The sequence below is a fragment of the Macaca mulatta genome, chromosome 2 (assembly GCF_049350105.2).
Source record: "Macaca mulatta isolate MMU2019108-1 chromosome 2, T2T-MMU8v2.0, whole genome shotgun sequence".
NCBI classification, from domain to species: domain Eukaryota; kingdom Metazoa; phylum Chordata; class Mammalia; order Primates; family Cercopithecidae; genus Macaca; species Macaca mulatta.
The window spans coordinates 185,333,635-185,477,813 of record NC_133407.1 but is presented as its reverse complement, the minus strand read 5'-3'; the positions used below and the strand labels follow the sequence as shown (position 1 = coordinate 185,477,813).

Here is a 144,179-nt window from a genome sequence, read left to right as displayed (position 1 = left end):
TAGATGTGTGTAAAAAGGGAAAGTGGAATACTTTCTAAAATCTTGAGGGTAAAGATGTTGAAAAAAATCCACCAATATAGTCAGGGTTGTGGATTTTTATTGTCTGCTTACTTTCAGTTAATTTTATAAACTGTTGGGATGCTTCCAATTTATTTTGCAGATAGCAGAAGAGGTGCCTAACCTTGCTTGTGGCCACTCAATAACTCAGTGATTAGAGATGAGTTTTTATTCCTGGTGCAGTCAGTGGTGTCTACTGAGGGAAAATCAATGCTCCTAGGTAGCTTTTCCATCTTAGCTTATGTTCTCACTGCACACAGCAATTGTAAGATTCTTTGCCAGTATCCTCTAACTCCTAAATCTGTACTGTCCAACACCATAGCACTAGCCACCTGTGGTTATTTAAATTAAATTTGATTCAGTCCCTTGGTCACACAAGCCACATGTGGCTAGTGGCTGCCATATTGAAGAGTCCAGATACATAACATTTCTATCACTGCAGGAACTTCTTCTGGAAGATGCTTTAAACTTTCCTTGATCAGCAGACAGTGTTGGCCACATAATGTAAAGAGAAATTTATTCACACATTTCCTGATTTTAAATGGAAATTTCTTAGCATCCTTTTTCTATCTTTCCTTTTATTTCAGAGGTGGAGTTCATCCTTTCCAAAGTGATATTTTTCCTCATGAACTGATGGGAAGCAATGGATTGTACCTCTCCCTCCTTCCCTGGAACATCCTTTTTGCCTTGCAGTATTCAGCTTCTCTCCATTTTACAAAGTATGCTCATAGGCCATCCCGTTTCCCTACTGCTTTTCACCAAATTTTTCTAATAGTCTGTACACCTATTATAGCCTATACAGTTTCTCACCAGTTACTCTTCAGCCCTTACAACCTAGATTTTAACTTAATTTCTGACATTGTGCTAAAACAGCAGTCATAGGGTTACCAGCTGCCTTCTGATTGTCAAACCCAGATAGCCTTATCTCAGTCACCTTCTTCCTCAACATGGAAATAATTTGATGCCATGGGGCAAGTCTTCCTTATAATTCTCTTCCTCCTTCACTTCTACAGTGTAAAGGGGTTCTGTTTTGGCTGTCTTCTCCTGATTCATTTGTTCAGTCACTTCCACCTCCCATGTTTCATCATCGCCCACCTGTGTATGACAGTGCAGTTCTAGTTTCCTTGCATTTCCATTTTCTCATCCATGGCTCTAGTTATTACCCACTTTCTGAGAATTCCCAAACGATGTCTGTAAACCTGGTCTTTTCCCAGAACTCAAGATCAAAAGGTCCAGTATATGCCGGACATCTCTCTTAAGATTATTCTGCCTCTATCTCAACATTAAGACATCTGGGCATGCTTTCCTCCTGGTTTCTTTATATATGACAGATTATACCAGCATGTCCCAAGCCGTGACTTTTCACATTTTTCCTCACTTACTGATTCCATTTGTTTGCCTTAGCTAGCATGTCTGTGTTATCACTGTGATATTAATAGTCTTCCTGGCCATCCCTTACTCCTAACCTTCCCCCAACCCATTTCAGGTCTGAGTCTATTTTTCTCTGACCTCATATATTCCACCAGTACTGGTGCCGTTACTTCCATTCTCTCTATTCTTCACTCATGCTGTTGTTAGACAGATTTCCTAAAAAATGCATATACACAACGCAAACGTGTAATAATTACCAACTTAAAATTAATAATACCAATTTAAAATAAATATTCCCATGGTTCAAAAGTCAAAATGTACCAAAAGGCACTTAGTGAAAAACTTTGCTCCCACTTGTGTCCTTTATCTTCTCTTTTGCAGTCTTCCCAACAGGTAGCCATGGTTACCGGTTTATTTTTTAGAAAAATTTTAATGTGTGTACAAGCGCATATATATGTATGTGCACAGAAATTTTCCTTTTCTGCAAATGTTAATATATGAAATATGCTTTTCATACTATCCTTTGTGTTTATTTCTAAAGAATATATCTTGGTGATCTTTCATAAAGAGCTCCTTATTCTTTTTTTACAGCTGTATAAGATTCTTCTGTGTATGTACCATAATTTATGTAACCAGTCCTCTCTTGATGGGCATTTAAATCATTCCCCACCCTTCACTGTTCCAAACACTGCTGCAAAGAAAAACTCTTTGATAAGTCATTCTTCTCTTATGCAAGTATAAGCAGGTCCCTTGTGAGGATCACTGTGAGAGCCTGTTATTTTCTGCCTGTTCATTTACTGTTCTTTGACCCTCCACTGCCCCTGCTGCTAGTGCTTTGCTTCTTATGTACCGAGTTGCAGTTGCTTCAGCCCACTCATAGTCCTTAGTTCAGAAGCCTTCAAGGACTGTCCGTTGGGAATAGATCTGTCTCTGTCCTGTCAGTGTGGGAGGAGAAGCAAGCAGTGCAATTCACTATAACAAACTGTGGGAGCACTTGCCGCTGTTTCCTGTTGGGCTGACTTGCCGTTCCCCCAACATGTTCCATGTGTTTCTGTTGCCTTGCTTTGCAGAGTGTTTTCCCTCTGTTCACCATCTTCTTTCCAGATCCACTGAATCCTTTGAAACTGAGCTCACAAGCCACCACATCCATGAAGCTTGGTTCCTGTTCCCTTCTGCTAAAAATAATCTAGCTTTCTACTGAGGACTCTAACACAGCATATCTTTTTCTGCGCTGGATTACAGTATGTGCAGTTCTAATTTAGCTACTCATTAGTAATTCCCCAGACACAAGGATAGATGGCGCCTTGTTTTGTCATCCCCCCAAAAGTCTCTTAACATGGTGTCTTGCATACACTAATGAATGAAAAAGCAATATTCAGTATATTCTTGTCTGACATGATGGGTTCAAGAAATACTTTTAATGCAGAAATCACCACCATTCTTGTGCATTTCAGCTATTTTTTTAAATTAAAAATGCCTTTATTCTTCCTCCTAGGATATTTTGAAGAGTTTACCGTCACAAAGTCTTACATTCCTAGTGACTGCTCCTGTGACCTCCTAGAAATGAGGGTGCCATTCCATTCCATATTTATTCTGTTGCCAGCTAAAAGCACTGGCAGAACTAATTATGGTCCATATTACAGTACCACAAGACCTTAATCTGTGATTTGGAATCATGGGTCTCTTTATTATAGCTGTTTTTATTATGAGATTGATTGCTTTTCTGATAACTTGAATTTTAATTTACAAAAAAGTGAATAAAAATTATTAATAAAATCTAATCTTTCCAGTGCAGTTTTGACTATAGCAACCTTAGTGAGTAAAGCAGTAAATTCCATGCATTTAAGAATACAATGGATCCAGGGTACCCTGTGTTCAGACTGGGATGTCACTGAGATATGGCCACTCCTATGGTGATGACTTCTTTCTCTGCTAATAGGTTTTTGAAGAACCCTCCATCAGCCTTTTTGCTCTGGAGCATTGTGAGGGAAGAGAGTTACATCTAGAAGAGGCTGTGAACTCTGTTCTGAACAAGGACCTGCACTTCTACACCCAGTCTGTGTGGGTAAAAAGTGGACTGTAAGTATGGGAGAAAGGCTTGGTCTGGTTCAGTCACTGTTTTAAGGCAGAGTTGCACAGTTGCAAACCAGGTCCACTGTGTAGTAGTATGCATTCAAGTGGTCTTGAGGAAGAGCCTTTTGGGAGAGAAGGGCTACCATATGGTCACAGCATGTATCGTAGAGTAGATCAATCAGATGACTTTACCCAGTTGAACTGACTTTCTTTTCAGAAGAAATTTCAATATCCCAGCAACTTTGGTTAAGACAGTTTCCTGCTTAAGGCAAGTGACTGCTGGCCAGACGAAGTGCGGTGTTGTTTTTTAATAGCTGTGTATTCTAGAGCAGTTCCCTCTGGGGTACTCACTTGCCTGAGGACTACACTGGTTGGCCTAGCCTGCCTACCAGTATTGTTGTTCATTTAGGTTATCAGTCAGTCCGGGTAGATCCAGGGGCCTGTGCTTTTACAAATTACAAAGCTGCCTTTAAGAAAAAATTAAAAATTATGATAGAAATATTAGATATGAATGTGAACATTTAGGACAGAAATAGTGAGAAGTCTGCAAGTGAGGGGCCTTGAAGTTAAAGCTCTATTTGCTTCCTGGAAAATCTGCCTCTGAAGCCATTTCTGAAGAGTCCGGCATATAAACCAGTTCCCGCTCCTGCACTGTTAGTGTTCTGGTAGCAAAAGTCAGCTAAAACACACATCGCTCTTGACGGTTAATTAAAAAGTGGCTTTAAACGTTTGTCTATGACTTCGAAATTATGTGATAATCAACTTTGCGGGTTTAAAGAGAAAGCCAATAATATAGGTGGAGTTGAAAATTTAGCAAACTATTACAATAAGTGGCTTTTATATTATATACATGTATAATAGCTTCAATTTTCTTCTGTAAAACATTTTAAATGGTTTGATGTTTATTCACACAAATTGATTCTATCTAAGCATAAGATGCCAATATATTATTTAACAATTAACTAAATTTTACATCCCTGTGATAGAGGTCTTTCATAACATTTTAATCCATTTCTTTCCTTTACATTTCTGAGTGAAATTGATATTTGACTCACTTCTGAAAATTTCTCACTTACTTCATTTTTTTCTGGAACACTGGTGCCATTTTATCTTGACATTCTTATTTCTTCTCTTTGGCTTGTTAACCACCTACTCTCACTATTCCAAATTCTCTTTAAAAAGAATTTGAATATGGAGTAAGGAACAGGGAAGGCTGCCTAAGGATTTTCCTAGGTTACAGAACACTACTTAATGTACAGCCAGCTTCCCTTAGTGGCAAGTTGGGTTTGTTTTGTTTTAATCCCCATGCTGTGCCACATCTTTGATCTGTGATGATGTCAGCCATGCTTAAATGTACCATCCCACACAGTTTTCCAACTGTATAATTCATTTAAATCAATACATAATTAGGTACATTTTCCTAAAATCTTACCTAGATTTTATAACTGAAACTTCCCTGCCTGTTTAAATCTGCGGCGGGAGAGGTGGCCAAGCCTGTCTGTGGTCATGCTGACCTGCCTCTGCACCAGTCTGATTGATCAGATTTCTGTAGGAAGGAGGGGTCAGGAATGGGCTATCCATTTCGTTCATCTCTCCAGAATCTGGCCAGGTCTGATCTTGGTTGTGGGGAGCAAGGAGGACTTTTATTAGTGGTGGTCAGGTTAAGTCAGTCATCCCTACCCAAGCTTTCGTAGTTGTAATACATCAAGCTTTCCTCAGCTCTTCGCTTCTCCCCACAACTTACGCACAAGTTGATATCTTTTCCTGCATTACCTGAAGCACAAGTCCTTAAGGAATATTGCACTTTGTAAGTTTTAGAAGTTTTTCTCTGGAAAATCGAGGGGCTGAAGTTGCTGTCATAGCAGCACAAGCAACCCTCTGTAGCTTGCATCCTAAGCCCTGGATGACCCTGTTCCTGAGCTCTGGTCCATCTGATAAGCAGGCTGCCTTGCCTGTTGCTGGTGCTCTTTGCCTCATCCACAAGGCTTTACATCCCTTGGTGCAAGCCAGGACAAACCCTGCCATGATTCCAGGTTCTTTAGCAAAATAAAGCAAGGCAGCCATCTCATCCTCCACACGCTTTCTTAAAGCACTGTGTACACTGACCTTGAGTCCTGCTGAGAATTTCAGGTCCTGTTAGTGACTCCGGCACATTCTCTTTAGTCATCAAGCTTAGTAATCTAATCACCTCAAGTGGTGCTCGGAAGACTTTTTCTGTATAGAGCCAGATAGTCTTTTCAGTTTGTGGGTCATTTGTCTGTGTCATAACTACTGAAGTTGCTATGGTAGTGCAAGAGCAGCCGTAGCCAGTCCTTAAAGCAGTGGGCATGACTGTGTTCCACTAAATCAGTCTTGAGACTCCAGACTCCAGACTTGAGACTCCAGTGTACTTTTACACACTTTAATGCCACCAGAGTTGAAGGCAAGGGTCTGGGGGAGGATTCTCAAAGGAGGTAGGCCTTGAAGAAAGAGGGTGATGGGGAACTTCTGTGAACAATTCTAAGTAGTCTTGGTGGCTTTGGGGAAGCTGTGGGGAGGAGTGGAAGAAGCTATGTCTGGAGAGTTCACTGGAGCCACACCTAGAGGCCCTGAAGGACACGTGATGTGACTTTAGGGCAGGAGTGTGTTTTTCTGCTGGTTAGGAGGTTATGGTCTGCCTTTGAATGTTAAAATGCTATGACAATGTTATCAAAGGAATATAGGATTTCAGAGATGGAGGAAACCTTGCATTCATTTTGGAAGAAAGGAAACCAGCATTGTAACTGGAACCCAGATCTTCTGAGTCTAGGCCAGTGGGCTTTCTCCTACACCTCCCTGATTTTTGTTAGGAAAAAATGTGGTTTTAAAAATCTGCAAACCTAGAAGTTTATGAACGCTATAAGGCAAAGTGCAGATACTTTTGATAAGGGATTGCTTTTTTGTTTTGAAGTACACTACTATTTTCTTTTGTGTTCTCATAGATGGATAGCTTATGAAGGATCCAATTTCTTGGGAAGGCAGATCCTACTCAGGCCTAATGAGATCCCAAACTGGACAGCATTCAGCAGATGGAAGACAATTGGTTCCCTCCGTCCTATGAAGCAGGTAAGGAGAAAAGAACTGTAAGATTCCAAATAGCTTGCTTTTGTGGTAGAAATGTCATAAACCACAACATCTGAAATAATAATCATTTAATTTAGTTTGACATTTACATAGTAGGGGGAGTGAATTAGGATGCAGATATCTTGTACATTTTAACCAATTTGTAAGACTGTATCTAAAGTCAACATTGGATTTCAGTTTTCAGTCCAAAGCCTCATTGGCCATGTTCACTTTTCGTGGAAAACTAAGATATCATAAGTTCTGTGGCAAACCTTGGTAACAGGAATGAACTTTGATACTGTACTAGTTTTAATTTCTAAGCATTTGGATATTCCCCTCCCTACTTATATAATACTCAGGAGGGATCCTGGCAATTTAATTAAAATAAGTATTTATTGCACACCTACTGCTTGTCAGTCTTCTGTTCAAAAGCTTCCCACTGCACTTAGAATACAATCTACCCCCTACCCCACCTTGCTCCTCCAACCTCATCTCTCACATGGCTGTGTCACAGGCATCTAAGTACAGAGTGCTTTCCCACTAAGACTTTTAACATGGGCTGCACCCTCTGTGTAGTGTTCTTCCCTCATTCTTTGACTAGTCATCCCTGTAAATTCTACTTAAGTGTCAGGTCCTCAAGAATGCCTCCCCCACCTTCCCTCCCAATCTACATTAGATCATAAAAGACCTGGGGGTGCTTTTTCTATCAAAACACTGTATGCCGTTTATAACCCTAGCATTAGAGTTGGATTGGGGTCTCTCCCACTCTGCGGAAAACCCTGTGAAGTCAAGGACTGTGCATGTTTTGCTCATTGTTCTACCCCTAGTGCCTGAAACAATGTCTGGAGTATTGTAAGAGCTGAGGAACTATTTGTTTAATGAAGGAATGAATATATCAGTGGATGGACCGATGATATTATGCAAAGTATAATGGAAAATATAAAGATAGATGTGATTTCTGCCATTATTATTAAAGCTTACATTTTTGTTGGGTAAAACATGTCCAACTCAAAGCAGTAACATAAAATGCAAAACAATGCATAATTATCCAAAAGCCACAGGCAGTCCCTGGTTCAGAGAAAGGAAGTATCAACATGTTTAGGAGTAGGAGGGAGGTTTCATGGAAGGTGGAAAACCCAAGTGAAACTGTCAGGGGTGTGACGGCCCGTGGATATGGCATTAGTACCTCTCTCTAATCTCTTTAGAACACTATATTGCTTGAATCCAACAACAGTCCTTTGAGGTAGGAATTATTCCCATCTTCTAGTTGGAATAATAAGGCTCTGAGAGAATAAGGCTCCAACTGGAAAATGGGGATAATGATTCCTACCTGTGACAATAGAAGCACATTGACGAAAGTCATCCAAGTGTCAGAACCAGGATTTGAACCCAAATCTACGCTTTAAAATCTGTGTTCCGAAGCAACCACACTCTACGGTCCGTCAGCCTAAGATGAGCACTTAGAGAGTACCACCTATTTCAGGCACTGAGCTGAATACAGCCTAGTGGGTCTAAATGCTGAGGCTCTGATGTTCTGACCTGACACTTATTTAACCCTCACTTAAGTGTTAAATAAATGGTAACCAATAAAATATTAACCTAATTTATCTTCTCTCACCCTCTTCACATGCACACGTGCACACACACCATGCTTATCCCACCACTCATGAGTTCTGTTGGTTCGAATCCTGGCTCTGTCATTTGTAAGTAATGCAGCTTGGTGAGTCACTTCATTTCTTGGCACTTCAGGTTTCTCACTGGTGAAGCAATGATCACATTGCTTACATCTCATTGCTGTGACGGTTGAGTAAGATAATGTGTATGAACAGTCTGATATGGCTCTGGCTCATATTACTATGGTAACATACTGATTTTGAAAGTGTGTTTTTTTATTGTTCACAATGTCCCTTGAGATGCTCTTTTGAGGGATACTGAAACATTAGTGGCTTTCCTGGCAGAGTGTGTGGTACAGGATCTCATGACCTTTACATCTTGCTTATTCCCCACTCCTATCATGTGGAACAGGAAGTAAGCCCACTGAAAAGCCATCGGAAAAAGCAAAGTAGAGATAGGAATTCAGTTTAGCTTTTACTAACTACATCATAATGCTGACCCTCTGTTAGACATTTTAGTAGCTAAGTTCAACACTGAAAATATGTTCCTCATTTTTTAATGGTGGTTCCTTGTTGAGGAAGGATGTCCCTGCCTATTGCTCAGGATTCTCTGGTAAAGGAGAGAACAGCCACCTCTACTTTTACAAGGAAGTTGTTTTTTTTTTTTTTTTAACAAGAATAGTATGCTGTTTTCTTTCATTGTGCTTTAGGAGCTACCCGATTCCTCTTCTGATTAAACATTTAATTTCAAAATAATATTTTAATAGATTATTTTTCCTGTTGTTTATTTAGGTCACAGTTTTGAAATCCAACAAAGGAATTTGAGTTTCTAAAATAGTAGTGTGTGGGTCACATTTAAATTTGTGGTAAGGTTGTTGGTACTGCTTTAGTTCATATTCTCGTTTAGAAATTCAGGACTAATTAAAATGTGATCCTCTTTGAGGCTGGGAATTAGGAAGTCACTAAGGTACTTATAATGTATATCAGTGTTTTTAAGTATAATTACAGAGGAGTCAGACTACAAATGTGTAATAAGGGTAATTAGTACCTTGCTTGAGTTAATTTATTAAAACTGTGATGTTTGGTCCTAAAGTAATTGGAATTCTGTCATCTGTGAAGGTCACGCCTGTTTTCTTATATGTACAAGGTAATGAAAATGTAATAAAGATATACTGAAGCCTCAAGAATTAATAATTGCAGTGGGAGATCAGGCTGAATTATAGACATTTAAGTACACTACTGTTGCGTTGTTAATGTTGGAAGTAGGGATTTGAAACATTTAAAACATTTTGCCAAGTAGAGATCTTGTTCACCTGCTTTAAATGGCCAGATAATTTGCCCTTCTATTGCCTTAAGTGCTGAGAATGTGTATTTCCTTAGGAAGGCTTAATTACCAAAATTCAGTTGGCTTCATGTTGATCTATCAAGTTTCAAAAATAGTAGACTGTTCATTGGTGCTCTTACCATATTACCTATTGCATTTACCTAAGCACTTATGTTTCTTAGCATGAAAGTGCTCTCAAGTAAGAGACCATTTGTTATTACTAAGCCAGGGTCCTAACTGGGATGGTAATGAGATGAACCAAAGGTGGGGATGTTGGGTGTCATGTATCTTATTACATTAAGCCTGGAGGCCTAAGTCATAGGGCTGAAATAATGGTTTCTGTTGTGCTTCGATTATGTCCCCTGCCTTTCATTGTCTTACACGGCCACCTTTGGAATTCGTCTCTTCTTCCCTGTGCCTAAGAGCAACTAGTGCATTTCAACATAGGTCTGAGAGCATCCTAGTTAAGAGGAACCTGGCTTCTTTGTATCTGTGTTCACCTTATTTGTAAAACTAGGGTCATAATTGTACTTTCTTAATAGGTTTTTGTGGTTATTCTGAAAAATAACAATGGCACAGAATGCATTTAGCATGCTGCTTACACATACTACATGTTCAATAAATATTAGCTATTCTCCTTAGAGGCAAGTCCCAGGTTTAATATTTTAAAACTTTTTATATGTATCTTAAAACTTCCAGGCCAAGGGGACGAAGTCCTTTGTTACACAATTTTTGAGTACCTCAGTATAGTCATTAAACATACATGGTCTCTACTTTTGAAGAAATAAAGGTAACAATCACAGCTACTAGGGCCCTCAGCTGTCTGGGTTTTTCAAGACATCCCAGGGCCAACTTAATGGCATTTAGTCATAGCTCCACAGTATGTCTGACTGTCTTTCTGAAGTTGTTACAAAATCCTTGTAGGTAATACCTTACCCTTATTTTAACTCGCCTACCTCCCTCAGCACAGCTGGGACACGCTAGTTATTGAATGAAACTCATCAAGTCCCTAATTCTTTACCACCTCACTCCTTGCCACATGGAATTCTAGTGAAAGAAACTTTTACTTTATGCTGTTCAAAAAGGCCCTTTTCACAAAGTGTAATAGAGACTGTACAATTTAAGCTTTGTGCTCCATGGCCTACGGATTTACCATATTTATTTATGCAGATTTACTAAAGGGAATAAGAGTGAAACTGATATAACTAAGATAGTTACCTCCCACTTTCCCTCCCAGCTTTCCTCCTCTGGAATTACTTCCAGATTCAAAAGGTTATTTCTAAATGGCTGTTTCTCCTGTCATAGCCTGCAGTGTACATCAGAATAAAGAACCGTGCCCAAGATGAATATCTGACAGTCACTGGAAATCTAGCAGACACCAGGGCAACATCTGTGTGCATTTCTCCTTATAGTGGAAAGGATACTCAGATCTGGCACTACTGCCGAGGACTCTTTAAATCCAAGGTAAGCAATCCTACTGATACAGTACGCCACTTTCTGGCCTCAGTTTTTTGTTTTGAAAACTAGAATCTTGTCAAATCAACTGGCATGATAAAACAGTGCAACTTCTTAGAAACAGGTGTTGATTATAAAAATACTGCCATATATTACTAAAACATTTATATAAAATTGACTTAATTTTTTGATCTAGATAATCCAGTTTCAATTTTTAAGTAAACACAAAGGTTATCACATACTATGGATATACCTAAGTGATTTTTTATTTACAACCAATGGTATAAGTCACCAGATCTAAGCTGGACAATGTGCTTTTGCAAGACGTTCCTTACTTGATGGCCCAGATAAAATCAGCTATGTCTGATTCTAAATAGGTTGAAACCCTTTCACTTTCAAAGTATACAAAAGAAGCAGTAGAAAAAGAAAGCTGTTATTGGAAGAAGCTTAGAAAATAAAATTTAGGGTTGTTCTTTTCTATGACCCTCCCATTATGTTTAATGCATTGGGAATAGAACACTAGTTTTAAAACATTCAAACTGTGTTTTATTGTATCACCAATGGATTATCTTCTTTTTTTCATGCTTCAAAAATGAAAAACATTTAAAAGTAATTATTTTCTGGATATCTTTAGCCCATCATGCAATGTTTTCGTAAGAAAACCAAGTTCAGCATAATACATTTTAAGCAAACAAGGGTTTAACATTTAATTCCAATTCAGCAAATCTTTATTGAACATCTGTGTCAGACGTAGACATCCTATTAAAAACAAGTACCTCTATTTCAGTTGGTTTATTTCTGTACCATTTCCTACCCACAGCCATAAAGAAGACATTAAAAAAGGCTTACTGAAATTATACTATATAGTATTTTTTTTAGACAAGACATACATACTTCAGGTCTATGATTTGTTTACCTAAGAGAAAAGGGACCTAATTCAACTTACTTTAGCAAACACAGTACTGCCAATTAATCATTTCTTAACCCTTTTAGGCCAGTGATACATGTCTTGATGTGATTGGTGGCCGGGACACACCTGGAGCTAAAGTAGCTCTATGGACTGAACATGGGCAATTCAGGCAGAAGTGGAGACTGAATCAAAATGGAACTATCAGCTCTTATCTCAGTGATCAACTTGTCCTCGATGTTAAAGGTGGGCCTTTATAAAATGATACCCAATGTTGGGTCCCTGGATATTAGTTTCAGTTCCACATCTCCTCATTTTGGGTAAAGGAAATCCTTATGTATAAGAGAAATGTTACATCATTTAAAATTATGCTTGAAAAAAAGTTAAGACAGGCAGTTATACAAACAAAACAATTAGCAGAAAAAGCCAAACAACAAAGCTTAGGGTTTTTGTTCATTAGTACAGTTGTAAAACTTGCATTTGCTACATGAACTCAGAACAGTTCTAAATTCGAAGCACCATAAACCCATGAATATCATCTGTTTCTTAGAAACATCTCCAGCTTTTCGCCAGGAATTGCCATGGTCCTTCAAACACTCAGCTCTAATTTATGGTAGGTCTCAATTAACCTTGTTTTTGAATTCAGCAAGGTCAGGGCCAGTGTTATTCATGGCTGTTGCTTTAATTGGGTTAGTCAGTTTTGTTGGTGTAGAAACAAAAACACAGTACCTGACATTCAGCTAGAGTTCTCTCAGAGCACTCTGTTGTAAAGAATCGCATTGTTAAGGCATGCCGCTTACACAATCATGTATTATACCTTTTAGTATTTCAATTTGAGTCATAATAAGGTCCAATTTGAGGTGAATAATGGCTAAGCCTGTTCAGACTCAGCTTCTCATTTCAGACTTCTTTGTAAATGACACATTAATCCACTGAAATGGTGAGCTGAACAGAAGCTTGTGAAAATTGTGAAATTGCTAAGCACCTGCCTGAACAAATAATCTTTTCTTTTGGAATTTCTATTTTAGGAGGAAATTATTGTGACAAGACTCATGTAATTGTAAATCAGCCCCTGGAGGGAGAAGAAACACAGAAATGGGACATTGAAATATTATGAGAGAATCAACATCCCTAGAAAGAGTGAAGGAGGAGGAAACTCACATCTGTCATTGTCTCGTAGACATGGAAAGGAAGCTACTATCCTCACACTCCTGGATCACTGAGCAGAATGAACATTCTCTCCAACCTCTGAGACTATCGCTCTTAACCATGGAAAAGCTCAAAATATTCTTGCCATTACTCAGTGTTCCTATAAAGAAAATATTATGATGTCTGGCAAAGGTTCTATTCCTGATCTCCAGCTGTGGTGAGCAAGTTTCCTGAAGTGTTTATTTTCTCTCCTATCCACCAAACGTGAATCCTATTCCTGATGGCCTGTTATTGGACACTGGTGATGCTGTTATCCTGTAGTATTTATTAATATCCTACCTAGATGCTTGTATGAGTACAAAGCATAAGGGAACAGATTCCTATAGGTCAAGTCATACTTTTGCAAACAGATGAGTAATTTTTTAGCAACATCTGAAAATATATATTAAACTTTCCTAGATAAACTTTAAGGTTTCTATACTGAGACTTTTATAACACACCTCATAAGTATTTATTTTTACTTGTAACTAACCCCAGGCAGGGACATCAGCTTTGTTAGGAATAAGGCACAAGTAGTAAAGTATTTTCTGTAGCTATTGTTTCCTCAGTCCTTCAAACTAGAACAGTACAAATAACCTATGACCAAACTTGCACTCTTACATGTTAACCAAGACATCCCTTTAGGTGACAAGACTCTACAACAGTGGTTACCTGTCTCCACGCTGACACTTCATCCTAGATTTAAGGAGAGGCAATTTTTTTTTTTTTTTTTTGCCTCAAGTGAAGAGAAATTTCAAATGTCCAAATTAAAACAAAGTAGCATTTGAACCTTGACCTTACCATCTTTTTAAATAAATGTGGAGTTGATTTCTCTACTAAATAATAGAAGCCTCACTTCTTCACTCCCATGGTAAGTAACTTTTATTTAAGTAAACTCAGGCAGGAAATCACCTTTGACTTGGCTTCCAGTAGTCATTACCACCTTTTACTGCACAATTCACAAGCATTTTTTTCCTGCTGAATGGGATTGAGACTTACATTAAGACAACTTTTCCTTTTATCCCCAACTTTTGCCAGAAAGCAGAAAAATGCTCTATTTTTATAAAGATTAAATTCTCTGGTGATATTTTTAAAAATATCAACCTATATGCACTTTAGAATGTAAAATAACAGTGAGTATTTTAAACTCGAAGACCCACTATTTTGAGTATTTTTTATAGACTTAGTTTTTCCATGTAAATACTGGGTTTTTTCCTCCCTCAATTTCAGGCTTTTCTCCATCTTTTAAGCAGCCTCTGTAACTCCCTTTTGTCCACAGGTGTTGTGTGCCTCTCATTGTGGGGGAGTATTATTTAATAAAATTTATGTTACAGGATAACTTTTAGTGGGCATGGGCTTGTCTATACACAAAGGTATGTATATTTTCATTGTAAAAAAACAATTTAAAATTTTTTATTTTAATTGTTGGAAATTTTTCTAGAGCCAAAGCAGCTCTTTAAAGAAGTTGTTTCTTCCAAAGAACAAAGCCAGGTTAATGACATTCAATTCTAAATGATACATTGGAATTGTGCCTTTTCTACCACACTGGATTAAATAAACTTGTCAAAATATGGTTTTTTCATTTTCTGAGACACTTGATAATTTGCTGTTCTTTCATGTGCCCCTGTTAGTACACTTGGCCAAATGACCACCTATAATAGGGAGGTCTCATGTTAATAGATACGCAGGTAAGGAAACTTGAATTCATCCTCTCCTCGGCTCAGGTCTTTGCTTTTCTTTTAATATGTGCATATAAAATAGTAGCATTTGATTCGGCAAAGGCACTAGACTACTTGAATCAAACATTCTGTCCAGAGGGATAATACCAGGCTTTCCCTTTCCTCATCTGTAGTAAGTTTCAGGTCCTTGACAGAAATAGTGGAACTGTTCCAAATTTGCTTCAGTGCATCCAAATGTGACAAAGGAAAGCGAAGTCCATGAGACTGAAAAAGGATACATTAATTAGTCAAAAATATGTATACTACTTATGTCACTGAAGTGGCATTTTCCTGTAAATTTATTCTCAATACATTATTTTTGATACCCTTCATGAGTATTTTAGATATGCTACAATTAGATGATAACATAAAAGATGCCAACTTCTATATAAAAGGGATCCTAATTTATGTAGTAAGTGATATTAGTAATTTGAAATGCTTTACATTATACCATTCCTATAAGGCTACAGGTCCCAGCTAGTAAGCTTTAAAACTGGTGTGCATGTATCACAGAAATGTCTGACTTAATCATCCCCATGAAGGAGCTCTGTGAGTAGTGCAAAATGGTAAGTCCACAGTGCAGCCATAAAAAGCATATTACCTATAAATCAAAAATAATCCATTCTTCCCAACCACCACCCAAGGCACAGGATAGGCATTTGTTTTCAGTTGGAACAAACCTCTGTTTCCTCCTCATTCCCCATCATGTGTGTCTCTCTCCTATTCTTTAAGGAATGATAGATGTATACCATCTTTTCTTGAGCTTCATCCTTTGGGAAAAAAATAAATGCATTAGGCCATCAACAACACAACACTGAGGATGTCAGTGCTAGAAAGGTTTTCCAATAGGTCAACATCAAGAAAAATCTTAAAAGCCTTGGTGTTCAAGTGAAATTTACTGAAAACTGTAAAGAATCCTTTTGGCAAAAAGTGATGGGTGTGTGCATCCACACAATGTCTACACTTCATTAGTCACCACAGGTTACTATTTGTATGTGGCAATAAGTTGTTAAAACAGCTGGAGTGCCACCTGGAAGAGCATCCTCAGGATTTAATGAAAAAGCAATGATTTATGTATCAACTTACCAATGACATGCTCAGTTTTTTAAATCATACCTGCACTGTCTTTTTTGGAATCAAAAACATCTGACATTCCTAGGTATAAACTGACAATTTATGAACATCATGAAGTCATTAACTCCTGAGAAATACCAGCTGTGTGATCTACAAAAAACTCCATTTCCATTACAGTACCCTTCCACATGGTCCCTATCTCCTTTCACCCCCCATCTTACACAGTGCAGTTTATCGTCTCTTCCACAGCCTTTAGTCATTCTTTGTCACCTCTTAGATAAGGGCAAAAAAATCTTAGCCTAGCATACAATGTCTCAAACTGACTGGTTATCAGAATCACTGTTTTTTTTTTTTTTAGACAAGGATGTAGGAATGTGTACTTTTGATTCCAAAAAGACAGTGCAGGTAGGATTTAAAAAACTGAGCATTCCAAGTCTGGCCCTGACGGCTGGAAAATCTGGTTATTGAGACATGTTGAGAACCCCTCTTATCCCCCTTGATCATTCATAGGATAGCTCCTCAGAGAGCTGATTAGGAGGAATGGGGAAAAGCCATATGGTATGAGATGGTTCTTAGGACTGTACAGGGAGCTCTATGAAAACATAAATCCAAAGGCTGCAAGACCAGATGAAACTCAGGAATTTATAATTTTAAAAAGCTTTCCAATCGACTCCATGATCAGTTAGCCAGTTTGGGGAATCACTGGGCTAGGAAGCAAAGTTACAGAATATAGACTTTGTTGTCCATGATCTACAGGATAGAGTTTAAGTAGATGCAATATCCACAAAACCACATAGAGAGACAGATGTGCACAGTGTGGAGGACTGGGGCTGGGAAACTCATGAATGAGGTCTGTGGCTGTCCAAGCAGGAACAGTAAGGCCTGAAGTAGGATGGGAAGCAAAGACTAGACATCAGTCACCACATAAAGGGAATGAAGGAATGTTCTGTGAGGATGAGGGCAGGAAAATATGGAATTGGAACTGTGAGATTTGGTCATCATCTGACCTGAAGAAATGGCATTAAACTGAATGCAGGTGGATTCCTAAAGATGGGCAGAGACCAGTGGTTAATCTGATAACCGAGGCCTCTGATGAAAAACACCCTGAGAAGAGAGGAAATCTCCCTCTTGGATACTCACAGATTGATCCTGATCTGGCAGTACTGTGAGGACAATGTGGTCTTTAAACTGCAGTCTCACTACACTGTCCAACCTCGGTAACTTTCCACCTAGAAAACCCCAAAGAGAGAAAGCTGACCTTCAAAAAAGGAAACAGGCAGATTCAAACTTGCTTACAGACATAGGAAACACTTTTACTAACAATTTACAGGTGAATCCAAACATGGCATACACTCCAACTGGACTTTGCTTACCCCAACATTGTACTGATATTATAGTTCACATCGTTATGGAGCTCATTCTTACAGTAAAGACAGACATAGAATTAGATAAATACCAATGTAAGTTTATAAGTACAATAAATAGACAAAAATAATACCATCGAAGTACACACACATAAGTATCACAGCACATAAGGCTGTGGTGCTTTCTGCACAGAACACTCACTCCTCCAGTTTCTCTCCTCTACAAGCTTCTTGCTCAACATGTGGACTCTGGAAGGACGACCTGAGTTCAAAATTGCACTATTCCACCAATTATTAGGTGTGTGACCCTGGTCAATTATTCAGTCTATGTAAGTCAAGCATAGTATCCTATAAAAGCCATCTAATAAAGTCCACAGAAAAAAATTTTTTTTTTCCAAATTGGATTTAACTTAGTGGAACAATACAAAATAAAAACGGACTAGTCTTACAGGGTCATCTGCGTGGGGAAAGATTTGTGAGGGATCATCACTTTATTGAATATAATGGCTAAGGAAAACACTGAAGTAATCTGGGCCATAAGCTGGTGCATAAGCAAACTGTTCTGCTAAAGATTAAACCATGTGCTTGTAAAACATTTGCTATTTTGAATAGATACAATCAAAAACAAATTCTAAGCTTCCTCCAAAGACTATAATAAAAATGTATACAGAATCAGTGTTGGAAGGGACCTTATAGATTATCTCTGGTTCTCTCTTGGTCATAAATAAGAGTTTTATAAAAGTTAGTAAGAAATACTCTTTTCACTCAACCCTGAGAAAGAACAGTAGCCAAAAAGCTGGCCTGGCAGTCACAGCTAGGTCTTGGTGTTCCCCTGTTGAACACAGGCAGTTCCACAGAATGCTAACATCAGAGATCACTCTGTGACCGTGATAGGTGAAGACAAAACACCATCGCTCCATACATACTCATGTCTAAACTCAGGCAAGGCAAGAACATATTCCAAACCACAACACTGACCAAACGTCCCCCTACTCTGGCTAATCAGTGACCACGTCTGCTTTACCACTGATAACTTCAGCCTCATACATCCCTCCTCCTACCTACCAGGTAACATTTAGGAGACTTAATCCTAGAATCCCTTCCATTTCCTGACAACATCCAATCCAGAGCAAAGCCCTGCTTCCTTGAACCCTCTCCAAAATCACCTTACACCTGAGTCCTATAAATCTTTTCTAACACCCTTTTACTGAGATGCCCTGCAGTCCCCAATGGTGTGTGGTCTTCCCACTGCACCAAGTCAATAAATCCAATTTGGTCTGAATTCAGGAGTATGTTCTTGGTGGTCTTTGCTATAGGACATTGACATCATCCATCTGGAAGTCATCAATGATATCATCCATCCAGAAGTATGTTATATCAACTGCAGGCTAAATCTGTCATAAATTAGGCACCTGTACCTTGGAGAAGGCTGACAATAATCTTGGACATTTCTTGAATCTCACTGGCTGATGGCACCCATTTTACCTATGCTATGATTTGGATGTTTGTGCCATCCAAATCTCATGTTCAAATTTGATCCCCAGTATGGAGGTGCAGCCTAAGGGGAGGTGTTTGGGTCACACTGCGGGGAGCAGATCCCTCATGAATAGATTAATTCCCTAGGGTCGGGGGCGGTGAGTGAGTTCTTGTTCCGTTAGTTCCCATGACAGCTGGTGTTAAAAAGAGCCTGGCACTTATCCTCGCTCTTGCTTCCTCTCTCACCATGTGTTCTGCAAATGCCGGCTCCCTTTCTCCTTCCACTGTGAGTGGCCTGAGGTTTTCTCCAAATGCAGATACCAGCACCATGCTTCTTGTACAGCCTGCAGACCATGAGCCAAATAAACTTCTTTTCTATATAAATTACCCAGCCTCACGTATTCCTTTAAGCAACACAAACAAAGACAACCCATCCCTGACTTAATTCCAACAAGATTATTTCAATGTTCAAATTTTTAAAACTTCCTGAAGACTATGAATACCAGAGTACCTATAAATATACATATTTCTCACCCAAAAGGACAGGGCTCTTATTTCCCATCAGGCTGGGATACAAGTTCTTTCCAAATGACTTCTAAGATGCAGGTTACTAAAGGTTGAGTGCAGCACATCTCGTCTGACCACATACACTAAGGATGGATGTAGGTCCACACTAACATGAAAGCACTTCAAACTTTCCATCTGTTCGAAGAGGCGCCTACCCAGAAAAACCGCAAACATCCTGCATTAGCCTCTGACCACCCAGAAGAAAACAGCAAGCTCCACCTGGTGTTGACAGCTCTGCCCCATCTCCCGCAGAGTAAGGGGGGAGTCTGTGCATAATAAAATCCTTCTTCATGTCTGAGGAAAGCAGTTCTTTGGTGCCCTCCAGCCGGTCCGCAAGCGTCCTCAGGAAGCCACTTAATCGTCTTGTTGCAACAGTTGTGGATTCCACCTGCTAGGAACACAGAAGTGAGTCCTGGCCCAGATGCCAGCAGAACTTACTGCCCAGCTCAGTCTCCACAGTAGACTGCAAAACTGCCAGCCACCCGGGACGAACATTAATCCATGTCATTCCAAAGGGGAAGGGACAACCTGAGCCACTAAGAATATCTCATCATTTCCTTATAAACACTGTTAATTCTAAGCTGCCTGTTGTTTGCAAAAAATTTTCAGAATTTTGTCTAGAAATAGAGATCCTTGAGAAAATGGTACAGTCTAAGCTCTGCCTTTTGGAAAGCAGGTCACTGTCCTAAGACGAATGCTTCAGACAGAGAAAGCAACCTTTGCTCAACTCAGCTCTAATCCACTCATCTCAAAACTAATCAAATAACACCCCGGTTTCAAAAGGTAATAAAAGAACAGGAGGCCAATGAATACACCGAGGCCAGGATCTCCAGTACAGTGAATCTCTCTTAACTAGTAATCTGATGTGTGCTAAATCTACAGTTCTCCTGGCCATATTATTCATTTACTCAACCAACATTTTCACACTGCCTGCTACTGCCACTGTGAAATAGAGAGCTGTCTGGACAACATCACAGTTCTCTGGATCACCACGTAACACACGGCACTCCACTCATTCTGCAAATCACCCAGCTCAGCAGTGCAGCACAGTAGACAAGCCTGGCTCATGTAGGAAGAAGTATCCTGGGCTCCTTAAGGTAGGACTTCAGCTGGCCTGGGCTGCAGCTACCATCTTTCATCCTAGCTGCCTTTACTCCTTACCAGGAGCAGCTGCCGGGGTATGCCGGCCCGTAATTCCACGTCTTCCTTTGCAGTATCAAATACAAGCCCCGAGATGGTATCCAAAAGGAAATCTCCCCATGAACTAGGATATGCACCAAGGGGGGAAAAAAAAAGCCAAAACAGTGAGCACAGACGAAATATACATAAAATAGTTATTGCTAGTAAAGCCAAAAGCTACAGATTGGATTATGGCTTCCCTGTCCAGGCATTTTGAGTTCCATTAATTGGACATTACTCAGCATGGAAATCTAAGACCTTCATCAACCACCCTGTGTCCTCCCTCCCCATTCCAGACGCTCACTTGCAAAATTAAAAGTGGGAAGCTAGGCTTCAATACTGATTTCTCTTAAAAGCTCTCAGAAAATCAACCATAGACTTCCATAAAACAGGAAGTTCAACAGACCAAATTTTTAACAAAAGTGTCTATGAGAGGAGATTTGTAGGAAATTTAAACAGTCATTATAGGACCTAAAACCAAATTTTATGTGCAATAAATACAACAGAAATTTGGGGTAACAGCAAGATCTCTGGATTGTGTAATTATTTGAACAGTTGTATGTTACATTTTCCTTGTCACTTACAGCAAGGGATGCTATTCCTGAATAAAATATCTACCATCAATAATTCCAAAACAATTATGTCTAGCAGTGGTTTTACCAGGGGATAGAAGCCAGTGACTAAAAATAACATCGAGGGACAAGCATCCCTATTCAATTACCTTTGCTTTCTCTGGGGTATCTGGTCCTAAGTGTGTGCCGGTGTAAGAAACGCACTCTGTGGGGATGCTCTCTTTAAACATTTCTTAGCAATTTAACATTTTCCTGTGTCACCAGCAGATTTCAAACTGCCGGAGAGTGGAAAATGGAAATTCACAGTATGACTTTTACTTCTCACTCAGTAAGCAAAATTAACACTGTTATGCTTCCCTCCCAGAAAAGTTGCAAAGGAGGACAAAAGCCACATGAGAGACAGTTTTCCCAAGACGTCTACTAGCTGGCAGCCTCACTGCTTTGTGACTTAATGTGATATCCAACCCTGCATCTTTCGTTGAGTCTCAACCTGGAGGGCGTATGCAGATCTCTCAGCACATAAAATATGTGCTTCCTTTGCAGGGTTTTGTAGGTGGAAGTCATACAGCAACAGTTCGTGGAGGAATTTAGTAGAAGTTAAATAGTGCTCTTCTAAGAATATTCGGAATAGACATGAGGACTTCGCACAATTTAGGAATATCTCTTGAAGGGTTCACTTTGGTAAAACCACCAAATCAACGACATACAGCAGACCCCCAAACACTCCAACAATGCTACCTTGAGAGGTGTTAGGAAGAGGCCCCAAATATTCACCTTTCCATGGTATCTGAAGGAGCATTAGGCTCAAAGCACAGGATCATTTCTGGGGAGCAATGGCCCGCAAGTCACATCTTCTCATTCTAGCTCCAGCATCACTGACCAAGACACAGGTCAAAATCCAGCCTGGACACACTGATCATGGTACCCACCCACAACCCTAGGCAGGCAACTTCTGTAACTTAGGAAGCTCTTCTCCAGCCCCAGCTGAATGGAGAAGAAATGAATAGGACCCAGGGGCAGCCGGCCAGTTCTTCACTCTTGGGACTGGGAAACAGAGAGTGAGTCAGGTCCTTAGCAGAAGCAAAAGCTAATAGGATCAATGAGATAGAGGGAGGTCAGAGCACCAACTGGTGATGGCTTAATGTTATGAGTAAACAGAAGCTACAGAAGGAATAGAAGGGAGAAAACACCAGTTGCTAGAAAACCAGTTGGCAGCAGCAAGAGAAATGGAAAAGAGAATTACAGAAAGGGAGCAGCTGAGAAACATTAATGATGGGACACCAGCAGATGCACGATGTTCAAAGGGCCAAACTATGTGGTCCAGAACTGCTCTGAATCCAGAATGGACTTCTGATTCCAGCCTCTCCGTGGCCTGGCCCTTCTATAGTTTCTAGGACTCACTCCCTCAAGTGACTCTGTGCTTCTTGAGCTGGCTTTGGTGACTTTCTGTCCCTTAAGATGCAAGGAACCTACGTAGCCACAGTGATGAGGGCATTTTTCAAAATGGAAGCCTAATACAAGCTTGGGCTTTCTACTTGTGGGAAAGGTAGCACTACACTAGGGCCAGACCTCAGCTAGTTCCTCCAGTAAGTCTTTTAAATGTAGAGGTGAAATTCACACTGAAAAGTCTGATGAAGAAGCAGAGGTATGCTTACTAACTTGTTTTGCAAGTTCTGGCCTTGAAGGTAGGAGGGGACTTGCCATTCCTTGGACCTAGAATGTCCGCTCCTACTCTGATCTGCTGACCCACCCCTACTTACTCATCCTTAAAGACTCACTCAGCACTGGTGTTATTTCTGAAGCCTTCTCTAACCCCCCTACTTAGCTAAATGCATTCCTCTAAGCTCCAAGAGTCTCCTCCGCAAACCTACAATAGAATTTATCACACCATCTCTTCTACAACCACTTCCAAAGTATAAGCTCTCTCAAAGTCCCTTCAATACAATCTTTGAATTCCCAGCAACAAACAATGTCTAGTACGTATCTGCTTAACACATTAACTCATGACTAGTACTTTTTTTTCCTGAGACAGAGACTTGCTCTGTCACCCAGGCTGGAGTGCAGTGGTGAGATTTGGTTCACTGCAACCTCCACCTCCTGTGTTCAAGTGATTCTCCTGCCTCAACCTCCAGAGTAGCTGGGATTACAGGTGCACACCACCACACCTGGCTAATATTTGTTTTTTTTTTTTTTTTTTTTTTTAGTAGAGACGGGGTTTCACCATGTTGGCCAGGCTGGTCTCAAACTTCTGACTTCAAGCGATCCACCCCCCTTGGCCTCCCAAAGTGCTGGGATTACAGGAGTGAGCCACCATGCCTGGCCATGATTAGTATTTTAAATATGATTTGGGCCAGCAAGGTTGCTGCTTTTTGGATATAACTCACATAGCACTGCCACCCAGTGAGGAGGTACTAGCTGAAATGAAACAGGATTTTAATTGGAACTGCTGTCAGCACATGCACTTTAGTTCCTGCTGTTCCAGACTGCCTGTCCGACTTTAACTTCATGGACTATAAAAAGAGAACCCCTCAAAAGAGATCAAGAGATTTCAATGGGTACAGAGTTTCTGTTGGAATAAAAATGTTTTAGAAACGAACAGTGGTGATGGTTGCACAAGAGTGTGACTGTAATTAATGTCAAACTATATATGCTTTAAAATGGTTCAAAATGATATATTTTATGTTCTATATATTTTATACTAAAAATAAAAAGAGAGAGTACGAGCCCAGCCTGGCGTCACTAACACACTGATGTACTCACAGCTCGTTTCTTTCTTTCCAAACTATAGGACTCTCTTATTTGGGCAACGCCCCATGTCCTACATAGAGTCAGGTTCATGATGTCCCCAGGGGCAAGTCCAGAGGGGCCAGTCACATACATGGGACATCAAAGGAATGTGGAAGTCAGCAAAGGACACAGAAACCCCGGGGTCTGCACAGGAGGTAGGGGCCAACTCCCTCATGTCCCTCCCGAAGGTGGCTGCTGTGGCCAGGACTCGGCGCTGTCCTAGCGTGCACAGCCGGGAGGCCGTGTTTACTTGTTCTGGTAGGTGCTGATGGTCACGTGAGTCGAGTGGGCCAGCCCCGCAGGAGTATCCGCTTGATGAATGGTTCCTCTGGGAAAGTACAACAAATCACCCGGCTAAAGGAAGCAATAGGAAAGGGGAGAGAAGTTAATAAGTATTCCTCTCAGTCCTCTTTATTTCAGGGAGATAAATGTTGGCTTTGAGTCTCAGTTCGCCATTTGAGAAACCGCGACCTCAAGACGCAGTCGATACGCTGGGCTCATGTCATGTGCAGTTAGTCTAGCTTCTCTGTGTCCGTGAGCCTGTCACTGTTAACCACAATCCACGAGGGGCTCTCAGTGCCTGAGGAACTATCTTTTCATTCTCAAGCTGAGACTAGACTCACCTGAGAGTACCCTGTCCTGATATAGGGATCAAGGATAGTAACACCCTGTGCCTGGGAAGCCTGCTTCCTCCCTCTTGCATGCTTCAGTGGTTAACAGTAGGAGCTTTAATTTAGAGTCACATAGACACTGCCACTTACTGGCTGATGATCTGGCAATTACCTGCCCAAAGTCTCAGTTTCTTTATCTGTAAAATGGAGGTTCATAGCCCCAAAACTTACAGGATTATTCTGAGGGTTAGAGGTGCTGCTTCCAAGCTCTTAGGGCCATGATGGGCATGTGATTGGATGACATGATCTTATCTGCCAGTTTCCCACTTCCTGATAATTTTTGAGTACTCCCAGGCGCAGGGTCTGTATCTTACCCTCTTGTCTTTCTCAGAGCCTACCCTAGCAAAGCACCTAGCACTCAACACAGGCTCAATGAATGTTGGGATGAATTGAAATACTATACAATCCTTATTTGAACTGAAAAATCAGATGTAATCAAAGATTCATCATTTTCCTAGGCAGCTGAGCCTCCCTCACCCTATTCCAAGTGAATGGACCAAAACCTTCTCCCCACATTACTCCTGCCCTGAGCTACCTCCTTCCTAATCCCACTCAGGCCGAAACATTCCATACAGCAGCTACCTACAGAGAAAAGAGGGAATCTGGAGGGCAGCTCATCTTCTCTCTGCAACTACAAGAGTCAGTCTAGTGCAATGGTTAAGACCATGAGCCCTGGAGAAAGAGCTCAAGAAATACGAGCTTTAAGCAACAGGAATATATCATGATGTATATTCATAAGAGCTATCTTGGTTGCAAATTTTCCCTGAATGACAACAAACTGACAGTACTTCAAGTAAATGCTTTACTGATAATTATAACTATCGTTCACTGAGTGTCTCTGTGCCAGCCCGAGTGAGACTCTTATGTATACAGTCACACGTCACTTAACAATGGGGTTATGTTCTGAGAAAAGTGGTTTGTCACTGTGCAAACATCAAAGTGTACTTACAGATCTAGGTAGTATAGGGTACTACCAAGATTACATGGTGCAGCCTACTGCTCCTAGGCTCCAAACCTATACAGCACGTGACTGTACTGAATACTGTAGAAAACTGTAACACAATGATGTTTGTGTACTTAAACATATCTAAATGTGGACAAGTAAAAATACAGTATAAACAATAAAACATGGTACATCTACATACTCTGGGCGAGCCCATCAGTGATGGTAAGTGAATGGGAGAACCCAGGACCCCACTGTACACTTTTATACGACTAGCAAAGAAGTAGGGTTGTTCACAGCAGCATCACCACAAACACGGGAGTAATGCTTCACACTACAACATTTTACAACGGCTACAGTAACACTAGGTGATAGGAATTTTTCAGCTTCATTATAACCTCATGGGACAACTGTCACATATGTCTGTTGTTGACTAAAACGTCAAGTGGCACATGACTGTGTATTTCATTGATTTCATACACATTTGCCCCACCCTCCTGGCTGGAAAAGGCAAGTAAACATCCTCCCCCGCCGTCTCCTGAAGGAATGCAGTACAGCAACCCCAGAGAAACCCCTTTTGGGCTCCGGACCTCCAGAAACATAAGACAATGAATTTATGTTGTTTTAAACCACTGATTTAGTGGTAATTTGACAAGAAGCAACAGGAAAACAAGACAGACGTACAGATATTGCCTCGAAAGATTTTTTTTTTTTTTTTTTTGAGACGGAGTTTCGCTCTTGTTGCCCAGGCTGGAGTGCGATGGCACAATCTCGGTCACTGCAACTTCCGCCTCCTGGGTTCAAGTGATTCTCCTGCCTCAGCCTCCTGAGTAGCTGGGATTACAGGCATGAGCCACCACGCCCAGCTAATTTTGTATTTTCAGTAGAGACGGGGTTTCTCCATGTTGGCAGGCTGGTCTCGATCTCCTGACCTCAGGTGATCACCTGCCTCGGCCTCCCAAAGTGCTGGGATTACAGGCGTGAGCCACCGCGCCCCACCTAAAGATTTTTATTGTAAAGGAGGCAGCAAAATAAAATTTTTCAATCCTCATAGCCTACAAGGTAAATATCATGATCTCCATTTTAATAAAGAGGAAACTGAGATTTGGATAAATAACTTGACCAAGGACATACAGCTAATAAGTGAGAGCAGCTGAATTCAAACTCAGATCTGTCAGATCCCTGAGCCACAGAGCGGTGTTTCCATCACAGGGGTGCTCTCATCCTGGGAGTCTGGGTCTGCAGATGAACCACACAGGCTGCCACTGGTGTAGGGGCAAGCAGCAGATAAGGGCTCCAAGATCCCCACCGTCACCCTCTCATGCCCATCCCTCAACCACAGCCACTCAGCCTATTTCATCTTTGGTCATTGACACAAGGTTTCGCCTGAAGAGGCCCACTGGTTAAAAGCTCAAATGTGGATGGGATGCGGTGGCGGGGCGTGGCGGCTCACGCCTGTAATCCCAGCACTTTGGGAGGCTGAGGCAGGTGGATCACCAGGTCAGGAGTTTGAGACCAGCCTGGCCAACATGGTGAAATCCTGTCTCTACTAAAGATACAAAAAATTAACCGGGCGTGGTGGCGGGCACCTGTAATCCCAGCTAGTCAGGAGGCTGAGGCAGGAGAATCGCTTGAATCCGGGAGGCGGAGGTTGCAGTGAGCCAAAATTGCGCTATTGCCCTCCAGCCTGGGTGACAGGGCGAGACTCTGTCTAAAAAATATAAAAAATTAAAAAAAAACCTCACATGCACATACACACACACAGTTGAACAACACTGCACAACATGGTCTTTCTCCGTCCAGGAGACTCAGGGCATCTCTTACTGGACTCTGTTCACTGCGTGTTTAATGGGCATAGCAACAATACAAAGAATCCACACCCTTTACACTTAAAGGCCACTATGAAGCCTGACCTTCTCGGGCAGAGCAAGTAGCCAGGTCATTAGCCTGAGTAACTTAGCCCTGACCTCCAGACTATTGATGGCTTAGTCTTTAAAGATAACCAACCACGAATCTATGTGAACATGGTGCAACAAAAGCAGAAGCTGGCAAACTCTGTGAAGAGCCAAATGGAAAGACAGTACATGTTTTTGGTTTGTGGGCCACGTGATCTCTGTGACAACTAGTCCGCTCTGCTGGTGCTGAGTGAACACAGTACGTTAAGGAATGGGTGTGGCTGTGTTCCAATAAACTCTTTACAAAAACGGGCAGTAGGCCAGATTTTCTGGCCCATGGGCTACAGTTTGATGACCACTGACTGAAAGCATTAAAAACCCAGTAAGGTTACCTTTACTGTTGTTTATTTATTGAAGTATCCTATAATATAGGCACCCATCCTAAAAAGCAAGATTGTTTCCCTTCGTTACTGGGAGGTAGGGTAGGATCTTGAAATCAAGAAACACACAAGGCACTGAGTAAGAAACAGACTAATTATAACTTCGAGACACAAGAAAAACAATAAGTATATGCAAATGTGTCAGGTTGGCAGAATCTTTGGAATGGTTTAAAATGACTATTGTTTTAATGCTAAAGGAAATTAAGTTACATGTTTTTAAGAAAGAGTATAAAGTTGAATCATGGAACCACTATCCCCGTAACATTCTTTCCCTCAACAACCTCTCCTGCTAGGGACTGGCTACGTTCCCTTCGATGTTAACTGCTCAAAGACAGATTTTCTCAGCAGTAAGATGCCAAGGAACCTGCACGTGATCAAGCCACCCGAATCCCCGGAGAAAGAATCCTCAAGAGCTTTCCTGATTACTACTGTTCTGGTAACTGTATGCAGGGGCTACAGAGATAGTGTGCCATAAAACCAGGATGAAAATGAGTCACACCGGAATTTTAGCAACAAAAAAAAACTAAGGGATCCCTGGCTATCCTCTGTCTAAGCAACTTCCAGCCCTGTGCTGACCACTGTCTTAGATGTGGAGAAGCTGACCAAGGCCAGAGCTTCCATTTTTCCTTTAGAGCAGTAAATGGTTCACTGAATTCTCTTTCTTCCTGTTGAACTTGAACTGCACATGAAGACAGGTTATTTGGGAAATGAACTTAATAATTCCTTAACTCAAGTCTCCAAGCGCAAACCACCAAGACTCTTTCAGAAATTGCATGTGCTGGCTGATGGCAATGACAGTCACCCTGCCCTGAGACCCAGGGCTACATTCCCATGGGGACCAGCACACGAACTCTAAACCTTGAGCCTGAACTTGTCTTAGCAACAGAGAAAACCACAATGGCTCCAACAACGAGGTGCCCACAATGGTCATCACATACCTTCAGCATGAACTCATGCACCGGCCTGCCGATCCTTTCCTCAGCCTCCACGCTGTATTCTCGTGCCAGGGGCACAGTGGGGTGGTAGAGGCGCCAGTGTTTCTCTCCCTCCAGCTGCAGGATGAAAACCTAGAGACCCACAAGGCCCAGGAGCATCAGAGAGCTTCCTGACAAGTCACACACAAAGTGCTTCCAGAATATTAGCCCTCTAAGGGTTTAGACAAATATATAGGTGAACCTTGAACAACACAGGTTTTTTTGTTTGTTTGTTTTGTTTTTTTCTGTTAGAGACAGTCTCACTCTGCTGGCCAGGCTGGAGTGCAGTGTCACAATTTGGGGTGTTGCTTTGTTGCCCAGGCTGGTCTTGAACTCCTGGCTTTAAATAATCCTCCCGCCTTGGCCTCCCAAAGCGATTACAGGCGTGAGCCACTGCACCTGGCCTGACAGTATGGGGATGAACCGTGCAGGTGTGCTTATATGCTGATTTTTTTCAATAAATATATTGGAAAATTTGGGGGAGATTTGCAACAACTTGAAAAACATGAAAAATATCAAAAGAATTAAGAATTTCATAAATGCATCCAATATAAAAACATATAGATATTAGTCTATCATCTACTACCATAACATATTCACAAATCTATTACGAAAGGTTAAAATTTATCAAAACTTACCCATACAAATACTTCCAGACCATACATGTCACCATTTGCAGTCAAGAAAGGTAAACGAACTTAAAGATGCAATATGGAATAGCTGAATAAAATTAACTTTAGTACATATTGTACTACTGTAATAATTTTGTACTACCTCCTGTTGCTATTGCCATGAGCTCAAGTGTGATGCTAATTATCTCCACATGAACCGTTCCTCTCTCCAGTGAATTGTGTATCACAGTAAAAAGTGATCTCTCAACAGTTCTTGTGTATTTTTCATCATGTTGAGTGCAACACCTTAAGCCTTGAATAATACCATGGGACCCATATGAAGTGCCACTATGACTACTCCAAGTACTCCTGAGAAGCAGAAAAAAGTTGTAACATTACAAGAAAAAGTTGAATTGCTTGATGTGTACTGTAGACTAAGGCCTGCAGCTGTGGCTGCCCACAGTTTCAGATGGACAATTTAGCTTGTAAACAAATGATGTAAACTCACAGTATTGATACAGTACTAGAAATATATTTTCTCTTTCTTCCAATTTTCTTAATAACTTTTCTCCAGATTACTTTATTGAAGAATAAAGTATACAACACATATAACATACAAAGTAAGTGCTAACCAATTTATGCTATCAGTAAGATATCTAGGCAATGGTAGGCTACTAGTAGTTAAATTTTGGGGGAGTCAAAAGTTACAAGCGGATTTCGGACTGCACCAGGTGTTGGCAGCACTAACCCCCACTCTGCTCAAGGGTCAACGGTACAAGTTTCCGATAAAAAATAAAAATGAAAGATGAGAAATGCATGTCATTCCACAGCTAAACGGAAGTTGCCACTACTGGGTTTTATTTTTAAAAACAGGGAATCATGAATCCTGACACTTGATATTCATTCTTTTCACTTTCTTAGAGCCTCGCTGAGTTCTTTATATTCCACTATCTCATTCCTTTAAATCTTCTATCAGACAGCTGAAAGCCCATAATCTCTGATGGAAAAGCCAAGCTTCAGATATTACTGAAGGTCTAAATCCTGAATGTTGAAAGGGCCTGGGCAGACAGGAAAAGTTAGCATTTTTTATTCTTTAATCAGTCAAAGATATTTTAATATTCTATTAAAAACCTTAAAAATAACATTTTGGGAAAATGTATTGATGTCAAATTGCTACCACAGGAGAAAAAGGGGACTTTTTACTAATAACTCTGTGTTTACACCTTATATGAGGACAAAAATAAAACTATGGAATACATAAGCCAAAGAGTTAAATTTGTTTGGCAGCCACGTCAGAGTGAAATCAACACTTGTCAAGATGCCAATACTTAAGTGAAACCATGACCCTCATTCAAGCTGCCCCAAGATTTTCACAAATGGAAAATATATACATATTTTTGGCAGCTACTGAAAAAGAACAAAATGAAAGCAGATGAAGGATTGTGACCTCACCTTATTAAAGACCGTACTTTGTGAAATTAAAGGAAAAGCCAAGCACACCTTTCTGTAGATAAATTCAATAAATACTTGTTTCAAAGGAATGTGTGGCTCTTTAAATTAGTAAGGTTGGAAACAATCTCTTCCTTTGAGACAGAATGGGAAACCAGTTTAGTGGGATTTACTTTGGCCCAACATTTTGATGAAATCAATATCTCCAGACACTGCACAGAAAGAGCCTTAGAGAATAATGTGAACTCACCCTGACAACTCTACTAAACCAGGCTCTCAACAACTCGTTCTTCCCAGCATGGAGCAATTTTCTCCCTCTCTTACCTCGACATCATCATAATGGGGCGGTAGGCCCTGAGATCCTGCGGGAGTTATGTACACATTCGAGCCAACCAAGGAGCCAAAGTAACATTCCAGCTTCTCCTGGATCCTCCAAAGCTCATCCTTTACAAAAGAGGAAAAAAAAAGGGTCCGGGGGTGGGGGCGGTGAAAAATGTATTAGAAATAAGAGTAAGAGCATGCTCTTGTTCACTTAGGAAGTCTTTACTGCGCAACTATTATATACCAGACACTGGGAATTATGCAATGATACAGCCAATACCCATGGCCTCAAAAATCTTCCATTCCAGTGCAGAAACACCATGCAACAGATGTGAACAGATAAAGGGGAGACTGACAAGGTGGGCAACTGGGAGTCCGGAAGGCTTTTAAGCAAGGAAGGACACAATCCAATTTACATTTTTGAAAGCTCACCCTGGTTACTGTGTGAAGAATGCACTGTAGAAAAGAGTGGAAGTCAGAGAGACTAGTGAGGAAGCTTCTCAGGCAGCAGCTCACGCGGGAAGTGACTGGGGTGGTAAGAGAGGCATGGAGGGAAATAGAAGAGTGGGATGCACTCTAGAAGCAGGACAGACAGGACTTGCTGACAGACTCAATGTAGAGGGGAGGAGTTAAAAAAAATACTCCTGGGTTTTTGACGTGGGCAATCAGTTCCCCTTTCCATGTAATGAGATGCAAAAAACTTACAAAAAAACAAGTTCTCAGGACAAAAAAAAAAAAGAGTTTTAGATTAGGAATGTTAAGTTTGGGATGCTAAGACCCCCCACATGGAGATGCTTTAAGTCGGTCTGAAGTTCTGGGAGAAATGAAGGACTGTAGATTTACACTTGGGAATTGCCTACACAAACCAGATATTTAAAGCAATGGGAACAGAAATGATCACATAGGAAGAAGGTACAGACAGAGAAGGAATAACAGGCTGGGTAATGTTCCCTCTCTCTACTATCAACTCTTTAGAGCAGACATCAGACTGAGGGGCCTAGCGATGGGCCATATATTCCCATGAGAGAGAAAGAAGTCTGATTTTACCAAGGCTGACGAGAACAGAGGAGGGGGCAATTAGGCCATGTAGATATTAGCACTTCCTATGTGCCAGGCACTGTCTCCAAGTGCTTTACACATATTAATTATGCAACCCTCACAATAACCCTGCCTCATAAAGACAGTACTACCATTACTTTCAGTTTAGAGAGGGTACTATCATTATCTTCAGTTTACAGACAAGGAAACTGAGGCATGAGAACATGCAACTAGTAAACGATGGAGCCAGGATTCAAATTCAGGCAGCATGGCTCCAGAGTCCATACCCTTCAGATAATTTAAGAAAAGACAAATCACACAGGACACTAAAGAGACTAAAGTTTTAAACATATGAATGTACGGTGCCTGGCACACAGACTGCATGACAACATATTTGAATATTTGCTGAGCAAACCAATGACCACAGCTTGGGAGTCCCTTCTACCACAGGAGTGAAAAAGAATCCACTGTATTAAAAACATCCACTGGGAAGAACTGGGTCAATACGAAAAAAGACTTTTTTAAGACACAGTCTGCTCTGTCACCCAGGCTGAAGTGCAGTGGTGTGCTCACAATCACAGTTCACTGCAGCCTCGACATCCCAGACTTAAATGATCCTCACATCTCAGCCTCCCAAGTAGCTGGGACTGCAGGTGCATGCCACTTTGCCCGGCTAATTTTTTTCTTTTTTTTTTTTTTTCTTTTTGTAGAGATGATGGTCTCACTTTGCTGCCCAGACTGGTATCAAACTCTTGGATTCAAGTTATCCTCCTACTCTGGCCTCCCAAAGTGCTAGGATTACAGATATGAGCCATGGACTTAGCCAAGGACATCTTTATACAGACCACTGGGCCTCTCTATTTATAGATCTCAGAGTTTCTACTTAACACAGAAAAAATAATTTAATATCATCTGAATAGCTCCAAAGAGTTAACAGAGCTCCAAAAGGGCCTAATTTATTTCAGGGAAAGGCCAACAGGACCTGGTTCTGCAATTATTTTTATATAGTAACTGTAACCACTAAAAACCAGGGCTTCTCTCTCTCTCTTTCTCTCTCTGACGGTATGAGAGGTCTTTCAGAACTGTGTAGGTGATTGTATGGTTCCCGACCCAACTCTCAGGGTCTGTAACTGATGAATATGTCTCTTTTCTTCTTAAAGGTTACTGAAAATGCTATCAATGGCACCATTTTTCTATTTCACCAGGACCTTTAGCCCCTGAATCTGCCAACCGTGGCCTACTAGAAGAGATCTGGAGCCAAACCACCTCGGTTCAAGTTATAATTACAAGCAAGGTGACTTCAGTTGTTTATCTTTAAGATAACGATATTACCAGTCCCACTCAAACACTGTGGTGAACAGCATAAAACAATTTATCACAAATCCTATTTAAATTGCAAAGCAGTATACAAGCGATATTGCTTTACTAACATTGACTCAAGCACAAACAAGGCTCCTGAAACCTGTCTTCTCCTTTACCACAGGACTCGATATCCGGCGAGTCCAAGGAGGAACTAGAACAATGAAAGGGAGAAGCCGGAAGTCTCTCTCTTGGCTGGCTGTGACCTCCTCTCTCCACTGACCTACCCCTCAGAATCCAAACTCAAGGCCATGGCTAAAATAGAAGTCCGCGTATATGCCTAAAGAAAGGCAAAAGCAAACATACAAAAAGCCCCACTAAATTTCAATTTACATCTTTCAAAGTATGGTAGGAAAATGCCTTAAATTTGAAGTCAGAAACCCTTATCAGCTTGGAATAGCTATGGAAAGGTCACATCTGTGAACTCGTTTTTTCACACAGAAAATGGAGTCCACAGCCAGGTGCAGTGGCTCATGCCTATAATCCCAGCATTTTGGGAGGCCAAGGCAGGTGGATCACAAGGTCAGCAGTTCGAGGCCAGCCTGGCCAACATGCTGAAACCCCATCTCTACTAAAAAAAAAAAAAAAAAAAAAAAAAAAAAAACCAGCCAGGTGTGGTGGCATGCACCTGTAATCCCAGCCACTCAGAAGGCTGAGGCAGGAGAATTGCTTGAACCCAGGAGGCGGAGATTGCAATGAGCCGAGATTGCGCCACTGCACTCCAGCCTGGGTGACAGGGCAAGACTCTGTCTCAAAAAAAAAAAAAAAGAGAAAGAGAAAAAAAGAAAATGGAACAAAAGCTGCCCTATTTCAAATGCCTGTTAGAAAGTTCAAAAGTTTAAATATATGAAATTACTTGGTAAACTCTAGTCTGCTAAGCAAAATGCAAATAATTGTGATAATTCCTCTCACCAGGACTTTTAATATATGGATTACCGAAAGCAAGTGCAAACAACTTATTATGGCTCCCTGGTTGCCCCCTTACTCATTTTTAAACTAACTATACTAATAAGCTGTGCACAGTCTGAGACCCAATAAACAAAGGGTGGCATGTTCACTCTAACAGTCTCTCAACCTGGCCAGGGATAAACTGCTTCTAGACTTCCTCTATTCTGATGTTAATAAGCCCATTACTAAAGAAACACACACAATGCCAAACCACCTCATAATATAGTACTTAGAATCCAGACTCTAGTGGAAGAGAGTGAGCTCCTATGGCTTACAGGTCTCTCCAGTATGGGTGGTAGAAAGAGATTGAAAAAAAAAAAAGGCGCAGCACAGTAGCTCATGCCTGTAATCCCAGCACTTTGGGAGGCTGAGGTGGGTGGATCACCTGAGGGCAGAAGTTCAAGACCAGCCTGGCCAACATGGTGAAACCCTGTCTCTACTAAAAACACAAAAATTAGCCGGGCATGGTGGTGTGTGCCTGTAATCCCAGCTACTAGGTGGGCTGAGGCAGAAGGATCACTTGAACCTGGGAGGCGGAGCTTGCAGTGAGCCGAGATCATGCCACTGCACTCCAGCCTGGGCAACAGAGCGAGACTCAGCCTGAAAAAAAAAAAAAAAAAAAAGGCACATCCTAGTCTGGCCTGAGGGCTGAATTTGGGCTGAGAAAGCTCATCTTTCCTGCTTTAAGAAACTTAGCCAGAGCCTAGTCAACAAGGCAAAAGAAACAGGTTGTTGGACACTGGAATCCCAGACGAGGAATGTGCAGGGCTTTAGTGGATGAGCAGAGAAAAGTCCTCGGGGGAGATGATTCTAAAGTAGAGAAATGACAGCCACAGTGGATACCACACATATGCCAAACATCACCTCTCTGCTGGTCTATGACCGAAGTACACGCAATCAAATTCACTGAATTCATTTAGGTTTATAGAGTTTTCAGGTTTCTAAACACCACTCTTAAAAGCGCTACTTCTAGTCAAGGACTAGCTCAGCGAGAGGCATTTTATTGATGGTGTCCATATTTTCTGAATTCAAATCATAACTTGGTCTGACAAATGATTTGTAAATTCTTTTTGAGTGCCTAGGCCACAAGGTTAGCATTTCAGGGACATTTCAACTTCGTATGATTGCTTGAGATGGAATAGCTGGAATCAGGACTTGTCTTGAATCTAAGAGTACTCATACTTCATACAGAGTATGAATAGGTTCAAGATCTTTTAGACAAGAAAGAAAGAGAGGGGTATTCACCAGATGAAGGCCAGTGGGATGTAACAAGCCACCTCAAGTTAAATCACTGGAAACACTATTGGTAACTGACAACAGAGCCTCAGAAACCATCAATAAAGCCAGAATTCATTGCTCTCAATATGGAACCTCACAAACCCCGCTCTTTCTCCTCCCATGTTGCCATTTTGACTTAACGGAGGGTCACAGAAGGGGGTTTCTGAATGGGGATAAAAGTTTATCTAAAATCCAGACAGCCCCTCACCTGTTCTGGGCCATCTGTCATGAGATGAGATACAGATCTCAAACCTTGAGGAAAACAAGTTAGCTCATACTAAATCTGCATTTTATAAATGTAGAAACCGAGCATAGAGGAGGCAAATTATTTCCCAAACGTCAATCCCTGATATAGAAAAAAAGTTAAAAATTTGCCAGTCCTCTGCATTTGCAAAGCAAAGATTTCCTCCATCTATGAAGCCTTACCAGAAGCAGTTCCAGGACCCTGTACCTCAATGTCACCCATTCGGGTGTCATTAAGGGTGAAGTCTCTTTATCGAACTTGCATCTAGCATGTGATCTGGTCGTAGCTCTGAAGCCTCTATTTAGACGCAGGCAGTAAAGGGAGGCAACTTCGGGAAAAAATGATCACCTTGATGCTATCATGCCTTAAATTACGGCGATGTGACAAACCAAATAGAAATGTCTATCATACAGAAAAACATAAACTGGCTCACAGAACATACTCCTGCAGTTGTACTGCCACTTTAATGACTTTATAAACTTGCAGTATAGTTTTTGCAGCTCGATGATACCCAACAATGTCTGCCCTGAGTTGCTGGAGTTTCTAACAGTTTAGCCAAAACATAACACATAATCTTAACCCTAGTCAGAATGCATTTAGACCAAAGAGGTGCCACCCCTTCTCAAACTGGCAGGAAGCTAACCATCATCAAACTAGGTATTCACCCTTGAGCTGTTATGTGGCCAAATGTGAGTACTTTAAAATGTATGAGGATTCTGCAGTGAGGAAACTGGTTACCTTAAATCTCTGAGGTTGGTGAAACTGAATCGTTGCCCTTTTCTGATCCAAATCTTTTCTCAGCTGAAGAAAGTGTGCTTTGCCATCTTTATTTAAAACCTTCTTCTTCCCATTGACACACCGGCACACATTCACGTCTCTTCCATAGTACATTCCCCGGCTGCACAGGCTCTTCAGATCTGTCAGCTTGAACAGGGACCCATAGTATGTGGCCAGTGCGGGGTCATCTCTCCGAATGAGAAGGGGCTTCTGCTCCCAGAATTCCTTGAAAAAAGTCTCTGTCTTGATGGGCGAGATTAAACTTTCAAAGAGACTACTGGGACTGTCAAAGTTTAAAGCTGAAGGCCCCCCAGCTGCTTCTACCTTCATCTGCTTACAGGGAACCGGCCCCTCTTCCTTCCCACTCCCTGCAGGCTTTGCTTTCTTTGGCATCGTTCTGTCTTCAAGACAAAGCAATAAAGAAAGGCAAACCTACCAAAAGAACAAAACACACATGGTTAGGTGCCAGGATTGGTGTTAGTGGATCGTACACACGCAACTGAATGACCATTACACCTTCATGAGAACTCTCATAGGTCAAAGCTACTTCCCCCAGGAGAGGAGACAGCCTTAAGCCAACGTCGTTTCTTCTAAGATATGATTCAGCCTCAACCACCACTCAGATGACATATTCATCTAAAGAAGAACGTGTTTTTCTTTTACACAAGCACTATGTCATGGTATTATTTATTAGGCAGTATAATTATCCCAAATAAACCTATTCAACTGTCTCAGCAGTTCCTACTCATAGGTTCAGCCTGTGGTCCTTGACACAGCAAAGTCAAATATCTTGGATTTGGCTCCCATCAGCATCAGGGCCCACATCTAATTAGATGTACTCTGAGTTACAAACATTCGACTAGAGAACAATTAACAGCCGCCCACTTCCAGGTGCTCCTCACCGCAGCACCACCCCAACTGTTGCGCAGGCCAATCAATGCACCCTGGACCCACAGTGTCTCCTGGTGGCTGGAGCAGGCCACTGCCTTCTCCTGTCTCCACTAACCACCTGAACCTCCTCACTTCCAACTCTGAGCTTATTCCTGAAAACTGCCACTTTTATCAAAAACTCTTCATTTAAAGAAACAAATAAAGCCCCTAAAGGCTGAAAAGTGAACGTTAAAAGTAGTTACATCTAAAGTCTTGAAAAAACTATAACTTTTTAACTGAAGATGTTAAATAATACCAATATCATTAACCCCTAACACAGCACTTCTCCAACTTTAATGTGCACACAGATCACCTGAGCATCTCAACAAAATGCAGGAGATGATTCACTAGCTCCAGGTGGAGCCTGAGATTCTACAGTTCCAACAGGCTCCCAGGTGATGCTTCTGCTGCTGACACTGCTGAGTAGCAGAAGCCACTCAGCCAAGCCTTGCAAAGCTCCTTCAGAACTGCCTCCAAACCACAACTATTGATACTTAAAGGCTAGGTCTCCCTCATCTGTTTCCAAGAACTGTAATTCAAATTATTTAAATTTCCTGAGACTGCAAAATTCTATCTTAAAGTCCTTTCCCCCTGGGAAGAGACTCCATTGCTTTCAGCAGATTCTTAAAGGATTCCCATCTCCCGACAAGGTTAAGAACCACTGTGCTTATAAAAACCAAAATTTCTCAGAGACTTGTTATTTATACATGGTAGAGTTTCCTACTTTGGTGAGTTATCAGAATTGCAAGAATACTGCTCTCTGCTCTTTTGTCATTAGAACTAAGCAGTATTTCAGCTACACTGTAGACTAAGTGGAATTAATGTTTTGGCTTGGGAAGTAAGCATCCTGGAACGATGTGTTGCATACTGTGTGATGTGTTGCGACTTATGAAAGAACCTTTAGGATGAAACCCAGATGTAAACTGAACAGATTAAGAAAGGAAATGTCAAAGTATAAAACCCTCTAAACAGCTCAGTTCCTTCAAAAGGCCAAGTGCTTTTGATAAGGAAACGCAGGACATGGTGGAAAACGAATACAAATGGATACTAAAATCCTACAGAAGAGGGGTAAAGCTTTAAGCTTAGGGGAAAAAAATAAACTTTAGTGTTTAGGATATGTGGTCAGTAAGACACATTTTCTGAAAATGTTTCCTTTCAGTGAAACAGACTCGCTTGAATTCTCAAGGAAAGAACTAAGGCTTCGGGAAGGCACAGCATACCTAGTACATGGAACTCTCAAGTGATGTAGAAATAAAGAGATACAAAAATGGATTCGGCAAGGGGTACTGCTTATGCAGAAGAGGTTCCATAGCAGGCCTGACTGCTATCCTTTGAAACTGCAGCTTGTGGCCGACGTCTGAGAACTTAAGATTTTGGGAGAGTTTCCACCACCATTAACTGATAGGAGTGGTTCACCATGCCTAAAACGTACAATCATTATGGTTTATACCAACACTTGCTTTCCTCTAGGAGTCTGGAAATGTTGGTATGTGCCAGGCAGGGGTGGCCTAAGTGACCAGCCCCCAGTAAAAGCCCTGGGCACTGCGTCTCTAACAAGCTTCTCTGGTTGGCAACATTTCACAAGTGTTGACACAACTAGCTGCTGCAGCAACTGAGCGCAGCCGGTGTGGCCGCTCGAAGACCCTTGGAGTCTTGTACTTGGTCTCCCCAGAACTTCACCCATGTGCCTCTTCCCTTTGCTGACTGTGCTTGGCATCCTTTCCCTGTAATAAATCAGCCAAGTCCTCCTAGCAAATTGCTGAACTAAGAATGGTCTTGGGGACCACACACATTGCTCACGTTTAATTTTTAAAAACCTAGATGGGTTTATTAGGTTTGTATTACTAAAGGCACCCTATACAGTAATTTTATATTCAGCCACACATCTCTTATCGCTCACAATTGTTCCGTTTAAAATTTAAGGGGAGAGAGCAGCAGGAAGATGCAAACGAAAAGCTTGTTTTCTTTAAGCATAATATATGAATACAGTGTAAGCACATTCACCAGAAAGTGTGGCTAAACAAGAATGCAAAACACTTATGCCGAAAAAAATCACTTAAAAGAATCTTTCCCATCTACAATCACTAACAAAATATACCCCAATACTGTGTAACAAATGCTTTCCTTAGAATATAAATTTCACTACCCATACTGCAAAAAGTTACATCATTTGTTTCTCTATGTTCATGTTGAAATGATTTGAGGCTCAGTTAATTGGAGCCTAAGCTTAGAGGTTTCTGGGCAAATACACTATTTCTCTGATTCTCACACTACTCATACTGTAAGACAACCATTCCTTTTAACAGCTTTCTAGAGCAGAGGGGAGAATAGATGAAGCATCCTACCACATTAAACATATGAAAGTCTTAAGGTACGTATCACAATTTCGGGAACAGCAAAAAGTAAAACACATTATCTTAGAATCCAATACTATGGTAATTAAAGAAGACAATGCTTTGTCTAGAATAGTACAGCCAACACAATCTTGCCCATAAGCCTCAGAGACCACCCCAATAGGAGTAAATATTTCTATAAAATCACAGAAAAGTTTTTGAAGAGCAATGGTTTTCCATTTGAGTTGACTATAAGCATTAAATGTAAAAAGACTAAAAGATTTACGGTTCATACTTTGGTGACTACCCCACAGATAAACCCTATAAGAAAATCAATGTTGACAACCATACTCTAGGTAACAGATAGAGAGTCACTATATTTTAAAGGTACCCTAAACTCCTTTCCCATATTTGAGGACATGAAGACGTGAGGAAGCTCTTGAAGGAAAGGATTTGTATATCCCCAGAAACAAGCAAAGTGTGGTACATAGGAGGTCCTCAAGAAATGTTTGCTGAATTTTTCACGTTTTCATCTTTTGTCTGTATACAATTTTGGAGACAAATCACAAAGGCCTTACACAAAACAGTTACGGAAAAAACAGATGGTTTGTGCAGAGGGGATTATTTTTCTGATGGCAGCTGTCACTTCAGGATTCAACAGTATCGTAAAAGCTAAAAGGCACTTTAGACATCAGTAGTTACTACTAAAGCGGGGGAGGGAAGTATGAGTTTCCACATCCCCTGGGCACTGTTTTACCGAATATAGTTCAGAGTTACTAGCAAGGTTGTTAGCATGCAAATTTCTGGGTCCCTTATCAAGCCCACTGGATTGCCACTTCTGACGGCTGCGGCCCAGAAATCTGCATCAACATAATACGCTCTCTAGATGAATTTTCGGTCCACTAATGGAGGACAACAGTCAAACGCAGCTCAGTTAAACACACACGGCCGTCAGAAATTATATATTGTTTGTAACAAGGTTGCCCAGACCTAAAACATTTATTTTTGGCTCAGAGACATGTTAATCAATCCAGAGGGAAAACTGGTTCTCCTATTGACCTAAAGGGGTGATCAGTAGCTATTTTTTAGTTTGATTTTAGAGAGGAAACGGACTATACCTCAATGTATTTTGGTGACCTTGATGTTACAAAGCTTGATGTCCTGGAGGCAAAAACCAGCACCAGCAGAAGAAGCTGGGTCAATCAGGTTCCTCCGCTCAAAGATGAGCCTAGTGATATGAAACCCGAGACACCAGATTTACAGCTAACGAGTGGTAAAATCAGATCCTCTTCCTCCCAGTCTATCCTTCCTGAAAACAGTGAATAACCTGGTCTCAGTAACCTGTTGGACAACCCAGCTGTCGGCCAATCGCTGTGGAATTATTTGTTGGTAAATGAATTGGAAGCCTATGATGTAATGCAGCTGCCCTTCTCCCCACACACCTGAACTTCAGGTTTCCCAGCTGTAGAGCGTGTCTCTTAGGCCCGACCTGACGCCTGGCGGCGCAGCCCACGTGGAGGCCGCGCTCACACAGGCAGTTCTGCCACCAGCGGGCGGAAGCCGGCACCACCCTCCTTGCCAAACCTCCAAACTTTCTGCGCGCTCGTAACCCGGGTCGCGACCATTAGCAGGGCACTTGTGCGACTCTCTGTGCCCAAGGCTTCCGCGACCATACCCCTAGATCCGGGCTGCACCCACCCTGCCTCGGTCTCCGGGGAGGTGGGGCGCCTGGGCGCGCGTCCCAGGTCCGGCAACCATAAAGCCTGCCACCGAGGCTTCCCGCCGACCGGCAGGTCTCCCACACCCGCACCCGGGCCCAGGTGCCTAAAGCAGCAGCGCGCGCCCCGCGGGATCCGGCACGACCAGGCGTGCCCCGGCGCCGGGCTGCCAGCGAGAGCGCCCCACTCACCCGACACGGCCTGTTGCGCGCGGCCGCGAGCCCACTGAGCGACGGCGCGGCGGCTGGAGGCGGGGCGGCGTGGGCACGCTCCGGGCGGTGCTCCAGCCCCCGCCCCGCCACGCCGGCCAGCCAGTGGTGGGAGCCCCGGGGCCTGGCTACCCCGCGGTGTTCCGTGTTCACGCCCGGGCGTTTCTTTAGTCCATAAGGAAGGAGATAAATGATAAATGGACTTTTTTTTCTCTTTTTTTTTTTTTTTTTTTGTATGTGAGACAAGGTCTCACTCTCCCCAGGCTAGAGTGCAGTAGTGCGCTCTTGACTCACTGCAACCTCCACCTCCCGGGCTCAGGCGATCCTCCTGCCTCGGCCTCCCAAAGTGCTGCATTATAGGTGTGAGCCACCCACCCGACTCTCTTTTTTTTTCTTTTAACTTGGGGCGGGAGGAGGGGTTTGGGGGAGCGTTTTGCTGCAACCCCGCTCCTTTTATGAATAGAGAAACAGGCCTGAAGAGGGAATACCAGCTGTGCAAGTTTAGGGAGTTGGTGGTTCGGATTCTCCCATGGCTTTCTTATGGGCTACACAATGCTGATTTGTACAAGCCGAGTGTCATTTATATCATCTCGCTCCGGGAGAGAGAATCAATCCTGGTTTTAAAAGATAGTGGAAATTCGTTGCGACTATGGCTATAGAAACAAAGAAGAATTGCAGTTATTTGAGTCCTTTCGGCCTAACACTCCCTGCTTTGGAACATTTGGATCCGGTCGGGAGGCACAAATGAGTGGGCAGGGAAATGAGTGGCGGGCCTGTGCCTTTCTTTGCTCTGTAGACAGCCAGAGGACCCAGAGGAAGTCGATATTTCACTCTGTCAAGGTAACTGAGACCAGTGGCTGCTTCTAATGGTCAAGTGGCACATGAGCAGATGGGAACAAAGTACACCCTTGTCTAACATTTGTCTAAAACTAACAATAATAGCAAGTCTTGAATTGAGTTCTTCCTGGCTGTAAGGCACCACGCTGGGCGTTTCAAATACTCCTCACTTCATCCTCACCACAACCTTGCAATTACCTCCATTTTACAGTTGAGGAAACTGAGTCAGGAGAGGTTAACTAACTTGCACAAGGTCACACAGCTAGGAAGATGCAGAAACAAGATTACAGCCAAATCAGTCAGTCAACTGCTGGTCTTTTTCACGTTTTACTAACACTTGTGTAACTAGTAAGTTTCCTGGCAGGTTCCAGTTGGAAAAACTCAAGGGTAACATCAAATTTAGCCCTTACAGGAAAAAAAAAAAAATAGCCAACAACAAAAATCACTAGTTGATATGATATTGGTAATGTCCTTTGCTCTTTATTTTGACTGCAGAGTATCTACTCAAGATAATATAGAATAATATTGCTGTTCCTGGGATTCAGATAAAGGTAAATTCTCATACGTCCACCAGTCGGAAAAGCAGTACTGTTGTAGAAAAAAGTTACAATGTCAACATAAAATACCATTTTCTCAGCATATAAAATGGCCCTAGGATGTCTAACAGAACAAAAGTACATATTGAAGTCAACTCTGTGGGGGGAAATCATACATCTTGTGTAGGAGTTCCTCTAAGGCAAAATTAGTCTATCAGTATGTTCTCTCTGATTTTTTTCATTATAATTCCGATTTCTTAGCATAGCAAGCAAAAAAGTCATGATAGTTCCATCTTCAGACCTAAACAGTGCCTATCATGCCTGTGAAGAAAAGGAGGAGAGGCCGGGTGTGGTGGCTCACGCCTGTAATCCCAGCACTTTGGGAGGCTACGTGGGTGGATCACCTGAGGTCAGGAGTTCAAGACCACCCTGGCCAACATGGTGAAAACCTGTCTCTAACATAAATACAAAAACATCATCCAGGCGTGGTGGTGCCCGCCTGTAATCCCAGCTACTCAGGAGGCTGAGGCAAGAGAATTGCTTGAACCAGGGAGGTGGGGGTTGCAGTGAGCTGAGATTGCGCCACTGCACTCCAGCCTGGGCAACAAGAGCAAAACTCTGTTTCAGAAAAGAAAAAGAGAAAGAAACTTAGTTTGTGCTTGGGCGACAAGAGCAAAATTCTGTCAGAAGGAAGAAAGGAAGGAAGGGAGGGAGGGAGGGAGGTGAGGAAGTAAGGGTGGGGTGGGATGGGATGGGAGTGGAGAATGGCTTGCAACCTTGCCTGAGAGGAGGAAGAGGAGGTGAGGAAGTAAGGGTGGGGTGGGATGGGAGTGGAGAATGGTCTGCAACCTTGCCTGGGAGGCTTCTAGAATATGTGGCCTTCCTAAATGTATTGTTTCTGGGTTTGTTTGTTTGTTTGTTTTGGAAAAGTTCTTCCGGAGAACAGGATGCAGACTGCTATCCAGTTCCCACCAGAGGTTCATTTAAGTCAGTTATTTTGTTTCTGTAATTAATTTTCTCATGAAAACAATGCTGTAGATGGCAGCTCTCAAGATCTGCCGGGAAAAGACTTTAGAAGCCTCCAGATTTCTGAATCAATGGACTAGCGCTCCTCCTCTGGATCTGGGGAACAAGATGCCAAGGAGACAGGAGAAAGAGAATTCCCTTCATGTCTTGGTCATAAATCCAGAAACAGACTTGTCCATGAGCCTTATAAAATAAGTTACATTTCGGAAGAGGTGCTTGATGCTCACACCCTCTGGGTTGCTTTGTTAAAAGACTCTTTTAGAGCCAAGTTTGGCTTCCACTTCTGTGGTCTCTTAGGCTCTTCTTCCTGTAGAGCTTTTGGTTTTTAGCCACCTCACTGTGGCTCTGCACCTGTCCAGCCTGGGCATCAGGCTGCCAAAGTTCCTCCCTGTCCTACTCCCACCTCCAGTCACAATGATGCTGGGTGCAAAAAACAATCTAAAAATGGTAGTGTGTAAATGTACTTTTTATGGTTATTAGATCTAACTCTGGAGGGGCCAGGTATATGAATTTGGAAAACTCTTTTTGCTAACATTCACTTTCCTCATTTATGAAGTAAGATTGCACCAGATGTACTGTGATATCCCTACTGGCACTCAACTTCCATAAGCTTACGGGTCCGTGCTCAAATTTTCAAAAGGCATTAGAAGAAAAACCAGTCTGATTGGAATTACCTTCAGTCTATAAACACTGAAGAACTTATAAAATGATTAATATTTGTATGCTTGTTTTAAAGCTTTATTTTATAATGCTACTGTGTCGTAAAGCTCCAGGCAACACACATGGCTTTAAACTATGTGAGTACTGCCCCCTATGTGTTTGTATTCACTTTGGTCCAGAAAATATCTAAACCACGTGTTTCTTGTATATGACTTTAATATTTATACCACTATATTGGCCTAGCTTTTTAATATAAGGAAACAGACACATCAAAATTAAATAACTTGCTCAAAATTACATTTGATAATCCATGTTTTTCATTTGGGCTGCTATAAGAAAATACCCAAGACTGGGTGGCTTATAAGCAACAAAAATGGACTTCTCACAGTTTCGGAGGCTTGTTCTCTAGTTCATAGAGGAGCCCTTCTAGCTGCATCCTCACATGGTGGAAGTGGCAAGGCACTTCTGTGGGTCCTCTTTATAATCCCATTTATAAGGCTTTACCCTCATGACCTAATCTCCTCCCAAAGGCCCCACCTTCTGATCACATTGGTGATTCTGTTTCAGTGTATGAATCCAGGGTGGGGACATTCAGACCATAGCACCCATACTGCCTATCGAGTAATATTCTTTGAACTTCTGTTTATGTTTCTCTGAAAGTGGTTAATTTCACCTAACTCAGAAAGATGCTGTGAGCTTCGGGTGAGATGGAGTAAGTAAAAAGAGTTTTAAAACTGTAAAATGCTATTCAGCGTGAGAGGCATTACTGTTACATCCCATATGACATCTTGAACATGATTCCATAGAATGAATTAAATGCAGTTGGGCCTTTTATCCATGCATACTTCACTTAATTTACACAACTCATCAAGCAGGGCACCTTCCAATTGATGTCATATCACCATGGGATAATCTTGGTGTCTTAGTGCCTTCAGAAAAGTCAAATTTGTTTGAGAATGACCCAGGCCGAGGTCTTTCAAGACTATACTGTTACGATACAGCTCATAGAACTCAACATATTCAACTTGATAACAAGCATACCATCACCATTTGGGATTATACTTTGCATATTTATATAACTATGGTTTAAACTCTTTGGGAGCAAGAGATGTGCTGCTTTAATTCTGAGAACTGCAACAGAGTTCTTCACAGAGTAGTTACTCAGTGTTTACAAAATTCAATTGGGTAAGTATTCCTATTTTCTTTTCTTGCTTAGAGTCCAATTTCTTTTACAGCCTGTGCCTACAGGAAAGCTGGTGTTAGGCTGCATGACTTTTCTTAAATGATTCTGCAGACCTCCTTTCTCCAACAACCCAGCACTTGCCGGCGAAAATATGCCTCAGGATTTTCCAATGACTTTTCCTTACAGACATGTTTTCTTACTAAACATGTTACCATAAATCTTGAAACTGACTTGCCCATGATTCTTATAAAAATATATACTCCTGCAGAGGCGCTTTCTGCTCATACTCTTTGGGTTGCTTTGTTAAAAGGTAAACAAGCTCCTATTGAAAATGTTTCCTACAAGACTGACAGAATGTATGTATGGGTGAGGAGCCCCCAACGTTATGATGCCACATTAGTTTACTTATTTTCCTTTAAAATATCATAATGACCTAAAAGTGACCAGCTAAGGTGGTACTAGTCAGGTACTGATGGGTCTGTGAATGAAGTTTTTTTAAAAACTTTCAAGGAAGAGAAAAATATACCTCATATAAACTGTTTCCGAATATAGAAAAGGAAAATAACTGAAAAAGAAAATTACAGACAAATGTTATTTATAAACCTAGAGGCATATAACCTCTGTGGGATTTTGACTTGAAATTTCAGTCGAATCTCCCAAACTGGAGACAATATTCTTATTTTTTATTTGTTCAACACTTGCCACTTTCCATTTTCCAGGCCCTTTTTAAAAACTGAGTACATAAACTTATTAATACACACGACAATCTAAAAGGAAGATACTATAACTCTCCAAGTTTTACATGGGAGGAAACTGAGGCACCAGGAAACTAAGTTATTAGCCAAAGGTCACAGAGAAATAGGAGATAGAACCAAGATTTCAATGGATGCCACCTGGCTTTAGAGCAGGGTTTCTTAGCATTGGTAATATTGACATTTTGGTCTGTAATTCTTTGTGTGGGAGGCTGTCCCATGCATTGCAGGATGTTTCACAGCATCTCTGGCCTCTACCCACCAAGTGCTGGTCTTCCACCCCTAGTTGAAACACCCTAAATTTATCTAGACATTGCTGAATTTCTCCTGGGGGTCCCTTCTATCCCAGCTTTTAATGTCACACCATACTGCAGTTAAACAGCACATTTAAATATATTCTCAAGAGGAGATGCTAGACATTGCCCTGTAGGGCTTACTGAAAAGGCCCAAGACGGTCCTGTGACCATCACTCACATTCAGGCTATATAAAGAGAAGGAAAGTTAGGGGAAATTTGTGGAAGTAGGGAGTTTGGGGAATCGTAGATTTTCAGCCTAGCTGAAATTTCTGTAGCATGTCCCTTCCTCCCCCAAGCCAAGTGACAGGGACTCCAGAGCCCAGGCAGGGAGGCTTGGATTCTCTGCAGGAGGGTGTCTGACTTGATGCTTGCTGAGCTGTAGGATCTGCTGGTCTGCTCTGGGCCTGCTGTCAGAGAAGATCCTATTGGGGTTGGAAAGTTCTTGCACCCCAGAGATATGGCCCTGGGAATGTGAAGGCTGCTTCTCACCTGGCATATTCTGAAGAAGGAGTTGGCTGGTGACCTCATCATTGCACTCTGAGGCAAAAAGGCAGTGTGGGGGCAGCCTGCTCTCACACAGATTGTTACATCAAGGACCGTTGAACATCTTCTGGGCTGAGTGGTTGCTGTGGAAAGTAGTTAGGCTTGGACCACCTGGAAGGTGACAAAGAGAGTGGCATAGTGGACTAGGAAGCAGTAGGGTCCATTGGCCCAGACAGGAAAAGAGACACAGGGCCTCAGGCAGTCTGTCAGAGATCTCAAGTTTAATTTCAATAAACCCAGTACCTCCAAATCAACCCTCTCCTTGTCAACTAAAGAAAAAGCTAGACTTTCAAAGAATTAAATTAATTTCATTTAGAGTCTTACAATTTCAACCAAGGAGAGCCTTTCAGAGTTCTGTTAGACTGTTCCAAAGCAGTGTTTCAACCCATACCTTATACATTATGTGGTAGAGTTTCTGTGCGTGTTCAGAAGTTACATAAAATGTACTCAGAAGTTACATTAGAGCAAAATCTCATCAAAGTTTGGGTGCAAGAGTACATCTGGCTACGGATCACAAAGGTATAATTATTAATCCTGTCAGATGTTATCTTATGGACAGGAAGAGGCAAAATCTAGGATCACTGAAATTATCTTTTCTAAAAATGCAGTGATTCAGGCAAGAGATGTGGGAATCTGTGCTCTGTTCTGCTTATCATCTTCAAGGGGTTCTTCCGGAGGGCTGCGCTTGTCACTGAGCCAGGGGTTTCTGAAGGTAGGCTGACAGGCAGAATGAGCAAACATTGCTTCTTCACAGCAAGGGCCATGTGGCTGGCCAGAAGCAGACATTTGCTACTTTATCTCACACCCTGCATCCCTAGAAAGCTTCCCCATTTGAATAGCTGTCACTGGGGCCAGCTACATAATTTGTGGGACCTGTAGCAAAATGAAAATATAGAGCCCCTTTTCAAAAGAGTGCCGTTAAAGGTACTAAAGTATAAAACCATTCCCTTCTTTTGTCTCTCATTCTTTACTATCAGGGTGGCATCTTTTATTTGCACTAAATGCCATGCTCTACCCTGGTGCAGGAAGGTGAGTGCCGACATTCACAGGTACCCAGGGCCCTGCAGGACCATCAGGTGCTGCTAAATTAAGAAAAAAAAAATCATAAAATTGGAAAGGAAAGGAGACTTTATTTCCTATAAAGGATTATACCCTGCAAGGTGCCCATCCCTCAGACAGGGAGGTGTGCCTCTGGCTAAGACCAGGGAGAGGCACTTTCAAAGGAGCGGGGGTCGGGGGTAGGACCTTAATGCTGAACCAGTTGGCTAAACATACATGCCCAGCAGGTTATGGGAATAGCTATGCATATTCATGAAGGTGGTCCTGACACTTGCATATTGAACAAATATGCATGTATTTAATAACATATGACCCAGGTTCACTTTGAGGTGGAGACTTAACATTTAAATATATTGCAATTAGGCTCTGTATGTCAAGAGGTGTTTTTGGGATGCGAAGTCAGGGAAGTACATAACCTCTGTAAGCTGGCCAGAGCTGGTCTATGGTTGGTGGTTTTCTTATCAGGAGAAAGTTACTGAAATCTTCTCCTGTCCAATCAAAGCTGAAGTTATGGCTGGTAGAACAGGAGGTCAGTTAGTGTCCAGTGCTAAGCTACAATTGTTTTAATACTGCTTATCTCAAGGCCAGTACTTGTTTAGCTGCTAGAGAAAAATAAAAACCTTGTAGCAGTTAGAACATAGTTTATTTTTCTTTAAGTGCAGGGGGTGAGTGTCCTAACCCTTGCGTGGCATGGCCTCAGGTCCTGTTTATAATTTGATACCTTATTGCCACGGAGTCTGCTCTGTCAGTCTTAAAATCTCTCTTTTTTTTTTTTTTTTTTTCCTTTTTGTGGAGGACGGGGTCTCGCTATATTACCCAGGCAGGTCTCGAACTCCTGGGCTCAAGCTATCCTCCCACCTCTGTATTTTGCCATACTTTCAGGTCAGTTGTATCAAAATCATAAAAGGGAGGGGCATAGAATGAGGCTTTTCTGACCTCCTGTTCCGTCATGGCCATGAACTCAATTTTAAGGATTTTCTGGGGTCCCTTTCCCCGCAGGGGGTTCTTTCAGTCAGGAAGGGGCTTAGCATTTTATTTTTTGTTTAGTGCCCACGTGTGTGCAGGAGCACGTGGTCATAGGCTGCTGCCATCTCCCCGCTGCTAGCCACTGGCTCAACACTGCTGTGCCTGGCCAGAGGTGGGAACATCAATCTCTCCAACCCTCAGCAGATGAGTGAACACCAAGAGATGGCAACCTCCCAGCCAGGACACACTCATTACTTGAATAGGGAGTGGGCAAGGGGTTTGCTCCAGCCTGGTGGCTCTCCAAACACACTAGCACTGACAGCCCAGGGCACAGCTGGCTGCCACCATGACCAGCCCCAAATGCTATGGAAAGTGCATCCCATCCCAGCCTTCTCTGCATCTGTGTCTAGGCCTCCACCTGGGGCAGCAAGCAGCAGGGCATTGGACCTGGCAGGAGAGGGGGTTGGGAAAGAGAGGTCCAGAACCATCCCACAAGGTGGGACAGAGACAGAACTGCATGTGCCACACCCACATACCTGTAGTTTCCTCCCTTCTTCCTTCAGACTTCATTCACAAAACGAATTCTAAGATTAGATTATTATGAATTTCAAGATGGTGACTCCAAAGCATTAAACCCCAATGGTGAGGCTCCTGGTGAACTGCATACTCAGCCCTGCCTGCCACCTAGAGAACAGCAACAAACCAAGAGAGCTAAAGTACATATCATTAAGTAAATAGACTTCTGCAAGTTCTTTCCCTAATCCTCTCCATCCATTCCCCACTCCAAACCTGGTGGAATGAAGAAGGATGGGGGAGAGGTATGTATTAAAGACCAGATTCTACCTTATTCCTTATTCCTAGGACAGTTTCCTCAGTCCAGGGTTGAGGCCTGAACTAGTTGGGGGGTGGGGGTAGGGAAAACACACTAAAATCAGACAAGGCTTTATAAATGACTCCTGATAGCCCAAAAGCTGTGAGATCAGCCTGAGGGGTCAGCAAGAGGCAGAGAAAGAATACCCAATAGAGCATGTTTGACAGCAATTGGTGAAAAATAAAGCCATTTTCTGTCTGTACCTACTACAAGTTCAGGTTATTTTGTATAAAACGTGGTTCAGCAATATAATATGTATAGCTCACATTAACAAATTAGAACTCACCAGGAATTCCATCAGTACAACCCATTACATACAAGGGGTAAAAGATAACATCATGATAGAATCAAGTAATTCAAATAACTTGAGTGATTTGAAATGGGCTGATTATTTTGGTCAAAATGGCATGTTGTATTGATTACTTGGTGACCGACATGCAATTAATTGCTCTTATTGCACAGAGACACATTATCTTTTATACAAATGAGCAATAATAATCCGATTCCATTGATATAGACCAGGGTAGTATTCCAAATAATCAAATAGACTTTATACTACTTTCAAATTCAAATCTCCCCTGAAGATATACGCTATGTGACTTTAAGGACATCATTTTGTAGAGCAACCATAGTTTAAACTTCCGTCCTTGTCTTTCTTTTACCTTTTTCTTCTTACCTGCTTCTAATTCATATTATCTTTATAAATCATATTCCATTATTAAGGTTCCTTTTCACAAAACATTCTCATTCTCTTCTGTCTATCTGAACTGCATATTTATTTAAAAGCAATTTAGCTGGTCCCAAGGCTACTTTCCCATTGATTCACGATTTAATTTAGATATGACCTTACCCAAGATACAACCTAATTTAAAAAATATATTTTAAGTTATTTTGGGCAGTGTGATTGCTCCAAAAATTTATTTGATGTGTGGGTTTCTGTTTATAACACTTCTTTGAAGTGCAAAATCCTTGAAACACCTGCCTTGATGTTCTCTGATGAATTAAAAGAAATTACGTAAGTGTAAGTACTTCCTCGCTTACTTAGGGTCCCTTGTTGAGTTAGCTAGTTTTGGAATTATTGGAACATATATGTCACTTTTAAAGGACACTGGCTTGTACCTCAAACTTCAGAAAGTCTTATTTCACAATACAAAATGTGTTTCAAAAGAGTTGCTAATGACATTATAATTTCACCTATTTTTGATTGTCTAAGGTAAGGAGGGGTCAACTAGCACCACAATTTTGTAGAAAAGCTTTGAAACACTCTTGCAGAAAATGTTTCTATAATGAACTGTACTGATCCTAGAATTAAGAATAATAGCAAATCCTTCAAATAACCTAACTTAATATTATGTATGTTAATACATAAAATGTAGTTCAGTCTTTCCTACAACAAACTAAATATCAGTATATTAAAAAGAAAGCTATTGTAATTTTTTCTCAGTGACTTTGTGAAATCTCTTTTCTACACTTGGCCCCATCATGGACCAGAAATAGCATTATGATTCAGCAGGGGATTGAAAGGGAGGAACAACTGACAATGTTGTCCTGACAATGCTGAACTTCATCTGAGCCTGTGTGTTCCTGGAAAGTATCAAAGGTCTGGAAATCCCCGCCACATTTTGTATTCTGAGAAATGACCACTCTGCTCTCACATATTCCAAGATCAGGCCCACCTCTACCCTTCCCCAGTGAATGTGACTCACTTGCATACCTGGCTCTTTGAAGCTCTTGACCTCCTTCCTTTTCTTTGAGGTGTTTCTCATTAATAAATGCCCTTTCTATTGCAGTAAACTGAAAAAAAAAATCATCATCTTAAATGTCCAGTGCATTTTGTTTTTCATGGTTTCTTTAAAAGAGAGAAAAAAAATTATGTCTAAGTTATTTGTTAAATCCAGGAAAGAAAAAATTTGCAGTTGGAAAAGCAAGACACTTGAGTGTGATAGAGTGTTTTAAAGCAGTGTTTACGGAGAAAGACTAGGTGGCTCCATTCCATAAATGAGGTAGTTGGAATATAACATTGCCTGCTTTGCCTAAGGCCTTGCCAAAAAATAACAGCAGCGCCAGTACAGAATTGATGTTGAAATAGCAGTTTTCATGTCACTTCTTTCTCTTGCTTCTTTGAGGGTGTTGTTTATTTTCATTGAAATGTTGATCATAATAATGGTTATAGAAATAAATATAAGTAGATGTAATTCTTTCTCTAATTTATCTCCATGTTAAAAAAATTGTATGTACAGGGGTGTGTGTGTGATTTGAACAGGCTTATAAGTGGCACAATAAGGAACAGTAGATCTTACTCCATGAAGATTAACCCACCTGCAATAGATCTTACTCCACGAAGATTAATGCAGTCACAAGTTAGTTATGATTTTGTAGCAACTCATATGCAAATATTTGCAATCTCAGTTACTCTCTTACTTAGAAAGATGGCAAAGGTTTGCAGTGGTGATAGCAGTCATGGAAAGAAGCAGGTTTTCAATACATAGGAATGCTTTAATGTAAGTATTTTAGACAATGCAGAAACTTCCATTATGAAAAGGGAATGCCAGCAGACATATATAAGAAGGCTCTGCTTCATGGGGAAAATGAACTAAAAATTTAAAAGGTTCTTCAATTACAGTAATCTACACCTCAGAGCTTCTAGGCAGACCCATGAGTGAGTCTGACATGGCGGGTTCTAGTTGCAGACAGGGATTCTTCTAAAGGAAATAAGTGCAGAAATTTGAATATGGCTAGACATTTCATTTTATCGAAAATAATTTTACTTCTAAATGTTCTTTACATTGTTAGTTGCAACCCATTTGTAATAGCATACAATAGGAAATGACAATAATGTCCTACAGGACGAGATGGGTTAAGTAAACTATGGTGCACCCATTCAGTGGACAGCTCTGCAGCATATAAAAATCAGTTTTCAGGAAAAAAGACATGAGAAGTTGTTTAGAATGCAGAGAAGAAAATCTGGCTACAAATAGACACTTTACCCAACACAATGTAAGTTCAATACGGGGAGGAGCCACGTCCATCTTTCGTTACTGTATCCCCAGCAGATAGTGCTTGATACAAGTGCTTAAATTAATAAACACAAGTGTTGACAAAAGGGTTCCATTTGAAAAAATGTAAATGAGGTACAGAAAACCTCTAAGAATGTACATTAAAATGTTAATTCTGGGTAGATGAATTTTTTTTTTGCCAGTTGGTATTTAAAAATTATTTTTAATAATGAAGCTTTATTTTCTAACCAGAACAGAAACAATAAAACTAAGTTAAAATATACAATTTCATGGGTTTTCCAAAGTAGTTCCTATAAAATAGCCCATTTCTATATTTAGGCAGTTTACAGAGCTAGCTGGCTTCTTTTTAATCATAGAAAGCAGCTTATTTTCTGAAATCCTTGCATTTTATCCAGGCTTATCCCTCAGTGAACAATCATGCACAGTCTGTTCCGGATTGTGATGAGTAAATGAAGTGAAAATCAAAATGAGGTAACTCTTATATGCTGTCTTCACTCTCATATTTTTCAGGTAAACTGTGGTTTCAATTCTTCTTGGAGTAAGAAGCGAACAGAAATCTTGTTGCTACCAAGAAGAAATGAAGCTAATGGGAACAGCCCTCTCTTCACCGTCTTCACAAGCCACCAATCTCGAGAGAAGAAAACTGGCAAAATTCCTAGGAGCTCATTCCAAACGCTCTGATAATTCCCTTGAGCAGTAAACATATTTTCCTTCTCAGTGTTAGACGTACATTACTGAAGAATACAATGCCTGTATTGCTAGCCATTAACAAAAGTTATGTTTGATTGGCTAACAACTGTGCATTCATGCTCCTCCAGAGGAATGCCAAGTGTGTGGGTGTGATAGAGACCCATTCTCCTAGACTAGATTGCCAAATGTATTCAGTGATGCGTTTGATTCAAAACAAGGAAATGAATATGCCCAGGGGAAGCATTCGACATATTGAATGTTATACCTCAAAGTATATGAAAAAAAACAGAAGAGCCCGAAGAACCTGAGTATTGGATGACGAGAACAGTGGAGATTTATTCTGTTCATTTGTATATTTGTCCCTTTTTAAACATCTGGTTTTGTCAAAATCAGAAATGTAATGCAATTGTAGTGCTTGGCTAAATAATAGCTACAAATTCCTGGCCATCTAGGATATTAATCTGTGCTGTATTTTGAAAATATAATCCTACCAAAATACTACTAGTAAATCAAACTTAAAACCCATTAAATAAATAGTTTTTTAAAAGTTTATTTATGGTCTATCTAAAATGAAATGGAGAAGGGTTTTAATACATTATATTAGCTCATTTTCACAGAGTATCCTGTAAAAATATAATCCTTGGGAAGTTTCAAAAGAACTGGAAAAGTTGTATTAAGAAAATAGAATGAAGTATCCCAGAGTTAGCCTGCTTGTGAGGGAAGTCATAATAGAAAAATAATTTTCCTTTTAATATTTTGTACCCAGGTGGAAGATACTTTTCTAGAACCCTCTGTGATTCACAACAGAGAACCAAAACCAATGTTATTGGTTTAAAAAGCAGAAAGTTTTGTCTCTTCACCTGGTGAAAAATAATTCAAATCATTTTGATTTACTTTATGGTGAAATAAAAGGAAATACACTGAAAGTAATACACCATTTAATTTATTTCTCTTAATTCAATCCCAGCAATCAAAATAGGTATGGGAGTATTTCCTGCCAAGGGCTTTTCTTTAAATTGAATCTTATTCAGAAAATACTCAAAAAAAAAGCATGCACACTGCAGATCTGCAAAATGAACACTGATCACAGGAGGTTTTTCTACTTAGCAAACAGTTATTTAATATCCACTTGACCTGGTTTACTTGGTTCAACCAAAGATATTAAGGATTACCATGGGATAAATACATTTTGTTCAGTTTTTTCACTCAATACAATACCTGGAAGCATCTCCAGTTGTTTATCAATTGAGAGTCCACATCCCTTTGGAGATGTTCTTTTCCTTTCTTTGGTATCCCCCTTTCAGAACTCACACAAGACAGTGTACATACCTCTATTTTAACATTCGTTACATGTGTTATAGCTCCAGTTCACTGCTCCTGTTGGCTATGCGCTTAGAGAAGGCAGGAATGCTATTTCATATTCATTTTTTCAGTACATAACACTTAGTAAAGTACCTGGCACACACAGGTGGTCAATAAACATTTGTTGAATAAAGTGATTAATTAAAAACCTCTAAAAAGTTGTGAAAACAATACATCGTCTACAAAATGCAAGATGTTATTATTGATGACTGATGTATTAATTTAACATTAGAATGAGAAGAATGAGTGGAAATTTAGCTTCCCCTCTCCACTTATGCTCATAAATATATGAAACAATATTTATTTATTTATTTATATTTATTTATTTATTTTATTTTTTGAGATGGTGTTTCACTCTGTCACCCAGGCTAGAGTGCAGTGGCACAATCTCAGCTCACTACAACCTCTGCCTCCCACGTTCAAGTGATTCTCCTGCCTCAGCCTCACGAGTAGCACAGACTACAGGTGCATGCCACCATGCCCGCTAATTTTTGTATTTTTAGTAGAGACAGGGTTTCAACGTGTTGGCCATGCTGGTCTTGAACTCCTGACCTCAAATGATCTGTCCACCTCAGCTTCCCAAAGTGTTGGGATAACAGGCATGAGCCACCGCACCGGGCCTGAAACAATATTTAAATAAGAATAAAGACTTGACTGGAGAAGGAGATTGGAGATCCTTCACAGGATTCTTGACTGTGTGAGTGCAGGTGATACTACCTCAATGTAGGTATTCTTACCTAAGGATGGTTGAGCTCTGGTAGATAACCAGGCACTTGGCTGGCAGTAAGAAACCAAATATCCTTGAATTATTGTTTAGAGTCCAGCTTTCTTCCCTAGTTAAATAAAGAACATTTCATGAAGAAAGAAGGAGGGTTCACATGAAGTAGTTACAAAGCCCTTCCCAATGGAAGACTGTTTTTCCCATAATACACATGCCTGTGACTCTTATTTATGGAGTCCAACTTTTCTAGGGCCTAAACTCTTTCTTAGATGTAAATAAGTCAGCTTTCAAATTCTCATTAGGGCAGGAGAGGCAACTGGCTCTTTCCCAGTTCCATCTAGGACTACCCACCTCATATTCAAGAGTTTTGTTTCGAAACATCGTCTGGCTTCAAAGTTGTATACATGTGAAATTCCCCTTCATACATACACACCCCAGTAAAACAAATTAAATAAAATGTACACAACGGGGAATAAAATCCTAGAATAGGTGTCAATGACATGGTTGTTTTCCAGAATGATTCTACCAACATGTCCTCCTAGGGATTTTCTTCTCTTTATCCGAGTTGAATCGGTGCTGGGGCTGCGTATCGATTTTCTTCTCATGAAGTCTTCTGAGTTTAGAGAGAGGGAAGTCTGGTCCATGTCAATCTTGCTGTCATGGTAACAACCATCGAAGGCCATGGCTTGAACTGCATCAATATTGTACATCCTAGAAATCTGTCAAAAAAAATTTTTTTAAGTAGGTCTTGAATATGGTTTTACAAATAGGAATTACAGTAAATAATGTTAATAAAGTTAAATATGATTTATCAGAACAGCAATATAAGCCAATTGGATTTGTTTTTCAACTTATTTTTCCTCTTTGTAGAAAACATAGCAGTATCCTCAGTCACTGTGTATATATTTTTTGGTCCAAAACTAAAACCATGTCATCGGTGATCCATTTATGCTTGGGGATGGGATAAGGAAAGATTTTAGCTGCTCCATTCAAATGCAAATTAGCCGGGCCTTCCCATTTTTGCTTAAGAGCACCTATAAATGATCCTAACATAGCCCAATTAAACAACACAGAATTGGTTTATTTTTCTGAAGGAACAAATTATCAATGCTTTCTGGCTCCAGTGCCTGATTGAATCAAAATTAAAATTTTCTTTAAGGTTTCACTCTGAGGAAGATAGCAGTTCTCACTAGTTTAGAGCCATGTCTACAAAGCAGCTGTTACTAATTGCTCTTGGAGAAAACAAAATCACTTCTTGATTCATAGGGAAGTTCAAAAATGAACAAATAGAGAGAGGCTACTACTGGATGAAATTATTCAGAATTCAAATTGGAGGCTGTAGAATAAATTCTGCCAAAACATGTATTTGATTTATAGTGATTTAAAAATCTAATATTTTTCAAAAGACATGAAGACTCTTTTGTGCAGTCAGTGAACTAATTAAGGACCCATACTTGAGTTATGTTGTCCCTTTTTTTAACTTTTAAATTAAAATTTATTATTATTTTTTATGTATCGAGACAGGGTCTCACTCTATCATCGAGGCTGGAGCGCAGTGGTGTGATTATAGCTCACTGCAGGCTTGACCTCCTGGGCTCAAGTGATCATTTCCATCTCAGTCTCCTGAGGAGATGGGACTATAGACACACATCACTATACTAGGCTAATTTTCTTTTCACTCATTCTCTTTTATTTAACTTTAAGCAGGGCTTGATCAGAAAGAAGAGCTCAGAGGAGTGAGGCAACACCAACACCAGGGCATACGATTCATCCAAGGCTCCCCCGACACCAGTTCCAGCCCAGATGGGGCTTGAAGTGGCTTGGAGTGCCCTGCCATGCTGGGGCAATGGAAAGCATGAAAGCCAAACCTTAGGACCCGAAGAGTAACATGTCTGCAAAGGCACCATCACTGTTGGGCACCCCCTGCAGACGTACACATAATAGATACATCCCCAGAGATAGTATTTTATTTTATTTTTAGTAGAGACGAGGTCCTGTTATGTTGCTGAAGCTGGTCTTCAACTCCTGAGCTTAGGCAATCCTTCTGCCTTGGCCTCCGAAAGTGCTGGGATTACAGGCATGAGCTACCACACCCAGCCAAGAAAGAAAATAGCTATGTTTCCTCTTTCTGAGCAATGGTCAGCACCAGGGATACGTTTTCCAGACTGGCTGTTCTTCTAGTTCTGAGTATCTCAGCGAGGGAGGCGGTAGGAATGTGTATATGAACATGATGGTACTTGGTGGTAGTGGTGTGTGGTGGTGGATGGTAATAATGTGAGATGGATGGTGGTGGCAGATGATGGAGGTGGTGAGTGGTAGTGGTGTGTGGTGGGTGGTGGTGGTGGTGAATGGTGGTGATGGATGGTTGTGGTGGTGAATGGTGGTGGTGGATGATAGATGGTGGGTAGTGTTGTGTGGTGGTGGGACTGTTGGTGAATGGTGGTGGTAGGTATTGGTATCTGGTGGTGATGGTAGATGGTGCTCATGATGGTGGTGTTTGGTAGTGGTGGATGGTGGTCATGGTAGGTGGTGGTAAGTGGTGATGGTGGATGGTGATGGATGATGGTGAGTGGTGGGTGGTAGGTGGTGAATGGTGGTAGCGGTGGACAGTGGTAGTGGTGGATGGTGGTGGTCGGTGGTGAGTGGTGGTAGTGGTGGTGAATGGGGGTGGTGGTGGTAGGTGGTGGTGGGGGTGGTAGATGGTAGTGGTAGTGGTTGGTGGTGTTAGTAGGTGGTAGATGGTGGTGAGATGGTAGTGGTCATGGTGGTGGTGGTGGGTGGTGAGGGGTGGTGATGGTGGTGGATGGTGTTGGGATGGTATTGGTGGATGTTGGGTGATGGTGGTAGATGATGGTGTTGGATAATGGTGGTGGGTGATTGTAGGATGTAATGGTGGTTGATATGATGGGTGGTGGTTGGTGATGTTAGTGGATAGTGGTGGTATTGGTGGATGGTGGTGGTGGATGGTGGTGAACAGTGGTTGATGATGGTGTTGGGTGGTGGGGATGGTGGTGGTGGATATGGGGGATGGTGTGGTGGCCGGTGGTAAGTGGTGGTTGGTAATAAGTTGTGGTCAGTGGGTGAGTAGGTGGTGTGTGGTGGTGTTGGATGGTGGTTGGGGTAGACGGTGGTAGTGGGTGGTAAGTGATGGGTGGTGAGCAGTGGTGGTGGTGGGTGGTGGGTGGTGGTGTTGGTGGATGGTGGTAGAGGGTGGATGGTGCTGGGTGGTGGATGATGGTGGTGGGTGGTGGATGGTAGTGGTAATGGTGGTAGGGGAGTGATGAAAACAAGTTTTGCCTGATTTGTTTTCATAGAGAGGAACTCCATTGCAAGGCCTAACACTCCAGCCCTTTCTCATCGTCCCTCGGTCACTCTACTGTAGTGGTCTGGGAGAAGACACTGGCATGTTTGGCTCAGTCCCTTTAGAGTCCTCCATTTGGTGTCTGCATTGGTGTCCAGGTCTCTTCTCTGAAATGAAGTGAAAAGATACTGTTCTTCCAGGGATAGGCCTGAACATTGTTTTGCCAGTGACCAAGACAGTGAGTACATTTAAGCTAGTGATGAACTATTAGTGAGCCCTCCTGCTCACAGATCTAAGCAACATTCTCCAAACTGCTTGACATTGTTATATCCATATATCTGGCTCCCACAACTGGCTCCCTAATACTGGCTTCCAAATCCATATGTATAGAGAGGTGTCATCTATTAGCCCCCAAACCCACAGACATTTCTTCTACCCAGCCCCTCTCATTGCATCCTATTTCTTCCAAGTTTCTTCCTATTTCTTCCAAATCTCATCTCACTGGATTTGCTCCCACTCTTCCTAGTAATACTCTTATTCCGTCAGGGCAGGTGTTCTGGGCACCACTCACAATAAGAACTTCCATTTGTATAGCACGTTATTTGCAAAGGTTTTAGGCCCTTTTATTATATCACTTGATCATCACAACAGCCCTGTGAAGTAAATGGGGAAGAAATGACACCATTGTGTAAGCACAGAAGGGGTTTAGGAAACTTAACCTGGAACACAAAGCTGGGATGTGGTGGATTTGGTTTGCCATCAAGACTTCCTCTTCTTTTTTTTTTCTTTTTTGAGACAGCGTCTTCCTCTGTCACCCAGGCTGGAGTGCAGTGGTACAATCACAGCTCACTGCAACCTCGGCCTCCCAGGTTCAAACAATTCTCCTGCCTGAGCCTCCTGAGTAGCTGGGATTATAGGTGCCCACCACACGCCCGGCTAAGTTTTGTATTTTTAGTAGACATGGGGTTTCATATGTTGGCCAGGCTGGTCTGGAATTTCTGACCTTAAGAAATCCACCTGCCTCGGCCTCCCAAAGTGCTGGCGTGAGCCACTGCACCTGGCCTGCCATCTCTTCTTCTGACTTCAATCATTTCTTCGTTTTGTCCCACTAAGACATGAATGGCAAATAGGACATTCCTTTAAGATAATTGCATTTATTTGAGATAATTGAGGATGCTCAGAATGGTGGTTTCCAGGTCCTGAGGGTTGGGGAATATGGAAAGTTGCTCTCTGATGGGTATAGAATTTCAGTTATGTGAGACGAAAGAGCTGTGGAGATTGGTTGCACCACAATGTGAATATACTTAACACTACTGAACTGCACACTTAAAAAATCAATTCAGATTGTAAAATCTAAGTTATAGTAATTTTACAATTAAAAATTGAAAAATAATTTTTAAAATGGAGGATGCTTATTACCTGGAAAGAAGTTCTGCATAGTGGTACACAAAAAGATGGTGTATAATATCAACAAGTATAAAACAATCAGGCAGTGTGAACACATGTTGTGTGGCAGGTGGGGGCAGGGAGTTGTAGATATTTTTGAGTCAAAGGACTAGATGGAGGTGAGCCAAAAGTACTTCAGTGCCTATTTCTTGTGTTAGCCACTCCCCGTATAAAAACAAAATAAAACACGAAGAAAATTCTTTCCCTCCTTACACATTTTTCCTGTCACCTTTCACTTCACAGACTATCCAAATCATTGCTATCCAGTATGGGTAATAGACCAATAGCATCAGCATCACCTAGAGCTTATTAGCAATTCAGAGTCTCAGGTCCCACCCCAGACCTCCTGAATTAGAGTTTAACAAGGACACAGGTGATGCCTACGCACCACTGCCACATACTGCTCTAACAGCTCCTGGTTTCCTTACACCTGCATAGCACTTACTGCGGGTATGTATGTGACAGGCAAACATAGTCACATGCTGCTAGCAAAGAAATGAAAGCATCTGCAAGAAAACAAAATCAGCTATTTTTAGAGCTTTGACTCAAAGGATGTAAAATCAAAGGATGAAGTGAGCATTCCATATCTGAATTGCAACTGCAGTTCTGTTGGCTGAGAATCTGTTGGCAAATCACTTCATTGCACTAGAATTCTGCTTCTTCATTTATAAAATAGAGATGATAATCTCTGCGAGATCTATACCGGGGGTTGACATGAAAGTTCGGTGTGAGAAGAGGATATAAAAACACTCTGAAAGTATGAGATGCTCTCAGAAGTAGAAAAAATAAATAATGTTTGGGTGTGTATAAAAGCTCATGTAAAAAAAACCTTAAACCAATGTGAATAGATTTCATTGAAGTTATGGGTACACGTGTATAGCTATTCTCTATATAGGATGTGTATGCATACATATATACTATATGCACATATATATGTGTGTGTATGTGTGTTTATTCTCTTAAGTGTAGACTAGAAACGAATGACTCTTATCAGTTAAGTTTCTGAAGTACAATATCTTATGTAAGTTCTTGTAAAAAGTAGGAAACTGGTGCCCAAATCCTCTGTGAAATGAAGCAGGTAGAGAGCAATCTATCTGCATTTATTAAACAATGTCACAAAAAACATGGATAACATTGAGAGCCCAGAAGGCACCTCATTTCTAGGATACTGTCGGGGGAAGAACCTCCCTTTATGCTCTACCACTCTCCCGAGTGACAAGAAGAGAAAAGTAAATGCTGGCTCTCGGTGGAGAGAAACATATCATTTACTGGTTGAGAGTGCACACACAGCCTTTGAAGTCAAGGAGACCCAGAAGCAAAGCCCGATTCCTCTTCAGCTGTGTGACCTTGGCCAACTTACCACCCAGCTGCATTTATTTCACCTCTGTGAAATGAGGGCAATAAAATACTGACCTTACTATGAGAGTTAACTGACACAATATGTTAGATGGTTCGTATGATGCCAATATATAATAAACCCCCATTATGTGTTAGCTATTATTATTATCATGATCATCCACTTGAAAGAATGTGGTTTGTATGTCAACCCCTTTTATTCAAAGGGTACAGTTGGGGGAAAGGAGCATATTGAAAGAAATTCTGCACACACAAAACCTCCTGGTGAAGGTGAGTGAGGATGAGAAAACAGCCAGCACAGAGCAGAGAGTAAGGTTCAATGTTAAATTGTCACCATACTGTCAACTTGCCTCTTGACAAGCATATGGACTTAACACAAAGGCTTACAACACTGTCAAGAGAGCGCAACAGATAAGGATAGTCTTTTCCACATTCCCCAAGGGATCTGATAGTCAAAGCAAGGCTGTACCTTCCCTGTCTTCTTGAATTGTTTCCGCTCTTCCACTGTGGTGAGGTAGTTCACAGCTGCGTACTCAATGACTGACAGGAACACGAAGAAGGAGCTGACCCACAGGTACACATCCACAGCCTTGAGGTAGGACACCTGGGGCATGGAGGCGCTCACGGCAGTGATGATCGTGGACATGGTCAGCACTGTGGTGATTCCTGCCATTGGAGAATAGTGGCAAGCTCAGTGATATAGACATTCATTTCCAGGATCTGGTGCTGAATCACACCAGGGGATGCATTTCTAGAACAATATCAACCTGGTGATCCAAGAGGACGGAAGGTGTGTGCATGTTGACCAAGTACATATCTTGAGCCTAAACAAACACTCTTATTGGATTTTTCTTTCTGTCTCTTTTTCTTGCCCTCACCCTATTGTCCAGAAGGTTTGCTTTACTCCATTTAAGCCTTCACAGAAATCAGAGTCTGACATTTCTGTTTTCCACCCTCAGAGGGGCCTCTTCTAAGCAGGCCAGAAAGGTAAACATATATTCAATTAAAAAAAAATTCTAAAATCATTTCCTCTAACCTTTCCCATTCTTTCACAATTTTTACTGTTCGTAACCTGTCTTTATGTCTACCTTTAATATTTCATGCTTCCCTTTCCTTCTATTCCCTTTTCCCTTTCTGCTACTTTCCCTCTTCCCTTTCCTTTTTTCCCCTATTCCTTTTACTTCTTTGTTCTCTGGCATGATCATCAGAGGTAAGAAGATCAAGGTTCTGGGGAAAATGGAGAAAGAAGTGACTCTGAGATTTCCTTAATAAAATGCTGGCCATGGGGAGGGCCATTCAATATCTACACTAATTTCTCAGAGGGATATTGCGAGAGTACCGCCTGGAGAGAAAGCATACTATTGTAAATATTTGAAATGTACACTGGCCGGCATGGTTTTATTTCTTAATTTCCCACCAGGGAGGTGCAAATGGAATCCTTAATGATTTTTGTAAGTTGTGAGGACATTGTAATGTCAACAGACAGAGTCCCAAACAGCAGGAAGAGCACTGTGATTTACTCCTAAATGTACAGCCACAGCATGTGGACTGCTTTCACCAACACCTTTCTATCTTTTCGGTAATAATTCTGTTAGGCTCTCATCTGAGACAGTCCCATATCAAACACAATGACAATTCTATAGAGCCATTCTATTTCAAATACGGTTTTTAGTTTGTATGATCAAGATCAACACAACTTGGCAATTTGACAGTACCATGGGAGGACTTGGAATCTCACCTTCACACTAATTTGAACTCCAGAATAAGAAACCTAAATGCTATTGTAGCTCTTAACATTGAACACAGGCCACTGTCTCATCAAGTCCCAGGTTTCCCCCAACAATGGTATTATCAACAATCTGCATATCAGAGGGTTCTGTCTGTATTCTCCAGCTCTGAAACATACTGGCTACATAAACATGAAGCAAAGAATGAACATGAAGCATGGAATTTTATTAAGCATGGAATATTTATTAACATTACAGATATAGCTGAAGCCAAGATTATTAAATAAAACCTACTTACTTTTATCAAATATTTGCCTACCACACATCTAGGTAAATAATTAGCCACACATAGCAGAAACGAAACAGGAGCCGAGAGTGCCTAAGGGATTACCCCATATTTTGTCAGAGCAGAATGCAAATTCTGTTCAGAGTGCAGAATTATGCCAAGAGGCACAAAGAAGGCACTGTGCCTTTACTGTGCCATACTGACATTTTCAGTATGCCAATGTCTTACTCTCTTCAACATTTCACTGGTAGGAAGTGAAGGAATCATGAACTAATATTCCCACTTAGGTGCTAACCTTATTAGTTCAAACTTTTTGTTTGTTTGTTTGTTTTGTTTTTTGAGATGGAGTTTTGCTCTTGTCCCCCAGGCTGGCGAGCAGTGGCACAATCTCGGCTCACCGCAACCTCTGTCTCCTGCGTTCAAGTGATTCTCCTGCCTCAGCCTCCTGAGTAGCTGGGATTACAGGCATGCACCACCACCCTGGCTTATTTTGTATTTTTAGTAGAAAGGGGGTTTCTCCATGTTGATTAGGCTGGTCTCAAACTCAAACCTCAGGTGATCTGCCCGCTTTGGCCTCCCAAAGTGCTGGGATTACAGGCGTCAGCCACTGTGCCCAGCTAAAAAATTTTTAATGTCTTCTTTTATTGTTTTTTTAAGATACAAATGATAGAACTTATTATTTTTTCAATGTGCAGTAATATGGAGCTTAGTGGACAAAATAAGGATTTTGAACAAACACACAAATGTGTATGCCTGACTGGTCTCATCATGTACTTGAAATTGATAACTACTGGGCAAATAAAAAGGAATTGCACTATCTATATTTGCCAGAAAGCAATAAACTATTAATCATTTTCTTTAAAGGTTGCTTAATCCAACTAATTTACAATAGCCTTAGTTAGTTTAAAACCAGCATTCTAGATATTCCTTCTTTAAGATGAATAAAAAAAAAAAAAAGAATTAGAGTGGAGAGGAGGGATTGTTGGGTAGGAGGAGTGAATGATGAGCAAACTGAGATGTAAATTCCTAAAGCAATAGAACCTGAAGTCAGGAGTATTATAGCCACATTAAATACACTTATTATGTCTTGAGCCACCCCTCAAAAATACATTAAACTTGACAAATAGTATTCCTTCCAAACCCATTAAAGTTAACATCCCAATAAAGGAGTTTTGAATTATACGAAACAACCATTTAGTCAAAGGAAGGTCATGTGTTTGGATTAGCAAATCATCTTCCCCGCTACTGATGTTGCTACGCATAGTTAGGAAAGTGTTATTAGAAAATATTTAGTCTGACCCTTTGACTCAGTTCCCCTGGGCTCTTGCAGCCTCACCCTATCAACTTTTAAAGACATGCATGGGGACTTAAGAAACCTTTAGTCTGGGGAGAATCATGAATCTGCCAGTTTCATTGACTATTTTTAGCCATGCATGGTGGAGAGTTTTGTTGATGGGTATGAGAGCAGTAGAGCAGACAGGCATCACTTATGAAACCAATGAGTTTGTTCACCCCCTCACTAACGGTGTTGCAGGTAGTTGTTTTGAAGGGAGGGGGGTGTTTATATTCACCTTCAAGTGAGTAAAAATATTTTTCATATAGGCCTAGGCAGAAAGAAAATATTACATGATATGAAGGAAAGGAAGGGGGCTTGACATTCTAACATTTCTCTATGACCAGAAACTGGCAGCCATTTTCTCATGAAGGTGGTGCAAGAGTACAGATAACTGTCATTAGAAATTCTCATAAGTGGGGGGGAGCAAGATGGCTGAATAGGAACAGCTCCAGTCTCCAACTCCCAGCGCGAGCGACACAGAAGACAGATGATTTCTGCATTTTCAACTGAGGTACTGGGTTTATCTCACTAGGGAGTGCCTGACAATCAGTGCTGGTCAGCTGCTGCAGCCCGACCAGCGAGAGCTGAAGCAGGGGGAGGCATCGCCTCGCCTGGGAAGCGCAAGGAGGAAGGGACTCCCTTTTCCTAGCCAGGGGAACTCAGACACACAACACCTGGAAAATCGGGTAACTCCCACCCCAATACTGCGCTTTACCAAGGGTCTTAGCAAATGGCACACCAGGAGATTATATCCCACACCTGGCCGGGAGGGTCCCACGCCCACAAAGCCTCCCTTATTGCTAGCACAGCAGTCTACGATCTCCCGGCAAGGCAGCAGCGAGGCTGGGGGAGGGGCGCCCACCATTGCTGAGGCTTAAGTAGATAAACAAAGCGGCTGGGAAGCTCCAACTGGGTGGAGCTCACAGCAGCTCAAGGAGTCCTGCCTGTCTCTGTAGACTCCACCTCTGGGGACAGGGCACAGCTAAACAACAACAACAACAACAACAAAAAGCAGCTGAAACCTCTGCAAATGCAAATGACTCTGTCAGACAGCTTTGAAGAGAGCAGTGGATCTCCCAACACGGAGGTTGAGATCTGAGAAGGGACAGACTGCCTGCTCAAGTGGGTCCCTGACCCCTGAGTAGCCTAACTGGGAGACATCCCCCACTAGGGGCAGACCGACACCCCACACCTCACACGGTGGAGTACACCCCTGAAAGGAAGCTTCCAAAGCAAGAATCAGATAGGTATACTCGCTGTTCAGCAATATTCTATCTTCTGCAGCCTCTGCTGCTGATACCCAGGCAAACAGGGTCTGGAGTGGACCTTAAGCAATATCCAACAGACCTACAGCTGAGGGTCCTGACTGTTAGAAGGAAAACTAACAAACAGGAAGGACACCCACACCAAAACCCCATCAGTACGTCACCATCATCAAAGACCAGAGGCAGATAAAACCACAAAGATGGGGAAAAAGCAGGGCAGAAAAGCTGGAAATTCAAAAAATAAGAGCGCATCACCCCCTGCAAAGGAACGCAACTCATCGCCAGCAACGGATCAAAGCTGGACGGAGAATGACTTTGACGAGTTGAGAGAAGAAGGCTCTAGTCCATCAAACTCCTCAGAGCTAAAGGAGGAATTACGTACCCAGCGCAAAGAAACTAAAAATCTTGAAAAAAGAGTGGAAGTCCCAGCTACTCGGGAGGCTGAGGCAGGAGAATGGCGTAAACCCGGGAGGCGGAGCTTGCAGTGAGCCGAGATAGCGCCACTGCACTCCAGCCTGGGCGACAGAGCGAGACTCCGTCTCAAAAAAAAAAAAAAAAAAGAAAAATGAGTGGAAGAATTGATAACTAGAATAATTAATGCAGAGAAGGCCATAAACGAATAGACAGAGATGAAAACCATGACACGAGAAATACGAGACAAATGCACAAGCTTCAGTAACCAACTCAATCAACTGGAAGAAAGAGTATCAGCGATTGAGGATCAAATGAATGAAATGAAGCGAGAAGAGAAACCTAAAGAAAAAAGAGAAAGAAATGAACAAAGCCTGCAAGAAGTATGAGATTATGTAAAAAGACCAAATCTACGTCTGATTGGGGTGCCTGAATGTGAGGGGGAAAATGGAACCAAGTTGGAAAACACTCTTCAGGATATCATCCAGGAGAATTTCCCCAACCTAGTAGGGCAGGCCAACATTCAAATTCAGGAAATACAGAGAACGCCACAAAGATACTCCTCGAGAAGAGCAACTCCAAGACACATAATTGCCAGATTTACCAAAGTTGAAATGAAGGAAAAAATCTTAAGGGCAGCCAGAGAGAAAGGTCTGGTTACCCACAAAGGGAAGCGCATCAGACTAACAGCAGATCTCTCGGCAGAAACTCTCCAAGCCAGAAGAGAGTGGGGGCCAATATTCAACATTCTTAAAGAAAAGAATTTTAAACCCAGAATTTCATATCCAGCCAAACTAAGTTTCATAAGTGAAGGAGAAATAAAATCCTTTACAGATAAGCAAATGCTTAGAGATTTTGTCACCACCAGGCCTGCCTTACAAGAGATACTGAAGGAAGCACTAAACATGGAAAGGAACAACCGGTACCAGCCATTGCAAAAACATGCCAAAATGTAAAGACCATCGAGGCTAGGAAGAAACTGCATCAACTAATGAGCAAAATAACCAGTTAATATCATAATGGCAGGACCAAGTTCACACATAACAATATTAACCTTAAATGTAAATGGACTAAATGCTCCAATTAAAAGACACAGACTGGCAAACTGGATAAAGAGTCAAGACCCATCAGTTTGCTGTATTCAGGAGACCCATCTCACATGCAGAGACATACATAGACTCAAAATAAAGGGATGGAGGAAGATCTATCAAGCAAATGGAGAACAAAAAAAAGCAGGGGTTGCAATCCTAGTCTCTGATAAAACAGACTTTAAACCATCAAAGATCAAAAGAGACAAAGAAGGCCATTACATAATGGTAAAGGGATCAATTCAACAGGAAGAGCTAACTATCCTAAATATATATGCACCCAATACAGGAGCACCCAGATTCATAAAGCAAGTCCTTAGAGACTTACAAAGAGACTTAGACTCCCATACAATAATAATGGGAGACTTCAACACCCCACTGTCAACATTAGACAGATCAACGAGACAGAAAGTTAACAAGGATATCCAGGAACTGAACTCATCTCTGCAGCAAGCAGACCTAATAGACATCTACAGAACTCTCCACCCCAAATCAACGGAATATACATACTTCTCAGCACCACATCACACTTATTCCAAAATTGACCACATAATTGGAAGTAAAGCACCCCTCAGCAAATGTAAAAGAACAGAAATTATAACAAACTGTCTCTCAGACCACAGTGCAATCAAACTAGAACTCAGGACTAAGAAACTCAATCAAAACTGCTCAACTACATGGAAACTGAATAACCTGCTCCTGAATGACTACTGGGTACATAATGAAATGAAGGCAGAAATAAAGATGCTCTTTGAAACCAATGAGAACAAAGATACAACATACCAGAATCTCTGGGACACATTTAAAGCAGTGTGTAGAGGGAAATTTATAGCACTAAATGCCCACAAGAGAATGCTGGAAAGATCTAAAATTGACACTCTAACATCACAAGCAAAAGAACTAGAGAAGCAAGAGCAAACGCATTCAAAAGCTAGCAGAAGGCAAGAAATAACTAAGATCAGAGCAGAACTGAAGGAGATAGAGACACAAAAAACCCTCCAAAAAATCAATGAATCCAGGAGTTGGTTTTTTGAAAAGATCAACAAAATTGATAGACTGCTAGCAAGACTAATAAAGAAGAAAGGAGAGAAGAACCAAATAGACACAATAAAAAATGATAAAGGGGATATCACCACTGACCCCACAGAAATACAAACTACCATCAGAGAATACTATAAACACCTCTACGCAAATAAACTAGAAAATCTAGAAGAAATGGATAATTTCCTGGACACTTACACTCTCCCAAGACTAAACCAGGAGGAAGCTGAATTCCTGAATAGACCAATAGCAGGCTCTGAAATTGAGGCAATAATTAATAGCCTACCAACGAAAAAAAGTCCAGGACCAGATGGATTCACAGCCGAATTCTACCAGAGGTACAAGGAGGAGCTGGTACCATTCCTTCTGAAATTATTCCAATCAATAGAAAAAGAGGGAATCCTCCCTAACTCATTTTATGAGGCCAACATCATCCTGATACCAAAGCCTGGCAGAGACACAATAAAAAAAGAGAATTTTAGACCAATAACCCTGATGAACATTGATGCAAAAATCCTCAATAAACTACTGGCAAACCGGATCCAGCAGCACATCAAAAAGCTTATCCACCATGATCAAGTGGGCTTCATCCCTGGGATGCAAGGCTGGTTCAATATATGCAAATCAATAAACGTAATCTAGCATATAAACAGAACCAAAGACAAAAACCACATGATTATCTCAATAGATGCAGAAAAGGCCTTTGACAAAATTCAACAGCCCTTCATGCTAAAAACGCTCAATAAATTCGGTATTGATGGAACGTACCTCAAAATCATAAGAGCTATTTATGACATACCCACAGCCAATATCATACTGAATGGGCAAAAACTGGAAAAATTCCCTTTGAAAACTGGCACAAGACAGGGATGCCCTCTCTCACCACTCCTATTCAACATAATGTTGGAAGTTCTGGCTAGGGCAATCAGGCAAGAGAAAGAAATAAAGGGTATTTGGTTAGGAAAAGAAGAAGTCAAATTGTCCCTGTTTGCAGATGACAATGTTGTATATTTAGAAAACCCCATTGTCTCAGCCCAAAATCTCCTTAAGCTGATAAGAAACTTCAGCAAAGTCTCAGGATACAAAATTAATGTGCAAAAATCACAAGCATTCTTATACACCAGTAACAGACAAACAGAGAGCCAAATCATGAATGAACTTCCATTCACAATTGCTTCAAAGAGAATGAAATACCTAGGAATCCAAGTTACTAGGGATGTAAAGGACCTCTTCAAGGAGAACTACAAACCACTGCTCAGTGAAATAAAAGAGGACACAAACAAATGGAAGAACATACCATGCTCATGGATAGGAAGAATCAATATAGTGGAAATGGCCATACTGCCCAAGGTAATTTATAGATTCAATGCCATCCCCATCAAGCTACCAATGACTTTCTTCACAGAATTGGAAAAAACTACTTTAAAGTTCATATGGAACCAAAAAAGAGCCCGCATTGCCAAGACAATCCTAAGTCAAAAGAACAAAGCTGGAGGCATCATGCTACCTGACTTCAAAGTATACTACAAGGCTACAGTAACCAAAACAGCATGGTACTGGTACCAAAACAGAGATATAGACCAATGGAACAGAACAGAGTCCCCAGAAATAATACCACACATCTACAGCCATCTGATCTTTGACAAACCTCAGAAAAACAAGAAATGGGGAAAGGATTCCCTATTTAATAAATGGTGCTGGGAAAATTGGCTAGCCATAAGTAGAAAGCTGAAACTGGATCTTTTCCTTATTCCTTATACAAAAATTAATTCAAGATGGATTAGAGACTTAAATGTTAGACCTAATACCATGAAAACACTAGAAGAAAACCTAGGTAATACCATTCAGGACATAGGCATGGGCAAGGACTTCATGTCTAAAACACCAAAAGCAATGGCAACAAAAGCCAAAATTGACAAATGGGATCTAATTAAACTAAAGAGCTTCTGCACAGCAAAAGAAACTACCATCAGAGTGAATAGGCAACCTACAGAATGGGAGAACATTTTTGCAATCTACTCATCTGACAAAGGGCTAATATCCTGAACCTACAAAGAACTCAAACAAATTTACAAGAAAAAAACAAACAACCCCATCAAAAAGTGGGCAAAGGATATGAACAGACAGTTCTCAAAAGAAGATATTCATACAGCCAACAGACACATGAAAAAATGCTCATCATCACTGGCCATCAGAGAAATGCAAATCAAAACCACAATGAGATACCATCTCACAACAGTTAGAATGGCAATCATTAAAAAAATCAGGAAACAACAGGTGCTGGAGAGGATGTGGAAAAATAGGAACACTTTTACACTGTTGGTGGGATTGTAAACTAGTTCAACCATTATGGAAAACAGTATGGCGATTCCTCAAGGATCTAGAAGTAGAAGTACCATATGACCCAGCCATCGCATTACTGGGTATATACCCAAAGGATTATAAATCATGCTGCTATAAAGACACATCCACACGTATGTTTATTGCGGCACTATTCACAATAGCAAAGACTTGGAATCAACCCAAATGTCCATCAGTGACAGACTGGATTAAGAAAATGTGGCACATATACACCATGGAATACTATGCAGCCAGAAAAAAGGATGAGTTTGTGTCCTTTGTAGGGACATGGATGCAGCTGGAAACCATCATTCTCAGCAAACTATCGCAAGAACAGAAAACCAAACACCGCATGTTCTCACTCATAGGTGGGAACTGAACAATGAGATCACCTGGACTCGGGAAGGGGAACATCATACACTGGGGCCTATCATGGTGGGGGGTGGAGGGATTGCACTGGGAGTTATACCTGATGTAAATGACGAGTTGATGGGTGCTGACGAGTTGATGGGTGCAGCACGCTAACATGACACAAGTATACATATGTAACAATCCTGCATGTTATCCACATGTACCCTAGAACTTAAAGTATAATAAAAAAAAAAAGAAATTATCATAATCTCTGTGATGGTTAAACGAACTGCTCTTATCCAGTTGCCTAAGTATTCACTTTTCCAAGCATATGGCATATCCTCTGTTAGGAGGCATTTTTTCTCTGAGAGTGACTACAGGCCTGAAAACTTTGGTTGTCTTCCTCTGCCATATCTGTTTTCCAGTAAAGGAGCCCGTTACTTAATGCATTCTATAGAGAATGGCATACCTCATGTAGAGGGATCAAGCAAGAATGATGGAGGCAAAGAAAGAAAGAGGGAAGTGGAAATGAGAGGAGAAAGTAAAATATTTAAACATCCTTGAACAACCTTATAATTGCCTCACACTCTCTCCACACATAATTGAATGGAGAGACATAATCGTATTTTTGACCTATCACACATTCCAAGTTATGTTAGCTATTATCTCTTACGAGAATTGCCTAATCACAGTGGATACTTCTATGCTACGCACCCTCTGTTGTTCTTTACATGAAACATGGCAAATGTGGCAGGGCCTTCACCAGCAAATGAATCACCCTTTATCGTTTCCAGTTAGTAACTAAAAATATGGTGGTCTAAACACTGGCAACTTAACAACTACATACTGAACATGAACTATGTGCAGGAGGACACTGTGCTACTCACTGAAGGAACAACAACAACAACAAAATGGTAATAGTGATCCTAGTCCTTAAGGAGCTCACATTCTAATAGAGGCCAAAAGATAAGCCACTCCTGTTCCACAGCAAAACATAAAATAGAGGAAGTAAGCTACTTAGAAGATACAGAAAGTGCCATGTGTTCAAAGATGACAGAGACCATGTGTGCTTGGAGTCATCACTAAAGGCTTTTGGCCATGTCGAGATGGCAGGATTTTGACAGAGAAAGACAGGTGGGGAGGAGGAGCCAATCATAATGCCAAAGGACACAATTCCAGATTCCATAATCCCAAAAGTTGAAACCCCAAAAGATCAAAATCTCTAAAGTCTAAAATACTAAAAATCACAATCTTGAAAGATGAAAATCCTGAAAATATTGTTCTAAAAACAAGTTTGAAAAATTTAAAAGCTATTTATTTATATTTTAAAAAGGTTATTTAAGAAACATAAAAAAAGACATAACACTTCATAAGCCACTTTACACAGTAAAATAGGCAATAATAACGCACGTATTTCTGTGAGCATAAACATTCAGGTATACTAACAACAGTTGCACAGGCAGAACAGTTATGAGCAGATGAACCGTATTGATAAAGAAATAGGTCAAAAGGGAAACATATAAATGCATATCACTATGGTAGGTCATTGTGGGCACCCAGCTTTATAACTGTGGTCATCTGAAACACCGTGATGAACAACCTAAGTCTTCTGAGGATCGATCAAAAACCATGATGGTCACCACCACATATGCAGTCACCCAAAGAGCTGAGATCTCATGAAATTTTATCTTTCACAAATGCAGATGTACAAAAAGGACATGTCTCATTTATTGAGAAAGTTTCAACATTTTTACACACATGCACAATACTCACATGCAAAGTTAATCTGATAAAGCACTTTCATGGAGCTAAATTTGCAAAAATGCATAATACAAATTAGAACTCTCTAACAGTCTAACTTCTTTATATCTCTACTACTAGAAATGATGCAAAGATGAAATACATAGTGTAGAAAATTATAATAGAATTCTGACAATTTAAAATAGTAAAAAAAAAAAAAAAAAAAAAACTTAAGAAAAACAGACCAAAAACTAAAAAGAAAATTTCATGTATGAAACAGTGTATTACAGTGATAGGTTATAGGCAATTGCATGAAGATAGTGCATAGTAACTGGCCTAACATGATGTAATTATCCTGTGATTGTGATTTTTGAGATTTTAGACTTGAGGGATTTAGACTTTAGGGATTTTGATCTTTCAGGATTTCAACATTCAGGATTATGGCATTTGGTATTGTGTTTTTTGAGATTATGATCCAAACCAGTATAATGAATTATGTAAACATTTAGAAGATGTGTATAACTCAGTGAACCAATATTTTCCCAATGACCAATGCATCAGTGAAAAATCTATTCAAAATGTAAGACAGACCAATGGATTGCAATCTAACACAGTAGAAAATATTTGTTGACATGGTTTCAGATAGCACATTGCAATTAAACTTTAAGGAACTATCACTTGCTGAGTTTTGGTGTAATGTGAAGGGAGGCTATCCACAATTATGTGGAAAGACTATTAAAATACCACTCTCTTTTCAAACTATGTATCTGATGAGGTCAGATTTCTTTCTATATTTCAACCAAAACCTATTGCGATAGACTGAATGAAGAAATAGAGATAAGAATCCAGTGCCCTCAATAAAGGTAGACATTAAATATTTGCAAAAATGTTTAAAAATGACACTCTTCTCACTAAATGTTTTTGTTTTAGAAAAAATAATTATGCTTCATACACTGTTACCATGTTAACTTGTAACGAGTTGATTATTCCTAGTTTTAAGTGAATTAATACATGTTTTCAAATTATATTTTAACATCTAATATGGCTAATAATGATAGACATGACCCACAGCAACAAAAGCTCTCTAGGGTCCTCGTTAATTTTTAAGATTGTAATTGGCTCCTAAGGTTATAGTTTGAGAATCACTGCCAAAGATTAAGAAGGCAATTGAGGTTTCAGATATCAAAGGCTCAACAAACTGGGAGGCCCCCAACAGAATGAGGAAAGTGAAGAGAATAAGCGGCTTCCCCGCTAACTCTTCAAAGTAAGTTGTTATTAAGACACCAACAGTATAATGTTAATTAGTTTGAAGGTTCTTTTTTTCCATGATGTAAGGGTTTGTCACAAAAAGCTGAACGGACTTGGGTAATGCATGGGAGACCACCTAGAAAAGGAAAAGATAAGATTTAAAAGTGAGGCTGTTTATGCTCCATACTTTCACATTCTTTCCTTACTATCATCCAGCTACAGGGCTGTTGGCACATCCTTCATCCCTGAAGTCTGGGTTCCCAAGGAAAGACTCGGTTCTAAACAGGATGAATGTTTGTAGTACCTGAAGGTGAAATCCAGCATACAACTGAAAATAACCAAATGGAACATGCTTACATAGGGATAAAAGTTGGAATAAAAAAAATTGTTCCATTTGATAAGAGTCAAAAGTGAGCAGATCCTTGAGAGGGAGTTACTCATACTTAAGGAGTGGAAGAAAAAGCAGGAAAGAGAAACGAAAAGAAAAGTTTTCGGGAGGAGAAAAAACTCGACTGGTGGAGAGTATTGAAAACTAATGCATTGTGTGTGTGGTTGGTTTTATCCAACGCTATGGGTCAGGCATCAAGCTAGGCAGTTGACATGATTAAATTAATTAATTCTCCCATTTAATTCTCGCAGTGACCTTTAGGAGGTAGTATGAATAATTTCATTTTGCAGATGAGGAAGATGAGGCTGGAACTGTTGACCACTAAAGTTGGTCGTAGATTTGGAGAGGATGCCTAATAATGTCAAATGCCATGGAGAAGGTGAAGGAAGGAGGCAGAAGAGAAAAGGTAAGTGGGACAGATGAATAGGTATTCATAGGGACCTTCCAGAGAATTGGGCAGCACAGCATTTGCAAAGAGCTAGGGAAGCGGAGGGCAAAGTATCTTTGAAAAAAAAACTGAGGGTGGTAGGAAGCAAAAGCCTGAGAGGGTAATAGTTTTATAGGAATAGTACTGTTCTCTTATTAAAATAATTTTTTTAAAAAGTGGGAGAGTTACACTTCTGATTTGCATGAATTTTACGTACATCTGCATAGCAATTTTCTAACCCTAAGGGATCAGATGTGGTTGCAAGAAGCAGAGACTTTCAAGGGTGTCTTAAAAGTGTTTTAGTGTTCTCAATTCACTCCACCCTTCCATGGAAGTAGCTCTTATTGCTGTCATTTTCACAGTATAAGAGCAGAGCAGTCAAGTTCAGAAATCTGATTGAAAATCATGTTCATAAACCTTTATAGACTGAGTTCTTTTCTCATTGTGTCTCGAGGGCTGGAAACGTGCCCTTAGTCTTGTATTTGGGTCTATGCTGCCACACTGCAGCACTGAGGTTAGGGCACATGCTCTGATGTGAAGAAACAGTTCAAATAATTTAATTACTTATTCAGATGGTATTTTTTCCTTGAAGATATTCCAGTCTCAAATACTTGTAGATTGAATCTTTTAATAGGGAAAGGAGGTGAGCAAATTGTTAATATTAATAATTTATGTCTTTCAAATGATCTTTTGAAGTATGCATATAATTTGTGAACATTAACTTACAAACCACCCTTTCTGGAATGAATTGTGTGATAATTACAATAATTGTAACAATTATTATAATAGTAACAATCTTCTCTCTAGATAGAGCACTACAAATGAAAGAACAAAATCAGATAAAAATGAGGGGGCTCTGTCCTGACCAGCAAAAAAGGCAAGTGGGATTATCTCTTGGGTTCTCATTAAGTAACATGTCATCTAACTGCTTAGCTTGGCATCTTCCACTTTCTAAGATCTCAATAATTGCTAAGTGGGTCTGAAATGGTTCCCATAAATCAGTGTGTGTGACAGAGGCATATAGCATGTTAGATGGTGTAGATAATCACCCCTGTGTAGTGACTTAATGAGGCTGGCAACGTCTCTCCACCTAAAATCTCTTGCCAACTAATATGCCACTGTACCTGAAATTCCACTGTGGTTGATTCTGATTTGGGCCTTTTAGTTACATCCTAATTTCTAATCAGTATTCATATTTTCAAATTCAAGCATCCCCTCCACATTCTTGTTAACCCACCATGGTAATTTATTATTAATACACTAACAGTATAGTGTGAATTAGTTTGAAGGTTTTCCTTTCTGTGATGTAAGGGTTTGTCATGAAAAGTTAAATGTACTTGTATAATGCATGGGGAGGTTTCCTTAAAAAAGAAAAGAGATAAGCTTTAAAAGTGAAGCTGTTTATGCTTCATAGTTTCACCTCCTTTCTTTACTGTCACCCAACTGCAGGTCAGTCAGCAAAGACTTCATCCCTAAAATCTGGGTTCCCAAGGAAAGAACTCAATGACAATTTGCCCTTGAGGATGTCAAGACCAAAACTGCAAAATACTAATTTTACTGAGGTAAAATACTAACTTTCTCCCATGTTAGTATTTTATAAAGATGGGGAAAGATTTACCCAGGGAAACTCTTGCAGGAACAGCTCTTCGGTCAATCCAAAATGAAACCCATGAAAGCATCACCATCAGTATGGCTGGGAAATAGGTTTGCAGCACAAAGAAGAAAATATGCCTCCTTAGCACAAAGTTGATGAAAAGCCTATTGTACCAACCTATGGAAAAAAGCCAAAGTTTTCATTAGAGCAAGCTTCCCCTTAGAAACACTGCACTTAGTGAAATGACCTGCTTCTTTAGACTCCAAGCCCTTGGGGACGTGGAATTTGACATACTCGTCTCCATTTAGTTGGGCCTGGCACTCTGTCAATGTTTGTTCAACCAGCTGAACTGCAGTCTGCTTAATTATTTGACTCAAAGATCCCCTTTAACTTCCAAACCCGCAGTTTAGGGATGAATAGCAGTTATATTTTGTGGGATGGCCTCTAAAGATCTTTCTCCACAATATATTGTGCTGTGGTGCTTCTGCAAGAGGGAAAGTCTTCAATACATGACTAATAATGGCATAAAAGAGCCAGCAAACCATTTATTAGCTATAACAAATGAAAAGAAACATTTATCTGAATGAAAAGATTCACAATAGGTACTAGGTCATTGGATTTTGACCTGGGAGGGAGACAGCTGGGGATTCAAAGGGGAAAGAAAACGACATCCATAAGCTAGTTTTATAATTTTAAAGTCTCATGAATACCATAATTTGTGTATGGCAAATCTGCAAAAAACTAACCAACTGATGTTTCTTTGCTTCTTATTGAAATTATATAAACTCATGTTGGTAATATTGATTAATTGTGCTAATTAAAAGCACCATTTGTGGTCACATCCACATGCACATTTTGTTCAGGTTTACCTCTCCCATTGACTACAAGGAAGTTTAAAGCCAAATTTTCAGACATCTACCAGACTTCTCTGAGCACCATTCTTTAATGACCACGTACCAGGATATATAATACATTATCCTTATTTTTCTTTTTTTCTCATACCTTCTATTGTATATTACCTTGCTTTATTTCACAATAACTATGCGCCAAACTTGTTAAATCTTTACTAAAATAAGGCAATAAATGAGGAAACAAGAAAATACATCTTTTATGAATAAGTAGCAAGATTATGATTATTTTTTCCGTGATAAATTCTGTTTATTTTCAGACAACACTATTCAAAATACAGGGACTATAGGTCAAAAGTTATAAAATAAAAATCATAGGTATTGCAGAGTTGGAAAACCCTTCTGCTAGTCTCAGTGGTAATTTCTTAGAAACCCAAGATGGCAAACCTCTTAGATGGATCACTTAAGTACTTAGGCATTTGGCCTGCGAAATACACCCGGCCAACCCACACTGAACTGGCAGACTCCACTCTTAGAATCCTATTCTCAATTCAATGTTCATTATCTTTTTCTTCCTTACCTAGTTCTAAGCTTCTAACAGTCAGTTGATACATGTTCAGGAATATCAAACAATTTCATTACCAGGAGTAATAAAAGATACATCGCATAGTACATTATAAAGTTAAAACATAAATTATTTTTTAAGTTTCTCATTGTTTTGTATCACATATATCACAGCCCCAATTTATTACTGTATACCACCGAGAGTTTCAGTGATGGCTGTAGAGTACAATAACAGCTATCTGAACTTACAACTTTATATAATTATTGTCAGGTGAAAAGAAATAAGGAAAACCTGTGAAAGAAATTCAAAAGAAAGACACTATTACTGTATATGGTTTTCTGTTCATTATTAACTTGAAATAAAAGTAGTTAACTGCATCCTTTCTTTATTCATACTTTTCTGGAGAACACCTTTTTTTTTTTTTTCCCTTTTGGTGGGGTGGGGGCAGGGTGGAGTAACCAGGAAGTAAAACTGCTGCTCTGCCTTGTGGTTTTAGACTAGGAGTGGTATTTTAGTGGAACCTGCAGGTCATGGGGAGTGCATTTCCCTATCAGGAAAGGTGGTGCTGCCTTGGAACGTTGTGGAGACTTCATTTTGGGTAGTACAATAAAGAGGAGTCTGATTCTATTTTTGATGTTTGACTGAGAAAAGCTCTCAAGCCCAACTTCTCCTTCTGCCCTACATCTGAGCAAGTTAATAAAAAAGACTAGGTCTCCCTTTTTTGGCACCTGTGAAAAGTTCAAACCATGCATCCTGTCCTATGACAGGCAGCCTCACCCTAGCTGCACCCCCTAGCTACCATAAAAACGCAAGCCAGTAGCCCCTTCCTGTTCTCTCAAGCCATTTTTCATTTCAGACCTGCTTGGGAACCTGCCCATCTCTCTCTAGAAAGCCTCATTATGTGAGTAATAAATCACTTCATACCCTTTTGTCATATGTATGGCATCATCAGTTTTGGCATCTGAACTAAATTTTCGATGGGGACGAGTACATCTGCCTCCATCAGTTTGCCATACAGGAGAAAGAAGAGGAGTTAATAAAAGAGAGAAAATGACTAGAGTTGGCACCCAAGGAAATGGAGGACTGGGCCAGTATTTGGGGAGTCAGTCCCAAGACAAGAATAAAGAAGGTTTTTATACCTAGAGATAGTCACCTTCACCTTGAAAGTAGGCCTTAATACTCTCTATGAAAAGGATCAAGATAATGTGAATGAAAACAGGATGATGATAACAGCTACTAACTAATATTTATTGAGCCTCTATTATATGGCAGACAACATTCTAAGGTACTTAACTACATGACATCCTGTAGCCTCACAACCCTGTGATGTAGAGAGTATTTTGAAACCCAATTAAAGATGAGAAAGTTAAGGGTTAGAGAGATTAAGCAACTTGTCCAAGGTCACGTTGCTAATAAATGATAGAGACAGGGTTTGAACTTAGGCAGTCTCTTTCTACTACTTACACATTTAGCCACTAGATTATGCTATGAAAGAAAATTATTCAATGCATCCCTTAGGGGCAGGAGTCATTTCTTTTTTCTTTGTAAATTTATAGTACATGATTTTGAGGATTTTGAGAAAGGGAGCAGGAGGCAGAAGCCCTCACCTGCTTGTTAATATTGCCAGGTCGTGGTGATTTTTGAACAGTGGCAATGGTAGTGGTGAAGGCCAACAGAAAAGAAAAAACCAACACCCTGTTGTTCGGCTATAAAATGGAAACTAAGGTCCTATAACTATATTTCTGGCTCTTGTAGCCAGAGTCAGATGTATAGTTTTTCCATAAAGTTGTTTTGGGAGTGGTGGTTGTGGCTTGTAGTTGTAAGGATAGAAGTGAAGAAAACAAATCAAAAGTTATTTTTGAGGAAGCTAAAATATTTAAACAGGAAACTAGTCTGAAAAAGACACTTGAGTTTGACTGTCAGAAGATTATGTTTAATGATTCGTGGATAATGTGAGGCAGAGCTATCACATGCTCATGAACTAAAGTAAGTTTCTAAGTGTAATCTTTCCAAAACCTAAGGGATGGTTAAATGAACCCAGATATGATTATTAATTTAATACTTGAATACAACTTCCAAAATGCTTCCCTTCTGCATTTTTCCTACCATCTCTGTCATTTAAAAAATGGGTATATTGTAACAAATTAAAAAATGCAAAGATTGAAAATCTCCCAGTTAGTACCTACTTCTCGGACGTATCTATTGTTAATTTCTTCACACACACACACACATAAACACACACACACACACACACGATATGTATACATATGTACATAAACACTCATAAATATGGAAATACATTCTTCAATAACAAATATGGGATTTTTAAAAATATATTCTTCTGTAACTTGCTTTTAAAAAATATTAATGTATTATGGATAACTCTCCATCTCATGTTACACAAAGCATGTACATTTGAACCTAATTCTATTTTTTTCATTTTTCTTAGGAACTGAAATGCTATTTCTTAAAAATGTAACTACATTTGAATGTCAAGGATGTGAAAGTTCATTTTAAAATGCAAGCATCTTTGGAAGCAGTAAGTTTTTTCATGCCAGTATTCTGCCCAGCTTTAGAGATTCTAAAACCATGATCAGAAAAAGACAAAAATCAACTAGTGTTGGAGCTGCCTGGTAGGGCTCAAAAAGTCTGACAAACACCAATAAAATTATAGTAGAGCAAATGGAATGACTTAGTGGTAAAGTTAGAATTTTGAAGTGAAATTTAACTTCTTGTTAAGAGGATGGTTGGATATATGTTACTGGATAATTGTGCTTTAAAAGCTAAAGAAATGCCATTGTTATTATTGTATGTTTTGTATATGTTCTGTGCAGGAGACAATTCTTTTGCATTTCTACGCTTTATATATATCACATGATATTAGCATTAAACATTGCAAATATCTATTTACAATTTATCATATGCCAAAGTTATTTTATCATAGCAATAGTAAAATGAAAAAACATCCTATACATTATACTTCACATATATCATGGTTCATTGCACACATTCTTTTATTTAAATATTAATTTAATTTAGGATTAAGAACATTAAGAATCCTGACAAATATATGCATATATTTATTCATATAGAGAAAGACAAAGTGAGAAAAGAAGGAGACGGAGGACAGAAAAATATATCAAAATAATAATATAGTTTATCTCTATGAGGTAGGATTACAAAGAGATTTTCCTTTAAATTTTTCTGAGGTCTCTTCAAATTATCTAACATTTATTCATTCATTCAATAATTAGCCTTTGAGCATCAACTATGAGCCAGGGATATATCAGTGATCAAAACAAATAAATATGTGTTACTTATATAACCAGAAAAGGCAATAAACGTGATTAAAATTGATAGTATCGTTTGCTGAATCCCAAGCAATGTAGACAAATAATGGAGTGAAATAGAGAATTTATTCTGGGTCTAAATAGCTAAATAGCTGTTGTTCCTAAAGAATCATTTAACTTCTCTGCAATGTAAACTTCTACTTCTCTCTTAAAGTTGCAGGTTTTTAGATAAAAACTTGATAACTATTCTCCAAGATCTAAGAACAGAGTGGAGAATCTTTGAGGAGAAAAGGCACCACCATCAAGGCAGAATAGATAAAAGCATTCTAGCCAGGACAGCTCTGAAACTCAGGGATAGCTGTTGGCATACTTTCTGGCTAGCCTGAGCATGGCTGCATTGAATCTGAAATGGCATTTTACATGGATTCGGCCTAAAATGACCCAGAATATTAATATCCAGCAGGGGAATGATAGTGGAGGGTGAGGAAGGTAGAGGGGAGCAGAAGGAGGCTGCTTCCAACTTTAGTCAACGGGGATCACATATAACTTTAAAAGGTATCTTGGATAAAAGGTGTCAATTCAGAAATACATCTGTCATAGTAAAGAGTACTATATAGGCCCAATTTCAGATGGGTTTTCTGTTTGGGGCAATGATGCACTTTATGGATGGATTCATTCAACTGATTTTTATTGAGCATCTATCATGTGCCAAGCCCATTCCAGGTACTGCAGAAGAAATGGTCAGCAAGATTCCCTGCCCTTTTCCTGGCAAGACGCTCACACAACAAAGCAGTCAAATAAATGTATAGTTCAGGTGATGGTAAGTGCTGTGATGACAGAAATAGGGAACAGTGAGAAGGGAAGCCTGTTTTACACAGGGTTGCTTTGGTTAGGAAAGCACCGTTTGAGAAGCTATTTGAACAAAGTTCTGACTGAAGTGAGGGAGCTAGGCATGAGAATATGGGGGGAAAACATTCCAGGCAGAGGGAGAAGAATGCCAAGCAGAGGCCCTGCAGATGGAATGAGGTGGGCAAGCAGAAAGGCCAGTGTCGGGAGAGTAGCACGTGCTGAGGGGCAGAGGGAGTGGGTGAGTCCCACATTAGGCAGGAGACTGATCACGTTGAGAAACTTCAATTTTGTCGTAAATGTGATGGAAAGACACTGGAAAGTTTCGAACAGGAAAGAATTGTGAACTTTACGTTCCAAAGAGATTACTCTGTCTGCTGTATTGAGACCGGAGAAGTCAAGAATAGAAGCGAGGCATCTAGTTAGAGACGGCTGCGTGAGTGGGAAAGAAATGATGTATGGAAAGGTAGAGGTTGCTCCCTGTAAAACGAGAGGAATGATGGTCCTGGCCAAAAGGGACACTTGCTTGGATTCCGGTCTTTTCACATGTTGTGGTGCTCTGCAAACAGTAGATATCCAATAAATGCTGATGAATCACCCATGTGAAATGCTGTACCTGTGCTGCTATAGAAAGCTAATCCACTAGATGCACTGAAGTCTTCAATGAAGAACTGAGAAAGGGACATATGCTCTTCAGTATTTAAGGACTTGTTTCCGTGTTTCCAGTATAGCATTAGGTCATCCTCATTGTAGGCATCTAAAACATGAAAAATACCAGTCTTGTAAGTGGAATAAGCTCTTGTAAGTTCGATGAGTTCCATAAGCATGTCTTATGTGACTCTGTATCCTTAGTGCCTAGTCCAATGACATGTACATATTAGGTGACACAAATATGTTTGCCAGTGAACTGATCACACACACACTTTTAGGAAGAGGAAAAATAATCTCTAAAAGTTAGACCCTGATGACTAGTATAATGTGGATCTTGTGCCCACACAATGAATTGAAACTCCCCAGATAGCTGCTCCCATATTTGTGTGCATTCTCTTAGAGCATTAAGCCAGGCCTCAGAGTGACATCGTAGCATCCCCTCACTGTCACAGGCCTGACTCCACGCCGTTAGTCCCCCTTTGTTTTTAGTTTCCTTGGATGAAATTCCAAAATGGGCTAATCTTACAAGAAATTTTCTAAAGTCAAACAGTGGTATGGAAAATTTCTAATGGCTTTGGGGCAGAGCATCTGTGGAGTAGACATCTACTGAGATTCCCAGCATTTCAGACACATTTTCAAAAATTGCAGTCAGCTTTTAAGATCTTCCATCAAAAATAGCTGATCGGTAAAAGTGATTGACAGCTCAGATGCCCTGGGATGGGGCTTTGATTAGGGGGTCTATGTCTACAGTTAGATTTTTCTAGGGAATCCAAGTCTATTTAATTGAGGATTGTGATTCATCTGGGAATGTGAATTCCAGGGCTTTCTAAATGTGGAAAGTTTGTGTCAGTCTATATAACAGCATTAGCAAGAATAGACCTTTTTAGGGAGCTGTTCCTTTACTGTGGAAACTATAGGATATGCAATTATCAAAATGCTTTTCCCCTGAACCTTCTCCTTTAACAGACGAACTACCATCAACCTTCATTAAAAAAAAAAAAAAAAACCGAAACAAACGAACAAACAAAAAACCCACAACTGTTTTGGTTTTGGATAAATATATCAATATTTTAAAATGCTTGTTAAGAGCATGCTTATTTACATGTGAGTATGTGACGGTGTGTTCAAATGATGTGTACTCACTCCACCAGGAAGTGAGACTTACAGCTTTCCAGTTCAAGAGAACAATTTTGAGTGTCAAGAGGAAACCTGCTGAAATCCATAAAGCACATGGCCGAAACCGTTATCCTATAAAAAGAATGAGAAAAAGAAAATTACAGATCATTTAACCACCTGGCCAAACGAGCACGCAACACTGAAGCTTTCTTACTATTTGCCGGTTCTGTGTGTCTTTCTAGAATAATGCAAAACAGGCAGTATTATCTTCTGTCCAAATAACATTCAAGGAAGCAAACTCAGGAGGGTGGATGATTTTCTTAAGACACAGAGTCAATGAGTGAATTCAGCTCTCATACCTGCTTCTGAGTTCACCATTTCCTGATCAGCCCCCTCCGTATTTTCTGGCTCTGATGTCTCTAGAAAAACACTCTTCAAAGTGAGAAGACTTTTAAACAGATTTAAATATTTTTTGCTTTTTGGAAGATGCACACATAAATAGTCTGTAGTAACGAAGGGTTGGAATGGTGGCAATAAAAATCTATAGTTAAAGGTTTCCTTCACAAAGCAAGTTTACCTGAGGATATTCTCTTTCCAGTAGTGAGTGAAAAGCCTGGAGCATTCTTAGTTATAGATCCATGTGCACAATGCATAATTCAGGTAGTATTAAGCCAAAAGGCTTGCATACTGATGAGAATTGTTTTTTCAAATGTTATATCCTCCTAGATTTTCCTGGCTTCAGGCAGAGGCTGCTTTACTATGACCTTGCCTCAGAGTAGAAACTTTGGTACCCACAATAGCAGATCAGAGGTTCATAAAAGGCCCCTGAGCAGGTTTGCAAAAAACAAAGGCAACAGATGCTCCTACCTGTGGTGCCCTTGAGTTAATCAGAGGAGTAGGGACATTTTATCTTCTGTGGGTTAATTCTACTGTCAATAGTCATACAAAAAAACATCAAGCCAAGGATTACTTTGTGCCACAAAACATATTCGTTTTGGTGTATTCCTAGTACTTTAAACCTAGAAGGGACCCTCTGAGGTGTTTCAGTCCACTTCCTTCATAGTACACGTGAGTGACTTCATGACCAAGGAGGCTAGGTGGCTAGGCAGTGTCAGAACCAAGCCGGAACCAGGGGATCTGGCTCTGGGCTTGGATTGGCTCTACTGTTGGCTGGAAGAGCTGTGCGGACAACAATTTTGAGTTCCTCCTGTGTTAGAGAATCTCCAAGACCGCTCTCAGGGTCAGCGATTCACTAGTATGACTCGCAGAACCCAGCAAAGCTGTTGTCATCTTGGTTACCTATATTATAATGAAAGGACACAGATGAAAATTGACAGTAGAAAAGGGGCACAGGGCAGAGTCCAGGAGAGATCAGGAACATATTTCCAGTTGTCCTCTCCTAATGGAGTTATGTGGTTGGTGCTTAATTCTCTCAGCAATGATATGTGACAACACCCTGGGGACATTACCAACTAAGGAAGCTCACCCAAGACTTGGTATCTACACTACACTTTCTTTTTTTTTTTTTTTTGAGACGGAGTCTGGCTCTGTCACCCAGGCTGGAGTGCAGTGGCGCGATCTCGGCTCACTGCAAGCTCCGCCTCCCGGGTTTACGCCATTTTCCTGCCTCAGCCTCCCGAGCAGCTGGGACTACAGGCGCCCGCCACCTCGCCCGGCTAGTTTTTTGTATTTTTTAGTAGAGACGGGGTTTCACCGTGTTAGCCAGGATGGTCTCGATCTCCTGACCTCGTGATCCGCCCGTCTCGGCCTCCCAAAGTGCTGGGATTACAGGCTTGAGCCACCGCGCCCGGCCGGTATCTACACTTTCAACTGAGAGTAGCCACATAGTCATGACTGACCACTCACATGACTGACCTTAGTCTCCAGCCCCTCCAGAGGTCAAGCTGATATCCAGGGGCTCAAAGCCTCCACTGTAAATCACATTGTTAGCAGAAACTATCTGGCTTGGCTCCCAGCCCCCAAGTAAACAAAGATACTCTTATCAGTTAGGATATTCCAAGGGGTTAGAGGTTACCCTGCAAGAGCCTGGCAAGGGCCAAATATTTCCTGGAATGTGCAGGGTAAGAAAAATTCACTGAGTTAATTATTTACTGGACTTCCCCCCACCAAAATTAATTTAAAACAATTGATTCTTTGTCCAGATAGTGCCCTTCTGCTCCTGATTCCTACTGGGGCTTGACTCCAGTAGGTATGAGTCCGACGCTACTCCTGATTTAAAAGTCCTATTGAGGCCAGGCACAATGGCTCACACCTATAACCCCAATGGTTTGGGAGGCCGAGGCAGGCAGATCATTTGAGGTCAGGAGTTCAAGGCCAGCCTGGCAAACATGGTAAAACCCTGTCTCTAGTAAAAATACAAAAATTAGCTGGGCATGGTGGCGGGCACCTGCAATCCCAGCTACTCAGGAGGCTGAGGCAGGAGAATCACTTGAACCCAGAAGGCAGAAGCTGCAGTAAGCTGAGATTGTGCCACTGCACCCCAGCCTGGGTGACACAGTGAGGTTCTGCTCCTCCCCCCACCCCCATCAAAGAAAACCCATTGAAAGTGATATTTTCCTTTAATTGCATTTTTAAAAACATTGACAGCGCTTATAAAATGCCTGGCAACAGCTCTGTGCTGAAGTGGGTAAGGAATTTTTTTTTTTTTTTTTTTTTGAGACGGAGTCTCGCTCTGTCGCCCAGGCTGGAGTGCAGTGGCCGGATCTCAGCTCACTGCAAGCTCCGCCTCCCGGGTTCATGCCATTCTCGTGCCTCAGCCTCCCGAGCAGCTGGGACTACAGACGCCCGCCACCTCGCCCGGCTACTTTTTTTTTTGTATTTTTTAGTAGAGACGGGGTTTCACCGTGTTAGCCAGGATGGTCTCGATCTCCTGACCTTGTGATCCGCCCGCCTCGGCCTCCCAAAATGCTGGGATTACAGGCTTGAGCCACCGTGCCCAGCCAGTAAGGTATTTTTAATGAGCAAAAATAATCTGAGTTTCCTACTGCTGCTATAATAAATTACTACACATTTGGTGGTTTAATACAACAGAAATTTATTCTCTCACAGATTTGGAGGCCGGAACTCTGAAATCAGTATCATGGGGCTGAAATCAAAGTGTCATAAAGGACCTTCTCTTTTAGCAGCTCTAGGGGGAAAATCCATGTGTCCTATAGCTTCTGGTGGCTGCCAACATTCCTTGGCTTATGATCACATTGCCTCCTCTTCTTTTGTATGCATGAAATTTTCCTCTACCTTTCTATTATAAGGATACTTATTATTGCATTTTAGTCCCAACCAGATAATCCAGATAATTTCTTCCCTATTTCAAGATCCTTAACTTAATCACATCTGTAAGGATTCTTCTTCTTCTTCTTCTTTTTTTTTTTTTGGGTCATACATGATAAGCTTCACAGGTTCCAAGAATTAGGACTTGGATATCTTTTGGGGTATCATTTTTTTACCCTACTTTAGAATTTTTCTAAGGTTTGTAGGACATTTAAAAAAGCTGAGTTGCTTGGGTTTACCAAACATTTTTAGAATTATCCATGATAAGCCACTCAATATGCACAGGACTCATTTGACTAAAGGAAAATATGGAACATTAAAAAGGGAGAGCTGTTATAGCAAAGTGTTGGAATGCACATTTTAAATTAAAAGAAAAGAAAAAGAAAGCAAATTGGTGTTAGCTTGAATGATAGCTATAGCTTCCCATGAAAAAACGAAGGAGACAATTAAGAAAAGTTATTTAGCTAATCCAAGGTTCCAAAACTGCAGGGGTGGGGTGGAGTTGGTGAGGAGGAAAACAGGCTTGTTTACCTATAATATTCTGTGCCAGATTTTAGGAGTTCCATAATTCAGCTCCACTCTATTTGTCTAACCAACATATACCCAGCCTGGGTATAGTTAGAAAATCATTTTTAAAAATCAGGATGTTAGAACCAGGGGAAAATCACATCTTATGCTTGTGCCCCAATCTCCAGCAGCATTAGACAGACAGCAACATTGTGAGTTTCATCTGAAATGAGCGCCATCAGCTTTGGTGCAGACGGCTGCAGTACAAGGAAGCCAAAGGCCATAGGCAGCTCTCCTTACCTGAGACTTAGGAGGACGTTTCCATCAGGGTGTACGCGCAGCATGATATTCTCCATAGTCGTATCATGGATGAAGGATCTTTTAGAGTGGACAAAAAAGATATCAGGCACCCAGATCTTTCTGATCAATCTATGATCAAATGTCATGCTTTTGTTTGCTGTGCTAGGAAAGGAGAGCCTCTCGTCTTTCCAGTAATGCCTGAGATAAAAAGTCATTGTAAAGTCCTAGACAGAGAGAAAAAGATACCAATCAAAACCAGTAGGAATATGGTTCAGGATGGCCACTCAACACTGTTAGTCCCAGGACTCATTCCCATGGTGTTAATGACTTTTAAGTGAATGGCTAATATTGTAGTTTCAGGTTGAAGCTAAGAAGATTGTGCTTTGAGCTTCTCCTTCACATGAAGTCTAGTGAATGTTGAGAATTTCTGGGAGTTACAATAGAATATTCAAGTTGGGGAAGGGGAACCAGGTTATAAATGGGAAGCATTTCTGTGTAAGCATTCTGGTAAATAACCTAAAGAGATTTCAGAAGAAAGGAACCTGAAACTTTACTATTTTACTGTCCATTATTTTATTGTGATTTCCTTTTTCATTCTAAATAAATCACTTTTAAAATTGATTTTGTATTGATACTCATGTTATTTTTGTTAAAGAAGTTTTCCCAAATCGAATAAACTAAAATCCCACAAAAACACGGATACAATGTTTATTAGAGCTATTCGTGTAAAGCAAGTTGTCAGAAGTCCTGGGACAGAGACAGAATTGTCCTCAGCTTGAGAGACAGAAAGCATATTGTGAAATGGTAGTTCTCAAAGTTTAGCGTGCAGAGATTAACTTTTGAAGTTTGTTGAAATGGCACATTTCCCAGAAGCTAGTTCCCAGAGATTCTGATTCAGTATGGCTCAGGGATTTGGATTGTTAATGTTTATTCTTACATTGTAAGAATGTATTGATGAGAGGAAAAAACTGTACTAGCATTATATTAGAAAAAACAGTTAGTTTATTTCATTAATAATTTGAGTTTTGTTTGGCTCTCAGATGTTCCAAATATTTCGTTGTTTGAATAGAAACTCCCCCAGCTTCATCCAAATTATTGGCTGTTGGACAACCACAATTTCTTACTTCTTACTATTTTGCAATTGCTTAATTCTTACTATTTCACAATTGGTTACTTCTGACTATTTCACAATTGCTTACTTCTTACTATCGTTTTTTTTCCAACGATAATCAAATTTTTCTTGAACTAGTGCATATCATAGAACTTTGGCATTTATTATACAAACAAAGGATACATTTCAGTAAACTCTGAATGAGTCACCAATTAATTATGAGCTAGTTTGTCCTAGGTTCAGAATAGAGCTATATTGATTTATGGCTCTGGATTAATCAAGGAACATTAGCCATGTGTAATTTTGAATTAGGGTAAGGGCAAATAAACCGAATGGTTCTTTCATTAACATAATACAAGGAATTGTGTGGGTTACTGCACAGAGTGCCTTAATAAGCATATATTTAGAATTAGATGCTCTGTCTGATCTGAAGGTCACTAGGCAAACATTGAGTTTATGCAGTCGAATAGCAGATGCTGGTGCATGTCGGTGATACAGCAAGTCACCACACGCTGGCGCTATCATCAGGAGCAGGCCAAACAGCATTCTGGGAGGCGGGTGAGACAAAACTTAAATGGATAGAAAGTGAAGTTAGGGTGGACAAGAGAGTAGAAAGAAGATAAATGAGAAGCAAAACCAAATAGACAAAGCAACAAAGACAAAAAAACAACACTAGTGGGAGAGGGCGAATCACTGACAATTAGAAAGCATTTTCAAACGCGGCATGTGAACTCAGTCCAGTTTGATCTGATACGGACTAGCACAGCTAACCTTATTCAGGGGGTAAAGATGATGTCCAGGTCTGGGTGCTGCTGGTTAGAAACAATAAGGATTTTAGATGCAAACTGCGTCATTCAGAAATGACTTGGATAGGCTGGGCGCGGTGGCTCAAGCCTGTAATCCCAGCACTTTGGGAGGCCGAGACGGGCGGATCATGAGGTCAGGAGATCGAGACCATCTTGGCTAACACAGTGAAACCCCGTCTCTACTAAAAAATACAAAAAATTAGCCGGGCGAGGTGGCGGCGCCTGTAGTCCCAGCTACTCGGGAGGCTGAGGCAGGAGAATGGCGTGAACCCGGGAGGCGGAGCTTGCAGTGAGCTGAGATCTGGCCACTGTACTCCAGCCTGGGCGACAGAGCGAGACTCCGTCTCAAAAAAAAAAAAAAAAAAAGAAATGACTTGGATAATATGCCAGGAGAGGGGAAATAAAGGGTTGATCTCAGAGCACAACAGGCTCGAGGAAATATCAGTAAAAGAGCTGCCTTTGGGTAGGAAAGCGATAAAATCTTCTAAACCAATCTCTTTTGAGTAGCGAGTCCTCTTGGTGCTGTTCCCTTTTGGAGGGGAATGGCAAATGAATCTTTAAGACTTACATTGAACTGAAATAAATATTGAATTAGATAATGATAAAGACGAGGCAGACCATTAGCTGAAGAGTTTACAGACTGAAACAAGGTGAAACAAGGTGTAATGGGTCATAGAAGATTTTGTTCAGACTTTTCTAGAATTTTTATGTGTCCTGAACTTTTCCTTTAGTGAGTTGGAGGAATCACTACACATAAAAAAATATGGATTAAGGATATAGAGGAAAAGATTATTTGATTTTAGTGATTGATATTTTCTAGGTCCCTCCCTTAACAGCTGTTTGTTCACTTTCTGTCTCTTTTTATCTTTAATTGCGGTATTTGCATTATTACAAAAATAATACATAGAATCTAAATTTTAAAATGTAACACTCTGAAAATCACTATATATGCTAGAGTTTATGTATCAATAATACTTACTCTAAAGTATGTATAAAAGCAACTTTTGAAAGTTTTATAAGAACGCACATGTAAAATATTCCAGAAAATGGAATGAAATTCAAGGATTCATGTACATAAAAATGGCCATCAAATGAGTAGATTGGATAAACAACAAACTAAATCTTTTCAGATGGAAAATGGCGTTTGAAAAGAAAATAACTTTTCCCAATTCATGGAAGAGGTACTCTTTGGTTTGGTTTTATTAAAAAACAAACAGAAAACCAGACTGCCATGTTTAAAGTAGAAAACAAAGGACAATAAGCATCTGGATAAAAGCTGTGATCTCAAATGACTCCAAGGACCAGGTGGGCAAGTTTAATGAAAGAAGCAGGCTGACTCTAGAGCAAAGCAAGGCACGGGCTCCAGGACAAACTGGAGGGCACAGGCCCCATCTGAAGGCATTCGAACTTTTTTTTTTTTTTTTTTTTTTGAGACAGAGTCTCACTCTGTCACCCAGGATTAAGTGCAATGGTGAGAACTTGGTTCAACCTCCACCTCCCAGGTTCAAGTTACTTCCCTGTCTCAACCTACTGAGTAGCTAGGACTACAGGTATGTGCCACCACACCCAGCTAAGCTTTTTGTATTTTCAGTAGAAACAGGGTTTCATCATGTTGGCCATGCTGGTCTCGAACTCCTGACCTCAAATGATCTGCCCACCTCGGCCTCCCAAAGTGCTGGGATTATAGGCATGAGCCACTGCTCCTGGCCCAAACATTAAATTGTTTAGTACTTTGGGTAGAATGGAGAAAAAAACTAAAATTCAAACCAAATATAAAATTGAAACCAAACCAAAACATATTCATAAGCTGCATCTTACTAGTAGGTACCAGTTAGGGCCTTTGTCATTAACACCTGAAGGTGGTGTAGTATTGATAGAAAATGAAAAAGATCCATCTAAAGATGATGATGGAAAAGACAGCAACTGAGGAGAAAGAAATGAGATAGAAAAAGCGTTTAAATATAAAGATACATAGCCATTAGGTGAGATCACATGATAGAGTCTGGATGTTTGTTCCCTCCAAATATTGTGTTGAAATGTGATCTCCAGTGTTGGAGGTGGGGCTTGATGGGAGGTGTATTAGTCCATTTTCACACTGCTATAAAGAACTACCTGAGACTGGGTAATTTATAAAGAAAAGAGGTTTAATTGACTCACAGTTCTTCATGGCTGGGGAGGCCTCAGGAAACTTACAATCATGGCGGAAGGCAACGGTGAAGAAAACATCTTCTTCACAAGGCAGCAGAAGAGAGAGAGAGAGCATGTGCAGGGGAAACTGCCACTTTCAAACCATCAGGTCTCATGAGAACTCTCTCACTATCACAAGAACAGCATGGGGCAAACTGCCCCCGTGATCCAGTCACCTCCCACGAGGTCCGTCCAACATGTCAAGATGAGATTTGGGTGGGGACAGAGAGCCAAACCATATCAGGAGGTATTTAGGTCTTGGGTGCAGATCTTTCAGGAATAGCTTGGAGCCATCTTGTTAGTAATGAATGAGTTCTCAATTATTTCCCATGACAGTCTTCTCCCTTCCTCACCCCTGCTACCCGGAGCTGGTTGTTGAAAGACCCTAGTACCTCCCTCGACCCCCCATTCCTCCTTCTCATGCCATGTGATGCCTGCTGCCATTCGTGGAAGCTTCCTGAGGCCCTCACCAGGAGCAGATGGCGGTGTCATGCTTCTTGTACGACCTGCAGAATCATAAGCCAAGAAACCTCTTTTCTTTATAAACTGCCCAGCCTCAGGTATTCCTTTATTGTAACACAAACAGACTAAGACCGCAAGGAAACAGCTATTGAAAATTTGAAGCTATAAAGGCACTCTTTCTTTGGGATAGAAAAACAAACTAAAGAGGGCTCAACCAAACTCTGAAACTACATGAACAAATTAACAGAACAAGAGTGAGTAAAAAGGAAATATATCTGAAAACAAATATGTAGGTGTTTGTATGTGTAAGCTAGCAATGGTATTAACTATTCTTTCTTAGAGCAAAACAACTTTAAAAACCTAAAATCACTTAATTAAAAAATGTCTCTGGTAATTATGTAAACAAGGAAGGTGGTCCTAAATTGGGAATAGAGAAAATAAAATGGAAAATTACGGTTGATAATATTAAAACATAAAAATAGCTAAAGTGCTTAAGGGACGGGAAGAAGAAACAAAAAAGCAAGGCATGCAAAATGTCGTAAAAGACAGAAAAAGGCTAACAGGAAGGTTGAAGATAAGGGGTCAGTTTCAAGTTTTATGGATATTTCATAGAGTGAATAATACTCTAGGAAAATATAGATGCTTCATTGCAAAATTAAATAATGGCAGTCTCTTTTAGATCTCTAGAAAAATATAAGGGAATAGACAAAATTTTAATTAATTTTTTAGTCCCATGAATTTAAAAAAAGTATTTATCCCTCTGCTACTGGTTGTCTACAGGTAAGCAAAATTAATATCATTTGACATATTTGAAAGCAGTCCATCAATGCTGGTTCAACCGTTTATTATTTTATGGGCAAAGACTCATGATTTAGATTTCATAATGCACATATAGTACGGTCATCCTTCTGTTTATACAATTGTTCCAGTTCTTGCTACATAGGTAAACATATCATGATGTTCTACAGTGTTCCACCACTAGAAAACCATTGGATGGAAAATAGAAAAGTAGAAAGGGAATGAGAATTGTAATCCAGGGTAAAATGAAGTAGATAGAAGAGAGCCGAGCAATCATGACCCTATTATTAAGCAAAGTAGGAGACATAAATAACATACATAGTTAAAATGACTTATTAAAACACTAGTGATTTTAACACTGTCGAGTTTCTGTCTTTTCAGACAATATCCCATGAAGAACAATATCCCATGAAGAAACTTACCATGTTAGTCTCTGAAATGCTGTCAATGCTTTCAACATGGACATCTATACCTACTGGCACTGGGGACCCTTCAGAAAGAAGAATGGGTAAAATCCTGAGAAATGCATTATAATCATTTTAAAACCATTCAAAACAGACAGATTAATGCTCTTGATAAAAGAAACAAAGAAAGATTTAGAGGAGTCAAGCCTGAAAAGCTTCCTTAATGAGGCTGAGGCTACGTAATGCCTGGATGTGCTACGTGGAACAGGTATGCCTATAATTCAACAGCCCTTTACATGCATAATACTATAGAAACCCAAGGTATGTCTTGCCAGTCCCTGTATCTTTTCTGTGACTCTTCCTGGAATTAACTGACATCACTTTCACTTTATTAACAAATTCCCTCTTTTGGATCCTCAAGTCCGTGCCCTCGGTATCATTTTTTTATTTTGAAAGTTTTCAGTTGGCCAGGCACAGGGATGGCATGCAAATATATTCCTGCTTCAGGCTTCTGGAATACCTCAGTTGCATCTTAACTTCCATCTTCTTCCTGATATAATGGATCAATTACTATATATCCTACAACACTAATTATGACGATTTTTTTTTTTTTTTGAGACAGTTTCACTCTGTCGCCCAGGCTGGAGGGCGGTGGCACAATCTTAGCTCACTGCAACCTCTGCCTCCTGGTTCAAGCGATTCTCGTGCCTCAGCCTCCCAAGTAGCCAGGATTAGAAGCATATGCCATGACACCAAGCTAATTTCGTATTTTTAGAAGAGATGGGGGTTTCACCACGTTGCCTAGGCTGGTCTCAAACGCCTGACCTCAGGTGATCTGCCTGCCTTGGCCTCCCAAAGTGCTGGGATTACAGGCGTAACCCGCTGCACCTGGCCAAATTATGACAATTCTTACATGGTGTTTAATGGTAATTTTGATTAAGCATTAACTTGGGAACATCTCACTATTATTCCTTCATAGGGTTCTGCTCTGGTGCTTTTTTCTGTGTATGTGCCTTTTTTCTTGAATTAGTAGAATTATTAAAATAACAGTTCATGAAAATATCTTCGCCATGGCTCCAAATAAAATGCCATGGTATTTTAGATTGACTAAATCCTCCCAATAATTCCAAAACTCCAAGGGAAGAAAAAATTTGGAAAGGTCTTAGAGGAGTGGCAGAATGCCCCAAATGAAGTTCTAGCATTAAAGTCACTCAGGCTAGAGTCTGAAACCAGCTCCACAATTGTTATGTGAATGAGAGTAAATAATGTCTCTAAGCTTAGTTTACCTGATTTATAAAATTTGTCTAGTAATACTCACCGTGGAGACTCATTTGAGGATTAGACATAATACAGTTACTGAACTTAGCTGGTAGTCAACAAATGGCATATAATAAATGTTATGACTACTGCAATTAAGCAAAAATGTAAACCTGCCCCTTAGGAATGCAAGCCGCTACTCCCAATCCTACGCACATTTAGATAATGAATCCAATGTTCACTAAAAAAAGAAAAAAAGAAAAAGATACAGTGCTTCCAGAACTTTTTTTTTTTTTTTTAAGCCAGAGAGCAACTTGCAGTCAGTACCTCATGATTTATAAATAGATCCTAGTTGCTGACAACTGTCTCTACAAGCCTGGGGACAGTCATAAAACTGTCCTCCAAAGACCTATTCATGCCACTGCTGCCCAAGCACTGAAGCCTAAGGGTTGTTTGCAGGCTGATCTGAGATGGGGGTTAAAACATAGCTTGTCTGTTAGGAATGGGTTTCTGGAAATAACTTCAATTTCTTCCTTCAGTCCTCCAGATTTATACTGGTTCTGGTGGGGATGAGCTCTTCCGTTTGCAAGGAAAATGTATGCTCTTGGGTGCTGTCTGGCCTCATTTCTTTCTTTCTTTTTTTTTTTTTTTTAGATGGAGTCTCACTCAGGCTGGAATGCAGTGGCGCAGTCTCGACTCATGGCAACCTCTGCCTCCTGGGTTCAAGCGATTCTCTGGCCTCAGCCTCCCGAGGACCTGGGATTACAGGCATGTGCCACCACCCCTGGCTAATTTTTTTGTATTTTTAGTGGAGACGGGATTTCACCATGTTAGTCAGGCTGGTGTCGAACTCCTGACCTCAAATGATCCGCCCACTTCAGCCTTCCAAAGTGCTGGGATTATAGGTGTGAGCCACTGCGCCGGGACATTACTTCTGCCTCGTTTGAGCTCCATGTCGCACTGCACCTTATTCATGGGTTTGAGGAACTGTATTATGCTCTAGCATTCTTGAGGACAGAGCAGAGAGTGAGCAGCATGTAAAGCCAAGATGCAGAATCACAGTTTGGGAGCCAGATAAAAGCTCCAAAGATCATTCTTTTTACAAAGAAGGAGCTGAGTCACAGATAGAAGGTGGCAATAAGCATATGGATTAAAATCCGTGGAATTTGTAGCCATATAAACCTGAGGTAGTGCCAAACTTTTGTAAATACCTCAACTCCTCCTGTAATCTGTAAAACAGAACCAAATATATGGTACCTACTTTATAGGGTTGCTGTGATTATGTGATAGAAAGCTTGTCAAGTTCTTAGCCTAACTCCATTCAGATGTATTAAAACCAACTTCTTCGTTATCTATTGGCTCAGTAATAAATGTAACAGTGTAAATAATAATTTTTAGGTACTTTTATTAATTCAGTACCTAAAGCATTTAAAATATAGTGAAAATTAAATAAATATTAACCATTATGATGATGGTTCACTAACTAGGTAGTAGTACACACATTTATAATCCTTTTTGTATATGGAAAGATATAGCATCTATTTGGTTTTTATGCAGGCTGGAATAATGAGGGCTAAATAAAAGTTATACATCTGACTTATATAATGCATTTAAAGTTCATTATATAATATATCATCTAATCTTTTAATTATAGCTGCTTTGTTAGCTAGAGAGAACTGATTTTAGCTCCACTTGACACGAAGGAGTGCATACTCAGAGAGGTTACAACACTTGCCTGAAACCCAAAGTTAGTTAATGATTGGAAAGTAGCCAGATCCTTCTGACTCACAGTATAGTCCTCTCCTTTGACAAGCAAAGACTGTGCAAGCAGCTTTTATAACTTTACCTTTTGTCTTGACTCTGTAGCCACTATCTACATACTGAAATGATTTCACTTTGAAGAAACAAAGAAATTATCATCTATAAAACTAAAACAAAAAGCCCTTAGTTAGGGGAGATGTAAAAGGTAGGGAAAACATAAATAAAGAAAATGAGCTGCAATTTATAACCCAAGTTAAACAAAAAGCTCCCCTAAATTTATATCCTCCTGTTTCCACATAATGAGTCAATTAATCTTCTAATGCTTTATAAAAGTAAAAAACACTGCAGTAGCAGCTGGTTTTAATGTTAAAGCTAATTAGGAAAACACATTAAGGCAAGAGAAGTGCTGAAGTTACATTTAGCTCAAGAGGGAAGCACTATGTGCGTGTGTTTGTGTTGCAGACAAGCATAAAGAAAGAAGATAAATTAAAGCTTGTCTTTGATATCCTGCAGTCTGATTTCCCCCAAGGAAGGCAGCCGTGAGAACAGAGAAATGGGTCACTGGTATAAGAGCTTCTTATACTGCTCTGACCAAGACAGGCAAGAGAAGGTTAAGGGGTATATTTCACAGAGCTACCAGACTGACACTTCTGACTGAATTTATGGATTTTTCTGCTCAAACTGATTAAACACACAAGTCATTTGGACACCATTTTGCCCCAGTCTATGATTGTCAGAAAAATTTCTTAATCATGGGATGATTTGCACCTGCCACTAAGCAGCACATTTCAATTGCATTTTTAATGACCCCACAAAGTCGCCTCGGGAAAGAAAGTATTTTTTTAAAAATGCGTTTTCATTTTTAAAAAATATTAAAATGTGTCTCTAACAGATCAAGCAGAGTCGAAATTTCACGTCAATTTCATGTTTTTCTGGGGGGTGAGGACAAGGTAGGGATGGAGAATGAAGGCATACATGTTTTAAAATAAAAGAGGAGAGTTGGCTCTTCCTCATCTACAGGAGTGCTTCTCAAACTGTAAGATTTAGGGGAATCACTGCAGATTTTTATTTAGAATCCTGGGTTGGGACCCGTGCATCTGCATTTCTAACTCCCAGGTGATTCTGCAGCTGGTCCACGGACCACTTTGAGTGTCCAAGCCTCTCTAGACCGCTTGGTTCAAGGTCTGCATTCAAGGATAGTCATTATTCTCTCAATCTTTCTTCCTTTCCACGGCCTCAAATAATCTCCATAAAAACCCTTTCCTCTAGCATAGGAGCGAATTTAATTGAGGAATCTAACCTGACTGGAATTAGGGCAGGTTTTTGAATTTGTGTTGAAAAGAGTACATCAGGTAGAGAGCTTCCAACTGTGGCTCCGGAGTGGCCAGTTTCAAGCCATTCCTGTGTGACTGGCGCTCCCTGGTGGCCGAAAACCCACAGCCAAGCAAATTTATCGACTGAAGATTCTGCTTGTTATATGGTGGTAGGGGAAATATTTTAAAGAGCTTTTGTAAAATCACAGAGACCAAGGTACAGAATATCTGCGTAGTAGTTGTAGAGCCTATTATATAAACTTTGGGAAAATTTGATTGGGGAAAAACAGTCCATTGAGAACGGTCGTAAGGAAGATACATAAGAGAAGCAGTGAAGAAAAGTAAAAAAAGATAAAGAAATAGAGTCTCAGAAGAAAAAAAAGAGACATATTTCTAAACTTGCTTAATCTCAAGCCTTATTAAATCTTAAATTATGATTCAACAAGTGTGAAAAATGCTCTGCAAAACAAAAAATTCAACTCACCATGATTTCATCTGATGCTGATCACCTAATACAGTGGCTCTCAAATTGTGGTTCTCAGACCAGCAGCATCACCTAGGAATTTGCTAGAAAGGCAAATCGTTGGCCCCACCCAGATCTAGTGCATCAGAGACTCCGCGGGTGGAACCCAGTAAGCCGTGCCTTCAGAACCCCCAGGTGATTCTGATACTTACTAAAGTTTGAGTCACAAATGTGATGAAATCAAGGTCAGACCTTTAGAATTGGCCAGCACTGTGGCTCACACCTGTAATCCCAGCACTGTGGGAGACCGAGACAGGTGGATCGCCTGAAGTCAGGAGTTCGAGACCAACCTGACCAACATGGTGAAACCCTGTCTCTCCTAAAACACGCAAAAATTAGGTTGGCCTGGTGGCACATGTCTGTAATCCCAGCTACTCGAGGCTGGAGAATTGCTTGAACCCAGGAGGTGGAGGTTGCAATGAACCAAGATTGCGCCACTGCACTCCAGCACTCCAGCCTGGGTGACAGAGTGAGACTCTCTCTCAAAACAAACAAACAAACAAAAAAAGAACTGGAATCAAAAGGATTTCAGGAAATTGAAAAACCAACCAACCACACCCTAAAAAAACCCAATCCTCAATGTAAGAATATTTAACATACGTTTTTGTTTTGCCTGTTAACAAGTTAGTTCTCTGCAGTACCTACATGCCTATTGCACTTCCCCTGGTCATAACCACATCATGAGAAGAGTATCTCCCGCCCTGAACACTTGCGGTATTCATTATTCATCAGAAGGATGTATCTGTTCTACTGCCAGAGGATCTTGCTTCTAACCCTCATCCATAGTTCCCTCATCTCCACATCTCTAGGATTCTCAAAAGTTGTCAGTTCAGGAATTGTGGAAGTGGAAAGCTCCGTCAATGAAAGAAGAATCAGGATGGATTTAGCTGTAAGTCAGAGAGTTTAACCTGATGATTTCCCCATACCCTGTGTATTGTTGGAAAACTTGGTACCCTCAGTGATGCAATTATGTGTACATTAAGCAGTCTAAGGAGAAGAAAGTCTTTGTTCCAATTATGTACCTGTAATATGAATTTTCATCTTCTTTACCTGCCATCGCAACTCAGCTCTACCACTTTCTGTTTTCATGGCCTTGGGCAAATCTCTTAACCTCTCTAAGACCCAGTTTTCACATTGCGATATTAAGTATCATGATAGTGCCTATTTCATAGGGTCACTGCGAGGATGGAATAAGATAGTACATTAAGGAGTATTCTAACACTGGATCAATCTTAATTGCTAGAAGTGATAAATCATTTTTAAAAGACAATTCAGCAGAGTATGTTCAGAGGGAGCCATGGCATTTGCCATACTAGTTCTTCCCCCAAAGAGAGGCATTCTAGCTCATAAGAATATTCAATAAGATTTTATAAATAATATGTATCCAATTTAAGGATTTCAGTTAGAAAATAAGTTGGTGTATAGGCAACATATATCCATTCTCTATTTATGGAACACATACTATTCACTATAGTGTGCATAGTAGGAAAATGAGTTTTTTGGTCAATTTAAAATGGATAACTCATCAATTGTTCTCACTAAAGAGACAGTGATTGTAAAAGCCTTCTTTTTCTGTTTTAAACTGATGGTCTTTACTTGCATTTTGGTCTTACTTGTTTTAAATTTTCACTTCCATTTTGACAGTATGATGGGTTTTGAGATGAGTTTTGAGAGGATAATACTCACCTCCAAATCCAGGTCTCATTGCAAAATCGTTGTCCTCTATATGGAGAAGTTGCTCATATTTCTGAGGCCGCACTTTGGTACTGTCATCTTTCTTCATTCTAGTTTCTTGTTTGCTGTTCCTCCAAAGGGGGGAAGAAAAAAACTTTTGAGATACATATGCTTCTGGATATTTTGATTTAGGTTAGCCATCTGTGCTCAACATAGCATGTTCTGAAATATATACATAAAAGCTCATTTTCTCAGTTCATATTAAGCCAAATAGCTGTCAACATTTGTTCTTTATTATATAAGTGTGGAGCAAATAAGGTAAACCAAATTTCAGAGCACCTTCAGTGACAAACTCACTTTGGATTTAATGCACAAACTTGTATTGTTTCTCAGAATACGGTTTTTAGACCTGGAAAATCCCAATGACCTGAGTGGAGGTGATCAAAACTCAGATTCATGGACTCCTGTCCCAGATCAACTAAATCAGCCCCCTAGGAAGCAGGGCCTAGTAATCTGCACCCAAACAAGCTACCTAGGTGATCCTTGGGGTCACTGAGGCCGAACAACCTCTGCACCACGACAGAAAATAAAAAAGACAGCAAGATTGTAAACAGATGAAGGCAGTGTTTTACAAAGACTAAATGAGCAGAAAATACAAGGTGCAGGTTGAGAGCGCACCGGGCAGAATTCCCACCGGGGGTTCCACAACCTGAGGGATGGCAATATTTACACCTGAAGCCAGGTCAAATTGTGAAGTAAGTGATGTCTGTTTTTACCTACAGTTCTCTAGGGCAAAGGAAAGCAGGCAGTGGCCTCTTGGCCCTAGGTGTCCTGATTGGGAATAAGGCCCTGTCTCTCCCTGTGTCGGTGAGTTTAGGCAGGTTGCTGGACCACCCTGGTTTGTTTTCTGCACTGTGACACCTACTTCTCAGCAATCCTGTGGGTGTGGAGGGGGGAATGTCTGTTGTAGCAAAGCTCCTTTGTGAGCGACTTGCAGCAGCCTTCAGAGGGAGACCTCGCTCAGCACCTCTTTCCAGAAAAAGGTGGCGGTCATCATCATCACCACCATCATCATCATCATCATCACCATCATCATCACCACCACCATCATCATCATCACCACCATCATCATCATCAGCACCACCATCATCACCACCATCATCATCATCATCACCATCATCACCATCATCATCACCACCATCATCACCATCATCATCATCATCACTATCATCACCACCACCATCATCATCATCATCACCATCATCATCACCACCACCATCATCATCATCACCACCATCATCATCATCACCACCACCATCATCACCACCATCATCATCATCATCACCATCATCACCATCATCATCACCACCATCATCACCATCATCATCATCATCACTATCATCACCACCACCATCATCATCACCACCACCATCATCATCATCATCATCACCACCACCATCATCATCATCACCACCATCATCATCATCACCACCACCATCATCATCATCATCATCACCATCATCATCACCACCACCATCATCATCATCACCACCATCATCATCATCATCACCATCATCAGCACCACCATCATCACCACCATCATCATCATCATCACCATCATCATCACCATCATCACCACCATCATCATCATCACCATCATCATCACCACCATCATCACCATCATCATCATCACTATCATCACCACCACCATCATCATCATCATCACCACCATCATCACCATCAACACCATCATCATCACCATCATCACCATCATCATCATCACCATCATCATCACCATCATCATCATCACCATCATCATCATCATCATCCTCCTCCTCATCATCACCACCATCATCGTGGACAGCAGGAGCAATAACACAAGACCCTGAGGGCTCTACTAAATGAATCCTAGTCATTCTGAGTAGCTGATATGCTTTTGTATTAAAACATGTCTTCTCCAGGAAACCGATGTGAATTTTAATATAAGACACGTAGGTGAACTTTCTTACACAATAAAGTGACTTTGATGGGGAGAATTTCAGAAACTGGAGCAGCTGCTAGAAGGAATACATCTTATGGGCACCTGAGATCACCCAGTGTGGTCTTTCAATAGGGAAGTTTCTGGTTGAAACCATCAGAGGTTTATAGATGTATATTTTATCATGGATAGAAATGCGGAAGTTGGGAAAAGAAATCTGTTTTTGGTAGAAGGCAGTGAGTTTTATTTTAAACATGTTAAGCCATTATATCCCATGAATAATTGAACATATACAACTATTTCTTTCCAAGGAGTTAGAATTAACTAGAAAAGTTCTTCCAAGGAGCTAGAATGAACAATTTATTAAAAAATAATAGCAGCTAGCTTGTATTAAATGCCTACTATGTTCAAGGCACCAAGCCAAGTAAATATTATCTTCATTGGCATACATCCAAATTATGCTTTATTTGGGACCTATGCCCAGAGTTTCTGATTCAATAGGTTTGGGGTATGAGAATTTGCATGTATAACAATGTCTCAAGAGATCCACTGGCCTAGAAAATAGTAGACATTTAATAAAAGCTAGCTACTTGTTAATATTTTAAGAAAGATGGAAATGTAACTATGAGTGAAAACTCATGAAAATCTGTAAACCCCTTTAGTAATAATCTTTTAATACAGCTAAATGGCATGTCACTAATGTGTCTGCTCAGAAGCATACTTCTCCATGAGATTGAAAAGGATAAATCTTAATTAAGAATCCCAAGAATGCCAAAGGCAGAGCCCACTGTGAAATGCTCTCTTGGCAGCATGCGAAAGCACATGCTCCTGTTCTAACTTGAGGGCTCTTCAGGTACACAATGAGATGTTCCATATTTATCTACTTTTACCTTTTTTTGTATTTTTTGTATCTTCTATTTCCCAAAAAGGATCTGCTGCTTAAATACCCTTCTAATGAATTTTGAAAATCTATATATTCCCCTCACACATATTTAAATAGACATTTATATTTCTTCATCAAAAATTTTGAAATTACTCAAATATTGATGATTTCAAATAAAACACATTGTTCCTTTAAGTGTATCCAATGAATCTAACTATACCCATTATGCATTTAAATATACCTGAATAAGCTTTTTAAAAATCAGAAATTTTATTGCATTCTTTTTTTAAAAAAAATTCTATCTCCATTTTATTTATTTCATATAATTTTATCACTCCATCATGTATCTTTTTTAAGAAAAATGTGTAAGCAAAGAAATTGACTTTTTTATTTTCTATGACAATTACAAATGGAATAAAACATAATTTGTATAAATACTGATACTTATTAAAATTAAGAATAAAACTTTATTAAAAGTGCATTTATTAATGAAGTGATGATTCGCTTTCCCCAATTATTCTATGTATCAGCAAATGGGTATTACTCATTGCTGAAATAAAGCTGAGTTTTTGCATTAATTCTATTCTTATTTTTTAATCTTTATAGATGAAAATATTGAGAAAGTTTGTTCATATATGTGGAAGTACATGGAATTTGAAGAAATTTTGTTTCAGTATTCTTTTAACAATGCAACTTAATTATTTAAACTCCTTACTTGTTTTTCAAAACTCACACTGTAGAGTTTATCTTCAACAATTATTTTAATGATTTATAATCTGACAAATTAATTAGTGCCTCCTTCAATTTTGTTAAAAGCAAAAAATAGAGAATTGCTATTAAGAAAAGGATGTCTTGTGTAGCGTCATCCACTATCTCAACTACAGTATTTGTAATGATCTCTTTGTATCCAGGAACTTTTTACACACTGAGACAATACTTGCAGGATTCAGGAAGAGGGAGAGGGATGCCTGTATATTGCCAGGTAGGACACAGCAATCATTAAATGGAGGTAATAAAGGAGACTGCAGGTGGCGAACAGATCAGTTTTAAGAAAGAGGTCAGAAGGAAGTTAAAGATCCAAAAACTGTTTTAAAACTACTCATGTCTACATGCCCCTCAGATACCTTGCATCTACCCATAGAGGCATAATACATTGTACTCCAGGAGGACAGGCACCCTGGTTTGAAGGCCTCTGATGCCTACACAGGAAGGTTAATAAAATGAAAGATGAAATAAAACCAAGGAGACAGAAGGAAATTTGCTTAATAAAGGATCACTATATAATGCAGCATCAGATTTAGCTCAGAGTGTTCTAGTCTTACTCTATACACATATCACTTTAAACCCCTTTGTGTCTTCTCTCCTTTCCCTCATTCTAGAAAAAATGATTTCAGTTTAGCAGCTACTCAGAAGAAGCTTTTGGATTTGTTCTGTCTGAGGAGAGGATCTTCTAGGAGTCTGAGTCCTGATGGGATCAAGCGAAGATATCCCAATTCCTGGGAGAGTCTCTCACCGGTATTCCTCATCTTTGTCCTTTCCCATAAAGTATTATGAAGATTGAGAAACAGTAGATGTGAGTCTTGGTAATAGGTGTGTTTTTTCTCCTTCAATTAGGGCTTTTTCCTTCCTGGGTCACACAAAGAAAACGTATTTCTATACTCCCTCTTCTCAGTGTCAGAAACTCTACTGTAATTGTGTGACGAAGAAAGTGGAGGTCTGGGAGGAGGGAAAGGCTGGATTTTGAGTGGTCTCAGGGGGACTAAGAGGGTCTTTGAAGAGGACATAGTAGCCAAAGGATTAAAAACTAGAACTGGTTGAGGAAAAGTAAAGACACCTAACTTATTCTGTGGCATTAGAGTTTTATAAGTGGAATGATAAAAACTCATCTGACTTGAGTCACAAACACTCGGTTGGTTGCCTTATAAGAGTGGTTTCCCTAGAGCCTGGAGGCCTGTATATTTGATGGATTAACTAGAATAAAGAACTAGGTATGATATGAAAAGACTACTTACCCAAGGGATGACATAATTAATAAGCATATTTAAAAGTATTTAATTGAGGGGGTCAAGAGTATGATACCAATTGAAGCCATAACTGTCATTTTATACCTATTAAATTAGCAAAAGACAAAAAATAATGTTAGTGCCCCATGCTGTGAAGGGATGAGGCCAGGTGCAATGGCTCACACCTGTAATCCCAGCACTTTGGGAGGCAAAGGCGGGCGGATCACTTGAGGTCAGGAGTTCGAGACTAGTCTGGCCAACATGGCAAAACCCCATTTCTACTAAAAATATAAAAATTAGCCAGGCGTGGTGGCGGGAGCCTGTAATTTCAACTACTCAGGAGGCTGAGGCAGGAGAATCACTTGAACCTGGGAGGCAGAGGTTGCAGTGAGCCAAGATTGTGCCACTGCATTCCAGCTTCAGCCTGGGCGAAAGAGTGAGACTCTGTCTTGGGGAAAAAAAAAAAGGATATGATGAAATGCAAATATTTCTATTTTGCAGGTGGGAGTATACATATTGGTAAACTCCTCTAGAAATTCATCTCAAGAACTATAAAGATTTCATGTGTGTTACTCAATTATTCAATTCCAGAAAAATCATAATTTTCTTGGTAAAGGAAAAAATGACATGTGTGAAAACATTTATTGCTGTTACTTATCTTAGTGGAAACTTGAAAATGAATGTTCAGAAACAAAGGAGATAATTCTTGTCCTTTAATTCAAATTAATAATATGGAGTGATTAAAAATAGCATTATGGTGTCTGTGAAGCAATGTGAGAAATGCTTAAGTGAAGAAAATACAAAACGGTTTCTATGCTATGATTTTAAACATGAAAATATCATGTAGTTTCATGAATAACGATTAGACGTGAACTTGGAAAAACAAAAGCCTTGAGGTTCTAGGTATTTTTTTCCACATAAAAATCCATTATTGTTATTGTTATTTGTATCATAAATTATCTAGACCAAATTGGACTTGCCATTTAGAATCCTTTCAAATAAGAATCTGGTCAAAGCTCTCCACCTTATCATTCCATTCTTCTTGTAGTTCTAGAAGCATGGCCTCTTGATAACATGGATGTTTTTCTGAATCAAGCTTTATTGTGAACCAGTGCACACTGAAGCTCAGTTAACTGTTCCAAATAATGTAAGCAACATTTTAAAAACCTTTTGTAGGCTTTTTGTTTTTCTTTAGAAAAATACAAAATGAACCAACAATGTTCTATTAGGCTACATACATGGATGCAAATTCAAGGAATAAGGTAAAGTAGTGGGAAAATCAGTTGGTCCAATTTTTCATCATGAAGAAAACCTTTATAATTCTTGATCCAATGTTTATTTCCAGACCCTGGATGTTTTTGAAATGTCTTAGAGAAAATGTGGTACATAAGATGTAGTGAATCTTAAGGCTTTGATTGAACTCCTAACTTCTGAACTCTGGAAATACATACCTGACTTTATCAATAGCCTATCTCTTGTAAAAGAAAAAATCTAGGCAGATGAACATTTCTGTGGAAAAGCCAGCGAGAGAGAATGCTTCACTTGAAACACTACAGTTCCCACATCTCACTTGGACCTCTGTCAGACCAAAAGCTCAGTGAGGAGGCCTCAGTTGCCTCATCTGTGAAATGAGGAAATTAGACTAGATTAGCAGCTAGTCTGCAGACATTTTTTAAAAACAGTCCACATGGTATATTAACTTGGAAAAATTCAGAGAAAAGCCTGGATTTCTTGCTTCTTTTGAAAAAAATCAGAAAATCTGGCCACATAAGGCTCAAGTTATAACAAGAGAAGGCTGTGGGCACGGTGGCTCATGCCTATAATCCCAGAACTTTTGGAGGCCAAAGCTTGAGGATCATTTGAGGCCAGGAGTTTGAGTCCAGCCTGGGCAAATAGAGAGACCCAATCTCTACCAAAAACAAACAAACAAACAAACAAAAAAACAAACAAAAAAAACATTAGCCAGGTGTAGTGGCACACGCCTGTTGTCCCAGCTACTTGGGAGGTTGAGGTGGGAGGACCACTTGAGCACAGGTGTTTGAGGTTATAGTGAACTATGATTGCACCACTGCACGCCAGCCAGGGCAACAGAACAAGAACTTGTTTCAGGAAAAAAAAAAAAAGTTAAAAATTAAAAAACAAACAAAAACAAGAGAAGGCTGAACCTGACCAGCCATTTTCCCTCAGAGGAGCATATACCTTGTAGTTGCAGTCTCTGCCACTGTCTTCTGTCTAGCTTGTGGTAGCATTGGATTTGCCATGCTTGAGAATCTACTGGCTTTTACATTAGGTTCAGGGTAATGTTTAACAAGTGACTCTTTAGGAAAAAAAGCCCCAGTTTATAGTGTTTTATTTCCATGGTGTAAATATTTCCACCATGGCTGATTTCAGGCTACCAACAACATGCATGGCAGAGATGTGCCTAGCACATAGGAGAGGAGAGGAGAAGAGAGGAGAGGAGAGGAGAGGAGAGGATAGGATAGGATAGGATAGGATAGGATAAATGGTACAGTATGGTATATTGTTGTATTTCTACCATAGTTACAATAGACCTAAATAAAATAACTTCAAGAGCAACAGATGATAATAAAATGTGGAGAAATCATTAGGAAGTGGTGAGTTTTAAGTATTTGCTACCTTTATCTTAGAAATTATTTAATTTAATTGCAGGCTTATATAATTTAATTTTAAATAATGTGTGCTTTTAACAGCCAGCTGATAAATTTCCTGAAAACGATTGGCTGTTGCAAGCCAGTTTGAGCAGACTCCAGCACTCTGCTGATTATTTTCAAGGCCAGAGTCAATACGTTGCTCTCATAGTATTTTTAGCCCCCAACCCAGCACTCGCACGTAAATGTCACTCAATATAATTGTTGAAAGAATGAATAAATATTCAATGAGTCTATTTGCTTAATCTTCTTTGCATTATCCAGGAGCAAAATTTCTTCTCTAGGTAAAAGGGGAACATTTTCCACCTGCCAAACTTACTTTATTCACACCTCTCCCTACTTTGGTTTTAGGAAACAAAAGGTATCTTTGAATAAATACTTTTTAAAGTCTTTAGATTTCGAAAGAAGGGAATCTCTGGATTAAAAATTAAGGTTATACTCTGAATGAAAACAACTAAAAACAAAACATTTAAGAGCCTTGTTGCATAAAAACTGGCCCCAAACAATGCATATATAAATCCCCCTTATAATTTTCAAAGATCATGTCTTCCTTTCATGTTCACTCTACTAGTTCTCTTGCATTATAGAAGAGTGGATTATTCATTCATTCATTCATTACTTAATTATTGGCTGATAATCAGGTTGGATGTTGGGCAAAGAACCTCACAGTATCTATTCACTAAGGTAGGAAGACTCCTGGCCCCTTATTCTGAAAAATGACTGTATACAGTAATTACTGTATTTTGGTCTAATGCCCTAAAATCTGCATGACAGAGTGCTTGAGTGACAGCTCACAAATTGGCTGGCTGTATTACCCTGCTCACTCAGGGGAAATGCCTGGGTTTCATTCTAAGTGGCTACTTCTGGACCAGGTGATGGTTTATGCAATCCCCAGTGCCCTAGAAGGTTTTTCTTTGAAGAACAAAAGAAGCAGACATAAATTTTAATGAATCCCATTCTGGCTTGTGACTCAAAGGAGCACTTCATTTAGGATATAGAGAAGTGACAACAAATATGATTGGCCCCACATGGCCGAAATCCTGGCGTTTCCTATGTGGGAAGTCTGCTTTTGCGTAGGCTCTAAAATTCTTCTTTTCCTTTACATAGGATCTAAAAATGAGGCATTTAACATCAGAAAAATTTCTACCTCACCACAAAGAACCAATGTTCCTCCCTTGTTCTTTAAATGTCACCTAAAAAATACACATGGTAGATTTTTTTCTGTAGCAACTCTGCCACTGATAGTGGGCTGGTGTGATGAATTAGCTACTATAATCATCTCTCCTCCTCATCTAAACATCCACCAGACTGTACAAGTCTACTCTTTGGATGAGAGATAATATTTTAAGCATTTAAGTCCATTAATTTTTAAAATTAGATAAAACATACTATAAAATGTAATAAGCTACCTGAAAAAAAAATAAGAGTCTGGTGGTATACTCTTACATTTCCCAAATATTTCCTTAGCTAACTGCTATGAAGAAGACTGGGAAAGTGGTTAAATGGAACAAGACTTCGTATCATCTCAGGTCTGGGTCTGGGAGCAGAAGCATGGAAGGAAAGTGTGAGAGGTAGTCCCTGATTTTTAATTGCAGAGCAGGAATCAGTAATCAAGCAACACACCTCTTTTGGTTTTGGTCATTAAACCTGAGACTTCAGAAGATATTTATTAAAATTTTATGTTCTCTTTCCTGATCTTCCAGTGAGTGCATAATACATATTCAGGATGTGAGGACAATCTAACTTAAACATCTGTCACCCCATTGGCTGCCAGGATTGACCAGATGATACTCTTATCTTCATTCCGCAATTTCTCCTGTTGGGTCTTTTTGGAAATACGGTGCTTGGTGAAAAGGGAAGACTTTCTCAAAGACGTTATTTGATTATTAAAGGTATATGGGTAGTAGAGGGACAAATCATTGCAGTATGCCTGGGGCTGAAGGGATTCCTGGCATTTTTAGTACTAAAACCTATAAAGCCCTAGGCAAGTTGGTGTACAAACAGGTCACTCTCACAGATAGCTATCTCCCTTACTAGCACATCCAAACACGCTCCTGATTATTGATGGGAAGATAATAGTGATCGTGTGTTGATATTCAGGATTTGTCAAACGTATGAAAATTATTGTTGAAAGATAAATGGCTTTAATGCCTTTTGATACTATTTCATCAATCCATGAAACTATATACCCTACAAATACTTGACATTAAATGAAGTTGGTGCTTAGACTAATTTCTACTCAAAATACATTTGAGGAAACATTAAACAAGTATTTAATGTATCAGTAATAAATGTATTACTAATTGAGGAAATACATTCCCTGAAAGAGGATCCTTATATGAACCCTTTAACCGTTTTCTCCGTAAATAAGCATAAATAAATTTACAAATGTCAGCAAATTCCAAGATCTTGCTCTTTCAGATGTCAAACAGAGGTGACTGATGATGATGCATGAATGCTATCTCCAGAGACAGACATGGTTACAAAGATGTGCTACCATTAAAGATATGTTTCTAGGTTTCCTGTCGGTCTGAGGCAACTGGTGAGAGAAACTGGGCAGTAACTCCATGGACTGCACTATGAGCATCTTACCAGATTTGTTTCATTGAAGAGGAGCACCGCTGGTGTGTCATCCTGATGTGAGAAGCAGCACAAACATTTGGTATCAATGTGATCCAGATGTAGGTGAAGGAGACCAACTGGAAAGCCAGGATCATCTCTTCCAAAAAAAGACAAAAAGGATGCAGGTGGATACAGCCAATACTGTGATCACGATTTCTTCTTCACGTGTCTTAAAAAAAATAAACAGCACGCCAGGGAAAATGTATTAGGGGGCGAAAAACGACATTGTCTTCAATGCTGTACTTTGTTTCAGTAGATTAAATTGATTCACATCACTTACAGGCAGATATCTATCTGAATCTTCAGCAATATGAGGAAAACAAAGCAGATTTTAAAAATGTTCAGTTTACATCCTTTGGTCCCCTGTTCCAGGGAAGGTTTTTAGTGTGATGCTCAATCCATACTCAATAAACCTTCAGCTGCAGTCCTAGGCAAACAAAGAAGTGAGGTTAAGCATTAATCCTCTTACTCCAATGCAATATCATTGAAATATACTTAGTGACTCAGCAAAATAATATGCTTATTGAGAAAAAAAAGATGATTAATTTAATCTTAATTACACATTTGAAGACCTTTTCCATTATCCTATGGTTCCTTTTAATCCAGAAAGGAATCTTTTCCTCACCAAATGCATACAGACTGCCTCAGCACAAACACAAAATATAATTATCTTTTTAAAGATAAATAATCGTATTTTAAGATGATGGTTTATTCATTGATAACAAAAGTGGTTTAAGTTAAGGTTTATTTAATAGCAAGCAACCCAGTTAATAAAAATGAACTTAATCCTGGTCAGTGTGCAAAGCACACACTGTCACCGTTAAATTACAGCCACATACTCTCCTAAAGGTGCTTTGCATACTTAGAGAAAATATTTAGGAAAATATTTCTACTTCACATATGCGAAGTACCAATGAATGGTCATGTCGTTGAAATTAATCTTCTTCAACTGGAATACCACAAGGTGAGCAACGCAGCAACAGCTGCCCTTTTTACTAGGACTTAGAAAGAAAGCCATTTTCTTCCCAGAAATATAGTGTTGTGAGAGAAATTATTAAATTTCCTCAAATCGATCTGTGTCCTTGATACTTTGTATTCTGTGTAACTGCTTAATCATATTTATTTATTTTGGTTTGGGTTATGTCTTCTTTTAGTCCATGCATTAAAACCTTCTCCTATATTTCTTGAGCATATCTTTCCTCTTTAAAATATATTTTTAATATAAAATATTACAAATATACAGAATGATGTAATAAATCCTTGCTTCTCTTCTTAGGCTGGATTTAGTGTTTATAATTATATGCAATTATACTATTACTGTATATGTATGTATCTATAAATAATGTATAAATTTTTGCATGTTTTAAAACTTTATGTAAATGGTGTCATATTCTACTTTTACTACTAAAAGCTACTTTTTCTTTCAACATTATGCTTAGGGATTTATTATGTTGATAAATGTGCCTCTAGTCAATTCATTTTAATTGCTATATGGTATTTCAGTATGGATACATAACATTGCATTTATTCGTATTTTTGTTGATGGGCATTGTTTCTTATGTTTCTATTACAAACAATCCTGCAATAAATTTCTATAAATATTTTCTTGTACACACATGTAAGTGTTTCTTTAGGTAAATACCTAGAAGTAAAATGGCTAAGCTGAATAATTTTCACACCTTCAAATTTACTGGGCACAATCATATTGCTCATCAACGTGCTTGTAGCAATTTACTTCTCCACTAGCAGTGAATGAGAGATCTTATTTCTTAAAATATTTTTTAACATTGGTATTATCAGACTTTTAAATGTTGCCTAATTCAATGGGTATTGTAATTTTAATTTCTGTAATGTTTAGAAACGTTGAAGCATTTTCTTTGGTATTTTTGAGCCAGTAAGCCTTCTTTGAAGAGCCAATGGAAGAAATGTAAGAAAAGTTGCTCATCTTAAACTTTTGCTTTTGTCACTTTGCTTGTTGGAAGACTGCACTGTGGTCAAAGTTTGTTTGAGTATGTTCCACCTCAGTGCTCTTATGAGATCCAGGGCACCAACCTCTTAATCCTAGCACTCTCTATTACCTGGTCCCCTCTTCACTTAGTAAAAGCAATATCTACGCTAACATTTCCCAAAGTACTTGGCTACACTGAAGATGTTTTGTGAGAAACTGTTCTGTACTAAATGAGTTTGGGAAACATTATACATTTTATTACTCTGTTAGGGGTCACGCTCTTACCCCAGGGCCTTTGGACTGGTTGTCACCCTTGCCTGACATATTGTTCATCTGGATATCTATATGGCTAACTCCTTTAACAAATGCAAATGTCTGAGAAAATATCATCTATTGAGTGAAGTATACCCTGACCACTCTTTTTAAAAAATGCCATATTCTTTATTTCCTCCTACAACCTGCATTAGCAATCTGCCTTTCATCCTGTTTAGCAGGTCTTATATAATTTATGTTTTGTTTATTGTTCATAATCTGTCTAATCCTGCTAGAATGTAAGCTCTGCAAGGAAGTGGTCTTTGTTTTGTTCCGTGAGGCCTCCCAAACACTTATAACTATCTTTGAAGTATAGCTGGTATTAGTAAATATTTCTTAAATAATGAATGACTATTAACACAATCAAGGCTTCAGTTGAAAAAAAAAAAAAGGCCTGTTTAGTTCTGCTGAACTCTGTGTCTCTCAAACTTATTTGATCTCAGATCCCATTTTAAAACCAAACCAAACCAAACCAAACCACGACACTTACATTCTTCCAAAATAGTACTCCTCCACGACAGCCAGTTTGGGAGATTCTCATTTACAGGTAAATCAGTGCTTTGCACATTCTCCTTAGCAAAATTCTGTGTCCTATCATCCTGAGACAACCTTTGATGACTGCTAAACTTTTACGTTCACAATGAAATATTGGTAGCTGATAAAGAATAAGCAAGATTTAAGAGGAGACTTCATGAAGGGGTCTTTGATCTGAAGGAATGAAGCCCTGGAGTAGAAGTTATTCTCTTTACAGGACTCATTGGAGCTCTTTGGGGCACGTATTTTCCGGAAATATCTGTCAGATCATATACGTCCTCACTGTCACTTAAATTATGTTAGGATGCCCTAGTGTCTCCTTCTGCACTGCAGGGATGAATCATGATGAGAATCTGTCTGACCTCTTTATTGAATAATCTTTGCTAGACTATCTATATCACTATAAACATTAAGGAAGAAATAAAAAGTTTGTTTTTGATGATGAATTTCAAGTGGGAAATGGTCTGCATAAAAATAAAAATAAGGCAATAGCTTAGACTAGAGAGAGTTGGCTTATAGAAAGTCCAAGGGTTTTAGTTCAATTACAAGAAGGCATCTGTCTCTGTTGATGCTGAGTTAGCTCCTTAACCTTATTCCTTTAGAGCTTTTCTTTGCAAGCTCAGTAAGCTTCTTAAGGAAAAAAAAAAAAAAAAAAAAGCAGAAAAGCACATCTGTCAAAACTAGAGAGTGGTAAGTAACTGCCAGGAAACAAAATGAATCACAGGGTCACTGGAGAATTTCGTAACAGTTTAAGCTCTCCCTTGCATAAATTGCCTCCTGTTCACTCTTCATCCACTCTGATGATGTCAGTCGGCCAGTTTTTATTTGTTTGGCAGGGACATAAAGAGAGAATTTGGAAATGATGGCTGTGTCGCCAATCTTGGGATATGTAGCAATTGTTTTGCCTACAAAGAGAAAACAAAAGAAAAGCTAAAGTCTTATTTAGACTGGATCTGACAACAACAACAAATTCCAGGCTTCCAGAAATTTCCCAATGTGTCGGCAGGATGTTATCTAGGCAAAATATCTTGAGTTGCAAATTGTAGAGTCATAGAATCTTGATAGGGAAAGACTTTTGGAAATCATTTAGACTACACTTAATGCCTCTCCTGCTCTCTTTTATGCTGAGGAAGCTAGGACTAGAGAGGTTAAGTGATCATAATTTAGTTTTCTTATTTATAGTCATGTGCTGCGTAACGACGTTTTGGTGAGTGATGGACCACATATATGACTGTGGTTATCCAATAAGTTAAGGTTAATTTACTCCTGAAGAAAGAAAAATATTTCGTATAAATTTAGTGTAGCCTAACTGTACATTTGAGAGTAGTGTACACTCATGCCCTGGGCTTTCACATTCACTCACCCAGAACAACTCTCAGTTCTGTGAACTCCTTTCATGGTAAGTGCCTGATACAGTTAATATTTTATGCTGCATTTTAACTGAACCTTTTCTATTTCGTCTATGTTTACATATTTTTAGATACACAAGTATGTACCATTGTATTACAATTGCCTACAGTATTTGGTATAATAACGTGCTGTACAGGTTTATAGCCACACTCTATAGCATAGGTGTGCAGTAGGCCAGACCATAGAGGTTTGTGTAAGTATACTCTACAGTTGTTTGCACAATGAGGAAATCACCTAACAACGCATTTCTCTGAGTTTGTCCCCGTCATCAAATTGCGCATAACTGTGTTTTGCTTTGATGCATTGGAAATATAACTGGCCATGCCTAGAGCAGCCAGTAGGGGGCATTTGCTATCCTTTCAAAAAACCTTGCTCTCGCTCAGAAATCCTGTTTTCTCTCCGATTTCCAGAATTACCAGACAACCAGTAGATCATCGTTTCTCCATACCCAGTAGACCATCGTTCGCCCCACGACCCTTGTTTCATTCTCTTATCACATCCTTCCTGGCATCCAAAATCAGCTGATAGGAGTGAGGACACTGAACAATCTCTTCTGTTTTACAGGCCAGCGGATGACACTAAAGCAAACCTGTCTACATCATCGTGTAATAGCGCAAAATCACCACTAGATGGAAGCATAGGATACAAATTCTTATCCAAATTACAGTATTGTCTCGAATTTGCCTCCTTATGGCAGGAAAACCTTGTGTGGTACTGATAAATGCAAATTATTCGGCATTTGTAGTGAATAATTTTCACTTACCAATATTGGCAGAATGAACTGAAAAGATTAATGATATAATATCAAATGATTCAGAAAAAACAACCACACACCCCATTATTGAGGAAAATGCAACTATTTACCTTGAATAATTGACTAATGAGGTTTATTGGTTTCTCCGATTGAACACAAATTTATTTTTAAGATTTCACTTTTTACCTACACCTAAGAACAGCATTTTGTTTGTGGGAACGCTAAGGGACAGAGGTGAACATTGTAGAACAATAAGCTTTCTATTAGAATGAAGTACCTGTTATGAGTAAAGTTTCTAAAGGACACTGAATAAAGCACTAGGGTACGTGGCTCTGGGACTGGATGTGGTATTTACTGTATGATTTTTAAAAAGCTTCTTAAACTTCCTGGACTTCCATTTCCTCTTCTGTATTCATTAAGCACATGTACGTAGGTGACTTTTGAGATCCCCGAGGAAGCAATAAAACACAGTGGTTAAGAAGAGACAACAGTGATCATCTTTATTGGGATATTTGGTGTCAGATTTTGTGGGTACAAACATCTACTTTTCCATTTACTAGTTGTCTGAACTTTGAAAATGACCTAAGATTTTTTTGTTGAGTCAGTTACTTTATATATAGTTAAGAGGAATAATGCTAGGACTGATCTTTTAAGATTAAAGTTGGAATTTATGAGACTGTATATTTAGCACAAGGTTTGGTACATTGAAAATACCATAATTGACAAAATGAATATCAGTTATCATCTCACTCATCTCTATTAATGTAGTATGATCTTCCAATGTTATGAGTTTCATTAAGATTACCAATAAGGTCCCTGTTTTCCAGGATTGAAATTTTGAATCATCTTTAATTGCTCCCTTTCAAAATCTTTTCTTTGTTTTTTGCTTCACAACTTCTTTTGCATTTTCCTGCCCTTTGTATTTCCATTGCCACTAGACCTCTTAGTCTCTAATATTAATATATCTCCCTGGGCTCCAGTGCTGCCACTGCTATGCATGCACCTAATTTCTGGGCCCTGGTACCATTAAGAAATGTGCCCATCCCCTGGATGCCCAGTCTCAGATGAGACTCCATCTGTGGGAGAAATGGAGAGCAGAAGGGCCCAAGCAACTATCGCTTCTGCCATGGAAACCCACAAATTTTGCCATCAAGTGCCCCCATAGTATTTGCTGACACTGACCTCAGCTGATGCAGCTGCCAGAAGTCCACACCAATGCACCTTCTTAGAGTAGAAGCTGCTGCACCCCATCTGACCAGCATCCTTGTGCCCACCTGTGGTGAATATCTCTCCCAACTGAGGCCTATCTGTAAGGTCTGGAAGAGGTATCTCCTCCTTCAAATACACAGACATCAAAGCAAGACTACAAAGGACTGGAAAAATCAAGAAAACATGGTACCACTAAAGGAACACAAAAACATCTACTAATGAATCCCTAAGAAATGAAGATCTACAAACTTCCTGACAAGGAATTAAAAATAATTGTTTTAAAGAAGCTCAGTAAGCTACAAAATAACAAATTGGTAGCTCATGAAATCAGGAAAATAATATATTAAAAAATGAGAAGTTGAACAAAGAGATGAAAATCTTCAAAAAGAACCAAAGAGCAGTTCTGGAGCTAAAGAATACAGTGAGTGGAATGAAAAATGCAAAAGAGAGTTTCAACAACAGAGAGTTAAGCAGAAGAATCTGCAAATTCAAAGAGAGATCATTTAAAATTATCCAGTCAAAGAAGAAAAGAGAAAAACAATGAAAAAAGGTGAAGAAAGCCTATGGGATTTATGGAATACCATCCAGTAAACCAATAAATGCATTATGGAATTTTAAGGAAAACAGAGAGAAAAAGGGAGCAGAAATCTAATTTAAAAAATAATGACTAAAACCTTCCTAATTTAGGGAAGATTTGGAAATTGTGAATCCAAATTCAAGAATTCCAAATGTTTCCAAGTAGGTTCAACTTAAAAGAAAACATAGTGAGATACACTGTAATAAAATTGTCAAAAGTTAAGGACAAAGAGGCTTTTAAGGGAAGTAACTCATCCTATGTAACGAAAACCCTGTGATATCACTAGTGGATTTCTCAGCAGAAACCTTGCAGGCCTGGAGAGAGTGAAATGACATATTCATGGTACTGAAAGAAAAAAAAACATACTGGCAACCAGAAATACCGTTCCCAGAAAAATTATTCTGTAAAAATGAAGGAGAGATAAAATCTTTCCTTGAGAAAAAAGTGAGAGAATGTATCACCATTACACCTGCTGTATAAGAAATACTAACGGGCATTCTTAATTAAAATGAAAACACATACATACAACCAATGAAGACTAAATCTGAAAATTATAAAGCACTAATGAAGGAAATTAAAGAAGACACAGAAAAATGAAAAGACATCCTATGACCTTGGATGGGAAGAATTTATATTGTTAAAATGTCCATATTTTCCAAAGGATGCTACAGATTCAATGCAATCCCTAACGAAATCTCAGTGGCATTCTTTACAGAAATAGAAAAACATTTTAAAATTCATATGAATCTACCAAAGGCCCCAAAGCTATCCTGAGCAAGAACAAAGCTGGAGGCATCATACTTTCTGATTTCAAAATATGCTACAAAGTTGTAAGACAGTATATTACTGACATAAAACAGACATATACACCAACGGAACAGAACAGAGAGCCAGAAACAGATCCACACATATATGATTAACTGATCTTCCACAGGGTGACACAAACACATAATGGGGAATGAACGGTCTGTTCAATGAGTAGTGTTGGAAAAACTGGATATCCACACACAGAAGAATGAAATTAGACCCTTATCACACATCATACACAAAATAAACTCAAAATGGATTTCATATTTAAACATAAGACCCCAAACCATAAAGCTCTTAGAAGAAAATGTAGGGGAAAATCTTGACATTGGTCTTGGCAAATATTTTTGTATATGACCCCAAAGGCAAAGGCAACAAAAGCAAAAATGGGCAAGTGGCATTGCATCAAACTGAAAACCTCTGTACAGTGAAGAAAGCAATCAACAGAGGAAAAAGGCAACCTACTGAATGGGAGGAAATATTTTCAAACCATATATATGACAAGGTTGGAGGTTAATGTCCAAAATATGTAGGGAACTCACACAACTCAGTAACAACAGAACAAATAAGCCAGTCAACAGTCGATTATCCTCAATCAAATTGGGAATTCCCCTGCCAACCCAAATAACTCAATTTAAAAAATGGGCCAAGGATTTGAATAGATATTTCTCAAAAGAAGCCAAACAAATAGCCAACAGGTATATAAAACAATGCTCAACATCATAATCAGGAAAACGCAAATTAAACCTGAAATGAGATATTACCTCATACCTGTTAGAATAGCCACCCGGTGGCCATTGTGTCATCTGGGTGGTAGTTTCTCTCTTCATTCAGTTCTGAAGGTTTAACATCCAATCCATGCACACACAGATTGGGGGTGATCCAGGAGTTCATAAACAACTTAATGGAGTTGCTTTCCCAGTCTCTTCTCTCTCTAAGATCGCCCTCTAATTTCCCAGTTTTCTGGACTCCTCTTTTCTTTCCTGTGACAAGAAAACTGGGACTTTTATTACTCGATGTGCATCTTTATTTGGGGCCAAGTGGCTCAAGGTAACAGGTGTTATCATCTTTTATGGCAGAAAAATAACACTTCTTTAGTATTGTCTAAAGTTAAACTTTGTGCAGTGATATACTAAGGGCTGGATTGTGGAACTGATCTCTCTTATATGGTGGCAATAAGGAGGATTCATTATTCATGGGAAATTTAAAAAGAATAATAAAATTGATCAAAAGTAGTACTGATTTTTATTATCATCAATTTCCAGCAATTTAAAAAGTCAGTAATAAAATATCCTTCCCCAGAAAAGTATTTTGTTAGTTTAAGTGTCAAAACCTTGCTACACTTCCTATTGAGTATTGCTCATATGTATTGTGTTTTAATTTTGAATGTTTTATTGCATAAACATAGTAAACATTACATTCTATTTAGAAGTTTATTCAGAGAACTCCCAGCTTTTGCATTTGCTCTAGTCCCATGGGAATTCAGCTATATGAACTCCTTTGAAGAGTAAATCCATAACAGTTTGGAATTATTTTGGTTGCATTTTTCTGTCTCCAATACCATTGGTATTACATATTCCTACATTTTAGGTGTTAGAATAAAAATAATGATAGCACATTGATGATAGAGGTAAATAGAATTCAAGTTACTTTGATTTTGTCATTGTATAACCAGAAATGTTATTTGCATTTAAAATTTACAACTGCAAACTAGAATGAAAATTGCAAGGTGTAATGTTTTTGTTTGGAAAGTGTATATTTTAATTCTTCAATCAACTGTAAGTGAAACTATTGATGAACCTAGTTATGGCATCTATTGCATATGAATATATAAAGAAGATACATTTTTGGTAAATCATTGACAAATTTGCAAAAGTGAGACATGAAAACAGAAATTAATATTAATCATCACTGTGACAAATCAAAATGTAAATGTATTCGTTTTCTGTAAAAAATATATAATTAAAGGAATTAATATGTTGCTTTTTCATTATACTGCAATTTAAAAATTTACTAGCACAATATGAAGTCCAATAAATGAAAAAATTCATTGTTTGCATTCTTTTCCTGATCATTATTTTATTTTGTGATTATTACTGAGGATATTTTTGTGATATAGAGGAGATGTTAAGAAATCATCAACTGTATCTGTCAAAGAAGCTAGTTACGCTACTGACTCTGTTTACCCCATGAAACAGTAATTACTCTCTCTTAGGTAAAAAACTCAGGGAAATGAGGGCATATGTCCACTGAAAGACAAATTCATACTTGTGTTATTCAAAATAACCAAATACTGGAAACAACCCAAATGCCTATCCTCAGGAGGATGGATAAACTGTGGTGTTTTCACAAAATGGACTACTGCCTGATAGTAAATCCATTAAACTGACGGTACCCAATGCCATGGATAAATCTCAAAAACATTGTGGAGTCTAATAAGCCAGCCACAAACACCTACTGTAACGTTCCATTTACAAAAACAGGCAACACTGCTATGACAACAAAATCTACATTTACAAATGATTTTCTATAAAATAGCTTGATTTCCTCTCGGTCGACCTTATCCTCTTATGAATATATTCAGTTCATAGCATTGTTTTCTTCTAGATATAGCTAAAAATAAAAAAAAAAAATCAAAGAATGAATCTGGTTTCCATTGGCCTCTGAGTAGATGAATGGCTACATGATTCCTCTTATAGAGCAGCCTGATCCACCCATATGCCCCGTAAGATATATTCCTTAAAATATTCTTATGACCATCCCATATACGTTTTGCTCTCTTAATCCATCCATTCTTCTGTCCTTGATAGTTTGCATTTACATAAACTTCCACCTTCCTCCTCTGCTGCTTCTTCTATTCTCTTCCTTCCCTCCTTCCTCCTTAATTTCTCAAATATTAATCATTTGTATTTCAGGACTTTTTGACCATTCAGATGGGCATTGCTCTATTCTTGTATTATTCAAGTTTTTGTTTGTTTGTTTGTTTTGTTTTGTTTTGTTTTGTTTTTTTGGTCCTCACATTCATATTTATCTTCTTCAGGGCATTCCAGAAAGGCATACTATACTTTGCACAACTCTAAAATTATCTGAAAAATACTATTTTTTCAGACTCTTCTGATGCCTAGGACTTCACGTCCTCTCTGTCCTCTAGAGACTTCAAATTAAGACTGATTAAAACCTGAAATGAAGATTGACTTTTATTTATTCAGGACATGAATAATCATTTTTCCTGGTAATTTATGTATTTTATTTTTTCTGATTACTAAGAATTATATATTTGCCTAGCTTATTAGTGAATCCAATAAAAAGGCCTAAAATAATTTAGTTGACCTGATTAAATGATGGCTTCCTTTCCTTTCCTTCTCCTTTCCTCCCGTATATTGAGTAAAATGTTTCATTGAAAAGAACAACTTGATACATTGTTCCAGCTATGTCTTACTATCTAGCAAGATACATCCACATTTAGAGCTTAAAAGACAAATTACTCGGGAGGCTGAGGCAGGAGAATGGCGTAAACCCGGGGGGCGGAGCTTGCAGTGAGCTGAGATCCGGCCACTGCACTCCAGCCCGGGCGACAGAGCCAGACTCCGTCTCAAAAAAAAAAAAAGACAAATTACTTTTGTATCTCATATTTTTCTGGGTTGACATAGCTGTGTAACATGCTGTTGAAGTCAGGCTTTTCCTGGAGTTACAGTCATCTTAGGGGGCTCCTGCGGTGGAGGTCAAGATGACTCACTCACATGGCTGGCAGTTCAAGGTAGCTATTATCTAGTAGCTCAACTTGGGCTTAGACTAGAGTGCCTGTATGTTACCTCTTCACTTATCCTGAGTTTCTCAAAGTATGCAAGTTTGATTCTAAGTGTTAGCATCAAGAGACTCAAGCAGAAGTGTAAGACCTCAATGTGGAAATCCCACCAAATAACTTTTGCTGCATTCCACTGGTAAAGCAAGTCATTAAGCTCAGACTAAATTTAAGGGGAAGGGATTTAAACTTCCCCTTTTAATGGGGGAGTGAGAAGGCCACGTTGCTGAGGGGCATGTAAGATAGAACATATTGTTGCAGTCATATCTGGAAAATAAAATCTCTGATGCCTACTATTTTTAAAAATGAAGACCTAGTGAGTTGCTTTATGACGATTAAACAGGGCTATGACTTTTCCTAGTAATTACCAGTGATAGTGAGTTGAATAGGTGTGAAACCACACAGCCGAGGACAGGGCCTGGCATATGGTAGGTGCTTAAATAAATACATGCTTGATAAAGGAAACATATAGTCTTAGTTGTTTTAAATGCATTGATGTAAGGTTTATGCATATCCTAACCTTAGAGTGGGTAAAGAATTTATTTATTTACCAGACACTTAAACATATGTCAGGCATTTGTGAAGAGTTACCCTGTGCACTGAGTACCAGTTCGTCAGTCTGGTGAGATAGAACACTCAATGTACTATAAATTCCATGCTGCTAATTTATTACTTGCAGATAGTTATTAAGGAGCCACAGAAGGGGCCACTGGCTCAGATTCATGATGAGCCAGCCTCCCAAGGCTCAGGAAAACTTCCCAGGCTGGGTGGAGTATTGGCTGTGCATGCCCTACTTGCACCACAGCTGAGTGACCCCAGAAAGAAGCCTGCCCTGGTTTTATATCCTGGGAGATTATATGAATTGCTGGGACAAAGCCTTGAAGGGTGTCCTGTTTCTAGGAGTGACTGGAACAGAACCCAGGTTGTTCCAGCAGGTTCCTCCTTATTTCAGGATGAGGCATCCCCAGTACTTCTACAGTTGTTTGTGAGACCTACAGCAAGGAAAGGGAGAGAACTAGGTTGCTTCAAAGCCATCTGGAGAACTATCTGGCAATATTTGTATTACGTTAAAATATTATCTCACTTAATCTAACATAATCCAGGTGGAGTGGGTACTAATCTTTAGATTTTGAATTATTCTTTCTTCTTAGTAAGAAAGGCTCACTCATATTTAAATATTACTTCAAGGTTTTTAAATGGTGTTCATCTGAATGATTTTATCCTTTCAACAGCTTTGGGAAGATGGAAGGGAGGCAATGTTACTTTCCTTTACAAGGGAGGCAGCCTAGAGAAGTAGAAAAATACAAGATTTCAAATCCAAAGACTTGTTGTTTTTCGTAAGTCTCAACTTAAGCTAAAAGAGACCACAATAGACTCCAGTAAAACGCTAGTGCTAAAAGACAAAAAAAAGTGTGTTTGATTCTAATTAACTGGGGACTGCTTTAATTTCTTCTGTGCAAAATGGGGATAATAATATGCATTCATCTGCATGTTGAGCTAATCAAGTGATTCAATATATGTGAAGGTATTAATTCATTACAGAATGTACTTTCAAATCACTGTATAAATATAAATTTTTATGTTTATGAGCAAGTTAAGATCTGAGTTTCCCAAAGTTACATAACCAACAAATGTTCAAGCCGATGGGAGAATCACTGTCATAAACTGCATTGTCACATTTAGCCAATGTGACCACTTTAGAATTACTTTCATTATATTAAGGTAATGTGAGATATGTCGGGAGCTCCAATACTATTAAGAAACTAAGACATTTTACATGCATAAATGTTGTTGAAAATTAAATGTAAAAATGCAATAAATTATAATCGTTTTTAATAAAGAAATATATATATTTTAAAAATAGCCTCAGGAGATGTAGAAAACATTTATCTATAAAATTCTTCTATAGGAGAAAGGCTTCAAAAAGTAGCATTGCCTAAAATCAATGTTTTTATGGTAAGGAATAATTTGACCATTAAGGATAAAAAAGTAAATTTCTTACAAAGTGTGAGAAACAGGAATCATAAATCAGATAGAATTGGAAGCAATTTGCAACTGAATTGCTTCATCTCCTTCAAAGAAGGCTCCAGACCACAGTCTACTATATAAGACACATGTAGAAATATTCGTTGGCTGAAGGACTAAGCTATTCCAAATAATCTTTCCTTAATACCATGTTAACAATTTGACTACACATAAGAAGGAAGTTGAGCTTTGGGGGACTTGGAGAAGCAGCTGTGAACTTATGGCAAGGTCAAGGAAGTCTAAACAATATTTAGATATTTACTTTAAATTTCTATTTCTTCTTTTTATGATCAATTTTAAAACATTTTGCCATATTTTTTCTCTTTTTGTTGTTGTGTTAAGGCATGCCAGCTAGAAAATGTAAAACACATTATAGAATTTTAAAGTTACAATTGAAAATCTGCAATTCCAACCGGGCATGGTGGCTCACGCCTGTAATCCCAGCACTTTGGGAGGCTGAGGCGGGTGGATCACAAGGTAAGGAGATCGAGACCATCCTGGCTAACACAGTGAAACCTCGTCTCTACTAAAAAACAAAACAAAACAAAACAAAACAAAACAAAACAAAAAATTAGCCAGGTGTGGTGGTAGTAGGCGCCTGTAGTCCCAGCTACTCGGGAGGCTGAGGCAGAATGGCGTGAACCCGGGAGGCGGAGCTTGCAGTGAGCCGAGATCGTGCCACTGCACTCCAGCCTGGGCGACAGAGCGAGACTCCGTCTCAAAAAAAAAAAAAAGAAAAAAGAAAAAAGAAAAAAGAAAAAAATCTGCAATGCCATAATTGATTCTGGCAAGGATCATCAAATGATGCTAAAAATCTTAGCTAAAGAATCGATGGGTCAAATGGTATTTCTGGTTCTAGATCCTTGAGGAATCGCCACACTGTCTTCCACAATGGTTGAACTAGTTTACACCCCCACGTATACCTATGTAATAAACCTGCGCGTTCTGCACATGTATCCCAGAACTTAGAGTAAAATAAAAATTAAAAAAAGAGAAGGTTCTTGAGCTTTGCATTAAAGATGTCTAGTTGAACACATATTTTGTCTGTTCTCTCAAGATAACAACAGAAAAGTGTAAACCTACAACGACAAAGAGACTAGGAGGAGAGAGGAGTGTGAGAGGGAGGAAAGAGAAAGAGAAAAAAATGATGAGGACCTGGATATTCTCAAAGTGCCGGAGTACAATGTAATTAACTAATTGCTATATGTAAGAGACAAACCATAATGTTACAGTAGGAAGATCTGGCTGTTACTGCACTCACCCAGGGATGGGGTTGAGCCTCACTGCTAGTGCGACAGACAGACATTATGTGCTTCCTGATGCAATGCACTGTGAAGGAATGCCATCTTGTACGTAGTATATTGTTAAAAAAATGTTTAATCAAGCATCTGGATATAATTTTCACTGGGAAAGGAAAAATACAGGGATTAGGAAAACAAGTTAAAGAATACATATTAATCCAGAATGGGAAACATTTCACCAGACAACTTTACAATTGGCCCAGTCTCTCCAAAATGTCATTTTCATTAAAAATAGAAAAAGGAAAGGAAGAGGAAAGAAATGAGACTGTTCTGGGTCAAAAGAGTCTTGAAAGAGACAACAAATGCCATGTGATTCTGTAAAAGATAAGAAACAAATGGAGAAATTTGAATACATACTAGTTATAAGCTAGTGTTGACAGAATACTGTTAATGTTGTCAGATGTCAATATGGTACTGTGGTTAGGAAGGAAAATGTCATTTTTGAAAAGATGCAGCCTGGAGTGTTTAGTTATGAAATGTCATGAGGTCTGTTATTTTTATTAAAATGTTAAATATTTCTATTTAAAACATGCTATACCTATAGTTTTGGGCCTTCTAGAAGATGTGCCTCATTTGCTTAACCTAAATCACTATGTTCTTGTCTCCATGACAACTCGCAGATGGCTTGAGTTGGTTGTAAAAGTTATTTTGTGTACAGAGTTAAATTATGATTGTCAAGAATTTGGCAAATAAACAGCACATATCTCGATTTTCTCACTCAGAATACAATTGTCTTACAAAAGAGCGCTGCTGCTTTCCTTGTGAATAATTAAAATAAATAACAGAAATAACTGGCTGGGCACAGTGGCTCATGCCTCTAGTCCCAGCACTTTGGGAGGCTGAGACGGGAGGATCGACAGAGGTCAGGAGTTCAAGACAAGCCTGGCCAACATGATGAAACGCTGTCTCTGCTAAAAGTACAAAAATTAGCCTTGGGCAGTGGCTCACACCTGTGGTCCTAGTTACTCAGGAGGCTGAGGCAGGGGAATCGCTTGAACTGAGTGGGTCAAGGTTGCAGTGAGCTGAGATTGTGCCACTGCACTCCAGCCTGGGAGACAGAGCGAGACTCCAAGAAATAATTAAAGTTGCCACCATTTAATGATTCCTTACTATCTATCAAGTATAGGGGTAAGGGCTTGACATTCATCCTCTCATTTGATTCTTGCAACAACTTTGTAAGTGCATATTATTGACTTTATTTCACAAGTGAGGAAACCAAGATTTAGACATTTTAAGTTATTTGACTAAAGTCTCAGAAGCAAAGCCTCCAAACCTGCCTTTTCCAAAGTCTGTGCTCTTAATCAGCTTTGCTATTTCTTCCTTCCCCATGTGTATAAACATACACTCCAATTTTAGTGAATATACCCACAGTGAACCTTGATGATGTTAAACATGGTTTCAATTGTTAAAGTAACTGTCTGATAAATTGCAATATCTGGCATGGAACATGAACCTCCTTTATTTTTTAAAAAATATTATGTTGGCTTTTTTTTTTTTACGCTTTTGCTTTTCCAAATAAATTAGAATTTTCTAGACAAATTACCTCCCTATGATTTTGTATAAAATTATATCAAATTTATGTTTATTTGTGAAAGTTAAGTTTTAATAGATTGAACTTTCCTATTCAGTCAAAATTATGGAATTTTATACATTATGCCACTTACATGTGGGAAAATGCTCAACATCAGTAATTATTGGGGAAATGCAAATCAAAACTACAATGTGATACCACCTCACTCCTGCAAGAGTGGTCAAAAATTAAAAAAATATATAGTGAATGTTGGCATGGATGTAGTGAAAAAAGAACACTTTTACACTGTGGATGGGAATGCAAACTAGTACAACCACTACGGAAAACAGCATGGAGTTTCCTTAAAAAATTGAAAGTAGATCTACCATTTGATCCAGCAATCCCACTACTAGGTATCTACCCAGAGGTAAAGAAACCATTATATGAAAAAGATACTTGCACACACATGTTTATAGTAGCACAATTTGCAGTTGCAAAAATGTTGAACCAGCCCAAATGCCCATCAATCAACAAGTGGATAAAGAAAATGTGAGATAGATAGATAGATAGATAGATAGATAGATAGATAGATAGATATAATGGAATACTACTCAGCCATCGAAAAAGAATGAAAGAATGGCATTTGCAGCAACCTGGATGGAATTGCAGACTATTATTCTAGGTGAAGTAACTCAGGAATGGAAAACTAAACATTGTATGTTCTCACTCATATGAGGGGGCTACGCTACAAGGACACAAAGGCATAAGAACAATACATTGGACTTTGGAGACTCGGGAGAAAGGGTTGGTGGCGGCAAGGGATAAAAGACTACACATTGGGTACAGGTTACACTGCTTGTGTGATGAGTGAACCAAAATCTCACAAATCACCACTAAAGAACTTACTCATGTAACCAAACACCAACTGTTGCCCAAAACCAATGGAAATAAAAAAATTTAAAAATTAAAAATCCTAATCGTTCTATGTATTTTTACTGTTGTCAGAACCGTGTTCTTCACCAACCCTGAAACTTTTCCTTATATTTTCCATTATTGTGCTTTAATTTTGAGTTAACAAATCAGAAGCCTTGAGAAAACGAGTTTCAAGCCAGCACAGACTTGGGAAGTGAAAACTTTAGCTACACTTTTACAGAATTGGTAACTAGTTAACAGAAATAAAAATATGTCCAGTTGTAACAACTACTGGCTGTCCTTGTCATTAAACTTTAAGAGTTGTAAATCTAATACTTGTAAATATTGCCCTGAATGGTTGTATACTTAGGCCTACTGTTTTATAAGTAGGTAGTTATTGCTTTAGATCAACAAGGCAGGGATTTGAATACGTAAAACATATTTTATGTTGGGAATTACGCAAAGTTTGTCATTAAAGACATGCATTGATGATGCAGACATATTTTTTCACCCTGTGTTTCCACAGGACCTCATTTAGTTTCCTTTTCATTTACTTTCCAGGCTTATAAAACTCATGGATACACTTTTAGCTTGAAGCTTTTTCTGCATTGCCTTACCTATGTTTATGTTAGTCATTGCCTATTAATTTAGTTAATCCTTTCTCCTCATTTAATTTGCTATTTAAATAAAATTTATTATTGATTATTTAACTTATCATTTAAGTTGAATCCAGATATTCAAAACACTGGCCATTCTTTCTAGTGTGATGTTTTTGTAATGTTTTATTCCACCTTGACTGTGACAGTCCCATTTGTAATACCAAGATCAGATCATTTTTTGTTCTAGAAAGATAAAAGAATTCCCGAGACAGTGAGAAAACACACTTTTGAACCCAAAACAAAGTCTCATTTTCTAAGATTTTGGCACAAAACATACTGCGTATATTTTAAAACACTTCTACTCTTAAAACACTTCATTGTTAATACATTCAATTTTAAGGTACTTGTGAGTGGCAGGTTATGGGACTAGTTAGTTGTTGTCTAGAATCTCCTCTAAAACCTTCAGGAAATAATATATATTTTTCAAAAATCTTACCTTTTTCTCAGTGTACAATATATACAATTTCTTACATTGATCCGTTTATTAACTCATTAGTGATTTTGTGGTTTTCACTGCTTTTATACAAGCTTTTATGATCATCACAGTTTCCTATACCCAAGTCCTCTTTGCCTTACTGAAAAAGAATTCTGAGAAGGGCAGAAGCAAAGGCTTCCTCACGTGCAGTGCTCACCTGCTCTCTGTCTCTTTGTTCTATCGCACTGTCTTCTTCATGTATGGGTGCCCTGGGTCTGACCCAGATTAACAGTGGAATAAAATGCATTTTCTGTTCTACATGATTATAATTGCCCTGCAAACTCCTTTATTTACAGTGTAAAAAACAAGAAAGTTTTAGGTACACTGAGAACAATGATAAAGAAATATTTTTGGAGAACACTTTCATAATTTTTTCTATTTCCTCTCTGTTAAAATAAATCATAATAATTGTTTCTGTGTTTTACACATAGTAGGGACACAATATGTTATTAAGTGAATGAATAAAAAACTTTAGATTAAATATTCTTGTCTAAGTTATAAGTTATTCTGATCATTAAAATAGTTAATGAGCATTTAAGGACAGACACCGCTTACTCGTTTTCGTTGTTAAGTACATACTTAAAGATGAAGTTCAAACTGAAATTATAATACCACATTACTGTTTTTGTAACATGAACGAAACACAAGAGTTCATTCATGTTACAAAGACTTGGTAACATCTTTGTAACATGAGTGAAATTCATGAAATACAGACATACCTATTTTAAAACTTACTTTTGGTTTTTTAAAGGAAGGCCCCACCTATAGAAATCCTCCATTTAAAAAAGTATTCAAAGTATTCATGCACTTCTAAATAATTCTTGAGCAAGACATTCTTCAAACTTTCTCTTTAGTAGATATTGATAATGATATACCAGTATGTAAATAAAAATAATACTGTTAGGCCAAATATGACGACATATATCCTCTTAAGACATTTAAAACTGAGATTTCCATTTGGTTTAAAAGCAATTTTGGAAAGTAACATTTTTCATTGCCTCCCCTGAAAGATATGTAAATGTAACAACAAAAATACTAAAAGTAATTTAAATTTCTGCAATATAGTTAGAACATTTCTGAGTTCTTCTAAAACTTTTACTTTTTAATGGATTGAGTAGTCCTACTGAGCGCTTCATCCCTGACACACATATTCTATCTGAATAGTGTTTTCTGGCATTGACGCCTGCCTGAACTAGCAGGTGTGCTTGATCAACCGTCAGTTAAATATATCAAGCTAATTTTTTTTCTTACCTACATGGTGTATGCATTCTATCTGGCCCTTTTGTGAGTAGGCATACTTTGACCTCCTTACTTTTATTACTTAGACTCTTGAGAATACTCTAGTAAAAAGATTTTTCCATATGCATAACACACTGCTTTTACCTTTTAAAAAAATTGAAAAAATGGCAGTTTGTTGAATAATATAAACCCAAAGCCCCAAATGAGGCACACTGGCTTCAGGCATAGTTTGTTAGGATTCAGTTTTTTCAGAACCCGGTTCCTCTCATTGCATCTGAGCTGTGCCTTCTGCTGTGTGGACTCCATTCTAAGCTGGTGTACCCTGTAGCTGCAGAATCTCTGCAGAAGTTCCAGTCTCCATCTCTCTACAGTCAACCCCAGTGACAAAGTGTTCTAATTTTATATGCAATTTGCCATACAGGCTGATTAGTCTTGCCTACATAGTGGCCATATGTCTATATATAACCTTTCTCTCTCATTATTACACCCTTATTATTTTAAGAAAAATTCCCACTGATTTGGGTTGAGACCTAGAGACCAGAGTACTACATTCTACACGCTTTTTCTCAACTAGATTTACGTAGAGCAGGACTGTCATCCTCACACTCCCTTAGAGGAAAACAGCCACAGGCAGTTCTATAGTTAATGGGGACAATAGTTTTGCAAATATTAAACAACGAAAATGTAATTTCTTATTTTAACATTTTTTTTTTCATAGTTTCTGAGGTGGTAAAAATCTAATACTTGATCTTTTAACAAGATAGCCTGAAGAGTAGACTTTTAAATTATTTATGTCCAAGTCCTGAATCGTGTCCCTTAAGACAAGTGCTAGAGAGGTTTTATACAGGCAATTTCCACAAATAGTTGTTTTCAGAGGCAGTTCATTGGCTGAGCAGAAATCCCAAATCACAAAGCTGTACTGACTGGTTAGTTAATTAGGGTACTCCCAGGTGAGAAATTGAAGACTGGCAGACACTAACTTCCATTGTTTTTCCAAGTCTGTTGGCACAATCTGTGGTTTGACTTTTAGAGGTTTTAGTGCAATTCTCTCACAATCTCCCAGCTCCACTTTAGAATGCCTGCACCTTAGTCACCTCATTTTCTTTCATACAACCTTTATCACCTCTGAAGCATGAATTCCCCTTTGCCGGGTAACCTAACATATTCACAGGTTCTGGGAATTAGGATGCGTGCATCTGTGGCCAGAGCATTATTTCGTCCATCAAAGGTAGACCTGGAAGAGTGTGTTTTGTCCAGATTCCAATTTAGGGCACTAGAAATAATTTCTGGCTCTGCTCCTTCCTTACCTGGCTACCTCGAAGTAAACTTTGTTTACAAAGTATGTAGGCAGCAGACCCTTGAAGGTTAAGCTTTAGGGGCTGGTCCCCATCACCATGTTGCATGGCCAGGACCTGCAAATTCCTACAATGACTGAAAGAAGCCAGGAGACTCATTCATGCAAGAGGTGGGTTGGGACATGTAGGTGGAGGACATAAAAGAGACCCTGAGGGGTGACCACATCAAAGAGACCCAAGAGAGTCAGAACAGCCTTGGAGGGCAGCTGGGATCCTACCCATCCAACTTGACCAGATCAATAGTTCCAACAGGCACTGACTTTGGCTGTAAAAGCTGGTACCATGCCAAGCCCAGAAGAGTCAGATGGTATTAGTAGGACAAAGACCTTCACTTTACTCCCAACAGCTCACACCTTTCCCTGCTCCATATTCTCATATTCATCTCAGAGGTTTACATGAAAAAATTAAAATTAGTGAAATAATTTTCTGTCATTTAGAGCATGATGGCTGTTGCTATATGTATTCCATGAACTGCTTAACAAAATTGTTGATTAGAATCACAGACTCAGGTCATCTCCAGGCTGAGGTCATGACCCATGAGAGAATGGATGGGAAGTAATAGGATAAGGGACAATTGACTAATCCCTCTTCTTAAACTCTGGACTTTTGGAGAGTTGTTTTCGCTGAGAACAGCCCAAGTCCAATAGTGGTAACTCAGTTCATAAGTGATGGCCTGGGACATGCTGTAGAGACTAGGTGTGGAAGGATATATTCAGAGTCCCTAGCTAAATCAGAAAGAGAACCTGCAGCTTGTCACACAGGAGCCAAGGCCAACATGAGAGATCCTGGTAGACTGGGAAGGGACATCAAATGAATGGTCCAAGAATCAGCTCATCCACCTATTTCCACACAAGTTAGGTGACTGAGGCAGAGATGGAGCTACAACTTGAAAGTGAACATGAGCATATGAGAGAGGCAAAAGAGAAGAAAGGATTGAGAAGACAGCCTACACTTTCTGACACCATTACAAAGATAACTGCTCAGCCTCCAGTGGGTCCACCCTATGCTCGTACCTACACAAGGGAGGCCCTGCTGACCATGTAGCTGGAATTCCTGGGACAGGGATGCATTATACCGTGGATGGAGGCAATTTCCTAAGGAGAAAAGACTTTCATCCAGTTGTTAGGCAGGGATCTAGACCCGACATGGCGGCGCCACCCGGCATAGCAGGCCCTTTGTTCGAGACTTCCCTTCCTCTTTGAACACACCCGCAGACTTGCATATGTCAGAGGTTCCGGCTGGGCAACCACACTCCCCCATGACCTGCAGCTCACCTGCATTCCACAAGTTCGTAAACAGCAGTTTCGGTAAACAGTTTCCAAAGACCCCTTCCTCATGACCCTTACTCGACTCCTGCCCTAGTAGTTTCAAGAGCCCCCAGGCCCTGTTTGTACAACCAGTTTCCCTACCTCTTGGGCTATATAAAGCCCCTACTATATCCCCTACCCTCCTCCCTCAGCGTGACTTCCTCGGCCCGCACCTTTGGACTGAGGAACCTCGCCCGCGAGTCCTAATAAAGGCTATTCTCACTGCCATTTGCCTTGTGTCTTCGTTCCCGGTTCAGCTCCAGCCTCAGTTTACCTTTATAGTAAGACTAATTTTTTTTACCAAATAGGTCTATCCTCATTAAGCTTCAGCTGAGTATTTACATAAGTGCAAGCAGGAATAGGAACTGATCGGCTCTTTTTAAGAAGGCCTTGTTAGGACCTTTACTAAATAATCTCAGATTAGACTTTAAAGGCTTCTCAAGCTGTAACATATCAGCAACATACCATTAGTTTCATCTGCAATTCTGATAGTTTTAGGTAAACTGCCCTGTACTCAAACAGGTCCTAAAAGTATCTTTCAGTTTCCCAGGCCTTCCTGCGAGTAAGGTCTTTCTTACTCTTTACCAATATGGCTAGAAAGCTTGTGAGCAGCTATCAGGCCAGATTTTCTAAAGGAGCTGGCTGTAGCTTTTTATTATTATTATTATTATTATTATTATTAACACCTGCAAATCTCATATGAAAATTTGATTCCAAATACTGGAGGTGTAGAAGATGGGAGGTGTTTGGATCATGGGGATCAATCTGTCATGAATGCCTTGGTGCCATTCTCATAGTAATAAGTACATTCTTACTGTCTTAGTTCCCATGAGGGCTGGTTGATAAGAGCCCAGCACTCCTCTCTCTCTCCTTTCCTCTGTCACCACGTGATCGCTACACACACCAGCTCCACTTCACCTGCTGTCATGAATGAAGTAGGCTGAAGCCTTCATCAGAAGTGGACATTTAAGCCATGCTTTCTGTATAGCCTGCAGAATTGTTCTCCAAACAAACACCTTTCATTTATAAATTACCCAGCCTCAAGAATTTCTTTATCACGACACTAACTGGAATAAAGCAGGGCATAACAGGCTCCATAAAGTCAATTCTCAGTTTCTTAAAACTCTCCAGTCATATCTAATTTTATGCACATTCTCAAATATGACATTCCAGTCACAGTAGTAGTAATATTACCACAATTATGTTATAAGAACATATTCTGATTACAATTTTGCAAATACCTATACTGCAATCAAAATAAAAATACTCAATGATGGTTTCTGAATTCTGGAGAGATCAGCTAAGGAGAAGGTAAATGTATTAATTCTGTTTACAAAAGGTATACTTGGCCAAATTGTTTGCAAAGTTTCTTTAATTCTGGTCTCGTGTTGTATTTCTAACGTTATCAGAAATCTTTACTTGTCAGAGCCTTTCCTGCAAATCTGTTGAGATTAGAGAGATACTTTGCAATGGGGTTGCTTCCCCTATGATATTTAGTAGTATGAATTACCACACGTTAACCAGAATTCTAAACTCTTCGTAACTTTCTTTTCTGAGACAGAAGCAATTGACAAATATGCATCACACCAGCATTTTACAGATTGGTAAATCTATGAACATACAATTTCATAATTCCTAGAAGCATGTGCTTTCCCATTATATAATTTTTCAATGTGCCACAGGTCATGTTGATAATAAACTCAAATATCTTCATTTCTTCTGTAGTAAAAAGTCCAAAATAGTTAAACATATGTTTAGCAATTAGTCTTTTAAAATAATATTATTTGGAAATAATCCAGATATTCAATAACTATTGATCATTTAATCAACTGTGTGAAACTCTAAGGGTTTAATTTACCACAGAGAATGAGAAGGTATTTTTAAGCAGACTTATTATCAAACATAATTATGGTTTAAAAGTTCATTTATAAATGTATATTGTACTTACATCTATTTAATTCACTTATTCTGAATTTTTTATTTACTCATGAAAATTTCATAAGACATTAGACATAGCCAGTCATCGTTTCAAACTCCTTTCTTGTTAACTATATTTACAGCACATTTATGTCAGTCAGTCATCATAAAAGCAAAAATCTAAAAGTCAAATATGTGGGGTTTTTTTGTTTTATTGCTGTGCCATATATATATGAAGTAAATGCCATTATATTTTCACATAGGTGTTTAGGTTGAACTGTTAGTTTTCTGACTTTAAATATAAGGTAGAGATAATATAAACTTACCTGACTAGTAAACCCAGCTAATATAAAAGTTGTGTGTTTGGGTTATATTTAATTCTGAAAACTCTAAAGAGATGTCTATTTTAATTAAACCAACAAACTTGAAGTAGCTTTGACTTAACAGAGAATATCACAGATAATGTGAATCTGAAAAATATATTGGCAAATTTCTATCTTTCTGAGTTTAAGGAATACTTAATTTATATAAGCACATATTGACATGTGCGTCCGTGTGAAGAGACCACCAAACAGGCTTTGTGTGAGCAATAAAGCTTTTTAATCACCTGGGTGCAGGCAGGCTGAGTCTGAAAAGAGTCAGTGAAGGGAGATAAGGGTGGGGCCATTTTATAGGATTTTGGTAGGTAAAGGAAAATTACAGTCAAAGGGGGGTTGTTCTCTGGCGGGCAGGAGTGGGGGTCACAAGGTGCTCAGTGGGGGAGCTTTCTGAGCCAGGATGAGCCAGGAAAAGGACTTTCACAAGGTAATGTCATCACTTAAGGCAAGGACCGGCCATTTTCACTTCTTTTGTGGTGGAATGTCATCAGTTAAGGCGGGGCAGGGCATTTTCACTTCTTTTGTGATTCTTCAGTTACTTCAGGCCATCTGGGTGGATATGCAAGTCACAGGCGATGTGATAGCTTGGCTGGGGCTCAGAGGCCTGACACATATTCTTCGATAAGCCAAATAAATAGATCTCTATTAAAATTAATTTTACAATACCATCCAAAGGTAGCAAATGTCACACATACAAACATATATAGACACACATAAACATACAGAAAGAAGCAAATGTTATAATGTTCATTCTAAAATTATAGCCACATGTCAGGTACAATAATAACAAACTCAAGGCTGGGCATGGTGGCTCTTGCCTGTAATCCCAGCACTTTGGGAGGCCGAGGCAGGTGGATCACGTGAGGTCAGGAGTTTGAGACCAGCATGGCCAACTTGTTGAAGCACTGTCTGCATTAAAAATAGAAAAATTAGCCAGGCATAGTGGTGTACCTGTGTAGTCCCAGCTGCTTGGGAAACTGAGGCAGGAGAATAGCTTGAACATAGTAGGCAGAGGTTGCAGTGAGCTGAGAAATCGCCACTACACTCCAGCCTGGCCGACACAAGGAAACTCCATTAAAAAAAAAAAGAAGAAATTAAAAAAACCAAAGTCAGTAATTTATAAGACTATCTAGACATGAATTGTGTTTCTCATAGTTGGAACAAGTTAAGATGTCCTCTCCGGATGATCAAAGTTTTTTAATTAATATTTTGGAAAATATTTTTACTATTTTTCATTTGCCCCATTTACAAATGCCTCTTTTTTTGTTCAGATGTGATGTGCCCTTGAAATGTGCAGTAAAACAAAGCTCTCATGCCTTACAGTAGACATGTAAGAATATTTACATGTTAAAGTCACAGTGCTTAGATTTCAGACTTAAGTGCCATCATTTTCTAAAACAAATAAACAAAAAAGAGTGTTGATAGAGACCCAATTAAGACAAGACAGCCAAGATAACCACTTTAAACAAAGGTAAGGTTTGTGATGTAGATTAAGTTAATGCCTTCACCTTCTCCATTATTTAGAGATTTAGACCTACCACTCTTCCTGGACCAGATATGTGGATCTCTTACAAATGGAGATTCCTTTAAATTTCTCTTCTAAAGGGAATCTCAAAATAACCAAGTCAAAATAGTCTTTATGCCAATAGGTAAAATATTCTGGTAGTTATTTGGTCCCATCGTTCACATATCATTCCAGTTTTTGTTTTGTAACTACATTAAAGATTTCAGGGTGGATATTATCAGTGAATAGGACAAGGAATTTCTATGCCTGAACTCAGCATAGATTGACCACAATGTTTTAGAAGTACAAATAGTACTTCTAATCATGCCTTATATTCAGAGATGGGTTTATCCTTTTTTCTTTGATTGCATGACAGACAAGTGAGTTTTTGAAGAAATTCTTTGGGGATGGATTCTAAGAGATTATTTCTTATTTCCTCAGCACTTTTGGTCTTTCCCTGGAAGATTGAGGGATTGGATCTTTACTGTCTATCTTAGGTATGCAACATTTAGCTTCAACTACAGTCTTCACTAGGTTCCAGGATCATGTGAATAAACTGGTACAGATCAGGGAGTCCTAAATCATATGAGCCAAGAAGAATTAGAAATTCCACAGAACATTTCTGGGGCATATGTTTGGACCGCATATTTTTCGCTATTGCTCTGAGCTCAGATTTTGATCGAGGTGTAAACATTGGTAAAGAAGGCAGGCCTGGTTCATCTGATGAACTGACTTTATAAGATAACGGACTAGTTTTTTTTTACTCTTTCAGGTGAGAACATAATTTAGCAGAAGACTTAGTAGACTCAGAGTTATGAGGTAGAGGATAATATAGAAAACATAATGAAATGAAAATTATAAAACATTTCATAACATTATGAAAATGAGACAAATCTCACACAGGAATATTTTGTCACTGAATCTGAAATAGGGAAATTAGACAGTACTTCTAAACTCCATGCTGACTTTCTTCATTCTTGAGTGTAGGCCAAACTACATTTGGGAAATATTTAGTTTATAATATTTGACTTTGAAACAAAGATGGTAAGAGCCCCTTGTCAAAGCAAACCTCCTCCTTGCTTGGGGTCCAGGCCACAAGATTAGATATTATGGCTCCAGAGTCATGCAGCCAGAGGCCACAAGATTCCTAACCTCCCTAATTACTTCTTTAGATAACATTATTATTGTAAAACTGAAGATTTTTAGACCTTGTATTCTGATGAAACACCTGGCAGCACACAGACTGCTAATCTTGCTTGCCTGGTCTTGTAGCTCTTTTCCAGAAACTGGTTTACTGCAAGAGGACAACTTTGACTTCATATGCATTTATCCCCAAACCAACAAATCAGCATTCCCCATTTCCTAGCCCGCTGCCTGAAAAACTGTCTTTAAAAACACTTAGATTCTGTCTGGGTGCAGTGGCTCGTGCCTTTAATACTAGCAAATTTGGAGGCTGAAGTGGACAGATCAGTTGAAGCCAGGAGTTCGAGACCAGCCTGTCCAACATGGTAAAACCCTGTTTCTTCTAAAAATACAAATACAGGGGTCCTGTCCCTGCTTCCAAGATGGTGCCTTGAAAGCTCTTCTGGAGGAGAGGAACACTGTGTTCTCACTTGGTGAAAGGCAGAAGAGCAAGCAAACTTAAGGCTGTGTGAAACCTTTTTTATAAGGGCTTTAAGCCCATAAACAAGGAAAGAAGCCCTTACGACCTAAGCACCTACTGAAGGCCCCATCACTTAATGCTATCACACTCGCCATTGTTTCAACACCTGAATTTTGAAGGGGAAACATTCAAACCATAGCAGATATCTACATAATTTATACCCGGATAGAGACATCTCTCCAAGCACCTTGCCTCAAATATCCTGTCACCAATTTTCCAATTATGCTCCTTCTAAGTCCCTGATCATCCAGCTTAATCATTATCACTAATCATGTATCTAGCCCATAGATACATAATCACACATTGATTCATTTCTCGTGTTAAGCAGATTGGAACAACCAAGTACATCATTTAGGATTTTTCTAACTGGGAGGATTTCCCTTCACCACTGTCCTTCAGAAAAGTTCCAGAAAGGAGCTGTAGTATGGTAGCCATCAAAATGTTGTGCAGTGCCAGAATATGTTGCACAACCATCTGTATCCAGGTCTGAGTCTTCTCTTCTAGTGTCAGTTGATTATAAGAAACTCCCCATGAGACTGTTGCTGAAGGCAGTGTAGCAGGGGTAGGGACCACAAGCATTTGAGCCACTTCTTCATATAATTTACCTGTTGTGTTAGTCTGTTCTTGCATTGCTATAAAGAACTATCAGAGACTAGGTAATTTATAAAGAGAAAAGGTTTAATGAACTCACAGTTGCACAGGCTGTATAGGAAGCATAGTTTGGGAGCCCTCAGGAAACTTACAATCATGGGGGAAGGTGAAGTGGAAGCATGCATGTAGTACATGTCCAGAGAAGGAGGAAGAGACAGAAGTGGGGAGGTGCTACATACTTTTAAACAACCAGATATCACGAGAATTTACTATCATGAGAACAGAGAGGCGGAAGTCCACCCCTATGAACAAATCACCACACACCAGGCCCCTCCTCTAACACTGGGAATTGGAATTCAACATGAGATTTGGGTGGAACAACAAATCCAAACCATATCACCATCCATGATCCAAGTGTAGGTGATTTTATTTCTTTAATAAACACTTTTACTATTAAGAAAGTTACATGTCACTACTTAAATATGAAATGTAAATATTGCAAGAAAGTAAATCAATTTTATATTCTGAATGGATGCTCATTAACCTGTTATTCTGTAATGCTCTAACGAAAATTCTGAACATGCTATCACCATTTTCAAATTGTTCACTAATACTTCATTGGTTTTTTATATAAGTTGGGGTGAAGAACATATCCTTGAACTACCCGTCGAGGTCCCACCCATGCTGGCCTCCCTGAACATACCTGGTCCTTCCCTGCTTCTCTCTTTGCATACCAGCCACACTTACCATTTGTTGTTTCTTCAGTGATCAAGGCTCTCTGATAATCTAGGTCTTCCCAGGATGAAGACGTGTTGAATGGTAAAAGTCCACAGGCATCACTTTGTTAAAAATAAAGCCTCTTGAGAAACCCACACCAGCACTGCTGAAAAAGAATCTGCATTTTGACAACATCACTAGGAAAGTCATAGGCATTAGAGTTTGAGAGTACAGATCTAGGACACCTCCCAATAGAGTCCCTGGGTTTGTTTTACATTTTCTCCTCCTTTGTCCTCTTCCTAGTAAAATTTCCCATCAGGCTTAAGTCTAAAATGGGAGAACTACATGTATGTCTAAATAAATTTGCATGGGAAGGACAATTGTATTTGAAGTAGCTCCCAAAGAGGATCTATAACTTTGGCCTTATTAAAATTATGTTTTGATTTACTCAAATAAGACTATACTAATTAAAGCACTAACAGTAAATTTCACATATAAAGTTTGAACAAATATGCAAGAAGTGTCATCCATGGTGGTAAATAGTAACATGAAGTGTTATTTCAATTGTTAAAACTAGAAGTGTCTACAATGAAATAATGTTTGTAATTCCAGAAGTTTGTAATGCCCTTGGGGACAACCTAGACTTATACATGTGCAAATGCACAATGCCCATTAGAACAGCTTCAATTTGTCCTACAGGGAGTCCTCTGACACTCTTATGAGAATTTCAGTTTTCCTCTCCTTCCTCGGGCAAAAGTCCCCAGTTGCACAACCGGACCACTTATGTGCTCAAACCAAATTTAATAATTAAAATTTTTCTATGCTTGGAAAAATAAACCTTCAAAAAGAATGAGTATGCAATGAATTGCTGCCTGTGTTATTGACACTGCTGTGCTACTGTATGTATTTCTTTTTAGAAAGCACAACACGTTTAAAGAATATCCACAATTTCCTTCAAAACAAGGGTAAGGAAGAAATAATTCCTCTAATTTTCATTATCATTTATAGAAATGTTGATAATGCCATTTAATTCATTAAAATTTTAGATTGGGTAACAAGCTGCCATAATAACAATTACTAAACTGGATGACTCTAACTGGACTATTTTTATATTTCAGTTTATGAGTATAATATTGATAAAGAGTTGTAAGACTGAATTGTTCCTTTAATATTTTACTATTTTCTTGATCTTATTATAATGAATTAATATGAACTATGGCATTAAGCAATTAAAATTAGGTTTAAAGGTTCAGATTATAATGATTCTTAGAATTATTTCTTGGAATTATTCCGATATAAATACTCATTCCTTTTAATTAACCATAATTCTCCAATTAAAACTTTTTAAGGTGAGTCACTTACATATTAACTCCTGTATTCTCACACTCATGTTTGACAATAATTTGACATCTCACACTATAAATGTTATTGATGTGTATAAAGGTTGCATTAAGTAGAGTCCTGGTATTTCTGCTTTGGCTACTTTTGAAACCAATATCTTTTGTCCCTGTACTTCTCTCTCTCTCCATATTCCAAATGTAGGATCAATGTATTTAATTGGCCATCCTAGATCATTTCCCTTCGCTCTAGATGTAAGAGGAATGGGAAAATGAGTTTCTATTTCTTTTGACTTCTAGAGCAGTAGATAACCTCTGACAGCCTCTATGTCTTGGATGGCAAAAAGTAAGGTCCACATCTTGGCCATTTACAGGACTTATGTCTACTTTGTTACCTCTTTAATATAACTTGCTTGACTTGATTTTCTTGCCATCCTTTTTGTTTCCTTTTTAAGCTCCTATGGACACATGATTTTTAATTATGCCTTTGACTACCACGATGAATCCAAGTAATCATTTCTATTGAGCTAAAATAGGCTCATATTACTGATTGGAACACACCTAGTTGTTCAGATGATGTTCACTCCAAAAACTTGTCAGCACACCTGAGTTCTCAATGTTTAATGTCCATCTTCCCAGTCACCAGGTAACTCCTCTCTCCTTCACTGATCACTTATTTTCCACAAAATATGTCACAGAATACTACAGACTCAACATTCTGAATTCTTTAGAATATATCTCTTTGTCTTACCATCTCTTTCAATGTCGTATCACATAAAGACTAGACACTTAACATGCATTCAAATCACCTGGAGGGTATTTTCAAATAAAGACCACAAGACCTCATTCCTGAAATAATTTCTACATTAAAAGCTCACAACCTATATTTTTCAAAAAAACTATCTCAGATAATATTTATGGGTAATCTGATTAGGGATTGCCTGGAACTTACAACTTTCTAATTTGTATCCCTTAGTCCAGTTGTCTCTTCTTGCAGCATACTTTCTACACTATCAAAAACTAAATTTAAAACATATATTAGGATGTAATGTCCCATCTTAAAAATTTTGGCACATGCTTATTGTATGAAGAATAAAGGTTAAGATTCTTCACATGGCATTTATTTCATTTATTTTTAATTCAGACCCTTCAAAAATCTTTCCTGTTGACATTGGATCATATGCCAGACCCACAATCTTTCTACTTCACTCAAGAGTGTCCATATAAGTGTAGTGCATACAGAGAATGCCTCTCCTCTTACCTTGATCTGTTAATTACTGCACAGTTTCAAACCAAAATATATCATTTTTTCCCATGTATTTCATTGCAACAAATACAGTTTCATCAGTTATAGGACTGATTAAAAGAACTGAGAGGGTTTGATCATTTTATGGTTTATTTCAACATCTCTTCCTCCACTTCAACCCATAATGCCATTGCAAATGTTCTCTTTCATTTGTTGCATTTTATTTTAGAGGACATGAAGTGAAGACATGGAAGAGAAAAATGCAACGTTGCTGACAGAGTTTGTTCTCATAGGATTTTTATATCAACCAAAGTGGAAAATACCCCTGTTCCTGGCATTCTTGGTCATATATCTCATCACCATCATGGGGAATCTTGGTCTGATTGCTGTCATCTGGAAAGTCCCGCACCTTCATATCCCAATGTACTTACTCCTCGGGAATTTAGCTTTCGTGGATGCTTGGATATCATCCACAGTGACCCCAAAGATGCTGATCAACATCTTAGCTAAGAGCAAGATGATATCACTCTCTGAATGCAAGATACAATTTTTTTCTATTGCAATCAGTATAACCACAGAATGTTTTCTCTTGGCAACAATGGCATATGATCGCTATGTAGCCATATGCAAACCTTTACTTTATCCAGTGATTATGACCAATGGACTGTGCATCCGGCTATTAATCTTGTCATATGTAGGTGGCCTTCTTCATGCTTTAATCCATGAAGGATTTTTATTCAGATTAACCTTCTGTAACTCCAACATAGTACATCACATTTACTGTGACATTATCCCATTGTTTAAGATTTCCTGTACTGATTCTTCTATTAATTTTCTAATGGTTTTTATTTTTTCAGGTTCAATTCAGGTATTCAGCATTGTGACTATTCTTGTATCTTATACATTTGTTCTCTTCACCGTTTTAAAAAGCAAATCTGATAAAGGTGTAAGGAAAGCCTTTTCCACCTGTGGAGCCCATCTCTCCTCTGTCTCTTTATACTATGGCCCCCTTCTCTTCATG

At 39.4% G+C, this 144,179-nt stretch overlaps 4 protein-coding genes across 21 annotated transcripts in view; 2 read left to right on the top strand and 2 right to left on the bottom strand.

Moving 5' to 3' along the window:
• Nucleotides 1-14,638, top strand: part of CRYBG3 (crystallin beta-gamma domain containing 3) — a 532,216-nt gene extending 517,578 nt beyond the window's left edge. For all 3 annotated transcript variants that reach the window (XM_077994302.1, XM_015129327.3, XM_001086806.5), the window contains 5 exons: nt 3,368-3,507; nt 6,462-6,585; nt 10,825-10,983; nt 11,968-12,127; nt 12,910-14,638. In XM_077994302.1, coding sequence (XP_077850428.1) covers nt 3,368-3,507; nt 6,462-6,585; nt 10,825-10,983; nt 11,968-12,127; nt 12,910-12,998 — 672 coding nt within the window. In that variant the 3' untranslated portion in view covers nt 12,999-14,638. The remainder of the gene's footprint in view (nt 1-3,367; nt 3,508-6,461; nt 6,586-10,824; nt 10,984-11,967; nt 12,128-12,909) is intronic.
• RIOX2 (ribosomal oxygenase 2) lies at nt 14,297-41,962 on the bottom strand. 16 transcript variants are annotated; one of them, XR_013413360.1, is made up of 11 exons: nt 41,927-41,962; nt 41,136-41,245; nt 36,716-37,186; nt 31,114-31,233; nt 28,694-28,822; nt 24,057-24,160; nt 20,430-20,532; nt 19,424-19,659; nt 17,002-17,090; nt 15,468-15,557; nt 14,452-15,012 (listed from the first exon to the last, which is right to left on the bottom strand). XR_013413360.1 is itself a non-coding variant. In XM_077990175.1 (11 exons), the coding sequence occupies exons 3-11, from the start codon at nt 37,145-37,147 to the stop codon at nt 14,854-14,856; spliced, it is 1,398 nt and encodes a 465-aa protein (XP_077846301.1). In that variant the 5' UTR covers nt 37,148-37,186; nt 41,136-41,245; nt 41,927-41,962; the 3' UTR covers nt 14,452-14,853.
• A 13,345-nt stretch (nt 41,963-55,307) lies between these two features.
• Nucleotides 55,308-112,078, bottom strand: GABRR3 (gamma-aminobutyric acid type A receptor subunit rho3). The gene is made up of 9 exons (XM_077994050.1): nt 111,641-112,078; nt 101,528-101,640; nt 95,006-95,073; nt 89,220-89,443; nt 85,174-85,256; nt 83,974-84,114; nt 77,833-77,985; nt 63,036-63,232; nt 55,308-57,182 (listed from the first exon to the last, which is right to left on the bottom strand). The coding sequence occupies exons 1-9, from the start codon at nt 111,763-111,765 to the stop codon at nt 56,883-56,885; spliced, it is 1,404 nt and encodes a 467-aa protein (XP_077850176.1). The 5' UTR covers nt 111,766-112,078; the 3' UTR covers nt 55,308-56,882.
• Nucleotides 112,079-143,354: 31,276 nt separating this feature from the next.
• Nucleotides 143,355-144,179, top strand: part of LOC698781 (olfactory receptor 5H1) — a 993-nt gene continuing 168 nt past the window's right edge. The window contains exon 1 of the mRNA XM_015129336.2: nt 143,355-144,179. This exon is cut by the window's right edge and continues 168 nt beyond it. Coding sequence (XP_014984822.3) covers nt 143,406-144,179 — 774 coding nt within the window. The 5' untranslated portion in view covers nt 143,355-143,405.

What these genes read in the sequence shown, in the direction of transcription:
- GABRR3 (XM_077994050.1), bottom strand. Translation starts at nt 111,765, where the DNA reads ATGATCCTGGCTTTCCAGTTGGTCTCCTTCACCTACATCTGGATCACA. An exon ending in TCTTCAATGAAACAAATCTG is followed by an intron (nt 101,641 to 111,640) that starts GTAAGATGCTCA and finishes TTGGAGGAACAG; the next exon opens with CAAACAAGAAACTAGAATGA. An exon ending in AACGTCCTCCTAAGTCTCAG is followed by an intron (nt 85,257 to 89,219) that starts GTAAGGAGAGCT and finishes TTCTTTTTATAG; the next exon opens with GATAACGGTTTCGGCCATGT.
- RIOX2 (XM_077990173.1), bottom strand. Translation starts at nt 41,775, where the DNA reads ATGGTTGCCGGACCTGGGACGCGCGCCCAGGCGCCCCACCTCCCCGGA. An exon ending in ACCAACCTCAGAGATTTAAG is followed by an intron (nt 31,234 to 36,715) that starts GTAACCAGTTTC and finishes TCTTTTGTAAAG; the next exon opens with GATGAGCTTTGGAGGATCCA. An exon ending in ATCAGCACCTACCAGAACAA is followed by an intron (nt 20,533 to 24,056) that starts GTAAACACGGCC and finishes TGCATATCCTAG; the next exon opens with TTCATGGGGAGATTTCCTTT.